At 33.1% G+C, this 121,896-nt stretch overlaps 2 protein-coding genes and 1 non-coding gene across 9 annotated transcripts in view; all 3 read left to right on the plus strand.

Moving 5' to 3' along the window:
• Positions 1-29,816, plus strand: part of LOC145297594 (AP-1 complex subunit gamma-1-like) — a 395,164-nt gene extending 365,348 nt beyond the window's left edge. For all 6 annotated transcript variants that reach the window (XM_080143647.1, XM_080143648.1, XM_080143651.1 and 3 more), the window contains 8 exons: positions 1,404-1,534; positions 3,811-3,915; positions 7,513-7,648; positions 12,066-12,213; positions 15,770-15,850; positions 17,864-18,024; positions 22,065-22,163; positions 29,324-29,816. In XM_080143647.1, the coding sequence (XP_079999773.1) occupies positions 1,404-1,534; positions 3,811-3,915; positions 7,513-7,648; positions 12,066-12,213; positions 15,770-15,850; positions 17,864-18,024; positions 22,065-22,163; positions 29,324-29,425 (963 nt within the window). In that variant the 3' untranslated portion in view covers positions 29,426-29,816. The remainder of the gene's footprint in view (positions 1-1,403; positions 1,535-3,810; positions 3,916-7,512; positions 7,649-12,065; positions 12,214-15,769; positions 15,851-17,863; positions 18,025-22,064; positions 22,164-29,323) is intronic.
• Positions 29,817-58,744: 28,928 nt separating this feature from the next.
• Positions 58,745-120,388, plus strand: LOC145297601 (uncharacterized). Of its 2 annotated transcripts, none has more exons than XM_080143658.1 (8): positions 58,745-58,979; positions 86,763-86,897; positions 95,170-95,513; positions 104,340-105,920; positions 112,256-112,340; positions 114,955-115,089; positions 118,350-118,530; positions 119,814-120,388. In XM_080143658.1, the coding sequence occupies exons 1-8, from the start codon at positions 58,878-58,880 to the stop codon at positions 120,140-120,142; spliced, it is 2,892 nt and encodes a 963-aa protein (XP_079999784.1). In that variant the 5' UTR covers positions 58,745-58,877; the 3' UTR covers positions 120,143-120,388. The 2 variants fall into 2 exon arrangements, with proteins under 2 accessions (XP_079999784.1, XP_079999785.1); XM_080143659.1 differs by having other exon boundaries at positions 112,259-112,340.
• On the plus strand, positions 99,521-99,639 carry LOC145301538 (5S ribosomal RNA). The gene has a single exon (XR_013873521.1). It is a non-coding gene; the product is annotated as a 5S ribosomal RNA (ribosomal RNA).
• Positions 120,389-121,896: the final 1,508 nt, after the last annotated feature.

Genomic DNA, 121,896 nt, shown 5'->3' on the forward strand with positions numbered 1-121,896 from the left:
TATTGAATAATAGTTAACTAAAAAAAATTGAAGAAAGAGGGGGGCATAAGTAATAGTTAATTAATAAAACTGTCCGCCTGTGGAACGCAATACAGCGAGCCTGCTTCCCGGCTGACTATAACAAGGTTGTCTTCAAATCTAATTTTAAATTCTTATTGAGCCATCCTTTTAGATAATCTAACCCTACTTTACTTAAGTGCCATCATGACTCTTGTCTCACTTTCTACTTAGCCTTTAACCCTTATCCTTGAATGCCCTCTGTACCCTGATAAGTGGTTACCTCCCCAGAAAAAAAAAATGGCCCTTCTCAAAACCAACATACAAGTATCAGGAATTTTTACCAGATGTCTTTCTGGCTTGGCCAGGCTGAAAGAAGGCTAAAGGCATTTCTATGAAGAATAATAATGGAGAAGCACTCATAAAGCCAATACAGTTTATAAATAATAGTTTTACATATAAATAGATTTAATAATCAAATAACATTTTCTTAATAGAATCGGTACTCCTAATCTACATTGAAAGAATCCCTTGAACTCTGTATTACAAAGAGAAACTGATATTTTGCTTTGGTATTTTTATTTATTTTTTTTTTTTCATCTAATGTAACCTCCGACCTTCTCCAAGTATGTCTTATTAAACTCAAGAATTTTTGTTGAATATGCAAATCTATATATTTCAAATGGAACCTTTTATTTTGTCTGCAAGGAGTAGTTTGTTCTTGTTCTGTCAACCATGACACCATACTGAGGATTGAACCTTTAACCACCAGAAGACTGTCATTTAAAATAAATTATTACTTAGCACTTTTAGCTGTTGCACTACAAACAATACTAAGAATACAATTAACAATTACTCAAGACTTCAACTATTCAACTGGAGGTTCCATCCCATCCATAGCCTTGACCCCCTGGAGGGGTATAGGCAACTTTCTAGATTCTTTTGTAGCGAGGAGTTCTTTTTTCATAGTGAGGGTGCTCGTCCCACACCCAATCTTCCCAGAAGGTACATACAGCGCCTTGTTTTCCCAAATTGTCACCCAGCTGATACTGGCCAGGCTCAACGTTGCTTAACTTTGGTGATCTGGTGAAAACCAGTGTGCCAACCAGAGATTACATTGGCTAAGATATTATGAGAATAACATCCAAACTGAAAACAATAGTTCAAATAATGCTAACTGAAATCGTTATTGAACCCAATAAAGTCCATCTTTGTTCGTCTGTATTTGAATTAAGAAGAAACTGAGAATGCATACGTATCGACTTCCAATCTGCATTTTGATTGGAGAAAAGGTTCAGATTCTTTTTTTTTTTTTTTTTTTTTTTTCTTACAATGCAATTGCCTTATTTTTGCTTATGACAAATGATATAACAATATCAATAGAATAATTTTCTTCATTCTTTCAGGTGAAAGAGGAAGACGTTGTGTCAATTTTAGAGAAAATTCTTTCAAACAACAACTCCAGTGTAGTAACAAAAGAATATGCCATAACTGCCCTTTTGAAACTCAGTACCAGATTTTCAGAAGCATCAGGAAAGTAAGTGATCTCTTTTATTACTGAAAAAAAAAAAACAACAACAACTTTGCTTTGCTTTTTCAAGTCTGAAATGCAGCAGATTTTTTGCAGTTATTTTTTTAGTGGAGGCAAGGTTTTATGGGCCGGATGTCAGATGACATTCTTAATGCAAACCCAGTGAGGTAAAGGGGACCAGTACTTTTACAGACACCATTTGAAACTGCTATTTAGACAATATTATTTTAATTCATTGTATGTCTATATGATTAAATCTCCACAATTTCAAGTCTACTTTAAAGCTAACTTTCATAAACTGTAAGCATTATTTTGAAGTTTTTAAATCATGAACTAAATAATATAATTACTAAAACCTGATCATGATGATCATCATCATCGCATGCATTTTTTTTTTTATTTGTTTAACTGTTTACAACTACTTTTTTTTTTGACATTTTGGGATACAGATCTGCGATTGAACTTACTGTCGATACACATTTTTGACCCTTAGTTAAACATCTTAACAGATGCTTGGATAAAGCAATTATAGTCAGCTAACATACTTCCTAATCTCCGGCGTAGAGCTAATGGAAGCGGTGACAAGGCAAATCAGTTTCTTCACTTTTATTGTTTTTCAGTATTTCTATTGTGAAGCGATTTACTGAAATAAAATATAAGAAAAAACATTATTTAAAAGTATACAATGAAAGTTAACAAAATTATGCAGATAAAAATAACACCATTAGTCTTTATTTGCACTTTTGATAAAAAAAAATATTAAAAGTTCTTATAAAATTTCAACTAAAATTAAAAACATATCTTTATGAAATTATAAAACTAAGTTTGTTTTTGTTTTTTTTGTTTTTTTTCATTTTAAAAATAAATTTTTTTATTTCAATTTATATAATAAACTAGACTACCCGTGACCCGTTGGGTCAGTAAAGACAATTGTGTTAAAGTAACTTAAACGTAATACAGAAATGAACGATGTAAAAAAAAAAAAATCAGAAAATATTAACACTTGTTTGTTTGGATAATTTAAGCGCGAAAATAAAAAATTGGGATGCTGAAAACGTGCACAGTAAAACAATACGTTTTATTGTCATGTTGATTTAGTATAATATATATTGTATATATGAAACGGGTCAATGATTACACATATTATTTGTAATCACGTTTTGTGTTTGCTTCCCATATCTTTTTTTATTCAATAAATTTAAGATATTCGCTTTTCTAAGGACGTGCGTTTGTTTGAACGAAACTGGGCTAGCGATTTGTTTTTATTTGTTTACGCTGTTATGGGTTTATGTTTATGTACGCATGCGCAACCGGAAGTCGTAAACCGGATGTTGGGTTACAACACCCGTGACAAGGTCATTTGAGTTTTATAATTATATAGATATAGAAGTGTAAAAATAAAAAAGGAAGATCGGAAAAAGGTAATGAAAAAAAAAAAAAAAGGAGAAAGTGCATGTGCAAGGGTGATAGGGGTGAGAGAAAGAAGCAAAATAAACTGATTTGCCTTGTCACCACTTCACAGCTTTTAAGCCGACTTCTCATTTTTAGCCTAATTTTTGTTTTGTTTTTGTTTTTGAATAAAATTCGAACACTTATGAGAACGAGTTATGATTAATATTTATTAACATTGGATTTTAAGATAGTCATGTTGTAGCCATCAGAGAAGCAATTCCATGGTAATATGTTCCACACATAAGAATTTTTTGGAAAGAAGTTTTGTTCATAAAAATTCCATTTGATGTTAGGCACATGAAGTAAGAAAGATAAGTTTTTTGCAGTTCTGGTTGTAAGACGAGTTCTTGCTGTGAATGTCTTGCAAGAAAAAAGCAGAGATTGAAGCTCAGTAGAGTACTTTCAATGGAAATAATGATAAAGAATAGCAACGTTTCTTCTGTGAGAAATAGGCTGTGATGAACAGAAGAAATCCTCTCCTACTGCAAAATTAATTCTAAAATCTCATGTCAAACGTTTCGGCAATTCGACATATGCGGGCTTCTCCAATTCTCTTATGGTTTATTGAGGATGATGAACACTCTATGTAACCGCACCAATAGAACCAATGCATCTTTAGGATAACATCTGTGCAGAGCGAATGTAGTGTAAATCCTCCGACCTAATGTGTTGGGTTTCATTAGATGTCACACTGCATTTTCATCTAAGAAACGTGATTTTACTTTGCACTTTGGTAGGTATGCAGAATAACTGTAGCTTGGTATTTTTTTTTTTTTTTTCTTAAAATTTTATTTTCTATCTATAGGTAAACTGAATTTTTATTTTTGCAGGCGGATAAAAGATGCAATTACCAAATATAGTAGAAGTACTATTGTTGAGTTGCAACAGCGTTCAATAGAATATTCATCTCTCTTCAACAAATATGACCACATGAGGTAAGCTAATCAAACTGGATTTCTTGCATAGGATTTTTTTCAATTCAAAGTGAATAATCTTTTCTGTTTTTGTTGTTTTGTTTTTTTTTGTTTTTTGTTTTTTCAAAGAAAATTCCTATTTACTTGCCTCCCTACTAGGGTGGAGATAGACACAAAGTTGGATTTTAATCTGAGGAAAATTCAGTTCTCCAAAAAGGGACACTTTGGATTGGAAGAAAAATTTTAAATTGCTACAATCTTTTTTTCCTTCACTGACCAAGGACAAAAAGTTATTTAACCAAAAAATTTTTTTTTCAAGAACAAGCAAGAATCATTTATTAGAATTTATTTCAATAAGTCCCTCGGATTATAGCTAGGGAAATGTACTGGAACATCCAAAACGTTTCTTGCGACTCTCATTTTTGTAAATCAATAATTTTGCTATTAACAATTTTGATATAAGGGAGATAACTCTAGCTGCCTAAACAGTTCTCTTTGCAAGAAATTTAGAAAATAGTGTTAACTATGTTAGATGAATTGACTTTCAATGGACACGGTTACAACTACATCGTGAACACCTTTTTCTGTTTTTTGTTTTGTTTGTTTTTTTTACATTAAATTTTGATAACGAAAATTAACAATAGATTGTTTGGTGCTGTTAAATTTTTACTAATTGTTAAATTAAAAATACAGAGACCCTTAACTTGAACAACCTTCACATTTTTTAGAGGTTGAGCACAAACAAAAATGGTTGTGATGTTATTGTATGGAATACTAATGCTTCCATAGAGAAACATTTAAACAATGGTTCACATTTTTTGTTGTATATGAACATTAGGTTTAGAAATGTATTTGAAAATATTGTCCGCTCATGAAAATGTTTAAATATACTTTAATTCATGTATATATACTTTAATTTACGAATATAAAGCAAATTTTCTATTAATTATTATATTGCATCTAATATATATAGTAATGATTTCAAAAGCATAAAAAATGTGACTTCAACTGTCACCAGCTGGAATCAAAACCAAAAATTCAGTGCTCTAGTCCTAGTCATTATTTACCACTTCAGCCTTCTTCGTTACTGTTGTGTTGTGGAAAACAGTGAAAATAAGAACAATCAAGTCATGGTTCGGTTAAGGAACAAGTGTATTAACAATAATCTATATATATAAAAGTGAAAATGTATGTATGTATGTATGGATGTATGTATGCTTTTCCTCGATGTCCACAAAAGGCTTCTTTCAGAGAAGCGCTTGCTCGGTTCACAACTTCTTAAAACTTTTTATATCATCTACAAATTGTAATATCTCAGAGTTACCCACGGAGCTCGCCTGTCTATTTAATTTTATTGACTTTCAAACGTTAATTATTCCACATTTCCCGCATCGGCACGCGTTACATTCGGTTTTCGGTATAAAAAAAAAAGCGAAACTCGACTCTAATCACAGGCCGAAAGCCAGTTGTCTCAAGAGAGCTAAGTAACGTTTGTTCAATGTCGACTTCGTCATATCAGACTGTAGCTTTCATTTCGCTCCTCCTAATAAACAGGGAGCGGGTTTTTAAAAACAAACAAACCGATTTATTCACCTCATTCAAAACTGTCCCGCACAAAATGCTAACTGCTGAATACCTATCGCCGTCATGTCAATCAAAAATGCGCACCTGTTTTTTTTTAAACACTTTACTATTTTCCAACTGCGCGTCGTGAAGGCTTCGGGTTTTTTTTCACATTTTCGGGGTTTTTTCACATACCCCGAAAAACACTTGGGCAACGCCGGGTACCCCTCGCTAGTGTAGAAAGATAGGAAAGTGTGTATATCTGCTGGGCACTCGGCTAGCAGTTGAAGTGCAGTCGCATCTCTCTCATCAGTGTTGGAATTACTAGCGCTATTTATAGTGCTAATCTGTGTAAATTCTTTTATTCAAGGAAGGCCGATATAACAGTTACCGTGTGAGCTATTGCCAGATTGATAAAAATTACTAAAATTGAAGCCACTTCAAGCTAAAAATGTATATGTATGCATGCTCATAAGTGACTTCTGCAAAGGTCAATTTCAATTTTGACCCTTTAGCAGCTATTTTTTACAGACTAAAAACCAGATCAACATTGTTTCTAAGATCAAAATACTCTATATTGAGTTTGGTAGAGATGTTTTGCATACAGACAACATCACTATATATATATAAATAAATAAATAAATGTCCGGGTGCTAGAACATTTTCATTCTAAATTCTATGCCATTATGCACAATGTAGAAACTATGCATAAATAAAATTCAGCATAATAGTCAAATGAAACTAATCATCTAATAAGAAACCATAAATAATTAATTAATGAATGCTCATTTTTCAAAGGAATATGCAAATTAGTTAACCTTTATGTAGTCACTCGCATATCCATGACTGAGTTTCTTAAGAAGTTTATTTTATCAATTTTTTAATTAGAAAAAGTAGGTTTTGAACATCAATGTCAGAACAAGAAAAAACTTTATAGGTATATAGATAAATATCAAAGCATTTTTTTTTTAAATTTTATTTTAAATTAAAAGGGATTTTAGAAAATGTGCATGAAGCACATTTTCTAAAATCCCTTTTAATTTAAAATAAAATTAAAAAAAAAAAATGCTTTGATATTTATCTATATACCTATAAAGTTTTTTCTTGTTCTGACATTGATGTTCAAAATCTACTATTATTATTATTATATAAAAGGAAATTTGTCTATGTCTGAGAGAGATCATTCTCTATTGACTCAAAAACGACTGAGCTAATTTTTTTTTTGATTCCACACAAATGTACTTTATGTGCCTGGCAGTGTTCTTAGATAAGTTTTGTAATGTCTTTGATGTAAGTATTGATAATCAAAAAACTCTGATGAAAGAAGGAACAGGCGATTTTTGACTAAAGTTAACGCCTTATACAGCATAACATCACAAGTGTTTTTGAGAAGTTGTATTCTTGCACAAGCAGAAAGGCCCAACATATAAAATCAACAGTAGGTTTTCTGATATGACAGAGGCATATTCGAAATTAATGTTTCTGTTTTAACACAATTAAACCATGATACTTGACTTTTTCATTTTAAACTTAAATTTAACCCATTTAATAAAGATAATTTTATAAAATCAACAGTAGGTTCTCTATAGTGCAATGTAGACTACAATCTATTGTGGACTGTCATTGTAGGGAGGCATATGAAGCTTCCTCTTCGTGAACCGTGGTAGATCCTCAACTACAGCAGTCAATCGATTTAATTGAAAAATGGGCGATGATAATAAAATATGGGAGGGTCAAACATTCGTTGGTCATCATCCAATCCCGGGCAATATCGGGTTTCCCTGCCAGTCTCAGATATGTGCAATAACTAACAACACCAGACAGAAGATGAGATAAACTAAACTAAATTCAAGCATCAATTTGTACCATTTACTTATTTTTATGCTGTAGTTGTCTTAAAATTTATAACAGTAAAAGATGTAATTTACTTTTCAAATATCAATTTGTATTTCGACTTTTAAATTTTTCATAAGAATGTTAAAGTTATGTTCATTTTTATTCTTGTAAATATTTGGTTTGCTGAAACTTGAACATTTTCCTTTTGTTTGTTTGTAGGGGTGCCCTATTGGAACATATGCCTTTGATTGAGAGCAAACGTCAAAGTATGTTCAACAATGACAATATTCAAGACAATGATTTGTTAAATGGTGAAGTAGAGAGGACAAATGTGCAGAATGTACAACAGACTGAGGTTTGCTTGCTCATTATATCTTATTCATTAACATATTGAATTTATTAGCTTTTTTTTTTTCATTCCTATTCACCCCTAAATAAGGCAAATTTTCACTAAGATGTAAAAGACTGCTGTAAAATAAGGATCATCTATAATATAAATCTAACCTGTCTGTTTAAATGTATGTATGTCTGCCTAAAAATTTTGACTGAGGCAACCGATTTTCACAAAATCTGTATCGTTTTGAAGCTGGACCTTTCGGACGACAAATATAAAAAAAATTGGCCAAAAACATTCATTCTTTCACCCTCAACTGGGCACTTTTCTACAGGGAGGGGTTGCTTTTTTCACCAATATTTTCGAAAGTCATCCCCTCTGTTAAGTGTTGAGACATTATGTTGAACAAGATGGTGGTCAAGAATCAGTGCGGTCCCGATATTAAGTGTAAAGTAATTGCCAGTAAAAAAGATGGCGGCCAAAAATCAGTGCAGTCCCGATACTGAGTGTGAAGTAATTGCCAGTAACAAAGATGGTGGCCAAGAATCAAATGTGGTTCGTGACATAGCCAACGGCAAACTGATTGAATCCAAAATTCGACAATCTTTATAGTAACTTTGGAAGATTTTCACTGGTTGATTACCACAACCGGTGGTTATAAAAATGATCGTCGAAATCATTGGTCTCATACCCACCCCCATCAGGAGTCAAAAACATTTCACACCCTCTTTTTGATTGTCTAACCTTAATTTAAACCTATGTCACTTCTGGTTTGGCGAAGGCTGCAACAGCAAACACGGCAGGGTTTTTTTTTTTTTAACATTCTTTTCCTCCTTCGCGGTACGGGTTCTAGCCTGCCTGCTTACTACCACTTTTTCTTTTTTCTTAACACACACCTCCAAACACTCGGGCAATGCCAGGCACCCAGGCTGGTCATATCTATAGGGACATTCTAAGTAGAGAGTTGAACAGTAAAATGTCTGTTCATTTTACACTTAAATTTTTAATGTTAGTAGAGTCAGAAATGCAGGATACAGGGAGGGAATTCCAAAGTAGAGTAGAACACTCTTTGACATGGGGGGACTTCTACGATGAAGGTGTGGGATTTTGCTGCTTTTCCAGTTTATTGGGGGTGGGGGATATTTATGTCGAGGAAGACACCAATGTTACAAGTTTGTAGGAGCACATTTCATTAAAGTACTCATAAAATAAGCATAGGGATGCAACATTGTGGTGATAAGACAGAGGTTAGAGCTTAGCATAGCATTAAATGTTCCACTGCCAACCAGGGGTCATTTTTTCAGGCTTCAGATAATGACTTGGATATGTGCACATTTGTTTTTCTCACAGGTCTGGTGAAGAAATATTTTGGAATGGCAAGCATTTGAAAAGTATTCCAAGAAGTAGAGCCTCAACAGATTTTTAAATAAATTTGTTTCTTTTAGAAAATTTATTTAAACTCCTGTAAACTAATTTAGTAACATTTTACTCTAGAAAAACAAACTCTTTACATTTGTCCCGAGCACGATGTTAAACTGCGACCATTTCTACCTTACTAACCAAATTAACCAATTAATACCTAACATAATGTTTCCAGTTTTTTTGTTACAAAAAAAAGAAAAAAAAAAGCCACTTGTTAAAACCCTTTTGTAAACTTCCTATTTTGTCAAATAGTTCTTTTTGTATCTTTTTTTTTGGCAAACATTTGTTAAAACAAAACAAAAATGTATATTTGTGAATTTTTGTGCATATGTTTATATGTATTTGAAAAGTATTCTATTTGTATGTTTATATATATTTAAAAAGTTTATTTTTATAAGTATCAAAAAAAAAAAAATGGCTGCTTTTTGCACACATTATACCAATATATTAATTCTTTTTAACCGATGAGAATAAAGACAAATTCCCATAAAACCAGAAGAAAAAAGAAAAAAAAAAAACAATTATTTTATTGGCTTATTTTTCTTTGTTCATTTATTTTTTATTTATTTATTTTTCTTTCCTTTTCTCAAGTGAAACCAAAATTGAATCCGAAAGGATTTTTCCATTATATCAAAAAAGCGGGTGTGTAAAAAGTTTTTGACTTGTAATGGGGGTATGAGACGAATGGATTCGCCAATCATTTTTATAATTAATGGCTGTGCTAAACAACCAATCAAAACGTCGCAAAATTATTATAAAAATCGTCGAATTTTGGATTCAATCAGTTCGCCATTTGCTATGTCACGGACCGCATTTATTTAATTCTTCGCCGCCATCTTGGTTACTGATCTGAACTATGCCGCCATCTTGGTTACTGATCTGAACTACGCCGCCATCTTTGTTCAACATAATATCTCAGAACTTAAGAGGTTAACTACGCGACGGACCGCATTTGATTCTTGGTCGCCATCTTGGTTACTGATATGAACTAAGCCGCCATCTTTGTTCAACACAAATGTCTCAAAACTTAACAAAAACAAACTTTGCAGAAAATTTAAAGCATCTTGCTTCTGAAGATAGACTTTTTTAAGAAATTAAAAATTTTCTATGCCAATAAACCTATTCTTGGCATTAAATGACCCCTAGAGGTTGAAATGCTGTTAAGCAAACGTACTCACTCACACGTCTGCTGTGGAAAGTGGTGTCATCAGCAAGCATAGAGTGCTGCAAGTGTCCACACCTCCTGAGTGGGCAACACTAGGTATCTCATCTGTTCTCAATACAGTCTGATTCAAACAGTTGAAATTAGTCAGGTTGCATACAATGATATTGCTTCTTACTCACTCGAGCCAGGTCTTCCTCAGTCTACAATACTTCTTTGTATCCAGCATATCAAGACGCATTATGGAGTTGATCCAAGAGGTAATATGCTGGACATAACTGAACCATCTGAGATGCCAAGCCTGTAAAGCATATATAATCTCACCAGTACCAAGTTTCTAATGAAGCACTAAACCCTTTATTAGTCCCCTCCCCCGACAAAGGAAGGATTGGACAGAGTAATTTGCTCCCGCTCATCTGTTTGTTTGTTGACACTTTTCTCAATAACCACACCTTTTGATTTTTTTTTTTTTTTTTTTTTTTTTTTTTTTAATTTTGCACAAACATTAGTTATGGTGGCAGTAAATTTTTGCCAGAATAGATTTTACGGGATAAATTTGGTTACCCCTTTAGGGGCCATTATAGGGATAAAATTGCCCCAAAATCATGCGTCCGTTCGTTTGTTTGCACTTTTCTCAAAAACCACTCCTTGAATTTTTTTTTTTTTTTTTTTTTTTTTTTTTGCACAAACAATAGTCATAGTTAAAGTAAATTTTTCACTTGTGGAGGGGGACCCCGCATGTTCGGCTTGTTTAATCTACAATCCAAGGGAGAAATTCTTCTCATTCCAATAACAATAACCAAATAGAAATATTAATTATTTTTTAAGTTATTCTTTGTTATTATCGTCTGTAGTAGCCTTCAACCTTCAGAAGACTCCGATTTAGAACTGGACACATTGGGGAAAAGATAAAAGCGTTAATCAACAATCAATTCTGAGTAGTTATTACATTATTATTATCACCTGGTGGGACATAATCACTTACAATTCATTCTCTGAAAGATCAGTTTCTCAGGATGTACTCTCTACTAATGGCGTCACCTCTCATTGGGCTACATGCAGAGGATAATTGACAAATGAATTCTGAAAGAAATTCTCTTGTCAGAAGTGTGTTTAAAAAATGTTTGCCTACAGTTTCAATTTAAGTAAACGTTTAATATCAACACAATCACTTAGTAAAACTCTGCTCAACATAATTTTGCTGGCAGCTGTTAATCTGAAGTGGTTTATTTACATGTCATAATTTAGCTCATAACAAAAGAGATCAAGAGATCAAACAAAGGTTATCATCACAATAACATGAAAATAAATTGAAACAGGCCTGTACAGGCAACTTATGGCATAATAACATTGACTACTGGTCTCATTAAATTACTGAAGTAAACAATGTTTAGTTTAACTCATCCGCTCTCTTCAATTTCTGAAATCCAGCTCAACATTTTGTTCCAGCACACTGGAATACGTGACCGACGACATATCCTACCGGTCAGCTGTTTACACCTTCCAGTGCAAACTTGACCAGTTCACAGTTTGACAAGGTCTGATATGTTTTGATAACCTTACCAAAACATAGCTTTCCTCTCTTGTTTACTTTGTCAGTCAGATAGATAAACAAATACATGAATAGATACACCGATAATGAGATAAACTGATAGCCAGATAACAGATAACTTACTCTTCTGCTCGAACAACTATATAACATGTTTATGCTAAAGCATTTTGTAAACCTTTCTGATGTTCTTCATTTTTATAATATTCATATTTTATTCTAGTCATAAATAAGGCAACTTATTAACTTCAATATTATCACATGTATCATATTTTAATACTTTGTATGAACTATATTTTCTTCAGAGTCAAAATATATTGGATCTTATTGGTGACCTTGGAACAGATTCAGTGATCAACACCAATCCTGAAACTCAGCAACCAGCTGCTGCTACTGATCTGCTTGACCTTTTGGATGTTGGAGACAGCAGTAACACAGACAATGTCAACCTAGGTCAGTATTTCTTTTTGAAAATAAATCATTTAGAAAGAGAATTTACAAAAAAGTTTTATCAAACATTGTTATAATCATTCATGCTGTACATTATGTTCGTCTTTTAACTTTAGATTTAATTTTTGGTAGTATTTAATTGCTTTTTGGTTTTTGCATGGTAATTCAAAAATTTCATTTAAAAATATTTTTATAATTTAAAAAAAGAAATTATGAATATACAAGTTTGGGGCTTATTTAGAATAACACTTAGTTAAAAAAAAAAAAAAAAAATTCAGAAAAAGTTTGATACATGTACTCATCACGGAATGAAGATGTAATATTCCAAATATCACTTAAAATGATCAAGTAGATTTAAGAAAATCAAATTTTATGATAAATTGAGGAGGTGGCCAAGAGCAGCCATTTATTTTAAATTTTATTAAAATTCAAGGGTGACAGTTAAATTTGAATACATATTGTTGTTTGTATTTAAAATAATTAAAACTTTTTAGCCACTAAAAATCGTTCAATTTGATTTTCTTCATTTAAAAAAAAAATACTTGTGCAAACTATGTGATTTTTGGAATATGACATCTTTGTTCTGTGATGAGTACATATCTCGTAAAGATTTTTCTCTACTTTTGTTCTTTTTTTTAATCAAATGTAATCTATCTATATATCTATAAAAGTGAATGTGTCTGTCTGTCTGTGTGTACATTTCCCTACGCAATAACTCTGTCAATTTTCAGTCTACAGACTCGAAATTTGATATACAGGGTACTGAGATTTGGGAAAATCTATGTGATCGGTTTTCAGCCAGAAATTTGGGTTTTAAGGGGTCAAAGTTCAACGATTTGACCTTTGAGAACTCTACCAAACTCCTCTGACAATTTTGGGTCTAAATCCTTGAAATTTTAGATAAAGGTTCCTTGGACATGGATCTAACTTAATAACTTGATTTGAGCCCAAAACAATAAATTTTAAGGGGTCATAATAGGGGTCAAAGTTAAAAAAATTGACAGTTTTTTTTTTTTGCTCAACATACACCTCCAAATACTCGGGGAATGCCGGGCACCCATGCTAGTATATCTATAAAAGTGAAAGTGTGTGTGTGTCTACATTTCCCTATGCAATAACTCTGTCAATTTTAAGTCTACAGACTCGAAATTTGATATACAGGGTACTGAGACTTGGGAAAATCTATGTGATCGGTTTTCGGCCAGAAATTTGGCAATTAAGAGGTCAAAGTTCAACGATTTGACCTTTGAGAACTCTACCAAACTCCTACGAAAATTTTGGGTCTTAACACTTGAAATTTTAGATATAGGTTCCTTGGACATGGATCTAACTTAATAACTTAATTTGAGCCCAAAACAATAAATTTTAAGGGGTCATAATAGGGGTCAAAGTTAAACAAAATTGACCACTTCTTTTGTTTTTTGTTTTTTTGTTCAACATACATCTCCAAATACCCGGGCAATGCTGGGCACCCATGCTAGTATATCTATAAAAGTGAAAGTGTGTGTGTGTGTGTGGAGGTTAAAGTTTAAAAAATTGACCGCTTTTTTTTTTTTTTTTTTCTCAACATACACCTCCAAACACCCGGGCAATGCCGGTACTAAATAAGCATCTACAAGTTTTGTTAAAAAGTTAATGCAATTGATATCTTACTTTTACGTTTGTAATTTTGATTGTTACAACCCAGACATCCATATTACTTGATTAATCGTCACCAAACTTGGTCAAAATATCAGTCATGTTGTAACTTAGAACTGGAATATCTCAATCAAAGATCAAGGTTACTGTACCTTTTTTCTTGTCTTTGACACCTTTAACTTTGGATGTTTCTGGATTCCAGATCACAAAAAAGCCGTGATGAAGCCCTCAAATGTAGTCGCATTCTGTCAGATGATAACTTGCCCCACATCATCTAGATCCTGAGTGTTCCGGTATTCGTCATTGAAGAGTAGAGGTTATTTTTAAGCAGTAAAATAACTATTTGCCGGTGGGGATGGGCTTCTTTTTTTTTCTTTTTTTTTTTTTTTTTTTTTTTTTGTATAAAATAAATTATTTGAATAAATGTTGAATTATTGAGTTGGAGAAAAAAATTTATGACTGTATTTTCTATCTAAGTGTTTTTAGATTAGTTTTTTGGTTCCTAAGTTCTGAAGTTCTGGGCAGTCTTAGTTGGTGACAGCATCCCCAAATCCAGGAGCTATCCCAGAACAATGTGAACTCCAAATTGCTAACTTGTTTTTTTTTTTTTATATATTGATAATCTCTGCCACTCACTCTTCCTTTTTGCATACAGTAATTCTAAATGAATAACCTTTCTTTCTACTCTTTCTTTCGTTTCCAAATCAGAAAGAATTTTAAATTAATACCATCTCTCTCTCTCTCTCTTTTGGCTCTTTCTCAAATCTGAGATATGTCTGAGCTCCCAGACTTTAATAATTTTTTACAGTTTCATCCATCACACTGTTCACTAATCTTGGCAACCTCAGTTGCAAACAATCTCAGCAGAAGCACACATGTTATTCAAGTATCTCTATTCCTGGGAACCAACTTTAATTGCGTTTCTCGCTATATTTAATAAATTTGTAGGCTTTTCTTTTTTTTCTTTTTTTTTTTAACCTTTTCCAATCTGACAATATTGTTACACATCAAAGTATACTAGCAATGTCACCCAGCATTGCCCTAGGAACAAATATTGTTACATTACAGAAATGAAAGTTACACGATCAGAGAGATTTACTACTTGATCCATATTGTAGCCAATGAAATCCGACATCTTATACCACCTTGACTTTGAAAAGTTCAGTCATGGCTGAAATTTGAATAGAATTTAAACTTTCAGTTTTTCCGAATTTGGTGTATGAATCTGATTCCCTTTGATAAGAGTAACCAATATGAAAAATTTCAACCTGATCAGATAAATAGTTTTTGTGTTATCAACATTTTCATGATATAACTTCAGGAATACATCATACAATATGGAGAAGTAAAGCCTTTGACCAAATCTTATGTTGTCAGGTAGAGATTGACTAATGTTTCTGTGTTTTTTTTGGTTTTTTAATAAATGACTATTGGTGGAAAGTCAATCAAAATATAAAATGACTATTGTCAATCAAAATATAAAATGACTATTGTCAATCAAAATATAAAATGACTATTGTCAATCAAAATATAAAATGACTATTGTCAATCAAAATATAAAATGACTATTGTCAATCAAAATATAAAATGACTATTGTCAATCAAAATATAAAATGACTATTGTCAATCAAAATATAAAATGACTATTGTTAATCAAAATATAAAATGACTATTGTCAATCAAAATATAAAATGACTATTGTCAATCAAAATATAAAATGACTATTGTCAATCAAAATATAAAATGACTATTGGTGGAAAGTCAATCAAAATATTTTCTTAAGAGATATAATTTTTTTTTTTTTTAGGTAGGTAACTCTTCTAGTTGTATACACGACTTATGGTGGAAAAAAAGAATGATTCGAATATAGACCACATGAGTTTATAGTTTTAATGTCTAGATATATTTTCTTCCATAACAGGATCACCGTCTGTGAACAACTTAATAGATGGATTCCTACAATCGACTACACCATTGAACAATCAGATGAATGGAAAAGCAGGTAGGTATCAAGTTTAAATTATTTTTAGTTTTTATCAAATAACCTCTGACCTGTTGGGCCAACAGTTATATTTTGTAAATAAGCATATGCATTTAGTGACCTTCATTGATTGTAGAAGTTAAACAGATATGTTAAAAGTATATTTATTTATTGGTAGTTGTATTCAACATATACTAGATTAAAAAAAAATTATATAATTATTTTCAAAACATTCTTATAATATTTTTTACATGTTATCGATTAAGAAAAACATTTTCATTGCTCTCTGCCTTGATCTAATGTATACAATACTAAGATTTATTTTGGGATGTGATTGAAGATAAAATAAAAATGTATTTAACTGGCCTATTTAGCGTAATGATTAGTGTGTTCACGAATAGGTTGGGAGATTAGGGTTCAACCTTTCAAATCATACCAAAGATGCAAAAATGGTACTTAATGTCCCTTTCCTAAAGTGAGAATCAAGGATAAGTGGAGTAATCCTAGGAAAGGAATAACACCTTCTCCTATATCTTTGAAAATGAAAAGGTAACCTCCAAATAGCCCTAGACTATGGTCGCCCACTTTACTTGTCTATAAAGAAATTGAACTTATCTTCAAATTATGAGACTTTTGTGTTTCATACATTCTCTACCTCCCACTACTTCTCTTCTCATTTGCACCTTCTCCTATTTAAAATATTAAATGTGAAAACAATCAACCAAGCAAGAGTTTAAGTGTTGTCTGTGTATGTATATGTATATTCAGCATTGTCTCAGTGAGGATATAGACTTGTGTTTTATGTGTATAATATTCATTGTCATTGGGGGGGGGGGGGCACCAGAAACAAAATTAATTAGCATTTGTAATGATAATGATTTCTTTCTCCCATTGACTTTTTGTCTGAAACATGAATTAAAATACACTTTCTTAGCCTTTGGGTTAGGATGGATCAAGGTGTAGTATCCTTCACTAAAGAGTTTGAAAGGAGAAGAATAGAAAAGAGGGATAGAGAAAGGTAAAAAGATGTTAAACACTTTTTACTCTGTCAGTATAGAAAATTTTAACATTTCGTCAGATGTCTGATCAGTTTTATAATAAAATTGATTTGTATACACGCCTTCATCAAATTATCTTTCTAAAATGTAAAGAAATCTTGTCTTTGTTTGTTTTGTTTTTTTTACTCAGATTCATCCCAAACAAGGCATGTTGCCATTGAAACATAAGGGGCTATTGTGAATTAGGGACCAAGGGAGTTGACCAGCAAGATTTCATTATATTTAAATGTCTGCATGTTAGTACAATCAGGGAAGCAAGAAACAGGGAGAAAATTTCAAAGTTTACAGTTTGAGGGAAGAAGCTATTAAAGTAAAAGTTTCTTCAGCATCGGAAAACCTCAATTGAAGGTGTGGGATTTTGCTACTCATCGAATTAACCAGGTGTATTTACGTCAAGGGGAAACCAGTGTGTCAAGTTCATTGGAACATATTCTATTAGAGTATTTGTAAAACAAACACAGGGATTCGACATTGCAATGATGGAATGAGTTGGAGTTTGTTTGACAGTGTGGAGCCTATTAGGTTTAAGACCGTTTTTTTAGACCCTGTCTAATAGAGAGAAACTAGTGGTTGATGCACTGGCCCATATGTGGCAACAATATTCTATGCATGGCCAAATGGTGGCTTTGTAAAGTATAGGATATTGTGAGGTGTGAGTATTTTTCTAGTGCAGTTGAGGGATTAATTCAATAAAAAAGACTTGGACATGGACAATGAAACAAAAATGAAAGTAAACGAGCCTTCCAGACAACACAGTAAGAAGAACTGCTGGTTATTAATAAAGACCAAGACTTTTTCTTTTAGAATTTGTCTTTTGTTGTAATATATTTTTTGTATTGAATTATTTAAGGAACCTGTGAATTTTCAGTAATATTGTCATCATTTAAGTTTTTTTTTAATATACACAGTAAGCAATGCTTCAAGCAAACTACATTAACCTCGTATGTTATCATTTTTTTTTTTTTTTTTCTTTTAGGTTTCCCACCAATTATAGCTTTCAGCAAGAATGGTTTACTGATTGAGTTTTTGTGTGAAAAAGAAGAGAGCCAAGGTGGAGTAACTACTATCAATCTTAAAGCAACCAACTCTACTCCCTTGGCGATATCAGAATTTGTTTTCCAAGCTGCAGTTCCCAAGGTAAAAAGAAAAAAAACAATGTTTTACTTTAAAATTTCAGATAATTTAACTTCAGTATTCATTCACTCAAATAATTGTGAAAAATAAAGCAGTTTATTCTAAGAACTACAAAGAAAATATATAACTAACAAGAAAACTCGATATTGCCAAGAATTGAATGAGAAATCTGATGATCTTTTGCACCCAGTCCATAACACTAGATTAGCTCTTTTAATATTATATATATATATATATATATATATATATATATATATATATATATATATATATACTAGAAGAATATCCATGTCAGGACAATTGAAATTAATTCCTTGAACAGAATATCTTTTCACCACCTTTATATCCCCTTATATAGATTAAAATCAATATATAAAGATACTAAACCTCATGTATAGAATCCTTATTCCAATTTTTTATAAAGATCCATTACATGATTTTGATCCTAGAAAATATCTAAAATTTAAGGCTTAGGGGGTTTTAAGAAGAAATTGAAATTCAGGGATTCTTGCTTAATTGGTGTCTAATGACGATTCAATTTAATGCGAATCTGAAATATTTGAATTTTCAAATGCATTCTAAAGGCCATTTAAAATACCCCAAAGAAACTGAAATTTGGGGAGGATTTATTAATTTATGCCTAATACCAATTACTAAAATTTCACAAAAATCAAAAGTGTCTGTTAACATGAGGCTTCCTACCTCTGTTTACAAAAAATTAGATTGAATTAAATATAGCCCACATTTATATCCTTTATGCTGTCTTTTAAAATTCATAAATGATCATTTAATTAATTTAAGAGTGAATCTTATACATACAAATATATAAACATGAAACATGCCTAAATGAATCAATGAAGATTCTTGTGCACTCCAGTTCCAAATGCTGAACCTCTTATTAGCATTTTTATTTTCTTTGATTTTCAAATTCTAAATAAAATAAAGCAAAAGGTTATATTTTGGTTTTATGAATGTCAGGCACAAACGATCATGTTATTCCACATTTGATCCAAATGAAATGTACTTATCCAAGTAACCTGAATTATATAGTTTCCAAAACCTAAGGAGTTAATGAACAGAGGCAGAAACTAGACCTCTCTCTTTTATTCTCTATCTCTATCTATCGCTCTCACTCTTTCTCTCTTGCTCTCTCTCTCTCTCTCTCTCTCTCTCTCTCTCTCTCTCTCTCTCTCTCTCTCTCTCACACACGCATACATATATGAGTAAATAGAAGATAAATGAAATTAATCAATGATCATTTACATATGTTCAAAGAATTGAAACAATAATTTAAATTTGTGTATAATCGTTTTAGGCGTTTTAATTCTTGGAACATATGCAAATGATCATGGATTAATTTCATCTACCTCCTATTTACTCTACTTTAACTCTGGAAGATCTAACTCCTGTTCTATTGAGCTAATTATATATCTGCAGTATTTAAAATGACTGATCATAATTCCAAATTGCTTTTCTCATCAATATAAGGTTTAGTTGAATAGTTACCTATCCATTGTGTCCTGGATTCTAATCATATCTTTTATATAAAATCCTACTCTCTATATTAAAGACCAATGTGTAAATATTTGTATATAAATAAATATAAATCAATCACATCATACAAAAGTTAGCAAGTAAAATACATTTTTTTTTTAATTTTTTTTTTTTTTTAGCCTCTGAATGAAACCATTTCAAATGGTGAGGATAAGCGAGAAAGCAAATAATATGTCAGACAAACGTCACCACTTAAAATGAATTTGGAAAGAAATCCTTTACTTTAAATGAAGTCACCAGTGGGTGTTTTCTTTAGGTCATCAGGGGCATAAACTACAGGGGTATTATGTAAGGAGTTGGGCAGCAAGATGTCTGTTCACATTACACTTGAACTTCTGCATGTCAGTACAGTTAGGGTGTTCCAAAGTCTAGCAGTTCTGAGGAAGAAACTATTGGAGTAGAAAGCTCTCTTACATCTAGGGATCTCTACTGTGTAAGAGTGGGATTTAGCTGCTAGTCAGGTTTATCAGGAGTATTTACATTGAGGGGGGGGGGTACAAGTGCTTGCAGTTCATCAGAGCATTCACCATTAAAATACTTGTAGAACAGGCAGAGGGATGCAACATTTCATCGATGGGACAGGGGTTGTAGCTTAGATGACATTTCAGGACCTATTAGGTTGACAACTCTCTTTTGTGCCCTTTCTAAGAGTGAGACTAGCAGCAGATACACCAGCCCAAATGTGACAGCAATACTCCATATATGGGTGAATGGTGGCCTTATAGCGGTACAAGATACTTTCAGGGTTTAGTAATTTTCTAGCACGGTAAAAAGAGCCTACCTTTTTTTTTTTTTTTTTTTTTACATAGGCATCACTACTTATCAAGGCCAAGAGGCCACTCGAGGATAAGGGTTAAAGCATGTACGGTAGAAATTGGACAATATAGTAATCGTTAGTAATGGAAATTCGGTAAATTTTACAAGTGGGATGGCTCATCAAGAACTTGTTTACGTTAGGCTTGAAGGCAAGCATATTGTAGTCAGCTGGAAAGCAGGAAAACGGAAGACAATTCCACAGGCATGCAGTTCTAATAAAGAAGCTTTGTTCATGGAATCTACGTTTAGGTTTAGGCACAGATAACGAGTGGGGGGAATTATTGACAGTGTTTTCAGCCAAGACTTCACAGCGGTCTTGGCTATGCTCTCAATGTAGCTGTTCCAACTTATCTTTTAAATTTTCTGCAAAAGTTGATTGTCAGATGAAGCCCATTTTTATTTGAATGGATTCATTAACAAATAAAATTAGATTTTGGGTCTCAGAAAATCCAAAGGCAATTTATAAAAAGCAGTACAAAGTAAATAAAGTGCACTGTATGGTGTGCAGTAACAGAGGAGAAGATTATTAGAACTTTCTTTTTTTTTCTTTTTTTTTTTAAACCAAGATGGAAATGCTGTCATTGTTACTGAAGAGATGTCTGAATTATGGTTCCAACAAGATGGCGCAACAACATATGGAGAGAGACACCATGGAGCTTCTCAGGCAATGCTTTGGCGACAATATTATCTCTCGCTGTGGCAATATCAAATGGCTACTATATTCTCCAGACTTGACTAGCCCTGACTTGTGGGGACATCTTAAAGAAAGAGTCTGTTAACAAACCCTAAACCCTGCAAGAATTGAAGGAAAACATCAAGAACGAAATAAGGGCGTCAAATCACAATCCAGAGATTCTGCAATTTGTCATGAATAATGTTTTGGAAAGAGCACAAATATGTGAAGCTGAAAATGGGCAACATTGAAAAGACATTATTTTTCATTTTGTTTGAATTTCGCATTTTTTTTTTTTTTTTTTTTTTTTTTTTAAATTTCCTAATGTCTTAGTCAGATTGTGTTAAAATTACAGAAAGATATCATCAAAAATAGTCTATTTAAGTTCAAAACCTATCAGTGACTTTTGGACACTCATATATATATATATATATATATAGCATGTATTTTGTATTATTTTTTTGGTTCTTCATTATTGTAGCGAAATTCAACAGTCAAAAAATGTGTTTTCATTCAAGAACAATGATAACTACTTACTGTTTTTATCAATTTCAACAATAAGCAATGTTATCTACCTATGTCACAATTAGTTAAATATTACTGCATTATTGCATAAAATATGTACTAGATGATTATGTAACATCCACCATAATTGTAACAAGACGGACAAAGTTACTTCCCCTGATTTAATGCTTTTCATTTATATACACACTTGAATTTTTTTCATAAACTATTTTCATTAATAATTAATTTTCTATCTTATCGTTTTTCATAATTTTTGGATATTTTCATTACTGCGACATGACAATTCAGTAGATACTATTGGTTTCACTTGAAATTCAATTTTTTCAAATTTCGTTGCAATAACGAAGAACTATTTTTTTTTTTCTTGTATTAAAAGTATGTTTGTACATTTGTTCCTATGTTCTGTTTGAGTATTATTTAGTTTGATTTTTTTTTAACTTCCAATTTGTTGATGATTTCTATATTTGTCTTTCAGTCATTCCAATTACAACTGCTCTCTCCATCAGGAAATCTTATTCCCGCACAGAACAAAGGTTCTGTGAACCAAATTATCAAAGTGAACAATCCACAAAAGGTAAGAGGAAAAAAAAGATACATTGTTAACAGGTTCCCATTTAAGCATGTGACAGATCAATGAACTGACCGATGGCCACTCTGTTATAGAAATGTCTGAACGCATCTAAAATGTTATTTCAAACTCACGAGAGGTGTGCAATAAGTAATGCCCCTGACCCACTTTCCATAGCAGTAGAGCAACGAAACTTGGCACAGTTATTAGTCTTTCTCTACATAGGAACCACCCAGAGCTATGCATTTCTCCCATCGTTTGATGCAGCTCTGGAAACCGTTTTTGAAGAACACCCCAGGTTGATCCTCCAACCACGACGTGACTTCAGAAATCAAGGCTGCATCATCTGGGAAACGCTTTCCTTTCAAAAACAACTTCATGGCTGGGAAGTGGTGAAAGTCAGAGGATGCAAGGTCAGGAGAGTAGGGAGGATGGGGTAGGGCTTCATAACTACACACCTGTGCTTCTGATCTGGCGACATGCGAGTTGTGGACTGGAGCGTTGTCCTGCTGGAGGAGGGTACATTTGCTGATCTTGCCCCACCTCTTGATTTTGATAGCTTCCCTTAATTTCCTCAAAAGTGAGGCATAATAGGCTCTTGTAATTGTAGTACCCTTTGCCAGGAAATCTGTAATCACTACTCTGTCCTGGTCCCAGAAGACTGTGAGCATGACCTTGCCAGTGGAGGGCTGCATCCTTGCCTTCTTTGGAGGTGGTGAGTCCAAGTGCTTCCACTGCATTGATTGGGCTTTGGTCTCTGGATCATGGTGATGGACCCAGGTTTCATCCTGTGTAATCAGTCTTTAGAAAAACTTTGACTCATCTTCTTGGCACATCTCCAAATTCATCCTCGAGCACTCAACACGTTCTCGCTTCTGGAATGGTGTGAGCAACCTGGGAATCCATCTGGCAGACACCTTATGCATATTCAAATGGTCATGAATGATAGTTTCCACAGACCCTGTACTAATCTTGATATCTTTGGCTATTTGGCGAATAGTAATGCGCCGATTTTCAAAAATGGCAACCTCAACTTGACAGACAGATGCTTCATCAATGGCAGAAGGAGGGCGACCAGGTCTGGGAGCTGTTTCCACAGACTTCCGGCCATGTTTGAATTCACGATGCCAGCGTTTTACAAGGTCATATGATGGGGTATTATCACCATAAGTTTCTTTCTTTTCATCAAAAGTCTCCTGTGGAGTGCGTCCTTTCAAATACAAAAACCGGATCACTGCTCGACATTCAACAGTGTCCATTTCACATCTGACTTAGTTCAAACACCTGTAAAACAGAAACCACAATTAGTTCAGAGCTGTAATTTCCCACATAACCCATAGATATATAACTCATTGCACATGCAAAATTTCAGCTAGATCAGACAACTGGAAGTGGGTCAGGGGCATTACACCCCTTCTAAGTGTAACAGACAGACTTGTAGAGATTCTTGAATGCAGCTTCTTGCATATAAAGTCATCTTGTTTGATTTTTAAAGTCCGTGTCGAATCTCTATCAAAGAGAACAGACAATATACCTGGATAGTGAGTGATAGCAATCAGTCTGATATATCAATACTTGATTCAGACTAGCCTATTTTTTCTTCCACATTGTTATTAGTTTGAATATATTTTATTTCACTTCATTTTTTTCTCAAAATACTTATTCTAAGTAAAATTTTCTCTTACTCATTATGCGTATCAATATTTTCAGTTCTCTCCCTTGATTTCTTAAAAAAAAAAAAAAAAATCTATATTTTATTTCTTTCAGTCTGTTCATTCCATTTTTCCTTGGAAATTATTAGGCCGAATTGACTGAAATTTTGTATGAACCTTTATGATAAGGTGCAGAAAACTAAATATTATGGTATCCATTCAATGCATAGTTAGGATTAGTATTTAATGCAAGCACAAACACAAATGTAACCATATTTAACCATCAATTTAGCATATATTTAGCATAAAGCACTCATTCTAAGTCAATGGTCTATAACTTTCACCCGTTTTTAACAGACTAAAATGTCTAATATATATTAAATTATTCAACTTCAAGTGTGTTTGCATAATTTTTGCCTCTACATTAATTACATATAATTATTTAATACCTTTTGCTAAGCGATTAGTGTCACATATAAAAACAAACTTTTACAAAATTCCCATTTCACAAAATAATTTGATTACAAAAAGCTCAATTCTGTCAAAAAAATTTTATAAATTTATAACGCACGTTAGGTATAGTGATGAAAATTCTATTACAAATTTGTTAAAAATTAATAAATAGAACTTGTTAAAGTGCAAGATCTGCAAAACATATATATAAAAGGCACTTTGTGTATGAGTTTGTTCCATATGGACTCTGAAGTGGTTGAGCCGATTTTTTTTTTTTTTTTTCACATGAAGATACATGATGTGTCTGGGAGTGTTCTTACATAGGTTTTGTATCAGAATGCCTTCAATAAATATGAATAATCAAATAAATCTGATTAAAGAAGGATGTCCAATTTTGATCAAAGTTAACACTTTATACAACTTAACACCACAAGTGTATTTAAGAAATTTTATCACTGCAAAAACAGAAAGACCCACCGTATAAAATCAACAGTAAGTTCTTTGATAAGACAGAGGCATGTTCAAAATGAATGTTTCTGTTTTGAGCACAATTGAACCATGATACTTTTACATTTTCAACTTTGATTCAAGCCATTATGTAAGAATAAGTTCATAAAATCAACCGCTGATTCTTTACAATGCAAAGTAGACTACAATATATTGTGGATTAAGTAATTGCAGTGGTGGGGTGGGGGGTCATGTTAAGTTTTCTCCCAATGGGTCCCTAACTATTGCAGGCAATTAACTGATTTGATTGAAAAATGGGCGATTTCACTGATTTCGATAAAAATAAGTCTGGGAGAGTGGAGACATTTGTTGATTCTCATTCAATCCAAAGCAACGTCATGTATCTCTGCTAGTGTGTGTGTATATATATATATATATATATATATATATATATATATATATATATATATATATGAAATAAAAATTTTATTAATATTATTGCAATTTTTCCCCTTTTCCTTGTACATATTTGTGAATTATCCCATGGATTTCGGCGTTTTGGATTATTTTGGACCATCTTCCAATTACATGATTTCCTTGGATTTTACTTGTGCAAATGGAAATTCAATTAACTTTCTTGGAGTTATATTTTTGGATTTTACCGTCATTGGATTATTTACTTTTCACCAGACTATCCATTCACGTGTAATCACCTTTTTCTTCACCATATTCCCTCTGCTTCACTTTTTGCTATCAAGTAAGATCATTGACTTATTTGCAGTTTCATGAAATACTTTTGTATGCAAAATCCGATCCCGCATTTTGCTAATTCCTACCCTCTGTTGAGAAGGAAAGTATTTCTTTGAAACTCCGGATTAAGGACTATCCACTTATCAAGTGTTTCCTTTTCAGATTAAATATGTTTTTAACTCTTTTTCAAAGTGTTTTTCAATATGTTTTATTAAATGTTTACTCTTATATATATATATATATATATATATATATATATACTAGACTACCCGTGACCCGTTGGGTCAGTATGTTATATTATCTATGGAATTCATGTATGAGCATGGCACTTGTGACGTAAAGAAAATAGTTTTTTTTGACATAACAGAAACATTTCTATAAAAGTATATTAAAATGAAAAAAGAATATAGATAGATTTCTATGAGTTGTTCTGTTTATTATAATTGATTATTTTGGAAAAAAACATTTACAGTTATTGAATTATAAGTGGTTGACCATACTTATAGGTAAATGTGCACTGAACAGATACCATAATACTTATTATAGTTAAATTCAAATATTGATATATCTGCTTTTTTTATTTTTTATCGTTCATTTCTGTATTACATTTAAGTTATTTTAAACCCCACTCTTCCCATGTTAAATAATAATTTCGAAATAATAACGTTAATATTTCAGTGCGCAGATCATGCACGCATGTGCAACCGGATGTCGTAAACCGGAAAGTGGGTTACATACATCGTTACAAGATCATTTGAGTTTTATAATTATATAGATATATATATATATATATATATATATATATATTCAGAAAAATGTTATTAAATTACACATGGTTTTGTTTGACAAGACATACTTTTATTTTTTCAAATAATCCATTCATTGCTAGTTCATGGAGAAAATAAAATATTTCAATCTCATTGGTCAGTTTTTGAAGATGAAATAACCATTGAGTTCATTCATCATAGACTAGAAATCTAGAAAGAATGAATCAGATAGATATGATATTAGTTTTTCAGCCCTTGAGTGAACAATTATAGAAACATAAACAAATTTGAGAAAACTGCTTACAACTTGATAAAGAGAGAGGGGGGGGTGAGGAAGATTAATGGCTTTCTTTTATGTTGTAAAGTCAGATTTTATTTTTTACCTTGCTTCATATTTTAGTACGCTGCCAAACATTTACATGTTTTAATTATGTAAATTTATACATAAAATGATACTACAGTGAATAAGGAAAATATTTTTGTGTCGACATGTCTAACTAAAACTATGCTACAGTTCTGCAAGATGTTATGTTATATTTTCACATTTTCATTTTGCTGAATATTGAGATTGAAATACTAGCAAATATAGGCATGCTCCAGGTGAATCTGGTGTCTATCTCTGACAGGGAGTTTCAATTCAAAAGAAAACAACGATAATTATTAAAAAAAAAAATTCTTTCTCGGTAAATTTGTCAAGACGCCATTGATGCTACTAAATTTGTATTATTTATTTACTTATTTTTAATTGGGAGTAACTACTAATCAAGGCTTGAAAGCCACTTAAGGATAAAGGTTAATGAATGTAAAGTGGTAGTGTAATAATCGTTAACAGTGTAAATTGAGTAGAATTTGTTTACATTCGATTTGAAGGTTACCATGTTGTATTCAACCAGGAAGCAGACCAGCGAAACAGTGTTCCACAGGCGGACAGTTCTGGGAAAGAAGTTTTGTTCATGGAATTTGTGTTTAGATTTAGGCACAGTTAGAGAGTGGTGGAAATCACATATAATGGTTGTAGCTAGTTGAGTGGGGTTTTTTTTTTGTCAAAGTTTGACAAGTTTTGGGGGATATTTTTTGCTTGTTTTCTTTTATGTTTTATTTTACTAATGGGTCACCACTTATCAAGAATAAGAATTAAAGATATCATCAGTTAGACAATGATTGTCATCATGGAAGAATAAGAAACAATGAGTGAGATGGACAGAATATTTTTTTTTTTTAAATTCAATTTTCACCCCAAATAAGTCAAAATGCTACTTTGAGGTAGGGGGATACTATTGGGACATAAGTTGCAGGGGTATTATGAAGGGAGATGAGTAACAAGATGCCTGTTCACATTACACTTGAACTACTGCATGTCAGTACAGTTGGGAAAGCAGAATCCCGGAAGGGAGTTCCAAAGTCTAGCAGTTCTGGGGAAGAAACTATTGAAGTAGAAGGCCTTTTTACACCTAGGGATCTCTACTGTGAAGAGGTGGGATTTAGCTGCTTGTCAGGTTTGTCGGGGATATTCACGTTGAGGGGGTACAAGTGCTTGTAGTTCGTCAGAACATTCACCATTAAAGTACTTGTAGAACAGGCAGAGGGATGCAGCATTTCGTCGATGAGACAGAGGCTCAAGCCTAGATGACAGTTCAGGATCTATCAGGTTGGCAACTCTCTTTTGAACCCTGTCCAGGAGTGAGAGACAAGTAGCAAATGCACCAGCCCAAATGTGACAACAATACTCCATACATGGGTGAATGCTGGCCTTGTAGAGGTACAGGATACTTTCAGGTGTAAGTAACTTTCTAGCACAGTAGAGAGAGAGAGCCCATCTTCTTTGCAGCAACCTTGGCAATGCTCTCAATGTATCTATTCCAGTTCATGTTCCCTGTAAACAAGGAGTTTAAAGGAAGTACTTTGGGGGTAATGTGTTCTTGGTCATTGCTATTGGTGGTAGAGAAGGTTTCTTGAGTCTTGGCAGCATTGAATGTGACCATCCATTTTTGTTTCCATTCCACTACAGATTTGAGGTCATCTTCTAGTCTTTCTGCCATTTTCTTAGATATGTGTTCATTTGTTTTCCCGTCGTGCCTATTCTAGAGTGGTGTCATCAGCAAATATATTCATCTCTGAAACAATTTTCTCAGAGAGGTCATTTATGAATATCAGGAATAATAAAGGTCCAAGGATAGACCTCTGAGGTACTTTCACATTTATATCATATTGTTTAGATGTACGACCATCAACCTGGACTTTTCTCTTACTCTAGGAGAGAAACTTTGTCATGGAAGTTTCATTTGGTTTTTGATAAAGAGGGAAAGCAAAGTTTTTTGCTGTGATTATAGCTGGGTTTTTTTTTTTTTTATAATGACTTCATGAGGCTTGTTTTAGCTGGACATTCATAAAAGGCAAAGACAACAGTTTACTTTTATTTTTTAAAATCATAGAAATTAAAAATAAAAATAAAAATGTTCAGAACTTGGAATAGAAGTACTTATAATGGCTATCACCCTGTGTCGCTACCAGATCAGACTGTTTGAACATACTAGCTTCCTGACCTAAAATGCACCAAACATTCATGTTATTGTTTTTTTTTTTTTTCCTTTCCTTTTGAAAAATTCAATCATGTTCTGCAAAGTAAAAAAAGAAAAACTCCTCTACAAAACCAAACCAAACACAATGAGTAAATATTTTAAAATATATAGAACAGTATAAAACTTTTTTTTCCAAATTATTGGATTTGAACATTAAGTAAACTGATATGGGTTGATATGCCATAAAACAAAACAAACTATAAACTTATCGTCCCACGATTTCATAATCAATGACCAACTACTTGTGGGCATGATAGTGCTGCTAGGTGGCCTTTATTATCACCACCTAGATCTTCAATTGCTCATAAGCACATACCATTCATATAAGGAACTGGAAAGAAAAACTCCATGGATAACTCTCCTTCTAAAAGTTCTCATTTATTCCCCAGCCTATGCCGAAGAGTGGGTATGTGTTAATTTTGGATTTTTCAAGAGTTTATCTTTTGTGTTTTATAAAACTTTTTGAAAACTTTCACCAGTTTTGATTAAATGTAACATTTCCACTCTTTGTTTTCCAGCAACCACTTCGTATGCGTATCAAGCTGTCTTATTCACAGAATGGCAACACCGTCACAGAAATGGGAGAAGTAAGCAACTTTCCAGAAACTCTGTGGCAATAATAGAAACTTATCTTCTATTATCCTCCACCTTGTAAAACTAAGTGATCTTCGGACTTGCCCTGAGATGCTGCTTGCTGCCACCACCAAAACCATCACCGTCTGTTCCTGTCCTCCTCCAACAGACCCTAATCACGAGGAGGAGGAGGATGATTGGTAACGGAGGCTACATTCAATCCTTACCGGCAGTATCTTGCTCTGTGCAAAACTCAAAATATCGCAGTCTCCTCTCTTGTGTGTCTTTCTCTGTCTTTCTCTTGTCACCCACGCATAAAAAAAAAAACAAAAAAAAACAAGAAAAAATGGGGAAGGGATTGGGACTACACTTTCACTTCAACGACTCGATTTTCAGCAGCTTGGATTTAAAGACATTTTTTTTTTTTTTTTTTTTTTTTTCAAATAGATTAAAAAAAGATTTTTTTTCTGGTTTTAAGATGAAAGAAAGAGACAATTTGTACAAAGGGGGGAAAAAAAAAAGAATATAAAAGACGCTTGAAGAATTCAATATATACCATCAATTACATGTTTCCAGTATTGTGACAATGACCAATCTATATCTACTTCTATACATTTCATAGAACTTGAAAATAATTTCTTTTATTATTTTATATATTACTTAAATATATAAAATTACTAGAGATTTGAATGCTTTGGTCAACATTGTTGAATGAATGGTGGAGGAATGAATGTATATTGTTAATTAAATTTTGGGACTCTCCCTCCCCCTTCCCCCCATTTGGGATATTTCCCACAATCTCCAGTAAAATGAAATGGAGGAAACTTTTCTTCTAAAATTTACAGAAAGATAGGCAATGAGAAAACATGTTATTGATTAAAAAAAAAAAAACAACAAAAAAAATCTGATGTTATAGAAACCTTTTTGTAAGTTTGCTCTCATTGAAAAAAGAAATATACATACTTCAAAAGTAGTCTTTCATGTGGACAGACCACAGTCTGAATTTGAAAATGTTATAGTTTTGTGGATATGTTTTGTAAAAGGGGGAGCTAGGAAAGCTCGTTTAACAAAAAAAAAAAAAAAAAAAAAATGAAATTACATTTAAAAAATGTTTTCAGATATAATTTCTCCAATTTTTTAATCCAGAAAAAAAAATGTCTGCGTTTTTTTTTTTTTATCCTAATTTTTTTTTTTTTTTTTCAATTTCTATTTTTTTCCTCATCTGCAAAACATTTTCTTTTTTGCATATCGAATAAATATATGAATTCTTTGAATTTCACTTTTTTTTTCTTCTTTATGTATAATATACAAACAAAAATGATTATTTTGATGGTTTTACTATTTTCTCAGTTTTTTTTCCCTCCGAACCAATTCATGTCCTCCTCCTCCACCAACAAATTAAAAAAAAATAAATAAATAAAAATAATCATCCATTTTTTTTTTTTTTTTTTTTCGTCATTACTCAAAAGGAAAAGAGAGTATAACTTAAAGATGTGTCCGGTGCTTTATTCCAATCACACCACCATGACAAAAGCGCCTTATTATTTTTTAAATAGCCCAATTTTTGATATGGGTACTCTAATAGCTAAAACCTTTTAGTATTTTGGTGCATTACCTATATCTACTTATCTTTTGTTCACAGTAAATCATTGCAGTGATAGATGTAAAGGCTGCGATACAAGACAACATCTTTGTAGGTTGATGAATCTGTTGGCTAAGAGCAGTTGATTTTTCAATTAAAAAAAGTTTTTTGATAAAAAATGTTTATTTGAAGAAATTTGGGTATCCATATGGTGAATACCAAAGTTGGAGGTTTTGGTTGGGGTCAGATTCATAAGAATGCTGGAAGTCAGATATTTTCATCCTAAAAGAATTAAGTCTGAATATTGAAACATTTTAAAATAAAAAGTCGTAGTTAGATGTTTGGGAATCCTAGGAGTCTGTCTAACCTTATAGCTTCCAACTCTGCAAGAGTGGTGAGTATTCTAGATTTTTAATGTGTACTGATTTTTGATTGATTAGTTTTTACCGGTTGTCCAAGAAGAATCACTGGAAAAGTAACAAGATTAGTTTTTTTTTTTTAATAACTTAAAATTTGGGAGATATTTTAGACACATTTCTAACGCTAGAGTACACACCAATTTTCAGAAGTTCAGCTTTCGTTGTTTCAAAGATATTTATTTATGTTTATACAACTTATACAAAATACAAGTGAAACTTAAGTTTGATGGGAAAATGACAATCTTTTTTTTTTCTTTTTAAATAGCTTCACCATTTTGCAATATTTTCAAACCACATCCTAAGCACATACCAAGATGGATCGACACATAATTCAGTAGTTTTCTTTCAATTTTCAATTGTACTTTATACCAACCATTACAGGTAGCATCCAAGTTTATTAGTAATGGGTACAGAAAATGAGAAAGTTTAAAATAAGTTGGATTATCCCTACCACTATTTTTATCTTGATTGTTATATTCACAACAATTCAGGTGCATCTTTGCAAACTTGAAAATTTTATAGTTAAATCTTGGTATTTTTATAATGAACCTGGATGGAATTTTGTTCTGAACCCTAAAGGGGTATACATTGTTCTCATTCTGTCATCCATAACTGGGTAGAAATATTAATTCTTAGCTGTCCTTACCTGTAGTAAGGATTGAACCTTCAACCTCCAGAAGACTGTGGGTTAGAACTGATTGTTAACTGATACTGTTTAATAGTTCAAATAATCACAATTTATCAATCCTCATCTTTAAAATTCTGAAACATTTAAAATAAATTACTTAAAAATTATTTGTATTTTAATAAATGATAGAATTTTTGAAATAAAATTAAATCATTAAATTTTAATAAAATTGTGAAAAATAGGTTCACAAAGCATTCAAATATTTAAAAAGAGAAAAAGCAGCTTTTTTTTTATGTTGTTGTCTAATACAGACACAGACAACATGGCTGAGACCGGAAATGCTATTATGTAATAAATAAAATTTAAATAGAAACGACTTTTTGTTATCGTAATGCATTGCGATTCTAAGATTGGAATACATATGCCAAAAAAATAAGCCGCTTTTTTTTCTTCTTTTTTTATGACGGTGTATTATCGTAAAGCATTGTGGTTCATTCTTTCTATTTTCTCCATTTCTTTTCTCCCTGTGAAATCTTATTTGTTGTTTTTATTCCTTTGCTTATACAAATAAAAACCAAATACAAGCAGAATTAATAAATATAAATTAAAAAAAAACAAACAAAAAAAACTACCCCCTAAAATGCAGAAGAAATACACAAAATTCATTACAAGTTCCTTTTTCTCCCTCACCTATCTTCCACTCTTTCTCCCTGTTGTAAGGTAATAGATATTTTCTATACCTACATATCCCCCTTTTCTATTTCACTGTTGTAGATTTCTGATACTTCCAGTTTGCTTGCTTGAACTTTACAAATGGAATTGCATCAAAAAATTGATGGAGTCCGTTACTATTCGTAAAAAGAAGACAGAATGGTAAGGATTATGATATACAGATAACCTTGATGTAATGGAAATAAAAAAAATTTCACATCATCATTATTATTATTATTATTACACAGCAGGGTCAGAAGAAAAGAAAGTTGAAATTTTATCTTTACAAATTATTTTTTACAAATAAAACACATCATTGCAAGTCGTTGGAAATGTTAAAAAAAATCATGTAAAATTGTAGACAATTTTGATTGGTCAGTTAATATTTCACTTTTTTCTTTTTTTTTTTAACTGGCCAAGTATGTTATTTTGCATAAAAAATGCCTTTTCTTGTTTATTTAATTTTTTTTTTTCTTATGGCATTAAACATTCAAGAATTTTTTTTTATACAGGGAAAAGAAAGAATTTAAAGAATCCTTTTTTCATTTTTAAACATTAAGTTGAATGATTTTATAAATTATACTCAGAGGTCTTTTTTGGTTAAAAAATGGTTAATTTTTCAAAATTTATGTACGGTAAAAAAATAAAAGAAAAAAATAAATAAAATACAGGAATTAAAAAGAAAAAAATCTGGTAATTATTGATTTCTATAAATACCAGCTGTATTTATCTATCTTCCTCTTTCCCTCCCCCACCTTCTCTCTGTCCCTCCCCCACCTTCTCTCTGTCCCTCCTTACCGCCACTCACCCACATACACACTCCATTACTCTTCTCTCCAAATTGACGGCAATGTTTGACTTGATTGTAAATTGAAAAAATTAAAGAAAAGAGAACTATCTTGCAGAAATTTGGATTTTTTTAGTCTTTTGTTGAAGAAATTTTTTGTTCTGTTTTTTTTTTTTGTTGTTTTTTTTTTTTATTGAGAAGAGGAAAAAAAAATTTACTTTTTTTAGAAGAAAGAGGAAACATACAGAATTGGAATTTTCACAGTTAAGCATCATTCCAAGCCAAAATGTGTTCTCATTAATTAAAAAATAAAAAAAAACAAAAAAACAAATGTAATAAAGGTTTTAACAGTTGAAACATTTTGTTCGTTTTAATTTTTTATAATCTTTGTTTTTTTTTTGGGGGGGGGGTTAAGTCATCCTTATCAAGACCAAGATCTATTCAAGGATATCAGTGAGTCAGAAATGATTGTCAGCTGAAAGATGATGGGAAACTATTGATGTACTTGTATTGATCAATGATATGAATTGATTATTGATTATGCGGACATTTTTTGGCAACACTTTGTGGACATTGGATTTGAAGAAAACCAAGTTGTAATAAGTGGAGAAGTAGTTCAGTGGTAATGTGTTCAACAGGTGGAAAGCTTTTGCGAAGAAACTCTGTCCACGAAAATTCTGCCTGATGCTAGGCACATGGATAGAGAAGGGAAAACCCTTTTTCAATATAGAAAATGAGTTCCTGCTGTAAATGTCTTACAAGAAGGGACCAAAGACTGGAGCTTCATCAAGAACCTTCTAGGGTAATAACGATAGAACAGCGTCTATAATATAAAGGACAAAAATCTGTTTAAATGTATGTTTGTATGTCTGCCTAAAACTTTTGACAGAGGAGACAGATTATCACGAGACTCCTCCCCCCCCCCCAGCCTTTGCCGGAAATACACAAAAAATGCACACACACACACACACATTTTCGCTTTTATATTATAGATAACTAGCATTTCAGTCCGGCGTTATCCAGGTGTTTGGAAGTGTATGTTGAGCAAAAAAAAACAACAAAGTGGTCAATTTTTTTAATTTTAACTCCTATTATGACCCCTTAACATTTATTGTTTGGGGCTCAAATTAAGTTATTAAGCTAGATCCATGTCCAAGGAACCTATATCTAAAATTTCAAGTGTTTAGACCCAAAATTGTCGGAGGAGTTTGGTAGAGTTCTCAAACGTCAAATCATTGAACTTTGGCCCCTTAACAGCCAAATTTCTGTCCAAAAACAGATTACAAAGATTTTCCCAAATCTCAGTACCCTGTATATCAAATTTCGAGTCTATAGACTTAAAATTGACAGTTATTGCGCAGAGAAATGCACACACACACACACACACACATGTTCACTTTTATAGATATATAAAGAAAATAGGACAAATTCAGTATAGCAATAATAAGAGAAGAGCAAGAAAAGGAAAGATAAGAAAGCTAATAAGTGAACAAAGTCAAATTCTTCAAAGATAACTCAATAAAATATGTATACTCCAAAATTAAAGGTCCTGGATATGACCTTAAACTATATCCAGTGGTGAGGCCCAAGATTGTGGGCTTTGAGGAGTGTGGAGCCAACCTTTAATTGCCATTGCTCTCAGGTCCACTCTGACCCAGAGTGGTAGTACCTGTTAGGGTCCCAACTATGGGTTAAATAGAAACCGACTTGAAAACAACAAATATTCTATTAAAAACGTTTCTTCAAAATCTTTGGATTCAGCATTAAATAACCTGAAAAGGGTTGATATGCCGTAAAACAAAACCAACCAATCAAAATTAAAAGAAATCTAGAGTTAATATCTGATACAATCGTATGTAAAATAGTTTTCAATGTCTGTAATTAATTTAAGGAAGCTCTGAAACAGTAATCCAAATGTAATCTGATTCCAGTTTCTCGAATAATGAAATCTTCGTGAAAAAATCGTGTATCAGTGCTACTTGTGCATAAAATGTATTTTCGTACACATCAAAATGTACGTTTTTAAGATGTGGACTAATAGTCCGAAATGGGTGGCACACAATGCAGGTGTTTAGGGTATCAAATTCAGTAAAAAGAAGCAATAAAATTCTAATAAAACCCTTTCTATAATATAAGGGGGAAAAAAACAGTTCACATTGAGATTATAGAAAAACTCAAAATATGAGTTAATATTAAGATAGGGTTTAAGAATAGATAATAATTAAAGTCAGACATGGACCAGAAAAAAGTGAATGACGTCAGTCTCAAACAATAGAGACAGAATGAATAGAGAAAAAAGACTTGATAGAAATTGAAAAATTAGAAATATAATATTAACAAATATATATATATATGAAAAGAAAAAAATTATCTATAAAATCTTTAAAAAAAAAATCTATAAAAACTGTCCTCTCATGACAATGACCGATTCTACGCATGCGTCAGATGACGTTGTGACCTGATTTACTTTAAATAGTTGAAAAACCAAACAAATTTCATGTACGTCATGTTAGCTCAGTTGGTTAAGGCCTTGGTTCGTTATCTAAACATTTTGGGTTCGAATCGTGATGTGAAATGTATTCGATTTTTTTTTTTTTTTTTTTAAATTTAAATATTGAACCAGTGTTTCGTTTTTCTGCTCTGTTTTTTTTTTTTTTTTTTTTTTAACTTCGCTTATTATTAGCGACACCCAAAAACACCCGGGTACCCACCGATTTTTTAAATTTTAATATCGAAACAGGCTTATTGAAGCCATTTTTCACGTGTTCGTTTTTCTGTTTTCATCGTTCGTTTGCCTTACGTTAGTTTTTTGGGGTTTTTTCCCGCTTAAGTGTTAGCATTGTTTTCTTTTTTTACTTCGCTTATAACAAACAAACCTACGTCGATTTCGTTCTTAAATAAATTCAAACATCTTTCACTAACTCATTCTGGCTGGCCGATTTTATTTTCAAACTTCGCCTCAGGGCTTCGGGTTCGATCCCCCCCCCCCCCGAGTTCTTTTCTATTTAACACCACACACAACTACAAACACCTGGGCAACGCCGGGTACCCCCGCTAGTATGGAATAAGTCAGAGAGAGTTGCAACCTTGATTGAAGTGAATGTTCCTAATGATGGCGGTCTGAACAGAGCTGAAAGAGAGAAACGGACCAAATACCAAGGTCTCATGTATGATATGAAAAGAAACTGAAATCTTAAGGCGATATCAATCATACCAGTTATCATAGGTGCCACAGGGCTTATGAAGAAGAACCTGATCCTACCTAACTAATATTCCTGGTGAACCAAGTGCAAAAGAGATTCAGACAATTGCACTTAAGGGACCGGCGAGGATACTAAAAAGAGCTCTCAGTTGGTTTCAATAAAAAGCGGGGCAATGTTGGCAGCTGGTTTGGTTGTCCCATACCCAGCATTACAATCTTCAAAGGAAGAAAATTTATAAAAAAAAAAAAAAAATTTTTAAAAGTGCCTTTTACATAATAGACTAGCAGGGCTACTTAAAATTGCCTGGGCCATATAAATAAAAGGAGATGAAATTGCGTTTGACTACATTTGCTAAATGATTTGTTTTAATTCAATTATTTTTACTATACAATAACTTATCTCAGTTTGTAAAAAAAAAAAAAAAAAAAAAAAAAAATCCACTGATGTTCGCCCACTGCAACGAATTCGGCATGGGGTCATATGAGTGAGGGAAAAAATTTTCAGCAGTTATGATAAAAAAAAAAATTGCGATTTACATAAGTAATATTTATGCATTTAATAGTAATCTGATCTTTAAATCAACCGCTGATTAATAAGAAAAATGAGTTTTGTTTTAACCACCAATTAAAAAATTCTCTGTAATTATTTGTTTTTAGCAAAGAAAATATTACAAAGTCCAAAACAAAAAATATTTTAAATCTTTTATCCTGTTTAAATGAAAAAGTTTACCGGAATAAACGTTTTAAAAAAATATGTTAAAAATAAAAAACGAAAGGTTCGTCATAGATGGGCTCAAACGCAAACACAAAGCTAATAGTTCTAAGACAACTCTCTAACCCATTCAATTATGGCAACAGTTGTAGTATGACGTTGCCAATTTATGTACTAAATGCATCCGAGAGGTAAAGTCGTTCACACATGCACAGATGTTAAAATCGTTTAGAAAGACATGATTTTACATGACCCCCACACCAGATTCTGTGGTCGTTAATGTTTAAAAAAAAAAAAAAAAAAAAATGAATATTTTGTTCTAAATTTCACATATTATGCATCTGAATCCCTATCCTTTAAGACAGTACTGGAATTATTTTGAAAGTTTCAGTGAGGCATACAAACACACACAACACACACACATACATACTAACAGGCATCTCTCCTTTATCTATACTATAAATCTCACCTGTCTGTTTAAATGTATGTATGTTTGTACGTCTGCCTAAAACTTTCAACAAAGGCGACAGATTTCCACGAGATCGGTATTGTTTTAAAGCGAGACCCTTTAGACAACAAATATCAAAAAATTGGCTAAAAACATTAATTCCTTCACCTGGGCACTTTTCTACATTAAGGCGTCGCGTTTTTTGCAGATATTTTCAAAAGTCATCCCCTTTAATTTAAACCTTCGCCACTTCCGGTTTGGCGGTGGATGCAACAGCAAAGACATCACGTTTTTGGAGAGTTTTTTCACATTCTTTTCCACCTTCGCAGTACTAGCCTGTCTGTCTACTACTACTTTTTTTTTTTTTTTTTTTTGCCTTAACACACACCTCCTAACACCCAGGCAACGCCGGGCACCTAGGTTAGTATAATAGAAGATAAAATATGTTTATATGGAGAAATTATGATATTCACATGGAGTATCAGGGTTTCAGAGTCAAAGTTTTTTTGTTTTTTGTTCAGTCATGTTCACTTCAAATAAGGTTTATTGCCATTTGAATGTAAGGGTTTACAATTTGGGACCATGCTTAAAGGAGATGAGCAATATATGTTTGCATTACATTTAAACTTCTGCATGTCAGTACAGTCAGCTAACACGGAGGAAATTCCAAAGTCGAACAGTCTGAGAGAAGAAGCTATTAAAGTAGGCTTTCCAGTATCGACGGACCTCTACAGTGAAAGAGTGGGGGCTGCTTGTTGGGGGTATGTACGTCGAGGGGACACAAGTGCAATGAGTTAATTAGAGCACATTCCATTAAAATACTTATAAAACAGGCACAAAGATGTAGCATTACATTGATGGGACAGAGGTTGGAGCTTAGTTGATAGTGCAGGACCTATTAGACTGGAGAACCTTCTTTGAATCTGTCCATGAGGGAAAGACTAGAGGTAGATGCACCAGCCTAGCTATGGCAACAATACTCCAGGCATGGGCAAATGATGGTTTTATAGGATACTCTCAGGTGTGCGTAATATTCTAGCATGATAAAAGGAAATCACCTTCCTTGCCACAGCCTTCGCAATGTACTTGTTCCAGTTCATGATGCTCATGATTGATAAGCTGAGGAGTTTGAAGGAAGAGCTCTCAGTTAGGGTGTTCAAATGAAATCGTCCATTTATCGATCGAATTGATCTTTTTTTTTTTTACATAGGCATCATCACTTGCCCTCGAGTGGCCTCTTGGCCTTGATAAGGGTTAAAGAGTGTACAGTAGAAATTGGACAGTATAGTAATCATTAGTAATGGAAGTTCGGTAAATTTGTTAACTTATATGGAACGGCTCATCAAAAACTTGTTTACTTGAAGGCAACCATTTTTTTTTTTTTCTGACAATTCCAAGTTCAGTGTTTTAGAAGTCCAAGTCAAACTCATAAGAATGCTAACGGTTGTAATTTTAATTGCTGAAGAATCAACTGAGACTTTGAACATTGGAAGACTTTAAAAGAAGTTCTAGTCAGCTATTTTGAAATTCAAGGAATCAGTTACATCTTACACCCTTCAAACTCTGCAACCTTGGTGAGTACTGACATGAAAATTGCTTTTTTGGTTTTTTGGTTTTAATACAAAAGTAGTTCCAAAAGTAAGGCATCCTATTTTTTTTTTTTTTTTTTCTGATTAAAAAAACTAAAACATTTAAAGGATACATAAACAGGAATGGTACGATTAAAACAATCTATCTTTTGTGCTCCAGAATTTATTTTCCTTCATTGGTTATGAGCAGAGCGCGGCTTCATTTGATTGGTCAAGTTCTATCAGCAGTGTCTATAAATAGAACCTTTCAATCTTTGGGAATCATACCGCAGACATATTGATCGATGCCTCCATTCAGTCTCAAAAGACAAAGGATGCCCCCTGTAGGGGCAGCTGTGCATGTAATTGTGAGGCAAGGGATGCACAATCCCCAATCACGCCTCTCCTGAATCAACACTGTTTGAGCCCAGTGGCAAGGAGAAGTCCAGGATGACTGGAAACAATGACGCAATAAGCGGAGAGCACATACATTTAGTACTGACCAGATTCAACGTTGCTTAACTTCGGTGACCAGCAGGAACACACAGCAATTTTGTACAGAACCCACTTTTCATCACTGGTTAGCACTTGATTGACTAAGGATGCGGTATGTGCCGAGAAAATAAGCAGCCCCAGATTAGATCTCAAGACACTTCCATCCTTCTCACAGATGTCTGGTTTATAACTGATGGCCGAGCACGATGCATGTGTTTTTTTTTTTTGTTTTTGTTTTTTTTATAACATCTGATGTTCCTACTTCCGGCTGTCCCAATTTGAAAACAATTGCTACACACATTTTGTATATATTTTGACTACATTCAATGGCTATTCAAAAAAAAAAAAAAAAAAAAAAAAAAAAAAAAAAACAGAACTTTTTGATTACTTAGTAGAACCATATAACTAATGTAGTATGTCAATAGGTTGTTAGACATGAATTATATGAAACGCATCAATACATTTCATATTCGTACATACATGATCACACACACACACACACACACACACACATACACAGAGTCCCAAATGATTTTAGTCTTAATAGAGCTGAATGAGAAAAGATAACAAAATATCAGGACCTAAAAAAATGATCTAAAAACGACATGGTCTGTGAAAGAAATAAACATTATACCGGTTGTGATAGGAGCAACTGGCTAATAAAAAAGAATCTTCAGAAATACTTAGAAGCAATCCCTGGAAGACCAAGCTGTAACGAAATACAAATAGCAGCCATAAAGGGAACAGCGTCTATTCTTAAAAAAGCCCTCGGATATAAATTTAAATCGCAACAGAATCAAGTGTTAGCTCCAGGGGAGAGCCCCTTGATCCCTTAAAACTGTTTGAGCATCTGATCAGCAACAATTCTAACTTTTATTTTAAAATTAATCATTCCTGTTGAAATATTTTTGCTATTATGTCTGCGGTGTGTTCCCGCTGGATCACCAAAGTTAAGCAACGTTGAATCTGGTCAATACTAAATGGGTGACCATTTGGGACTTTCAGGTGCTGTATGTGCTCTCCACTTATCTCAGCATTGTTTTAAGTAAATTATTATTTATGAGTGTTACAAATTCGCTGTGGAATTTCCACAGACCTTGCTAGAAAAAGATAAAAAGGTTAAGAAACAGGCTGGAAATGAATAAGCAAGTAATAAAATATGTGGGGGAAAAAAATCAGAATATTAAAATGATGTTAGCTTTGTTGCTGGTAGCGTCTAAAAACGGAAATTGTTTCTGTCCACTTGATTTTCTTCTTTATATCCACAGGATTTAATATTGAAATGTACAAATAAAATAATACTAAGAAAAAAGATAATTAAAAAAAAAACAAAAAAAAACAAACAAACAGTAAAAGAACAAATTCAAAGATAACCCATATAAGCTGAGATTTGTTTTCTTTTTTTAATTAGTGCACTTTTTAGCCTGCTAAAAACGGCAAAAGTTATAGCCTGTTGACCTATAATGAGTGCTTTATGCAAAACTGATGATTGAATATGGTTAAATTTGTGCTCATTTTTGCATTAAGTCCTAATCTCTATTAATCCTTAACCATGCATCGAGTAGATGTCATAATAGTTTTCTGCACCTTATTATAACAAAGGTCCAACAAAATTTCAGCCAGATTGGCCCAGTAATTTTCATAAAAAAAGGAATGGACAGACAGGAAGACAGACAAAGAGAAATCTATATATATAAAAGCAAAAATGTGTGTGTGTGTGTGTGTGTGTGTGTGTGTGTGTGTGTGTCTGTGTGTATGTATGTATGTTCGCTTTTTGTGCATGTCTGCAAAAAGCTTTTTTCCAGCGGGTTCTCGAGGCCATCGCTCATTCTTAAAACTTTTTATATCACATCAAAATCATAATATCTACGAGTTAACAACGGGGGTCGCCTGTCTATTTAATTTGCCCAACTTTAAAATGCACCCCTCCGTTGCAGCTCACAAACATTAACAAACACACAACTCATTGACTCATTATCGTCTGCCAATCTGTATAAACTTACTCATTGAAATATTCCCAACCTTACTCATTGAACTTTCTTTCTAATATGAAAACAAGTAAACATTGACTCTTATTAAGAACTTCTAATGAAATGTAATTTGTATAATTGAGTGAAGGAGTTTGAATTACGATTTTCAGACCCATATAATGCACGGCCCTTAATTATTGACTCTGACTTCTTTGATATGTCAACTAAAGAATTCTCGTTGCTTTACAAGAACTCTAAAATATTCAAAAACCTTCTGTTTTTCCTATTGGTGTAAACTTCCATTTGAAACATATATAAAACTAGTCTGGGTGCCCGGTGTTGCCTGGTGTTGCTCAGGTGTTTGGAGGTGTGTGTTGAGAAAAAAACAAGAAGAGGAAAGTGGTCATAGGCTGGCAGGCAGGCTCGAATCCGTACCATGAAGGATGAAAAGAATGTGAAAAAAAAAAATGTAACGTTTTTGCTGTTGTGCCCATTGCCTAACCGGAAGCGATGTAAGTTTAAATCAATGCTAGTCAATCGAAAAGAGGGGATAACTTTTGAAAATATCGGTGAAAAAAGTGACCCCTCCCAGTAGAAAAGTACCCAGTTGAGGGTGAAGGAATTAATGTTTTTAGCCAATTTTTTTATATTTGTCGTTCGCAGGGTTGAGCTTGAAAACAATACCAATCTTGTGAAAATCCGTCTCCTCTGTCGAAAGTTTTAGGCAGACATATAAACATACATACATATATACATACATTTAAACAGACAGGTGAGATTTATATTATAGATATCTCTTTTGCGAATGTAAGCCTCTGAACTCATTATTTATTTGTTTATCGTATCACGTCCCTCATTATCTTGTATTTAATTATAAACCTAAAAACGTTTTTCACTGAAAATATTCTAAAATCGGCTCACCCCAAAATATCTCACCCAAATCAAAACCCCTAAATAAATCCTCCAAAACTAATGATCTCCCCAAATAAGTGACCTCCAAAATTGTTAACTTATTAAACTTAAAGATTAAAATATATCTATTAGAACAAAAGAGAAATCTGAGAATATATTATCAAATAAATTTTATCTTGAAAATAATGCTTAATATTTGTTACTCGTACGTTCATAGTTAGTATCAGAATAAAGACAACACAGAACTAAGTGTAATTGCAGCTTTATTGAGATGCCATCTTACAATGAGAAGTCCTCCTCTTTTATAGAAGAGTTATGTAGAAAGGAGAGAAGACTAGGGAGGGCAATGGTGGTGGTGGTGGTGGGGGTATATGCAACATCTCCTCCCCCTTTATCAGAGAGGGTGTTTGTTCATTTTGTTTTCTTCTTAGGTGGAAGGGGTAGGGATAGGGTTTTGAATGGCAACATGGGGGAAGGTGGATTGTTCATTTGTTGTAGTGTGCAGGTTTTCGAATAATGCGTCTTGAGCACATAGTCAGCTGTTGGCTGTCATTCCTTTCATAAAGCTGACTTGTTTTCCTGTGCAATCCTTTCTCTCTGTAGTATAGGTTTGTCAGGCTGTATTTGGAACTGAAGGTGAGCATCAGCTATGTGTGTAGTCTGATGGTGTCCTGGGAAGGTGTGTTTTGACTCGGGCATTTTATGCAAGAATTGCCTGTTCCAGCGGTATAGTTGTTCATCTCTTGTTTCTACTTCATAGGACCTACTAGTCATTCGTTTTCGGACTGTTGCTTCCCTCCACTCTATTGTGTAGAGATTGAGTGGCTGGACTCTTACATTGTCACTGACATTGAAGCCTTTCAGCTCTTTCCCCATATCATGGTATGTGTCTAAGCGTCCTCTCCTGTTTTCTCTATGCTCCATCAGTTAAGTGTGGATAGAGGGGCTTAAGTTTTAATTCGACAGCTGGCACTGTTAACCTTGTCCTTCTACCAATGAGTCTTTGTGCTGGGCTGGTGCTTAGTCTTTTGATTGGTGTGTTGTGTAGGTTCCACATCCCTAAGAATGGATCTTCTCCTGACACTTTGCATTTGCGGAAGAGGCGTTTAGTAATTTTTACTGTTGCTTCAGCATCACCATTTCCTTGGCTGCTGCCTGGTGATATTGTTTTATGTTTGAACAGCCATTTCCTTGCAAATTTTCTGAATGTGTATAACGAAAATTAAGGACCATTGTTGGATGTCAGTACTTCTGGAATTCCATGGCGTTTGAAATGCGCTTTTATGCATTCAATCATAGCTTCTGATGTGGGTGTATCTAGTTTGTCAAGTTCAAAGAAATTGCTATGTTTGTCCACTGTGATCAGATAGTTGTTTCCTTCCCATGATAAGAGATCTGCTGCTACTTGTTGCCAAGGTCTTTCTGGCCCTGGTCCTATGATTTGTGCTTTTGCTGGCTGGCAGTCTGCATAGGTTGCACAGGTGTCATAGGCTTCAATGTATTGTCTGATCTCTTTAGACATTCCTGGCAAAAATATGAGGTCTCTCGCTCTTTGCAGACAGGTATTTATACCTAGGTGGCCAGCATGTGCTTTTTGTTTCATCTCAGTCCACATAGCATACTGTATGACTATTCTCTGTCCTTGTAGCATTAGTTCATCTTGTATAGTGAGTTCATCTCTGTAATTGAAGAACAGTTTGATTGAGTTATGCAGGCTTTCCTTATCATCCGGCCACTCTTAAGCGATTACTTCTGCCAGTATTCTCATGTTGGAGTCCTTAACTGTCATTTGGCGAATCTCTGTGAACCTGTGGTCTTGTATCGGTTGCATTGTTAGATTATTCACCAACATTATTTCTTCTAACTCTGGCTTGCTTGTTGGTGCTTGTGACAGCGTATCTGCCAATGGGATATCTTTCCCCTGGCTTATATTGGAGTGTGTAGTTATATTGCTGTGCAAGAGGTTTTATATCTGTTTTGGTGCCTTTGATAGGGGCTTTTTGCTGATTGAGACGAGGGGGTTGTGGTCAGTCAAAATTACCAACTTTTCTTTTGCGAATATAGTGGTGAAATTTTTCTAGGCCATATACAACTGCCAGCATCTCCTTCTCAATTTGTGCATAGCTTTGTTTGGTATTTGATAGGGATCTACTTACAGATACAACTGGTTTGTCAACCTGTGTTAGCGCTGCTCCTAACCCACACTCGCATGCATCATTCTCGAGAGTCAGGTCCTTGTGGGGGTCGTAGTACATAAGGATGGGTTAGTTTGTGATTGCTTCTTTTACAGTGTTGAAAGCTGCTTGTTGAGAATTTGACCCTGTCTATGGAACATCTTTTTTGGTTAGGTTCTGGAGGGGTTTTGTCATCGTTGCAAGATTTGGAATAAATTTTCCTATGTAGTTTTTCATGCCTAGGAATCTGCGGAGAGTTCCAATGTTTCCTGGTGCTGATATATCAGTGATACCCTCACTTTTTCTGGGTCAACTCTAATGCCATCAATGCCTTATGAAAATGATCGCGTTTAGTCTGATCTCTTGTTTTTACTTCTATTGTTTGGCATTTCTGGAGTAGTCTGTGAAGCTGTATGGGCACATTGAAAGAATGGATTAAAGGTCTTAGGTTAGTAGATGTAAAACAGTTGAAGTAGTATGGTCAGTTTGCAAGGGAAAGCTAAGCAAAACACGAGATGAAGTGATAAAAATGGACTTGAGAGAAAGAGTGATAAATAAAGACCTAATTAGAAATAAGTTACTTTGGAAATCAATTTCTTAAAGGTGTCCATTGTGACACTAATGCACTTTGAGATGATTATGTAAGGGAGACAACTAGCATCATTAAAGCAAAAATAAGCAATTTTTACGAGAGATAATTTGAGACACTAAAATAATCGATCGAACAATAAAATAATTTCAAGTAAAAAAAAGATCTTGTCTCCACAAGAGCATAGTTCTGGAAATTGCCAAGGCAGTTCACGAAAAGGAAATACACTAATATAATCTAAGCTAATAATCTAATCTCAGCTAAAATATGTGATTTGTTGAACACTGTTAAGATGGCTGACTATGTTTGTTCATCTGATTTTACATAAGTTGGATTTATTTCTGTATGTGTCATATAACTGTTGGAAGTTGCCTCACTAGTTAGAGCACTCAGAATTGAGTTAAAGGTGACTCATGCCCAGGGGTCTGAATCTTGCGACTGTTTTGAACAGTCATCTCCCCACTATGTATGGTTATTTATTTCCTTCCCATTGCAGGAAGATGTGACACAAGGTTGTAGGTAAAGTCAAGCTAACATCCCCAAAAGGGGAGAACTTTGAAGTTTTAAAAAAAAATGCCTGGGCAGCCCCATTGGCATTCTCCAGTGGGTAGTAAGCAATAAACTTACTCCACCCAAAAACCGAGAGGTAACCACCTGGGAGGGTAGACTCTTTAGAGTTATTCAGACAGATACAAGGTCATCCCATATGATTGTTAAATAATTATATATATATATTATATATATATATATATATATATATATATAATGATTTATACAGTCAAGCAACATCGCAGCTCACGAGGCAACAAACCAGAAGTCCAAGACTCGAGTTGCCCTCATTTGAGCTCATCAGTTGAACACATCCAAATTCAGGATTCAAAACCCGAGCCTCTTGCATGCATGGTGAGTACTTTGCCACTTGAGCAACCATGCCACACATAAGAAAGTCTATTAACTAAACAACCATGGCAGAATCCAACTATGGAATGAATCTACTTCGTCTCGAACAAGGGGTGCAATCATCCAACCAACAAAAACCCAACCCGATATTTCACAATTAGGAATCACCCCCCCCCCCACACACACACACACCCCACACACACACACATATCATCATCATCGGCGGTCACTCGTGTCCGAGTAAGACTGTCCTCCGTTGTGGCTTCTGTGGGTCCTCAGGTGAGCATAGAGCCCAATCCTAGACCCAATTTGTCTTGTGCAATTTGGGCAGATAAAGGTAGTGGTGGTGGGGTGGGGTTGGGTGTGTCTGGTTAATAATCTGTCCTTTCTGTGCTTGCGCCTATCCTCAGCAGCTTTATTTAGGTCACTACTATAAAGCGCAGCACCTTTGTGGACAGCGCTCCTCCATGCCAACCTGCTCCCAGCCACGTCCTCCCATGTCTTAAGGTCCATGTGAAACCGCTTTAGATTTGCTTTGATGTTGTCCTTATACCTCATCTTTTGGCCACCCTGGGCACGCTTTCCCTCAACAAGCTGAGAGTAGAAAATCTGTTTTGGGAGGCGGAGATCCGGCATTCGGACAACATGACCAGTCCATCTGAGCTGGCGTTGAGCAACAGTAGCGGTGATAGTGGGAATGTCAGCCTCACTCAGGACGCTGGTGTTGGTGCGTCGGTCCTTCCAACTAATTCTGAGGATTTTTCGGAGGCATCTTTGGTGGTACGTCTCCAGGGTTTTTACGTGCCTCCTGTATGTGGTCCAGGTCTCCGATCCATAGAGAAGAGTGGGCAGCAAGACAGCTTTATATACCATGATTTTGGTCTTTGCCAGAAGGTCACGGTTCTCAAATACTCTCTTCCTTAGCCTTGAGAAAGCCCCACTGGCACAGCTGAGACGGTGTTGTATTTCATCATCTATGTTGGCTTTTGATGATAGGATGCTGCCTAGGTATGGGAAGTGGTCCACATTTTCCAGTCTAGCGTTGTCAATGGAGATGTTTGGGGGTGAGACTGGAGTACTGTTTGGTGGTGATTGATGGAGGATTTGGGTTTTTTTTATATTAATTGTTAGTCCTAGCTGTTTGTACGCCCTCGTGAAGGCAACCAGTGTACACTGTAGGTCCTCTTCTGAGAGGGCTACAAGGGCGTTATCGTCTGCATACTGTAGCTCCATAATGGATATGGTGTTCGTTCGACCTTTGGCCCTAAATCTGTTGATGTTAAAAAGTCGGCCGTCGGTTCTGTACATAATCCGAACTCCATGGGGAAGATGTTTGTCCGTAAGATGGAGGATAGCAGTAATGAAGATGGAGAACAGGGTTGGGGCAATGACACATCCCTGTTTCACTCCCGTGTCAACCCTGAAGGGCTCTGTTTCATCTCCACTACTACTGAGGACTGTAGCTGACATATTGTCATGCAGCAGTCTCAGTACCCGAATGTACCTCTCTGGGCATCCAAACCTTGCAAGAACCAGCCAAAGGGCTTGACGGTTCACAGAGTCAAAGGCTTTAGTAAGGTCTATAAAAGCCATGTATAATGGTAAATTTTGCTCCCTGCACTTTTCTTGGAGTTGACGAGCAGTGAAGATCATGTCCATCGTGCCTCTATTTGGTCGAAAGCCACTTTGGGACTCGGGAAGGATGGTTTCTGCAAGGGGTGTAAGCCTGTTGGCCAAAACCCGAGCTAGGGCTTTCCCTGTGGTAGAGAGGAGAGAAATGCCCCGGTAGTTCCCACAGTTTGCCTTGTCTCCCTTCTTAAAGATGGAGACAACTAGGGCATCTCTAAGTTGTGCAGGGATTTTCTCTTGTTCCCATATTTTGAGCAGCAGGGCATGGATGTGTCTGAGAAGATCAGGCCCGCCTTTCTTCAGGATTTCTGCTGGGATGCCGTCAGAACCAGCCGCCTTATTGTTTTTCATCTTCCTAATTGCATCCCGCACCTCTTCCAGACTGGGTGGTTCTTCTATGCTCTCAATTATGGGCTGTTGGGGGAGTTTTTCAAGGGCCTCCATCTCTGGAGTGGTGTCCCTGTTCAGAAGATCCTTGTAATGCTCTTTCCATCTATTTGTTATTTCTCCCTTTCCTTTCAGCAGCGTGAGCCCATCCTTAGACCGAAGGGGGGTCAGAGAACGGTAGCTGGGGCCGTATACCACTTTTGTGGCTTCAAAGAATCTTCTGGTGTCCCCAGAGTCAGCAAACTGCTGGATCTCCTGAGCCTTCTTCATCCACCAGATGTTCTTCAGCTTCCTGACTGTCGATTGGACAGCCACTTTAGCCTTGGCATGGGCAGCTCTTTTAACCTTGCAATTGATGTTATTCTGCCAGGTGATAAAAGTTTGCCTCTTGGTGTCTATAAGCTGTTGGATTTCGGTATCGTTTTCATCGTACCAATCCTGATGTTTCCGCTTTTTCTGCCCTAGGATGCTTATACTGGAGTCCATGATGGCAGAAGACAGCTTATCCCAGTGCTCTTCAGCGTCATGTGGATACTGCTTGGGCAGGTCCGCACTAAGAGCCGCCTGGAGGTGTTGTTGGTAGGTGATATCGCCCAGCTGCTCGATGTTGAGCTTTGGTCGGCTCTGTCTTTTTTGCATCCTTTGCTTCCGCATTAAATGGATAGACATGATGGAGCGAATAAGACGGTGGTCGGTCCAACAATTGTCTGTACTGGTCATTGCCCTGGTGTTCAGCACATCACAGCGGTCTTTGGCATGGACAATGACATAGTCAATGAGGTGCCTGATTTTACTTCGAGGGTGCATCCATGATGTTTTGAATGCGTTTTTTTGTCGGAAAAGTGTGTTCGTGATGATCAGGTTATGTTCTGAGCACTTTGTCAGTAGGAGTGTACCATTTGAGTTAATGTTCCCAACTCCTTCTCTTCCAAGCGTTCCTCTCCAGTGCTGATGGTCTCGTCCCACTCTAGCATTGAAATCCCCAAGTAGGATAATCTTGTCCCCCTTGGGGGCCCCGGATAAAATGGTGTCAAGGTCAGCATAAAAGGTCTCCTTTATTTCATCATGTGCATCAAGTGTTGGAGCATACGCACTAATCACAGTGGCCATTTGGTTGCCCGCAAGCATCAGGCGCATGGTCATTAGCCGTTCGTTGATGCCAACAGGGGGCTCATTGAAGTGGCGGATGAGGCTGTTCTTTATAGCAAAGCCCACGCCATGGATACGCGGCTCTTCTGCAGGCCTTCCTTTCCAAAAGAAGGTGTACCCGCCTTTCTCCTCCCTCAGCTGCCCGTCGTCAGCCAGTCGGGTTTCAGAGAGCGCAGCTATGTCAATCTGGAACCTCCTTAGCTCTCTTGAGATAATGGCAGTTCTTCTTTCGGGTCGATCACTTGTTTTGTTGTCCATGAGGGTCCTCACATTCCAGGTTCCAAAATATAGGCATAAATTTTCTTTCTTTTTCCGACCGCGTGGTGGTGATCCCTCTGGATGCGGTAGTCCAGACGGGTTTTTTTGAGGCAGGCTATTTTTAGGGGTACCTTTTCTAACCCCCCTCCCCTACTGGGGTGAGCAGAGTGGATCCTAAACAGGGCTGCTCAGTCATGGATGCAGCTGCCGAAAAACTCTTTCTGCCTCGGTCCGTGAGGTTAGCGACTGAATCTGGCACCCACCGACTATGTGCCAGGTTGCAGCTAGGAGCTGCCAGACTACACTGTCCTGCTCCCGTCACCACTTCCTGGTCGCCACAGGACTTTTTCTATCCGGGAATTAAGGGAGAGCTCTCTCTGCCTCAGTCCGGGAGCTTAATGACTAAGACTGTCACAAGACTTTTCCATCCATGATGTAGAGTAGGATGTGTTCCCTTTCGGGAGAACGCCTGCGCGTGATGTCTTTTAACGTGGGGAGACTGATGCGCCTGCAGCCACCACACGGCCCCTTGGCAGAGGAGGGCCTGATACCAATGGCATGGAGAACCACGACGACTGGAGACTCTCTTCTGTTGCAGCCTTCATCCGCCTTCAGTGCCGTTGTGTCATTATTGTCATCATCCGCCGCATCAGCCGTTGAGGTCTTTTGGATCACTCTTTGTCTGGAACCTCCCCTTCAACCTTACCGCCATGGGTGGCCCTACCAGGAGCCTAGGCTCCGGACGGCATCGCTCTCAGGTTCATCGGAACACACAAGGTTCTCCACCACGACAAGGTGGCGATCCAGGGAGATCCACATACAGTACTGTTTCACTGTACTGTACAGTCATCCACATACAGTACTGTTTCACTGTTTCATAGTGCGGCTAGACAAGCAACTACCTCAAGTCAGGATCAAAACCCGACCGCCCAAATGACAGTTGGAGCTTCTAACTGTTGCGCTATTCGGCTATTGCTATGCAGGCAGTGAATTAACAATGTTTTGACATTGTCCAAATACCTAAGCTCAATTTGTAGCAAATGCTAATATCCAGAAAACATGCATCAGATATAAACAGGTAGTGTGAGCATATAAGATTTCTATGTAGCATCTGTATTTATAATGTTTTTTTTTCTAGATAGGAATCCCGACAGGCTGCTAAATCCCACCCCCACACTGTAGAGATCCCTAGATGTAAAAGATCTTTTTACTCCAATAGTTTCTTCCTCAGAACCGCTAGACTCTGGAATTCCATTCCAGGTCCCTGCTTCCCCAACAGTACTGATGTGCAGAAGTTCAAGTGTAACGTAAACCGACACCTTGCTGCCCAAATCCCTACATAGTACCCCAGTAGTTGTTGCCCCTGATAGTAGCCCCCTACACCAAAGTGGCAATTTGCCTTGTTTGGGGTGAAAATGTAATTAAAAAAAAAAAAATAAATAATCATTTTCATTTTATTATATATATATAAGGTATATAGGTATATCTATGATGTAATAAAAGATGAATAGTAGTTGCCAAAATTAATGTGATGTCGTAAAAGATGAATGGCAGCATCTGTAATGTGTATGTTCATTTGAAAGCAGCATCAGCAGCCATAACTGCTCCCTACTGTTGCTGTTGCTTTATCAACCCAAAATGCAACATTATCTTTAGTAATAAATTTAAAGCAGCAAATTCACTCTCATTTTAATTCTAAAGACAACACCAAAGATGAAAGCATAAATTTATTAATAAAATATTTACTGAAGTCAATTATCACAGATTATTTATAAAATCAAAATAATTGAAATAGCAAGCGTTTTCACTGAAAATCCCAAACAAGGATATACAATCGTAATATACTTGTGTTTATTTTTTTTTTTTTTGCTAAATTTTCGGTGAGTAGTCTGCCAAACTCCAGCTTTTGTCGCATAATCACAGTGTTGCATCCTGTGCTTGTTTTCTTAATACTTCCACAGAATGTTTTGTAGAACATTCTTGCTTACTGTAAATACCCTTGACCGGCCCAGCTAGCAGCAAAATCACGCCTCTTCACTGTAAAAGTTTTTAGATACTGAAAACTTTTCACCATAATTTTCTTAATTCTTAATTTTTAATAATTTTCTTTAAACTGCTTGCCTTTGTAATCTTCTCCCAACCCTCTGTTTCTCTGACTGTACTAACATTAAGAAATTTAAATGTAATGTGAACAAATATTTTGCTGCCAAACTTATTAGTTAATATTCCCTCTGTAATTATTTGATCGCTACCATAACAGTTTCTTATACTTCAATGGGTGAAAAGTAAAAAAAGACCAACTTTTCAAAACATTATTTCCTAAATGATTATGGCCTTTACATCTGCCAGGAGATGCAAATAAACACTTCAGCTTAAAGTTAGCGCTTCTCTGATCTCAGTCCTATGGTAGTAGTATACAAGTTTAGCTTAGCTTGTGAGAAAAAAAATTTGCACTTCTACAGAATTGGGACAAGATTTTCGGAAACCGTAAAACTGAATTTCACATGAAAACAATGATATCTATGTATTCTTCGTATTTTTAAGATGATTATATCCCAAAATTACGAAAAGACGATAGAAAATTTTTTATTAAAGAAAATAAAAAATGGAATTTGATGATAACAATCGTAAAATACAGGAGAGTTCAACAGAGAGGTAATTTTCTGTTCGAATTAAACAAAGATAGCAGAAATTTTTCATCTGCTAATATGATTAAAGTTGTTTTGTTTAATAATTCAGTAATATTCAGGTAATTTCGACTGCATAATTTAGACGCTACCATTGTAACTTATTAGAATTGACAAAAAAATCAGTTGAAACCATTGTTTTTTATCTGAAAACTCCATTTATCGACTACAAAATCTCATCCCAATAATGGATATACGATTTTAATTTAAGATATTGCACTTCACAATTTGCTTGGAGTTTGCAATAATCATTAACAAGGCTCAGGGACAATTGTTACATTTGTGTGACTTACATCTACACCCTGATTGCTTATCATATGGACAAGTATATATTGCATGTTCTACAGTTGGAAAATCAGACAATCTCTACATCTGCGCAAAAAAAAAGGGACACCTCAAAATATTGAATATCCACAAACATTGAGAACATAAACATACGAAACATACATTTTGTCTTTTTTGTTTTTTTGTGTTCCATTTAAACAAACTGAGCCACAGCAATGCGTGGTCGGGTACAGCTAGTATATATATATATGGAGACAGAAATGGCTTCATGGCAAAAATCCTTCTTTCTTAATCACATTTTGTCTCGGCAGCCATGTCTTATTTTTCTTTTATTGATATTATTGGAATTTTTTCCCTTTTTCCTTATACATATTTGTGAATTATTCCATGGATTTCGGCCTTTTGGATTATTTTGGATTATCTTCCAATTACGTGATTTCCTTGGATTTTACTTGTGCAAATGGAAATGCAATTAACTTTCTTTGATTTATATTTTTGGATTATACCGTCATTAGATAATTTACCTTTCACCAGACTATCCATTCACGTGTAATCACCTTTTTCTTCACCATATTCCCTCTGCGTCACTTTTTGTTATCAAGTAAGATCTTTGACTTACTTGCAGTTTCATCAAATACTTTTGTATGCAAAATTCGATCCCGCATTTTGCTAATTCCTACCCTCTGATGAGAAGGAAAGTATTTCTTCGAAATTCCGCAGATTAAGGACTATCCACTTATTAAGTGTTTCCTTTGCAGATTAAATATGTTTTTAACTCTTTTTGAAAGTGTTTTTTAACATGTTTTATTAACTATTTGCTCTTATTACAATCTCTATCTCCTATTTGGTTTTATCGAGCTTTTACATCTGGTTGAGATTACTTTATAAATATTAATTCTTTAATATTTATAATATAGTTTAGTTTTACCATCTTGGATCATTTTGGTAAATTTAATTGTAATTTTTATTTTATATATATATATATATATATATATATATATATATATATATATATATATATATATATATATTGTGATACAGGAGTACGACTAGGTATAGCGCAGGAGAACCCCCGACAATATACATATATATATTAGCAGGAAAACCCAATGTTACGCAAAATTGAATGAGGATTAATGAATGTTCCACACTTCCAATATTTTATTGTCATCGTCATCGATGAAATTGAAGATTTGACAATCAAATAAATCGATTACATGTGAGTAAGGGCATAGCCAGTCGTGTTTTCCAAAGTAACTGAGCAACATCTTGGTTCCCACCAGTTTTTGCAAATAGCAAACAGGATCCTGAACAGAAGTGTGTATTCTATTCCCAACCATCATCAATGGACCTGAGGTAATCTCGTCAGCATCGGACAAAGCCAAATTCTTTGCCAAGAACTTTGCAGCTAATTCTACCCTATGCGATCAAGGCCACCAACCTTCCGTATTTCCTCCTGTATCTGAAAACACGCTATGTGACATGATATGTGTATGATATTGTCAAGCTAATCAAAAACCTTGATTCCAGTAAAGCTACTAGCCCTGACGGCATTTTAATCACATCCTAAGATCATTCATAGACATTTACGCTGACAACACTACTATTTATGGCAACACTTCAAAGGCCTTTTATGACCAAGTCCTCTCTGATTCTCCCTTCGCCGATATGTGGTACAATGGGGAAAGAGGTGACTGGCTAATTTTAATGCATCTAAAACTAAGCTTCTATCTTTATATCATCAGCACTCTGATCCACATCTGGCATCAACTGAAATGAAAAGCTTGTCAAAACATGTTTTGACAAGCTTCTGGGCCTGACCTTTACTCCTGATCTGAAATGGAACACATACATCAAATCCATTTCCAAGGTCACTAGAAAAATGGTGGGATCATTCTACTGCTGATGTAGATATCTCACTGCTGATGCAATTCTCTACCTGTATAAGAGCCAAGTATGTCCTAGGATGGTGTACTGTTGCCACATCTGGGCAGGAGTTGCTAGAAAGATTTTATCCTGACTTGACAGAGTTCAAAATAGATTTCATAACCTAGTGGGGGATGCCCATTTCTCTTTCCACAACCTCTTTCCCACAGAAGAGACGTTGTGAATCTGTCTCTGCTTTACTGTTATTTTTATGGTAAGTGCTCGTCTGAGCTCCAATCTATGGTTCCCCCTCGCCAAACTTTCACGGAAAACACTCGCCAACTGAAACTGCTATCAATAATCTCTCCTACTCTTTATCTGTGCCTAAACCTAAACGTAGATTTCATGAACAAAGCTTCTTTCTTATAACTGCACGCTTGTGGAACTCTGTTCTGTTTCCCTGCTTTCAAGCTGACTAAAATATGGTAATCTTCAAGTCCAACATAAACAACTTCTTTATTAGCCGTCACTTTAAATAGTCGAATTTACCAAATTTCCACTACTAACGATTACTACGATATTGTCTCATTGACTACTGTACACTCATTAACCCTTATCCTCAAGTAGCCTCCGGACCTTGATAAGTGGTGATTCCTTTATAATATATATATATATATATATATATATATATATATATATAAATAATAGTAGTCATTCACAGACAGACTGTTTTGCTGTATCACAGCTCTTTCGTGCGGCTAGACTAGCATCTATTTTGAATCAAAGTTCAAACCTACAACCATTAAATTGATAGCCGGCAGTTCTACCTTCTGACCCATGGTATTACTCCTCAAATGTCTATTTGTATAAACATTTGACTGCTGCTTTTACAGTGCTCGATTTGTTTGCTTATTTACAAACAAAGAGTTTTCCGTTATAAGCAAGCAGCAGGTGAAATCACTTCCGACAGTGTTCTACCCAAGGAGCGGGGAGTCGGGGGAGGGGTATAAAATTAGTAATCATCCACAAACAGACTGTTTCACTGTATCACAGCTCTTCAGTGTGATTAGAATCTTGAACCAAAGTTTGAACCAACAACCATCTAGTTGATAGTTGGCAGTTCTGCCCTCTAGTCCATGAGATCAATGCTTGCAAACGACCTTTTCATATGACTATTTATATAAACATTCGACACTACTTTTACAAGTGCTCAATTTGTTTGTTGATTTACAAACAAAGAGCTTTGCATTATGCTAAGCAAGCAACGGGTTAAATTGCTTACAACAGTGATTCAATATTAATTTTGCATGCCATCTTTTACTGATTTTCTCTCATTTTATTGATCTATGTATTAATAAAACTAGTGACAGTGTTATGGTTTACTGTCAATGTCTACATGGTAGGAAGAAGGACATATAGTGAGAAAAATGATGAGAGGAATGGAATGATGTAAATAAGAGTAAAAAGTGGACTTTGGATTTACTTTTTGAAGCATCGGAATTCTTGCTTCCCTTATTTTATCCTTTAGTCCTCACTTTCCATGAGTGAGGTTTCTGACAAAGGGGAAAGAATTGTTCTTTTTTGAGGCAGAAGCTATCCATATAACACTTATACGTTTGCTAGTTTTTGACCTTGAATTGGTATTTTTTTAGCTCCTTACATCAAGTGGCTTCATGCCTTGTCTGGAAAGATTTCCATAAAACAATGATAAAAGAGAGAGAGAGAGAGAGAGAGAGAGAGAGAGAGAGAGAGAGAGAGAGAGAGAAGTCTATAATGACATCACAAGATAATTTCATAAATATTTGGATTATCTAAAAGGTTTTCATAAACACGCACACACACACACACACACATATATATAAACTGCGTCAATCGCTTTATTGCAGATTAGTAAAATATCAATATTTCACTAAATATATGTCACAAAAAAATAAAAATTGTATAATCAAATGACTGCTTTATGGTTAGTTATTTCCAAAAATTTTATTCAAATTCATGCGATGACATTACTCATGCTATGACATTTTATTCGTAATGAAGGAATTTTCACTGTTTGCCACTTTATTGCAGGTCTCTTAAAATGTTGTCTTAGGGCAAAAATACGATGTCTAATCATGAAAACTTTACATTTTATTATATTTTTTTGTTAAAGAATAATAAACAAAAGCACATCATAGGTGCTAAGCCTCAAATAAATGAATAATTTACTAATTTACTAATTACACAGACGTAGCTGGTAGCACAACACATAGCTTCGCTATATCCCATTCCTTATCTCAGACGGTTACATTTCCGACACGTTTCCCAGACCAGCAATATCAACATGCCTCACTTCTAGATCTATTTCTGACAACAGTTCCCGATGATTGTACAACAAATGCCCACAGCCCACCCGGGAATGCTGATCATGCTGTGATAATGGTAGAAATCACCCTAAATTCTCGCTGATGTATTACAAAAAGATTGACTGGGAAGCCATCAGGGAACTCATCAGAGATGCTCCATCGTGAAATATATTTTCTCTTCCAGCAGAACAGTGTGCACATGAAACAACTGAATGGTTCAAAACTGCAATTGAAGTACATGGTCCCACACGGAAATTCTATAGCAAGCCCCACTCTCCCCAATGGTTTACTTCTGCTTGTGCAGCTGCCATTGCTCAAAGGCAGCATGCATTCCAAGGATTCAACCGAATCGGAATGGTCCAACCAACTTATCCCAATAATTCCTGCCCAAAACATGATGCCTCCACCTCCTTGTTGGCGATTAACTCTGTAAGGGGTTGGAGTTTCGTTCGAGTTCCAAACTTTAGCCCATCCATCTGAACCGTCAAGAGTAGCACAGGTCTCACCTGTAAATAGGACACGTTGGAAATCCATTTTCATGTAATTCTGTGCCCAAGTCTTTTGTTTTTCCCTATGTTGTTTGCTCAATGGCGGCCTTGGAATAGTTTTGATGTTCCTTGCCATCTCATTCAACACATTATACGGGCCTGCCTGGATCTTGGAGCGATTCCAGCTCTTGCAAAAATGGAAGCACTGGTGCTGTTTGGGTTTCAGTTGACTTCCCTATGAATTTTCTGAATATCACGATGTGGAAAGTTTCTCCTGGTGCCCTTATCCTTTCTGGATTTGGTGTCGGGGTTGTTCACGAATGAAGCCAAAGTTCTTGGACCCTTTTCCAATTCCATAGCTAAATCTTTGATGAACAATGCTTCTGTGAGTCCAGCAATAATCCTTTCCTTTTCAATAACCATTAATCGCCCCTTTTTTTGGCATTTTAAAAAGCCGGCAATAAAGTGATGGACAGTATAAATTACTTGATAATAAATAAAATGTCATAACTTCGTGAATAGTGCATAGATTTGAATAAAATATTGGGAAATATTTAACCTTAAAGCAGTGATTCGATGATAGAATTTTCATTTTTTGTGACGTATATTTAGTAAAATATTGATATTTTACTAATCTGCAATAAAGCGATTGACGTAGTCTATATACACACATTATACATCTCTCTCTCTCTCTCTCTCTCTCTCTCTCTCTATATATATATATATATATATATATATATATATATATATATATATATATATATATATGTTCAATCCTTGGCTAGGAAAGGTGCTAGTCTAACCACACTGATGAGTTGTGATACAACAAAACAGTACTGTATGTGGATGATTACATATCTACACACACACACACACACACACACACACACACACACACACATATTATATATATAATTCGTACTAACCCAATGAGTCTTACACGTGGTTTAGTTGGATTTTAAACTTTTTTGGTTAAGTAGTAGTTATTTCTAACTATATTCTACTTCTAACCTGACAAAAGAAATATTTCGTCTCTCAGATCTTAATTCAATCCATCACCAGTATAAACAGTCTATTTAAATGACCTTATTTATTGAACAACCCTCATTTTCCCCCCATGTTCTGTGTGAGAGGGGCTTCTCCTTTAGCGATCTCAATAATAATAAGCAAGCAAGCATTACATCAGTTCATGCCACAACCTTGATTTCTAATAATAGACCTCGCGAGTTACCTCCCTTTGAATGACGCCGGGGAGGTGACTGGAACAGCTGATTAGCATATAGAGAGAGGAACTATGAAGAAACATTAATGGCGCTCTCTGTTGAGCTCGACGGTGGCACGAAAAGACACGACAATGTTCAGATAGGATTAATGCCTTTGAATGGGGGGAGCAGCCAACTTGAACAACAGGTGGGTAAACATAAACTTTCATTGAAATCTGTGTCTCCAAACGATGCCGTTTAGATGTTAGCAGTGGTTTAAGTTAGGGAGGGTGGCAGAGATGGAAAGAGTAAAAGCCAGAAAATGCCTGCGTGTGTGTCTTGTTGGTTTTGCAGTCTCTAAGTTTAGTTATGCCTAAATAGTAGCAGTGATTCGTTACTCTGTTGTCGAGCTTAATCAATGTCAGAGAAAACTCCTTGAAAATTTTATCTCCCTTTTTAGTCGGGGCCCTTTTCTTATCGGAATATTCAACGTAGAGGAATAAATAAATAAAATACTTTAGACTTTAGGATGGGGGTTCACTTTACTGTATAATTTAACGTAAAATTATCACCCAGTTCTTGACTACGTAAGCTTAGCATAGAACGGGTAACTATTTTTGTATATATCTTTTCAGGAATAGTAATATTTCTTCGATTTTTATTTTTCGTATACCAAACTTTTTTTTTTTTTTTTTTTGGTGTGTGTGTATTGCTTTATCAACTTGCTTGTGTATTGCTTGGTCAACTTAAATGAGTGAATGCATAAATAAATGCCTAGAGTTGATTTTTTTTTTTTTTTTCAATAATTTTATGAGTTAATTTGGTGAAAATAATGTTATTTTAATGGCAACCATATTAAAGATAAAGGCGGACGTTGGGAATCTGAGCCTTAAGGCTTCCACAATTTTCACTTTTTTTAAAACTTTTCTCTTGTTAATACCATCCAATAGAGACTTATGTATCAGATAATTAAAAAAAATACTTTTTAAAATCAGTTTTTACTTTTTTTACTTTTTTACTCTAAAATAACCGGACGTAACTCAGCGTTCACTAACAATTTAATAAAAGAAACACGTTCCGAGTGAACGCTGAAGTTACGTCCGGTTATGTTAGAGTAAAAAAATGGACCTTAAGTTCGTATTTAATTTACTACAACGTTATAATAGAAAACTGACCAAACCCTTGAAAGTCATAAAAAATGATTTTGGTATTATTATACAAACACCGTGACAGCGTTAGGGTTAGGGTTTAGGGTTAGGGTTAGGTTTAGGGTTAGGGTTGGGGTTAGGGTTAGTGTTAGGGTTAGGGTTAATTCGCTGTCACGGTGTTTGTATAGTTTTACCATGATTTTCAGGTACTCCTGCAGAGAGTGATCCGTGCTGAAATAATAACGTTATTATTTAAAAAGCCATTCTTAACATGAGGAGGGGAGGGTGTTTTGTACCTATTCTGTACAATTGAATAATAATAAAAAAATGTGGTGATGCCTATGTAAAAAAAAAAAAAAAAAAAAAAAAATCATAAAACTTTAAACGTGGAAATACGATTTAAAAAAAATAGCGCGGATCACTCTCTGCATTAGCACCAATTTTCCAATACACCGATAAACATTGTATGTTTTTCGAGCTGAATAAACATGTTATATTAAATAAAAACACTAAAAACATTTAGGTAGAAAAGTAACTTATCTTGCCATTGTTAACATTTATTTGTTATATATTTGTTTTTTGACTTTTTCGAATCTATGTGTATAGTAATACAAACACCGCTGTTTTTATCTCTGAATTTATTTAATTCTATCTTAAAATGCTAATCCTTATCTTATCCTGCAATTTCTTTAAAAAAAAAAAAAATATTGCTTTATATTAGCAAAATAAATAAAAGTAATTTCACATTTACGGTCGTTATTTATTTATAGTGAAATGAGTTTTGTCATTATCCCCAAGCTTGTACTAAAATTATGATTTTATGTTAAGCATTTATTTAGGTACTTATGCAAAATACGGACCATGTTTTTTTAGATTGTATTTTCAAGTTAAATTCTATTTTATGGTATCTTATTTATTTACTGCATTTATTGTACTGTGCGGAAATAATAATACAGAAAGCCATTCTTAACATTCGATGGATATCGTAAAACTTGAAGGTGCTAGTGCAAGTGCACTTACTGATCCGCGCTATTTTTTAAATCGTATTTCCAAGTTTAATTAAAGTTTTATGTTTTTTTTATTCAGTTGTAACGTTAAAGTAAAGAATAGGTTCAAAGGCCCTCCCCATGTTAAGAATGCCTTTTTTAAATAACTTTATTTCAGCACGGATCAATAAGTGCACTAGTGCACTTGCACTGCAGTACTGCACTGCACTAGTACCAACTTGAATTTAACTTGAGAATATTATTAAAAATAGTGCTATTTTTTTTAACATAGGATTTTCAAGTTAAGTTCAATTTTTGTGTTATCTTTTACTTATTAAATTCTTAGGTGAAAGTACAGAATAGTTAAAAAGCCCCCATGGTAAAGTTTTACATTAGGTCCAGTTCCACAATTTTCTTTAAAATGACAACTGCTGAATACTAAAATCACATTTAAATTTTGCAAAGATCCTCGAGTGGTCTCTTGGCCTTGATAAGTGGTTATGCCTATGTAAAAAAAATGTATTATGCACTGTAATTCTCTGGCTGCCATGTTTCTACGCGCGTCCCCACCCCTGATAAGAATGACTTTCTAAATAATAAAGTTACTATTATACTACAGTCCGTAAACTGCACAAATATCCAGATTTTTTAAAATTTTCTTTGATGTAAACAATGTTTAACATAAATAGTACAAAATAAGTTTGAGAAATATTTAAACTCATTTCACTGTAAATAAATAACGACCGTAAACGAAGTAAAAATCATTGGTTAATTATTGATCCGCGCTATTTTTTAAATAGTATTTTCAAGTTTTACAATATCTTTTTTTTTTTTATAAAATTATTAAGTGAAAGTAAAGAATAGTTAGAAAACACCCTCCTCTCTCAATGACTTTCTAAATAACGTCATTATTTCAGCACAGTAACAAGTTCAATTTTTGTTAACTATCCTGTACTTACTTCCACCTAACAATTAAAGAAATATATTACTAAGTTTAGTTAACTAAAAAATCTAGCTGAACGTTTACGAATATCAGAAACTAAACCTGACCGTATACCGTTTGCTGCCGACTCAAAGTCGAGTATTCTTCTGGTTTGCCAGAGTAACACACATTCGTAATGTAATATTAATTCTTTATTTCGTGCATAGGTCTCTCTATCTATCTATCTATCTATCATATATAAGTTTGGATATATTGTGCTTCCCTGTATCCTTGACATAAGTTTGTTGTTTTTTTCCAATATAAAAGTTAGTCAAACAAAATACCAAGTTTTATAAAAGGAATCGATATTAAATATGTAAATACAATTTTGAAAATATTTGTTATATATGTTTAAATTGTAACGTAATTTAAAGAAGAATCCTGTATAATTGACGTCTCTTGAAAAAAAAAAAAAACAATTTTGGACGCTGAAAACGTATATAACTCTTGCATTTGTTTACTTTTTTTAATAAAAAAAATGGGGAAATTAAATATATTTTTCAAGGAAAAGGTTACATTGGAGATCAAAGAATCAAAATTTGTAGTTAACTGTGTGTGTGTGTGTGTGTGTGTGTATATATATATATATATATAGAGAGAGAGAGAGAGAGCAAATTAATAATGCCTCTCTTGCTCTTCACGTTGTTATGGTAAAATTCGTAAACATAAACAAACTTAACTAAATAAACTTAATTTGTATTTTTTTTACATGACCACATTTTAAACGAACCTCCTTAGCAACAAAAAAATGTTAAATAATTGTTTTCTTGTTTGTTGTCAATGAAATTATAAAAAAAAAGGCGATAAATCGCGGTTTATTGTAATTTTTGGTTGCGCCATCTGTTGCTTATATATTTTTGACATTTTAAAAATTTATTAAATAATTTATGAACACAAATTAGCAAAAATAAATAAATAAAATGAATCGGATCGATAATTTTATTTGAATTATTTTCCAATTATTAGTGTTTTAATCTTTTATTTCTTTTCGATTAAAAATAATAAAAATGGCGTCTTTAAAATTATTTTTAACAATTACAATTTAAAAAAAAAAGTAATGTTTTTTTTTTTTTTTTTTTTTTTTTTTAATGACGTCAAAATATGAAGGTAAATTATGACTTTAAACTAAGAATTTACTCATGATGCCTATTTGCTTGACTCCCCGTTAGGGCAAAGTTGAATACACGACTAGTATTAATGGAGGTGTAATCAGCTCCCCACCCCTCCCATATACACATCAAAAAAAATCTCACTTTGGATTGCGAATAAAAATAATAAATTACCTCAGTTATATTAAAACTTCGAAACTAGCCATGCCAGTTGAATGTGACGTCAGTACTTTGAGGCTGATCTTAATCTTAAAAAAGTACTCAAACTTAATAAAAGGCCGGCGAATAATAATTTTTCTGTTTTCTTTATGAAATAATCCTTAACAATTTGTTTTAATCACTACTAAAATAAATTGTTTCGGATATTAATCTGAAAAAGTATCTGAGTTTACTTCGGATTTTTTTTTTTTTTTTTTTTTTTTTTTTTTGTAGAAAAATATATTACATCTTTTTTTCATTTTTATTGTGAAAATGAAATCAGAAATGGAGGTACTTATGCAGAGAAGGTACCGTGCTGAAATAATAACGTTATTATTTAGAAACCCATTCTTAACATGGGGAAGGAAGGGTGTTTTGTAACGATTCTCTGCACTTTCACCTAACAATTTAATAAGCAAAGATACCGTTAAAATTTAATTTAACTTAAAAATGCTATTTAAAAAAAATAGCACGGTACCTTCTCTGCATAACTATCAAAATTAACTCAAATATAATAGTATATATATATATATATATATATATATATATATATATATATATATATATATTCAAATCGTAAATTTACGATTTGGCAAACAGTAAACTTTTAATAAAATTAGTATTTTTTTAGTCTTTTATAAAATTAAAAAATAATCAACTAAATTGTCTATTATTTATGTTTGTTTATAAACTTAAATGAAGTACACTATAAGAAGAACCTGAAACATTTTAAAGTAAGTTTGAAAAAATAAGTTATTCAAACAAACCGTTTCGACTTATTGATTGGCTCGGGAATATTTTTAACTTAACACTGGCCTCAAAGTGATGATGTCACATTCGACCACCAAGGGTAAGTTCAAAGTTTTAATATGACCGTTGTCTCAGTGCGGAAGGATAATTCCTCCCCTGATCGAGAACAGATACAACATTTGGTTCCTAATCCGAATATCGGAAACTACATCTCTTGGCAAATACATCCGGTGAACTAAGTGCAAGATAGTCAAACAATTACACTTAAAGAGACGGTCAGAATCTTAAAAAGATTTCTCGGTGGGAATATCTGAGTTAGCAGGTGGATGGTTGGCCTCCAACAGGATGCTCCATCCCCAGCTTGAACAAACTAAGAAAATTAAATAATAATAATAATAATAATATGAATAAAATTGAATATAGTCACATCTTTTTATTGTTATGCATAAAAAAACAATGACATTTTTTTTACTTAACTTTACTGAAATTTTATTTATTTCCAGTTGTCAGGATTATGTCATTAATGTTTATGTAAACTATTTTATAAGTCGATACAAATAGCAGTTTATACCTTTCATTACCCACCGTAAACGATTATTTATCATAAATCTCGAGACCATCATTTTATTCATTTTTTTAGGAAAACGTCCATATTTCTGTCTTTAAACGTCACGACTTCAACAGTTTTCTATACAAAAAAGCTTGCACAACTTAAAAACTCCTTAGCTTTTTTGCTAAAATAGAAAAACTTTTTTGATGCTACATTTAATCTTTTCTGTCCTCGACACTGATTCAAGTTTTATTTTTGTTCCAATTCAGAGTGCTCCTCTTTTGGGGAGCTGGATTTTCTCCACATTAAAAACTGACCGTGTATGTAATTTTGTAAATATGGACTTAAAAAAAATGATGTTGGGTAAATCGTATACACGAACTCTTCTAAATGTCGATGGGTTGGATCTTGTATTTGTATAAATGTATGTACTATGTAACCAAAACAAAATGTCAACAAAAATATTCGTTTGAGATGATCTTGACTAGTTTTCGATATACCTTTTATCCTCTCCTCATTAACACGCTGTTGACGGAAAAACATGTTGGACAGAACGATTAACCATTTTGGGCATACAAAGAAACTCATTATTCATTCTGTCTTATACAAAGCAATCAAAGACGAGATGATTACATTATTTTAAATGTATATATTAAAATGAACCCAAGTTTAAAAGTTTAAACAGTTTCTTATAACAAAAGTAAATAAAATGAGTGTATAGACGATAATATATGTGTGCATATCATCGTTGTAGTTTCCTAGATGTAAATCTATTGAAACAGATATTTATAAAAAAAAATACTCAATGACAAGCAGAGTGTAATTATAGTATATTTATTTATGCAAATATTATTGGTTATATATATGCATACATACATGTTTGTGAGAGTTTCAGAAACATGTACGTACATATGTAGCATTGTAGCATAATACACTTCTACTTATATTTAAAAGGCCCGCCCCTTTGTGTGTGTCTGGGAGTTTATCCCCTATGTACTCCGAAACGGTTAGGCCACGTTTTAACATTTTTTCTTTACACAAATGTACTTTGTCTGTGAGGTGTTCTTAGATAGGTTCTGTATCGGAATATCTTCAATCCGATGAAAGAAAGAATAATCCGATTTTGACTAAATTAACACCCTTATACAGCCTAACATCACAAGTGCATTTGAGAAGTTTTATCATCGCACAAGCAGAAGGGCCCGGCCTATAAAATAAAGTATTTTCTTTTATAAGACAGGGACGTGTTCGAAATGTTTCTGTTTAGAGTACAATTGAATGATAATACTTGACTTTTGCATTTTAAATTTTAATTCAAGCTATATAAAAAATAATTTTATAAAATAGTGGGTTCTCTACAGTGCAATGTATACTAAGTCACTGCAGGGAGGCATTAAAAGCTTTTTCCTGGTGCAGTACCTGCAGTGGTGCACTATAATGGGTCCCTGACTAGAGCAGCCCGTGAAGAATGGGCGATGACAACTATAGTGGAAGAGTGGAACATTCGTTTATCCTCATTCAATCCCGGGCAACGTCCGGTCTTCCTGCTAGTATGTAGCAATAAAAACACTTCTGACTTTAAAAAAATCAATCTATTATTACGTAATAATAGAAAGAGCGATACAAAAAATAACATAAAACTCCCATTTTGTAAAAATCACGCTTCTTTTAACATATTTACACATACCAAACGTGTTTTTCCTTTGATTTTATACATACTATTAAATAGATTTTAACTCGAAATTGTCCTTTACTAAATAATATTTAAAACAAAAACATTTTGTTATCGCATTATGTTTATAGTACACCTTCGATTTTCTATTAACATGGGGGAAAAGGGTAAAATTTTACCAAATCGTCACTATTGATTATTTTTTTTAAATTTGAAGTAATTAATGCATAAAAGAAAATGTTTTCATGTATTTATTAAATTCGCTGCATTTGTTTTCATCTTGAATATAAGAGATGCTAAAAAATCTCATTTTAAGTCCTCCATCTTTTTATAATAAGTGAACGGAACGACAGTACTACTAACAACATCATTGCATCCTTGTACAATCTTTTTTTTTTTCTTACCGTTTTATCGTGAAAATTCTGCTTTTTGTCTATTTATTCGACATCAAAAAGTAAACATTTATTGTATATTAGCTAAAAAGAACTCCATTTTATTTTTATATAAACACTGCTTTTGTTGCTCCCCCTTTTTTTATTACTTGAGAATTATATATTTACAATGTTTCGTATGTTTTTTTATTGTTTTTTTTTTTTTTGCTCCATATGATTCTAGTTGGAATAGTTTCGTTTTAAAATATCACAAAATTTAAGTAAATTAATTATTTATAACTTTCATCTTCCTAATGCTATAATTGTTGTTTTTTTCCTAAGATTCCTGTCACGAATAAATAATGATGGTTTCTGTCTATATCTGACATCTGACATCATTTACAACCCCTTCTTCAATAGCAGTAAACAGATGTTAATCGTGATGATGTTTTGCTAAATCTTATCATTGCTTTATTTTGGATGTTTTTTTTTCTTATTCATTTTTTAAACCGAACAATAACATCCAATATATATATATATATATATATATATATATATATATATATATACACACACACACACATTGTGACCACTTACTTCACTTCTTGCATATGTGTGCATGTATTTCTCGTGTCGACGTAACTTTGATAATTAGTAATTACACATCATTGAATTATTTTTAATTACTATTCATTAAATATTTATTTATATGAAAAAATGTAATTGCATAAAATAAAAGTACATTTTTAAAAAATACATGACAAATAAGCATAATTTGAAAAAAAAAAAGAAAGGAAAAAGCGGAACAAAGATAAGACTCCCTGGGAACGCCGGGTGGTTACAATTATTTAGTTTTTATTTCAATAATATAAATAAAAAATGTCGATAATGACTGAGATTGCAAGCTTTGCTTCTTTTCCTTGACTAAAAAAACATTCGATTTCTATTCATTCATCACAGAAAAAGGTAACATATTGTTCTAAAAAGCTTGTTAATCTGGTCAATAACACTTGCATTTTTGAAACATTTTTTTTTTTTTTTTACTTTTTTTATTAGAAAAATAAATATTCGTGTCACTACTCTTCTTTATTCTATTTTTGACGTGCACTAAACAAACGCGAGTGAATTTTTACGAAATGCCCCACTGCCCCAGTGTATTATAAACACCCCAACCTCCCCGTGTTAAGAACGGCTTTCGGAATAAACCCTCTCCCCCAACCTCGAAAGCCGTTTTTAACATGGGTGGTTGGGGATGTTTATAATATGCTGGGGCACATCGTAAAAATTTACCCAAACACGTAAAAAAAAAAAAAAAATTATCTTAATTTACAGACATTTGAAATTTATAATTGATGTAATTTTTGGAATGTTGTTGCAGGATATACTTTTATATAAACGGAACTTTATCTCTTTGAGTTCGTTCCTTATGGGCACCTAAACGGTTGGGCCGATCTTTTTGAAATTTCACATAATTGTACTTTGTGTTTGGAAGTGTTCTTATGTTTTGTATCAGAATGTCTTCGATAAGTGTCGATAATCGAAAAAAATCTGAAAGAGGAACGAGCGATTTTGACTAAACTTAACGCTTTATACAGCCTAGCATAAGTGCGTTTGACAAGTTTTATTACTGCACAAACAGAAATGCCCAACATATAAAATCAACAGTAGGTTCTTTGATATGATAGTGGTGCGTTCAAAATGAATGTTTCTGTTTAGAGCACAATTGTACCATGATACTTTTGCATGTTTAATTCAAGCCATTATATAAAAATTTCATAAAATCAACAGTATGTTCTCTACAGTGCAATGTAAACTAAGTTACTATGAAGGGACACGTGAAGCTTCCTCCCAGTGCACCGTGGTGGGTCTCCCACTAAAGCAGACAATCCATTTGATTGAAAAATGAGCAATTTCACCAATTTCGATGACAATATGGGAGTATGAAACATTCATTGATCACCATTCAATCCTGGGCAACATCGGGTCTCCCTACTAATGTGTGTGTATATATATATATATATATATATGTGTGTGTGTGTTACAGTGTAATTGTGAGACGAGGACTTGGCACTATAGGAGGGCTTTCTCCTTCAACTCTGATATTACTAAACAAAGCAAAAACTGTTAATTGAATTAAATCTAAAAATCTAAGGAATTGATTGAAAGTAAAAGAAAAAACATGGATGAGATGGGGATGAACCATCCTACCAGATTCTAGACATTCGCCCACTATTTCAAAGACTCTAACTGAAAGATTTTTTTTTTTAATAAACTAATGTAGGGGTGGGAGCTGACTTTATTTTTATATTGGCATATATTTGAAAAAAAAAATTTTTTTTACTGATAGTGCTACAAAACACAAAATTCACCATTTTTAGTTTAGGATTAAAGATTTAGAAATTTCTGTTTTAATAGCAATCCGCAACAACTACAGTAAATATTCTAATTTTATGTTAAGCAGACTTATGTTTGTTGAATCTTATCACTTAATATTTCAAGTTTTAGTGAAAACAACCAAGTATTATTTTTTTTTATTTTGAAATTCTCAGTTTTTTGGGAAAAGATTTTACATAAATAAAATTTTGAAAATTTGCATGAGGCAATGTCGAATTTAAGTAATTTGTACAAACGGATAACTCAACCTGTTTACCTACTTTTCAGTGCAGCTGTCTAGCATGGCAGCTTCAGAAATCCAACTCTTTCAAGGGACACTCTCGATGGTCACTGGCAATAAACCAATCTCATCTTTTTGAAGGAGGATATTTGGGAGGATATTTACCCCAATGTGGTTCATTTTGTCTTGGGCCAGCATAGTTAATTTATAATTTTTTTTTTTAACTTTTATTAACACCCCTCCCCTTCCCCCTCTCCCAACAAGGGATATTGGCACTCGAGTCATGGAGTTGTAAGGGACTACTGTGATTAGGGAGCCAGATTTATAGGGGGCATCCTAAGTGAGAAGTTGTGTAGCAAAATATTTGTTCATATTTAAATTTCTGCATATTGGTACAGCCAAGGGAGCAGGGAGGGAATTCCAAGCAGTCTATGGAAAGAAGCTATAAGAGTAGAAGGTTTGCCGATATCTCACAGCCTCCACAATGAAGGAGTGCAGTTATACTGCTAGTATTTATCCCAATAAATGTTTCCTGTGGATGTTAGGCTGAAGAGTTTAAACCCTGGTTCCTCAGAAAGGTTTCTATCAGTTATAGCAATCCGTGCTTAGAAAGGTTTCTTATAATTGTTAAAGGATGTTTGTTTTGGTAGCATTGTATGTGACCATCAATTTTTGGTCGCCTTCAGAGTGGATATCCTTTTCTAAGGATTTAGATGTTACCTTGGATATGTGGGGTCGATTTGGCCATATGTCGAGAATAGAGCATTGTCTCATCAGCAAATATATCCATCTCGGATGCGATTGCATCAGTGAGTTTGCTTATAAAAATCAGTAAGTGTCCAATATTGACTTTTTGGCACATTCACATTGATGTGATGATGGTTGGCTCTATGGCCATTAAGAACTACCTGATTCTTCCTTTTAGCTAATATTAAGCATTTGTCCACTAATATCATATGAAATTTTTCTAAGAATACCTTCATGTCAGACCTAGTTAAAGGCCTTTGATATATTGAGTGCTGCTGCACTAGCTTCCTCTGCTTTCTGTTGGTCAGTAAAGGTTTAGCATATTTGAGATTGATAAATGATTCAAAGGTTTTAGCTAAAAACAGAAAGAGACTAATTTTTTTTATTTTATTTTATTTTTTTTAATTTATTATTTTAGGTCAGCTCATCTGCTTTCTTTCTTAAAAAACTGGTACCACAGAAGCAATTTTCCAGCTATCAGGGAAGCAAGATTCAGCAAGGAATTTGTTATAGTTTGGAGAGGACAGGGGCTAGCTCAGAAGAGCATTTCTTTATTACTATAATCGATAACCAAAATAAGACTAGATTCATATGTTTAGAGGTGTCAAGTTTTTTTTTTTTTTTTTTTTTTTTTTTTTTTTATATGTCTTGGATGTGAAAGGGGTGATGATCAGATCCTCGAGTGTGGTTTCTGTCCTTGGTGGGAAATTGCAGAGGGAGTGGTTGATGGAGTTTAACAGCTAGGCAAGCAGTCAAACTTTGCTGCTGTATAAACAAAATCATGGTGGTTTAATAGTGGGGGAGTTGTTGATTGTTCATTATTCATCATACTATTATAGGTTTTTCGGAAATCATGTGCTCCTAATTTATGTGACTGCATTTTTTGATCATCTCAGTATACCTACACTTAGCTATAGCTACACACTTTACAAGAAAATATAATTTTTAATAGGTATCTTGAACTAAAATTTTGTTTCCATTAATTTGCAAAACTTAATATGGCCACATAGATCTTTGCAAAACATAAACTATGATACCAAATTTATTTTGATAGCACAATTGGTCATCGAATTATAACCATTCAAAATGTGTTGGAAATTAAAAAACTTGCTGTTTTGGTCCAAAAGCCAGTTTTTACATAACTAAAAATTCAGGCTTTGAACAAGTGGAAAATCCTTGAAAATGTATGTCATCTTGAAAATTAATCATAATAGAAGCAATAATTATTGGATCAAGTCAGCGTAAACATTGGGCAAAATCTCATTCCCTCATAAAACATAAAAAATGACACGGGAGTACAACTTTGACAGTTCATATAAAATTCATTTTAACAGCTAACATATTGAATCTTTCCATAAAAATAGATGGTGCAATAAAATAGGCAAAAATTTACTATTTGGATTTTTCTTCTATATTAAGCCAATCATATTGACTAATGATCCTTATTTTTAAGATAGCCCTATCTTTATATGAATAAACACTATATCACGCACATTAAGTTGAAAAACAATAGCATTAAAAGAATAAAACTAAAAATGGCAGGTAACGTGGCGGGGGTGGGGGAACTATCAATTACACTAGATAAAAAATTGTACTTTTTTTTTTTTATAAAGAAAAAGGATGAAATTTTCTCTATACCCAAGTTTTATCAAACTAATCGAAAAATTATAACAAATAAGTTATAACAAGTTTTAAACTATCTGATTTATAAAACCTATTTTAAGTAAATGTAACATAAAAAAAATAGAAAAAATTTTGCAGAATGATACAATCTTTTAATACGAAAGATTTTATATACTTGTATAACAGTTCCCTATTCCACTTTGTCAAAACTTATCAAAAATAAATCTTTGTCTTTTCCTTTTAGGGAAGAACGTAACCAAGCAATTTATTACAGGTATGAATGTTGTATGTATTTGTGCATGCATGCTATATGAACAATGTGATTAATGTAATATTTGTTATATATATACTAGAAAAATACCTGTTCCAGGATGGGTAAAATTAATTCCTCAAATAGAACAGGTTTACACCACTTTTCTGCCCCTTATGAAGAATAAAATTAAGATATAATGCTATTAAACTTTGTCTAGAATCCTTATTCTATTTATGATCAAAATTCATAAGATCTTGAGTCTAGAAAAGTTCTAAAGTTTAAGGTTAAACTTAAAGGGTCCCAAGAAGAAATTGAAATTCATGGAATCTTGCTTAATTAGTATCTAGTGACTGTGGATCAAATACAGTGCAAATCTGAAATATTTGAATTTTCAAATAGGTGGTTATACTCATATTATGCCCCTTAGAACATATAAAAAGTGACTGTGTGTGTGTGTGTGTGTGTGTGTGTGTACACACATAATGGTCTCTATCAAACTATAGTCCATTTTTAGTCTACAGACTTGAAACTTGATACATAGGGGATTTGGTGATTTCTTCCTTCAAATGCTCTATATTAATATTCACTATTGATGGTTTATGTCTTTGATCTCTTTGGACAGTTTTCACCTGCTGCTGTTCACTCGACTGACTGCCAATTTGACTTTGAAATGAAGTGGTGGATCTATATTTCATTCATTGTATATATTAATGTAAAAACTATTTTTCGTTGTGCTGAAATGAGTATGAATTGTCGGCATGTTGTTTTTTATTGACTGTGAACTTACATACTCGTAGTACCCACTTTAAACACAGCTTTCTCATTGACCAATGTTCATGCAAAATAATGAATACATTGTCCTGATACGAGGGGCGTGCAATAAGTAATGCCCCTGACCCACATCCAGTTGTCTGATCTAGCTGAAATTTTGCACGTGCAATGATTTATATCTCTACGGGTTATGTGGCAAATTACAGCTCTGAACTAATTGTGGTTGCTGTTTAACAGGTGTTTGAACTGAGTCAGGTGTGAAATGGACCCTGTTGAATGTCGAGCAGTGATCCGGTTTTTGTATTTGAAAGGGCACACACCACAGGAGATTTTTGATGAAATGAAAGAAACTTATGGTGATAATGCCCCATCATATGACCTTGTAAAACGCTGGCATCGTGAATTCAAACATGGCCGGAAGTCTGTGGAAACAGCTCCCAGACCTGGTCGCCCCCCTTCTACCATTGATGAAGCATCTGTCCAAGTTGAGGCTGCCATTTTGGAAGATCGGCGCATTACTATTCGCCAAATAGCCCAAGATATCAAGATTAATACAGGGTCTGTGGAAATTATCATTCATGACCATTTGCATATGCATAAGGTGTCTGCCAGATGGATTCCCAGGTTGCTCACACCATTCCAGAAGCAAGAATGCGTTGAGTGCTCAAGGATGAATTTGGAGATGTGCCAAGAAAATGAGTCAAAGTTTTTCAAAAGACTGATTACACAGGATGAAACCTAGGTCCATCACTATGATTTAGAGACCAAAGCCCAGTCAATGCAGTGGAAGCACTTGGACTCACCCCATCCAAAGAAGGCAAGAGTGCAGCCCTCCACTGGCAAGGTCATGCTCACAGTCTTCTGGGACCAGGACGGAGTAATGATGACAGATTTCCTGGTAAAGGGTACCACAATTACAAGAGCCTATTATGCTTCACTTTTGAGGAAATTAAGGGAAGCTATCAAAATCAAAAGGTGGGGCAAGATCAGCAAAGGTACGCTCCCCCTGCAGGACAACGCTCCGGTCCACAACTCGCATGTCATCAGATCAGAAGCACGGGTGTGTGGTTATGAAATCCTACCCCATCCTCCCTACTCTCCTGACCTTGCATCCTCTGACTTTCACCTCTTCTCAGCCATGAAGTTGTTTTGGAAAGGAAAGCGTTTCTCAGATGATGCAGCCTTGATTTCTGAAGTCACGTCATGGTTGGAGGACTAACTTGGGGTATTTTACAAAAACGGTCTCCAGAGCTGCATCAAACGATGGGAGAAATGCATAACTCTGGGTGGTTGCTATGTAGAGAAAGACTAATAACTGTGCCAAGTTTCTTTGTTCTACTGCTATGGGAAGTGGATCAGGGGCATTACTTATTGCACGCCCCTCGTATCTTTAACTTCTCTGCCATCTCATGCAACTTCAATTTATGATCAGCCAAAACGAGTTTGTGGACATTTTATTTTTTTGTTTCTTTTGTGGGACAGTTGCTAAATTTGGGCAACCTGGGCATTCAGCATCATTTGTATCTATGTGACTGTTTAAAATTGACGTACAATCTCTTAATTGTTGCTTTTGCTAGAACAGTGTCCAAATAACACTTATCAAACCATTGATTTGTTTGAATAGTATTTTTCCTATCATGAGATTCAGATTTTTTTTTCATTATTTTGAAAATTTACAACAGTAGTATCACTTAAATAACTAATTTGTAAACTAATAGTCTGGTTTTGTTAAAATTTTGACAAGTGTCATTTGAAGGTTAGTACTTAATAAAAATCATGCATTTAAAAAAAAAATTGTTTATTAGTAGTGCAATCTATGCCAGACTAGGGATTTATCGAGTGGTACAACATGTTGAACCACTTTTCTGTAATAAAACTCTTCTAGGCTATTGATTTATTAGTTTTTGTATATAGTAATTTGCAGTAAAATAAAACATTTAAAGGTTATTTTAATTTGGGGATTGAGTTATGTTTGAAAAAAAAATTCATTTTAATTTGTAATTAATTATTTACTCATCACATCACTGATTTTTTTTACCAAGTTTCTGTCTATTAATCTCATCCTCTCATAATATATTCTTTGATCCCATACATCTTATTTTATACAATCTCTCTCTCTTTCTCTATTTACAAAGTTAGTAAAACTCATTACAAAACAGGAGATTGGAATAATCCATTATAAACAATAGTAATATCATCATAGTATTAATACTATTTAACCCTTGAATATAAATAATGATAAAATGCATTTAGTTTTGAAGACGTAACTGTAGTTTCATGGCTTTTTATCAATTATTAGAAGTGGCATAGGAATCAAACAAAATGATGAAACTGGGGGGGGGGGGAATAATAATCATATCACAGGTGGCTACACAAATGCAGTTGAGTTTCAATTTCAGATCTTGTACGGTTGGATAAGATCTAAAATCAAAACATAATGGCACTTGTGTAACCACTAAACATACTTAGTATTATTAATATTTATATTACAACATACAAACAAAATCCTTCAAAGTTTAGCATCCACATTGAGTCAGTATTTGTTATATAAATTATTATCTCCATATATGATAATTTGATTGCAGAAATTCCCCTCTGGACCAAAGTACACTAGGTTTGCTCCAACAGATGCCATGTACAAATTTATCATGTCTAGACTATTAGTCATTATATTATGTAACTTTTGAATGCCATCTTATACACATTTATTTGTTATATTAAAATCCTACATTATGTACTAAGAGCAACATCATTCCAGTTGCAACCATGGAAGTAGTTGCTATTTTCCCCTCTAAATAAAAGTACTCCTACCACTCTCAGTCTTGTCAACAAAAATACCATACTCTGAACCATACTCTGCCTGCCAGATTAGTATGCACAAACCAAACAACACTGCAACCACCAAATTTTGTTGTTCGTTCATAGTATTTGCGCGTGGGAATCCTGACAGTGATTATCAAAGTTACACTTCGGGCAAATTTTGTGACAACCCCACAACACTCAACAAAATAGGGTGTCTAGTCTGAAAGCCATTCTCAACATGAGGAGGTTGGGGGTTGGGCAACAACAACAACAGCCATATTTTAATTTGGGAGAGGGGGCATGCTACCACCGGGCAACAGGTCCTGCTAGTTATTAAATATATAATTTCTTCATTTTTACATTGGTTGGTAAAATAAAAGTAGTTAGTAGTCATGGCTGCTGCTGCTTTAAGACAAACATGCATGTTCAGTTTTTGGTAACTACTTTTTCATCATTTATAAAGTAACTGTTTCTAACAACTATCATTCATCCTGTATGATGTCATTCATTTTCGTGTGTGTGTGTGTGTGTGTGTGTGTATATATCTATAAAAGTGAACGTGTCTGTGTACATTTCCCTATGCAATAACTCTGTCAATTTTAAGTCTACAGACTTGAAATTTGATATACACGAGTACTGAGATTTGGGAAAATCTATGTGATTGGTTTTCGGCCAGAAACTTGGCTGTTAAGGGGTCAAAGTTCAACGATTTGACCTTTGAGAACTCTACCAAACTCCTCCGACAATGTGGTTGAAATAAAGTTGAAATTTTAGATACAGGTTCCTTGGACATGGATCTAACTTAATTTGAGCCCAAAGCATTAATTAAGGGGTCATAATAGGGGTCAGTTAAAAAAAATGACTTTTTTTTTTTTTTTGCTCAGCATACACCTCCAAACACACGGGCAATGCCAGGCACCCATGCTAGTGTGTGTGTGTGTGTGTGTATATATATATATATATATATATATATATATATATATATATATACACACACACACACACTTTGGTTGAGCATTTTGGGGAATAATAACAAACTGCCGCTAACATATAAAGCAATGCTCTTTGTGTAAACAAATAGAGCTTATACATTTGAACAATGTTTAAACATTGTAATTTCACATACCTAGCTTAGTAGCAGCCAAATAGCATAATAGTGAGAAGCGCTGACTGTCACCTAGGCAGTTGAGTTTCAATTATGGCTAGAGGTAGTTGCGAGTCTAGCCGTATTGAAGAGATGTGATACAACGAAACAGTACTGTATGTGGATAACATATATATAAAGTGTGAATGTGTGTGTGTGAGGACACTTCCTAACCTATATACCGAATGAATTTTTGATCTACAAACTTGAAATTGGGCATATAGTGTATTGAGACATGTGGAAAACTTTTTAGTCGGTTTTCATCCGGAAAAATTGGTATGTAGGGGTCATAGATTTTTATCTCTTTCTCAACTGTTTCACGAATGCACATGTGTGAATGGTTCACATGACAGAATTCTTATGTTAATAAGTAGGTTTGAAAACACTTTTTAAAGATTGTGCCAAGCTGGCCTAATGGTTATTATACTTGATTCACTGTCTAGGTTTTGGTTTCATCAATCTCAGCTCAAGTATTTTTTTTTTTTTTTTACTTACAAGAAGTGAATTGTTTAGAAAAAACATAATACTCACATGCACATGTCTCAGTTTCTATATGAATAAAAATATAATATTTATCCATATTTTACGACCAGGCAACGCTGAGTGGCCTGTTAGTAGAATATACTTTTATTCATATTCAAAGAAACATTATTTTAATGCCACTACATGATTATGATAATGTTTCGGTTCAATTAGTTATAAATAGCTAAATGACCTCATCAGACGACTAAAAAAAAAAAAACTGTTTCTTTTTAAAAAAGTAAATCTTAAAAAAAAAAAAAATTGAGAACTGTTATATAAACCTCATTAAATTAATTGGTTTTTATCTATGAATATTCCTAACCTGGAATAATAACTATTTGATAATAATCATGGATTATGCCCGGTGAAAAGTAAAATAAAAAGTTCATTTTTATTATATCTAGGTATCCAGGCGTCTAGACGTTTGTCTAGGCGATGAGCTATGATCCAAAAGGTCACAGGTCATCTAGATAAAGGTTTTCTTTCTCCACTCTTTCAGATTTAATGTATGCACAGTTATCCCTCATCTCTATTTTAATGAATAATGTTATCAAATGCACATCAGGCTAAATAACATAAACAAAATCCACAGAGTTGTACGTGTGTACGTACTAGTTGAAGTACCTATCATCATGTTTCTCGAACCTTTCTCCTCTGCACATAGTTCAAATGAATTATTTTTTACTTGAAATCACAATAAAAATAATACAAAAAACAAAACTATTTAATCATTAGAATAAAACAATTGCATATAAACAAGTGTATTATTCAGGTTTATGATGCTAATGAATACTGCTGATAAATTAAAGGACTAAATTATATTACTTAAAGGGAGTCTTTTGGCCTGGGGTATTATTGGAGAATATGTCCCGGACAATCAGTTGTTGTTGCTGCCAACTGAGATATGGTTCTGTTCAATCCTAGAAGTATTCGGGCTGTACTTTCTCTTTTCAGGGTTAGTCAATTGCTAATTTCCTAGGGCACCTCTAGTGGGTAATGCTGACAAGGCTGTTCTGTTATTTTTGTAGGCCAGAATGTGTTTCTCTTAGTGTGCTGGTTTTTCAAAACCACACCTAAACTTGGAGGTAATACTTGGTAGTGGTTCCTACTCTGTGTTGCTCAGGTGGAGATATTGTTTATTTTCCCAAATATTTTTGTCTTTTTAAAAATTTTAATGTGAAATAGCTGATTTGTTTAAGGAAAAAAAGAGAAAATAAATGAAGCAGACTTATGCAGATAACAGAGATTGAAAATGCAACCTATTGATGTTGTTATCTGATGCCACAAAATTTAAGCTACTAGTATTTTTTTTCTTCTCTATCTTTTAAAAATATAATTATTAGTAATTGTATTGTCTACCACCACTGCTGTTGGTTTAACATGGATGGTAAGGTTCCTGTGAGTGCTGCTAATGTTTCAAGTTTAATGGCATTATTTAAAAACATGCAACCATTTAAAAAAAATTAACCTTCATTTGTTGAAAAGTCAAATATTCCTGATTTAATGTAATATCAGTTTGTTTTGCTTGCATTCATTATTTCAACATACTAAATAGGTTTTTGCAAACAAATGGTGTCTCCTGTTGTTATATACAAGTAATTTTAAAAATATGTTACCTATTTAAAGAATGTAATTATTTTTATAAAGTTGGTCATAGAGAATGTAGAACTTTTTTCAAATCAATTCCATAAGCAGCTGGTATTGTTTAGGTCATAAACAATGAATACCCCTAATGTTAGCTAGAATAAATATTTTCTGAAAGGACCGGAGTAAATTATATCTTTTTAGCATAAAGAATATGCTATAATAATGATAAAAATGTGGAAAATATCGATTTGTCAGATGCTATGCAATATATAGGTCTAAAGTTAAGAATCCAATTGATTTTTCTTTATATATTAAAGGCAAATAGGTTTTAAATTACGAATACTAGAGGTACAATATTATGCATAACTGAGGTAATTATGTATAACTAAGGTAATATCTCGATCTGTGCTTAAACTGAGGAGCAATGTAAAGTTATGCTCGGAATATATAGGTGGCACATCAGCTGGAAATTTTATCATGGATGTATTATCAATCTGCAGCGCAACATACACAGTCTACATAAATTACAAATTATACAAAACTAGTTTATATACAGAAGCTAACAAACCATTTTTGATTATAAGGTAAAAAAAAAACCCAATTTTCTTTTGCATATACATAAAGGTTTGAATATAACCCAACATACTAAAAAGGATATATTCTGCAGGAATGAAAATAAAATTTGTGCTCCACATCAAAGAAGCACTATCATAAGTAAAAAATCTTGACAATATAACCCAATTCATAATAAGTAAGATACCTCCATGGTCAATATCCAATCATCAGCCAAAATGAATTAGGAGAACTCTGAGGCAAATACTATGATCATGCCGCTCTTTATACAGATTGATAAAAATCATTGATGGAACACTAGCAGCAACCACCAATATATGTGCCTATAAACAAATCAGACTGCCAAATTATGCTTCCATCTGTACAACTGAATTGCAAGCCATAAAAATAGCACTAATAATGATAAAGGGTTCAAAGGAGGGAAAATACACAATTTTCTCAAACCTGTTATCTAGCCTTACATACATGAAATATTGGAGAGGTCGCACTGACAATAGTAAACCTGACCAGACTTTCTAGCCATATGGGCATTAGATGAAATCAAAGAACTGACATACTTGCAATAAAAAGCAACTAAAATGACAATAACAATTTTTAAACTTTTATATACAAAAGACAAAACCTAGATCATGTAATATATGAAAAGAGCATTGGAAACAATGTTTCAGAATTTTTTAGATGAGTATTGATTATTCGTATTATTTGGATTACCATTCTTATTTTGAGTGTTATTTTCACAATATTTTGGCTCATGTAACCTTTTTTCCTGTGTATCTTGTCAAACTCGGGAATCTGCACAGAATTTTGAACCGGACCCATTATTATTCTGTCAGAAATTCTGTGACGATTCTCAATTTTGACAAGATACATCTGAAGAAGGTCGAAGGTTACATCAACCGAAACATTGTGAAAATAGTATAGTCTGAAGAATCAGAATAATGTAAATGTTGGATATGTTCCCAAACAACAAATTATATAAATTATATTAGCTATCAAGTTGGATGAAAAAATATGGAGCAGCTAGCTGACTGCAGATAAGACATAGTATCAAATAGTCTGAACCAGACTTGCATATCTAACACTCACATATATACTTGCTCTAAGTGGAAGATTTAACTCTCTGCACCTCCTATGATCAACTACTGTAACATAAAGTAGATTTTATAAAAAAAAAAACTTTTGTTAGTTTTGATTAAGCTTTTCCCCAGCCCAGAAAATATCTACTTTTTTTAAACAAAAGATCTTTTTCCTATTCTAAACATTTAAAATATCCATTGCATTTCTTCCCAACATCTGTCCCTGAATTCAGCAAAAATGGTAATGACCAAAACTTTTAAAAGGTTTTAGCATGAAGGTGTGAACTCCTTTTTTTTCACAACTGCAAGAAACTGACAAAGAGCTTTTGGCAGACGAGTACTGCCGAGTATAGATCGTGTAGGGTAGTGGGTTCATTCCCTCAAAAATTCCCTACCTATTGTCATTATTGAAATCAAATTCTGTTAAGAAAACCAAGATTACAGTGTGTTTTGCTTATATATATATATATATATTTGCTTATATATATATATATATCTAATTTTAAATAAATAAGAATGTAAATATAAAAACTACTAATTATAGTGGGGGTGATAGTGAAGCTTATAAATACAAGACTGAAAAATTAAATGTATCAATTGATGAATCGCACAGGTAAGAAATTCATTTTTATACTATGAAAAGGTTAGTAATTGCAATTAAGAATAGGAAATTGGATAAAAAAATTTTTGTAACATGTCTTCTTCCTAAGATTAAGGGTGGTGGTGTTTGATCAACACTGCTGGGGAGCCATGAAGTAATATACTGTTTTGTTTTTAAATCCCCGAAACAGTGTTTCATGGTAAACAACTGATGATCCCTTGAAAAATTTAAAAAAAAAAAAAAAAAAAAAATTTTAAATTGGTATTATAGTAAATTCGAGAGAGTTGATGCAGTGATTGCAGGTGATTAAATGACTTACTGACTAAGTGTTTTTTTTTTTTTAACGAATGATAAAAAGTAATATTTTGTGTAGTTTCAAATGTTAAAAAAACTTCAAAGACTATATATATATATTCAGGTTCTAGACAAAAAAAAAAATTAGGTTAGAGGCACTACAAGCTTGTTCTTTCAGATCTTAATCTTCCATCTATTCTCCTCTATTAACCTGACATGCTGATATGCCCAGAGCTGAACCAGTGTTTGAGAAAAACACCAAAAATTCGTTTTGGAATCCATTCAAGGAATCCAATTTTTACCAAGAGAAAACATTCAATCTCTTACCTTGAAACCAATTTCATCCTAGAAATTCTATATGCCTCTATATATATATATATATATATATATATATATATATATATATTATTCTTTAAGTTCTGCTGGCGATCATGTCAACCACATAATTGAAAATTTCATCTTAATTAAAGGAATATGTCTTCATCAAATGATGCTCATTTTCTCTAAATTTTCTTTGAATCGTTTTTTTACTATCTGAAAAATAAATTACTTTTAGCTCCTACAGGAGAAACCAATTAAACAACCCTTTTCTCCCACTCAAATTACTATTTTTATAAATATATTTTATAGCATAAAATAACCTATACAGCATATTTGTTATAAAACGAAAATCCCGATCGATCTGTCCATAATTAATATTGCATTCCTGCCTACTATTTAACAATTTATATTTATCACTTAATTTTAATATCACTAATTTTTCATTTTAAGCTGAAGAAACTCAGACTAAAGACCTACTTTTTCTTTTCAATATCTTTCATTTTATAACAGTTTTAATCTTTATTTTATTTTTTTTTTAATTCCAGTGATGCTTACACAAATGTATCTTATTTACAAGCTTGACATAATTAATACACACTTTTTTTTAAATATATATTTTTAATTAAAACAAGTTATAGTATGGAGATAGAATTAAAATAATTTAAAAACAAGTAGATAAGCTTATTAATTTTCTAAAAAAAGGAAAATACATAACAACTCTAAACTGCGTCTAGAGATTATATACAAGTTTGTATAGTCGCATCTATAATGATAAGTCCTATTATGATATTTAGATTCTACTCAATATTATCAACTTAGGTATATGATAATAGAGAAAACTTGTTTTTAATTCAAAACATTTTTACTAAGACTAACAGACTACTTTGACTGTCAGTAGTTTATTAGCAACTATTTATTTTGATACTTCTATATTATTGTACAAAATGTAAAAACCTATGCAAGCGTTTTAGAACAAATTCGTCAATTTCGTTAAAAAAACATTAAAACACTTTATTTTAAAAATAAGGTATATTAACAAAAGAATCTCCAAAAATTTATTGCGCAAATGCTTTTTTTTTTTTTTTTTTTTTTTTCAATAACTCTTAGCAGCCTATTGTAAATGTCTGATGTAAGATTTGAAAATTTAGTTGTTGGTTAGTTGTTTACAGCAACTTTTACTGACTCCCAGAGGTTACACATGCTGTTGAATTGCCTTCCATAAGAATAAATATCTCTCTTTAGAATGCCCTGCAGGTTCTCAAAGTGATTCAAGTCAAAGCTATTTAAAAGCCAGTCCATAAGAGAATCTTCAACAAATTCCTTTTTTGTTCAACCAGGATTTAGTAAATTTTGATGCATTACTTGGTTGGTTCTCTTACATAAAGATCAAAGATTAACGCTTAAGTAAAGACTGATTATTAAGCCATTCTAAGAAATATTGTTCTAGAAAATCAAAGTAATATTTGGAATTCAGTTTAACCCCGTCACATTAAATGGACCCACAAACTCATTACTAATAATCCCAGGTCATATCATGATGCAACCACCCCTTGTTGGCATTTGAAAAAATTATCTTGTGTAGTTTGAAAACCCATCCACAAGCCCATTTGAGTTTCTTATTCTCTTTAGATATGTGATAGATCTCGCTTTGTTAAATTCTTGAATTCAGCATGAGATTTTTTTCTTTGGTTGAATTCCCATTTGACATATTTTTTTGATTGTTCGACAATTCCTATTTAAATTCTTTAGAAATTTGAAGCAAAGACTATCTTATGCTAATTTCTTTGATTATATAGTTCTTTTCATTCATTGTTAGTTTTTTTTTTTTTTTACAAGTCATAAAATTAAACTCTGGTTCTTGCAGATAATCTCCTGACACTGCAAATTGCTATAATTACTGAAAAAATACTAAATATCTGAAATTGAAAATTGGGATTTAATTGCTTTCATGCTTACTTACTATACATAATCGTACAAATTATTTTATTCGATAACACATGTGGATTTTTACATAAAATATTTTGCATATAATCTCTAGATACAGTTTATATTTAAGAATTGATTAACATAACTTGAGAAGTAAAAAAAAAAAGAATAATGCACTTTGATTTGAAAATAAGTAAAACGATATGTTAAAAATAAAAACTAATATAAATTAACTTTGTTTTTTTTTCTCTCTTTTATCAACTATTGAAATGAACATGACGAAAAAAGATCAAGCAGTAGATAAATAAGAACTATACATCTGTTGCCATCAACAGATGGTCTGATTTTTAATTCACGAAACCTCTTTAACTTTAGAAAAAATGCCTTTTTTATTAGACATGAGAAGTAAACATTAATCAGTGGAAATCTTTTATTGCTGCTATTCTCATAATAAATCCTAGAGAAAAACAAGTTTTTATAAATGCAGCAATAATGCTGTTTTCTTTTTAGTGCAAATGAAGAAATATTAACAGCTATTTTTAATGTTCTGTAATGGAACACATCACTTGTTTAAACTATTTGTTTTGACACTGAAAGTTAAGCAACATTGAACTTAGTACTCAGATGGGTGACCTTCAAAAATGCTATTGGTGTCGTAAGTGGAAGTGACTGTCTACTTCTCTTTGGAAAGATATTAATCTTTTTTTTCTCTACAATTGTGAGTAAAATGGAGTAGAATAAACTTTGGCATCAAAGTGTAATTTTTGACAAGGTCGATCATTGCTTCTTGGCATCTGTTTTAGAAACTGTTGGTTTTAAACTAGACTTTCACAAATGGATATTTGTTTTGCTCACCAAAAGGAGTAGTGCAGGTAAACAGAAAATATTACCAATCTTTCTCAATCATTGAATAAAAACTGTTAACTGTCACTCCTGCAGTTGAGTCTGGAGTGGATATACTATGCTTCCAGCTTCTTTCTGCTGGACAGATGATCTGGTTCAGATCCTCAGCCTGTGGTTTGGACCAGGCCTTCAGCTTAAGAGAAATCGGTCTCCCTTCTCTGGAATAGAAGGCACTGGATTCGAAGACAGTTTTGTATTCAATGCCCTTGTAGGGAGGTTTGTCATCAAAATGCTGAGAGAGATTGGCTTTCCTGAGTTAAGCATTCACAGAGGAATTTGCATAGAATTCTGCGGTTGATAGCGCCTTCCTCAACCTCATTCTTGACCATTCAGTTGAGTGGCAGATCAGTTCTTCAGCGAGTGCTTTGCCATGCTCAAAAAGCTTTGTCAGTCCAGCCACATTTTCCAGTCTTCTAGAAAGAAACTCCACAATTGATTAATGGGGAGGGGGCAAGCTGATGATTGGTTGGTCGGAAAAGGAAATCTACTCCAAATGGAGTTGGGCACCAGGTACAATGTAACTCAACAACTATTGAATTCTCTCTCTGATGTGGTGATTAACCTGGAACTCTTCTCCCTCAATGCTATACAACACATTTTCAGAATGAAGGTTTCACCAAAGTGTTTCTGCTGTGACATGCTCAAAAAATAAATGCCCAATCATGTTATATTCAATGCTACAAACTCCAGCAGTTATGTCAAGATGCCGAGCATCCTCGGCCATTAAATTTATCCTACATAATTAACAATGTCAGGTTTCCATAAGACAGGAAGATGAATGATATCTCTCATGATTCTGGCTATAATGCAAATGGTAGTGTGGACATCATGTCTGAGAGATGACCAAGGGGTTAAATCTTTTGCTGATGAGGATCTGATTACGTTCCTCAAGAACTAGGTGAAGGTCAAGATTAAATGTGATAAAAAAAAAGATAACGTTTTTAGGTTTTTGAAAAAAAAAAAAAAAAAGTTGGATGCAAGTAGCGATATTGTATGTACAAAAAGAAATCGATTATCAAGTATGTGTTCACTGCTTGAGCATGGAGCACATGGTTCCTGATCCTGTCAGACTCCAACCTTTGAGTTAAGTTTTAGTTTAGCTAGTCCAGTCAATGAGTTACCTCCCCTTGATAATATTCCTCTAAGATACCCACTTTCAATTTTTTGTCTCGGTATCTCCCAAATTGCATATATCTTAGGAGAGCACTCACTCCCCAAACTCCATCTCCCATATTCTTTTTTCTTCAACTTAGATCTCACTCTCATTTAGATATTGACCTGCTTGTTTTCAGTTCTGAACACACCCGAAAACAGTGGGTGGTCTATTATTTAGAGAGGGTGGGGAGTATTTTACTAACCAAATGTTTTGTTTTGTACACATGCTTATTTATGAACAATAAAATTTCCAATCAATTAGGGGATATCTTAAGTAAGATGGTCCCATAGTATATATGTGTTATTTTGGTGACTGAAATAATTCTAGTTAAGAGTAAGATGGACATTTATTTATTTTTTTATTTTTATTTTTTTGTGACAAAGATGACCCACGACATCCAATTTTTCCTCACACTTTTGATGGCCTTGTGCCTAACTTGTTGTAAATGTAAATTTTTTTATGTTTCTATAAATAAATAATACAAAGTGTAGTATCTACACTTCAATTACTACACTTCAATTTTTTCTGTCCTTTTTCAATGAAATAGAAATCCTTCTAGATTGAGGCAATTTTAATTTTTGTCCCCTTCTCCACATTAAAAGCTTACCTTGTGTCTAACTCTGTTCCAAAATTACACCTAGGTTGCGCAGCTTATTCTAGCATTGCTTCTGGGTGTCTCGGATTTCTTCAAAATATCCCAAGATATCTTTGTAAAATATAAATTATATTCTAAAAAAAAAAAAAAAAAAAAGTACCTTGGAGCAATCAATACAAGTTTTTAATATAACACTAAAAATTTGTCTGGCAGTTTGAATGCATTTTATGTTCATATCTACAGAATAAGAAATTTGTAACATTTTAATGTCACAATTTTCACACACCTATGAGTGAACTTTTTCATATTTGAATATTTAATAAAGATACACACATCATGCTAGTTTACATTTACGTTTCTATACAAATTCTTTATTTCATAAATTATACTCCAAATCAACTAGCAACTGTTCAAAAAGTTTACATCTAAAAATATTGAATATTCTTGAAAATACTATATATAATTGTGCAATGAACGATTTTTGGAGACAATTTTTCTTCTCAAAAACTAAGGGTCATTTAAGTAAGTTAAGTAGTAGTTCAAAGATGTATCTTGTGTTTATAAACGGTCTTTGTTTTTTTTTTGTTTTTTTTTAGAAAAAAATTGTCATTAAAATCTTGTTCATTACACAAGTATTACAAAATTTTGTGAAGAATTCTACCACAATCATTTTTCAGCCATGTTTATTTAATACAGCTATTTTCGTTCATATTTTAGACATTGATGTTAGCTGGATTGAAGCTTGTCAATTCTGATAATGCTCAAATGAATAACATTCATTTGGATGGAAATGTTGATGTTATTGAAAAACTCCTTGAGAAACAGTATTCTGATTTTCCTCAAAATGGTCAGGTAAGCATCCTTATATTATCTTTGCTCCTTTCATATTGATTTATTAAACAAATTAAATTCTTCTATTATATAAAGGACAGTTGTCTGTCTGTTTCTATGTTTAAGTACAAGTCTTAAACTAGAAAACGGCCACAAAGTTTGTATATTTATTATTATTGCTCGGAATGAATAATATCTAAAATTTATTTGTAAAAATTATTCATTCTTTGATGCTAAACTGGCTCATTAGAGCAGGTCGATTTGCAACTTTTTTCAGAAAATCAACATGGCACTGGTGATGATAGTTGGGATTTGATGTGATAAGATATACCAAAAATTAGATTCCTATCTTGAACAGAAAATTGAGCATTTAATTTTAAAAATCGTGTAGAAAAATGCTGAAAAATCCTTCATTTTCATAGCATTTTTCACAACACTGACTTTGAAATTTCACTATTTTTATAAAATATTCAATTAAAATTGATATATTTGTATGAAATACATTGAAAGAAAAGTATATACATGAATTATAATTTTAATTATGAATCACACCTAGCAAAATATCTCAACTTTTACTGCATTGATTAAACAAAAATTGTAAAAAAAAGCTAATTAGCACTAAGTCTTTTAAATTTCACAATTCAAAAAGATATGTGGAGATGTATTACAAAATATAAAAACTTGATACAAGTTACAGAACCATGTATTTTAATTTTTTATTAAATGCAATAATATAAACTGTTATAATAGAACTAAATTGTTCTGTAGAATTTCCTTTCGAGGAAAATGAAGGTCTAATTTGCTGGCACAATGACTTTGTAATAATGTGTCTATGTCTTGCTTCCTGCCCATATACAACTTTTTGAGAAAAATCAATCAAATTTGACCAGTGAGTGGCTGCAAAATTGATAGCAGTAATCTTTTCATTTTATTTTTTTATTTTTTTTGAGTTGTTCACTATTTCTGGAGAAAACAACACACAAAAAAAAAATTATTTGAAAACACTTATTTTTTTTATATTTTTGCAATGTAATATGAATAAAACTAACTATTGTTTGGGTAAATTAAGAAAACTAATAAAATTTAATGGATAAATATTTATTTACCTAATGGATAAAATCGTTTGAATGCCCTCTTCTCTCACATCCAATTCATCTGAGTTTATCATCAATATTATAATTTGCGGAAGTAGAGCAAAAGCACTATCTTTTGAACTTTTTTAAAACAGTAATTTGGATTTCAGTTAACTGTTTTGTTCTCTGAATCATATTAAAATATACTGTTGGGTATTATTATACAAACACCGTGACAGCGTTAGGGTTAGGATTAGGGTTAGGGTTAGAGGGTTAGGGGTAGGGGTAGGGTTAATTCGCTGTCACGGTGTTTGTATAGTTTTACCTACTGTTGTTGGTTAAAAAAAAAAAAATTGTCGATTTTGATCTCAAACCAACTAACTGCATACACTTGGATGATAAATTTGACCAAAATGTTTAATTTATCATAGTGTTTGAGGATAGACAACTCTAGTCCATAAACACATTAATCTTGTGGCTTATGTTAGCCATCTCCCTTGATTCAAGGGCCCAATTTTCTAAGTTAACTTCTCCACAAGAAATGCGAACAGCATACTCAAAAAGTAGCCTCTGGTCGTCACACTTAAATTATTTGTTTCTTCTGCTCTCAGATCGGGAGGGACACTAATTTTTTAGAATTCTACTTGAGGCAAATCTTGATAATTATTGATACAAAGTTTCCCCAAAGATTGACTGCTTGCCGAATACTAATTATTTCCTTGGCAATTAGCTTAGAAATCTCACTATTTTTTAAGTGGGGATAACTGTTTTCGAGGAAATAACTAAACTAAATGACTTGTCGTGAAGTTGGGGGTGCTGTTTCATCCAAATGACAAGGTGGACCAGCAAATTTTGTTAAACCCTGGGTTAAAACTGAACGTCATGCTTTTACTGACATTATAATCTGAAAAGTAAAATAAATAAATGGATTATAACTGAAGGAAACTGTATTAGGCTATCTTCCAGTTTCATATGTAAAAAATAAGGGCTAGTTATAAGAAATAATGAAAAACTTTGTAGAGTTGAATTAGATGTATTGAAGAGAGGGGACCAAACCAAATCAGAGGCATAAGTGTTTAGTTTAGACATTTTTAGCAGATTTTAGCTCCACCTTCGATAACATGAATTTTATCCATAAAGAGATTCATTCTTGCCATTTTAAACGAGTGTTTAAAGTTTGAAAAACCAGTGCTTGTGCATCTATGTTACTATGCTATCTTTAATAGTATTTTCAAGTTAAATTTAATTTTTATGAAATTTTTGTTTATCAAATTTTTAGGTGAAAGTACAGAATAGTTACAATACAACCTTCTTCCCATATTAAGAATGGCTTTCTAAATAAGTTATTTTAGCACAATGTACACATGATGAAAAACCCTTAAAGGAGTTTCCTTATTTACTTGTATTAATCTTTGTGGGTTATCTGATTTTAAAACTATAATTTTAGAAGAAAAACACTGCTTAAAAACAATTACTCCCTAAAAATAAAAGAAATTAAAATTTGACACTAATTTTCTGCAAAGTATTTTTTATTAAGTAGAAAAACTTGAAAATTTATGTGGTTGTTTCGTAAAGAATGTGTAGAATAAAATTGTATGGACTATATTTTTGTTGTTGTTTTAATATAAAACATATTTTAATAAAAATTTCAAATAGAATTTGATGTGAAATATTAGGTTGGTGCAAAAATAATGCTTTTAACGTTCATTTGAACGTAAAAAATGACATTGTTTTTGTGTCAACCTAATAGAAAAACAAATTAAAAAAGATAAAGCAAATATGTTTAAATTCACTGCAGACACTTGAAATATAATATATATTTTAAAAAAGTCTTTTTCGTTTTTCCTTTCAAAATAAATCCTAAATCGTAATGTTTTCAAATTAAATAATAAACAAACGTTAATTTTCAATATTAATAACGAGCGTGTATTGCGACGGTGAAATCTAAAAAGTTCCTGAAATGAAAAAAGCGAACTTTGGTCGTTATTATTTAAAAAACATAATTTTGCTTTTACACTTAATATTTATTTTATTAATTCATTATCCTCACTCATTTTATTTAAAAATGTAGTTTTAAAATTATTCTAAATAATGATTATATTTTCTTAACAGTACGGATTGTTTTGATGACGGGACGTTCTTGACAATTCACCGAAAAACTTTTAATCACTTCAATTTTTCAACTTTTAAAATCATTTCCTCAAGCAAAGATAACGATTTTGACAAAAATATTTCGTGTAGGTCTTTTCTATGTCAAATCCCAACTATCATCACCATTGCCTCACCGGGGTTCCAAAATCGACCTGCCCTACTGGCTCATTCGTTGGGGCGAGGGAGGTCGTTTTTCAGCCATTTTGTATACTAAAGGGAAGTAACTAATTGTTTTTTTTTATCAGAGTTACTTCCCTTAGACAAACTCATTTTTTTTAGGAATCTTTATAAAAGAGAGTTGTCCATCTGTATGTCCAAATGGAATGAACTAAGTGAAGGAGGAGGAAGGAAAACAGGGGAGGAGAAAGAAAGGAAGATGGATAAAAGGAGGTAAAGAAATAGAAGTTGAAATAGAAATGTTATATTTTTGCCCCGAGCAATGCCAGGTAACCCTGCTAGTTAAATCTTGTTTAATTTTAAAAATCAAATCCAAATAGCATTTAAGTTGGCAAATCAAATTTTGCTTCTGACGGACCAATTTTCATTTCTTATTGTTGTACCATGTTATCTTTAGTATAAAGTGACCCCCTCCCCCCCAATTTCATTGACTAGTATAGCTTTCTGTCCAAAAACTATGTGAATCTGCTTTGATAGTTATTTAGGTCAATGTTTAATGCATGTCTCCAGCTGGACAGCTTCTCTTAACAAAATCATGTATATATCTTTTTCTTTTTATTTTGACTATTCTAAAGACTTTCTGTTTTACATTCTCGGTTGCTGGAATAACAAATTGGCACAAATTTCCTACTTGTTAGTTAACAGTCACTTTCATTGGTAAAACTCACAGAGAATGCGCTGTTTTGCGGGTGTCGTAAAAATGGAACAGAAATTTAAATTTCGTTCCATTTTAATCTTTTTAAAACTCCCCAAAATGAAAGTAATCAAAAGAATAGCATTCAACAATCATACTTTTTATAAAAGAAAATGTTAACAAAAACAAAATAATTTAATTTTTAAACAAAAAAGTCAATTTGGTATAACTTTTTTATATTTTTTTTTTTTTTTTTTTTTTACATAAATCCAATTCGCTGTTCACATTGGAAATGGCGACATTTATAGGTTTTTGGGTATGCTTACGACTAAACACCCCAACCTCCCCATGTTAAGAACGGCCTTTAAAATACACCCCCAAACCTTGTCAGCATACCCGAAAACCTATAAAAAATGGCATGTCATATGTGAACAATGAGTTTGATGTAATGTAAAAATGTACCGAATTTAAAACGGAATGAAATTTAAATTGTAAAACAAATTCTCCACAAGTTTTGCTCTTTCATTATTCTTACTTTTTAATCTTTATTTACTTTTAATATATTTCATATTACAATTTTAGAACTGGGATTTACATAAAAACAACAACAAAAATATATGCTGCTGGATAGATTTAACTAGTTTAACTTTTTTCACTCTTAGTTTTAAAGGCATACAGAGGTAAACTCTTTCATTCAAAGAGATAGACTTTTCATTCTTGGAGTAGCAAAATGAGATTTTTCGAATACTTAGCAGTCTTTGAAGACAATAACTCTTGAATTGAAAGCCATGTGTAATTTCAGAAGAGTTTTGTGGGTAGCTATTCTGTACAAGTCCTGGATTTTATAATTTTGCAGGCAAAGAGTAAAAGATCTTTCACGTTTACACAAAAAAATTATGTGTCAGAATGCTAAAAGATTTAATATTTTTATGGAGCAATTCTGGTTTCTGATTGGTTGCTAGCAGAAGTGGCTCTATTTGATTCGTCAGTTCCTATTGCTGGTGTCTATAAGTAGAAATTTTTGACTCTTGGTGACCATACCCTCCCATTATATTAAAAATATTGCAACTGTTTGCTTACATTTTTCACGCATTTTTTTTTGCATTTCCACCTAGACTTAAGGTTAGTAATAGGATTAATGAAGGGTGGGCATCTTTTTTCACCACTCACATTAAATAATATCTTCTTTCCTTATATTCATTTATAGACACAACTACTTCCAAAAGAAAATGTCCTTGTCTCTATGTAAGTACATATATAAGAGGATGCTCTTTTGTAGTTATGAAATAATGCGAACATTATTTATAAATTTAATACTTACAGAACACTACAATTAATATTTGTAGCTAAGTAAAAACAATTGAGTAAAAAAATATTTATGGAGTTCAAAGTTGTAAGCATAAGATTTTAGGGTTCTTCACTTTTTTCTGGGGAACACTCCCAATAATTGACAATATAACAACATACTTTGCTACAATTTATTTAAAAAATGACTTGCTCATGAATAAACAATTGGTAATATGAAATCTTTTTAAATAATCATCTAAAATAAAAATCAACAAGTGCATAATTCATATTAAAGCATAAAGTAGTCTACCTTACAACTAAAATGTTATTTCTTTTTCTCCAGAGGTTTTAAAATGTGTAAACAAATAAGAAAATGAACTAAAATGATTTCACAGCATTCCAGACAACAGTACAACTAGCAGAATGTAATCACAAGCCTGTGGAAGTTTTTTTTCTCTTCTTTCTTTAATTTGTTGATTTCATTTTTATTTTCATTAACTGTATCATCATTTTTTTTTTTTTTTTTTTTTTTTTTTTACATTGGTCACTAAAAGATTCTTCTACTTAATATTAAAGAAACTTTAAATAAATTTTTTAAGCGATTTGGAAATTCAGTGAAATGTGAATAAAATTATTTTCTAAACAAGGTTTTTGTAATATGTTCTCTAGGATGTTCAATTAATAATAATAAAGATGGCCACAATGTTGCATCCTTGTGCCTGTTTTACAAGTATTTTGATGAAATGTGCTCTGATGAACTTGCTGCAGTTGTGCTCATCTCAATATAAATACCCCTGACAAACCAGACAAGCAGCAAAATCTCATCCCCTCACCATAGAAGTTTCCAGATACCCAAATACATTGGAATTCCCTCCCTGTACCTTGTTTCCTCAACTGTACCAAGATATAGCAATTTAAATATAATATAAACAATCATCTCGCTGCACTTATTCGGCCCCTAATTTGCAGTAGTAATTTGTCTAAATTGTGGTTGTTATTTTTGGAGTGAATTGAAGTTTAAAAAAAAAAAAAATGATGAAAATAAAAGTTAATTAATAAAATATCCTTTTCCAAAACCAATATGCGAATATCAGAAAGTTTCATTGCCTGTTTTGCTTGTTTGGTAAGCCGAGGTCAGGCTCCGTGTTTCCTCTAATAATGGCGATAGTGAGGCACAAATGTACAAATGAAGTTAGTCTGTTTTAAGCACATATCACTTAGTCATGAGATTTATTTTTTTTTGTAGCTTTTAGCTATTTCATTTGAACCTGATTTTAATGCAAGATATTGACAATAAAATATTCTATATTATATTTTACAAGCACACATTTGCATGTAAAAATCATAAATTGTGTATAATTTATAGTTATAATTTGAGAAATTCTAAGAGTAACTTTTTGTTGCCATGGGAATAGTAATTCCTATTAAATTAAATTTTTTAACTATAATGTATATGCTATTGTATTTTTGTAATATTATCCCCAGCTCCAAGGGAATTCAAACACTGCATATTGCAATCTGTACAGCTCTGTATAAGATAAAAACATGTCTTTAAACGTTCACTGAGGACTTTTTGTTTTAGAGTTGACATAATAAACACAAAGGAAAGAATACTCGCTTTCAAAATTGGAGGAAGATCATTTTTATTCAAGTTAGCAGATTGCAGAAATGAGGGCCAGACAGTCTCTTGCTTTATTCATGAACTAGCGAGAGGTACCCTGCGTTGCCCGGGTGTTTGGAGGTGTGTGTGAAAACTCCGGGGGTGGCGGGGTTAAAAAAAAAAAAGTAAGTATGAGGATCGAACCCGAACCGTTAAGGCAAAGTTGTAAATTAAAGTGTGAAAAAAAAAACGTGCGATGTTAACCATTGCCCCACTGCGACATGCTAACGGAAACATGTTTGAATTTATTTAATTACTTGGATTTAGTAGGTGCCCGTTTTAATGAGTTAATGAGGTCAAGTTTGACTGCGGGATTTCATTTACTGCTGAACGCCCCCCCCCCAAGATGTTATAGGAAAAAGACTAACCCACATGCGGCGAGCGACAAATGTTGAATATTTATCTTCCCGAAATCTAGCAAATTAAATAGACAGGCGAGCTTCGTTGTTAACTGTGAGATATTACGATTTGTATGTGATATAAAAAGTTTTAAAAGTTGTGAAGTGAGCGGCCGCTTCTCTGAAAAAAGCCTTTTGTAGACACACAGAAAAAGCGAACACACATACATACATACATACATACATACATACATACATACATTTTCGCTTTTATATTTATAGATGATTCTTAAGTCATTTTAGTTAAGTGTGCTCTCTTTGCCTTCCAATTCTAGATTTCTTTTATGTGGTTCTCCTCTGACATCATTTCTTCCAGCTATTCTTTTCATTGAAAATGATGGTCTGAAATTTTACTTTAATGTATTGAGAAAAAAAAAACTTTAAAATATTTTCTATTTTCATATACAGCTGATTATTTGAGAATATTAGGTACTGTATGAAAACCTGATCCTAGTGACATTGCAAGCTGTGGACCATCTTCCAATATATAAATACAATGATCATAACGGAAACTTCTGGTTCATTCATTGTAATCCGTGTCAATCAAACATTGGTCAGCGATGGCAATTTAGATGAGTAAACATTTTTTTTTATATTGGTGATGACATTTTGCATCTTTGAATGTGTAACTTTTCGAAAATGGTATTTTATTTTTATTAGTTCATTTTTTTTTTTTTTTTTTTTTCTGGCTGACAACCTGACTGTCCAAAGTTCAAATCCAGTTTGTTCCACAAAAATCACTTTTACTGAGGTAACCTTCACATGGCCCCTCCTGTAATTCCCAATGTCTTTCTAGAAAAAAAATTCTGACTTGAAAAATATCGGAAAGTAATGCCAGCAATAGAATCTTCGGATTCATACACTATGATAATGATTTTTTTAATTTTTTCATTTCGTTATATTTTTTTTGCAGGTTCCTTCTAAATTGTTATCTGAATCCTTACAAATGCCATTACAAAAGGATGAATGGTTCAACAATAACAATTATGAAAACTCTGAGCTCAACCACCAATGGAGCTGTGATAAATTTGTTCAGCCTTATGACAGCTCCAATCAGTTTATGCTGTTTAATCAAAGTCCATGGGAGCAAATGAATTTGGTTGATAAATTTGGCCTTAGCAGTTGCTCCACTGATCGCTGCTCAAATGCACTGGATGATTTAGTCTCGAAAATCGTGGATGATGATCATTCTCTTTTGAATGGTTATGCTGACTTTGACGATTGCCAGTCGCATTCACAAAATCTTCCTTTTGATAGGTAAGTACCGGGATTCTGATTTTTGTATTCCTATCTGCTATTTATTATGGTTTATTTTTTATGGAAGAGAGAGAATGTGGGTGGGTAGGAGTGTTATGATGTCGTGAAAGATAGGAGGGTCTGTTATTGGTTAACCCTTTATGACCTAAATTATGATGTAGATGATTAAAAAAAAATATTTGTTAATTTTAGTAAGTTTAAAGGGTAATGATACTATGATTGTCTTCAAGCTGGAAAAATTATGAAGTTCAAGAGTTAAATTACTATTGAGAACTTTTGCATTTCATAAACTTACCTTGATTATTATCCGTATAGCTTGAAAAAAAGTGTGCTTATGACAACAAACGAAATCCTCCACTCTGAGACAGATGGCGGTATACTGAATATAAGCAATGGATAGTTGCAATCTGGAAGTATCTGACATCTACCCAGATACTGAACTAATACATACAAGGTGTGTTTGAATCAATTCCCATTTTATTTATGCTGTTATATTCATTTACCTACAACTGAATGAATTAGTTTAACCAGGTCATAAAAGGTTAATATTGGGTCTGGTGTACAGGAAATGGTATCTGGCAAAAATAAAGCCTACTTGACACAGACCTGCACCTGGCTGGAAAAAACAAAATGTGGTTGATATGGAAGCAACTCTTCAGAAAATAAAATATCTATAGATTGACGTAAAAACAAGGGTTATCTGCAGATGTTCCGCCACTGAACAATAAAGATATACCATTACATATTTTTACATTAGTGTTTGTCATCATTTTTTAAGCACAGTAGAAAAACTGCATAATATCACGAGAGCAAGGATCTATTATGCTACTACAATGCAAACTTGTTTCAATACAGCTAGTTATGTTGCGCTATGCAGAGCCAATTGAAAACAGAATGTTATTGCATTTTTAAACCAAAATAAATCTACAAAACGTCTAAATAAAAACGTTTTGAATTATAATGGTTTCTTATAAAAACATTTGCTATATAGATTACTTATTTATGAATAGCTTTTGGAAATTTTCAAATGTTTTCTTGAATATTAAATATATATAACAAATACTAGCAAAACAGGTTACTGGTGGTTTAGTTACTACATAAAACTATTCTGTTGTTAAATGTCTTATAAACTAGGTCAAACTACTAATTATATATTTCTTCTATGATATTTAAACAATTAGAGAGAAGTGTCTTGATCCAGTACATTGAATGAAGAGAGAATGAGTGAAGGAGTCGAACAAAGGAGAATGTTAAAAAGTAATGTGAAGATGTATAGAAAGGGAGTGGATAAGCTTTCTAACTTTAATTTTTCTATTTTCTTATTCTTAATGTCTCTGGATAATGAAGAGAAGCTGGGAGCAGACATGTAGTTGTGTGTGGAAGAGAAGTTGATGTGTGCAAAAAAGTAACGTCACTGAGGGAAGGTGTGTGTTGAGAACAGGGAGAAGTTTAAAGCAAAGATATTACATACTTTTCTTATACAGGTTTGCGGATAGCACAAGGTAGCCATGCTAGTAGATATATGTTTAACTTATTAAAACAATTTTTTGTTAAGATATTTGTTAGATATAAAAAAACTTGAAATTTTGATTTGTATTATAAAATATTTTGTTTCAATTTTCTCATGAAATAAAAAAAAAAAAAATTATGAAATGTAAAAACAGGAAAAAACAAAATCTATCAAATTACTGGAATCTACCAGAATTAAAGATAAGTTGACCCCCCCCCACGCTTCCTTTTTCCATTTTCCTTTTTCCCTTTTCCTTTTCCCTTCTCTTCCCTTTTCCCTTCTCTTCCCTTTTCCCTTCTCTTCCCTTTTCCCTTCTCTTCCCTTTTCCCTTCTCTTCCCTTTTCCCTTCTTTTCCCTTTTTTTCCCTTTAATATTAATTAATACTTTCTTTTTCCCTCCTCTTCCTTTTTCCCTTCTCTGTTCCTTTTACCCTTCTCTGTTCCTTTTACCCTTCTCTGTTCCTTTTTCCCTTCTCTGTTCCTTTTTCCCTTCTCTGTTCCTTTTTCCCTTCTCTGTTCCTTTTTCCCTTCTCTGTTCCTTTTTCCCTTCTCTGTTCCTTTTTCCCTTCTCTGTTCCTTTTTCCCTTCTTTTCCCTTTTCCCTTCTTTTCCCTTTTCCCTTCTCTTCCTTTTTCCCTTCTTTTCCTTTTTCCCTTCTCTTCCTTTTTCCCTTCTCTTCCTTTTTCCCTTCTCTTCCTTTTTCCCTTCTCTTCCTTTTTCCCTTCTCTTCCTTTTTCCCTTCTCTTCCGTTTTCCCTTCCCTTCCTTTTTCCCTTCTCTTCCGTTTTCCCTTCCCTTCCTTTTTCCCTTCCCTTCCTTTTTCCCTTCCCTTCCTTTTTCCCTTCCCTTCCTTTTTCCCTTCCCTTCCTTTTTCCCTTCCCTTCCTTTTTCCCTTCCCTTCCTTTTTCCCTTCCCTTCCTTTTTCCCTTCCCTTCCTTTTTCCCTTCCCTTCTTTTCCCTTTTCCCTCCCCTTCTTTTCCCTTTTCCCTCCTCTTCCCTTTTCCCTCCTCTTCCCTTTTCCCTTCTCTTCCCTTTTCCCTTCTTTTCCCTTTTCCCTTCTCTTCCCTTTTCCCTTCTTTTCCCTTTTCCCTTCTTTTCCCTTTTCCCTTCTCTGTTCCCTTTTCCCTTCTCTGTTCCCTTTTCCCTTCTCTGTTCCCTTTTCCCTTCTCTGTTCCCTTTTCCCTTCTCTGTTCCCTTTTCCCTTCTCTGTTCCCTTTTCCCTTCTCTGTTCCCTTTTCCCTTCTCTGTTCCCTTTTCCCTTCTCTGTTCCCTTTTCCCTTCTCTGTTCCCTTTTCCCTTCTCTGTTCCCTTTTCCCTTCTCTGTTCCCTTTTCCCTTCTCTGTTCCCTTTTCCCTTCTCTGTTCCCTTTTCCCTTCTCTGTTCCCTTTTCCCTTCTCTGTTCCCTTCTTCCCTTCTCTGTTCCCTTCTTCCCTTCTCTGTTCCCTTCTTCCCTTCTCTGTTCCCTTCTTCCCTTCTCTGTTCCCTTCTTCCCTTCTCTGTTCCCTTCTTCCCTTCTCTGTTCCCTTCTTCCCTTCTCTGTTCCCTTCTTCCCTTCTCTGTTCCCTTCTTCCCTTCTCTGTTCCCTTCTTCCCTTCTCTGTTCCCTTCTTCCCTTCTCTGTTCCCTTCTTCCCTTCTCCGTTCCTTTTTCCCTTCTCCGTTCCTTTTTCCCTTCTCTTTGTTTTTCCCCCTCTGTTTCTTTTTCCTTCCTGCTCTCTTTCTTCCCCTCTCCCTCTCTCTCTTTCTCCCTCTCTCTTGTTCTCTTCCTCCAAGACTTTCCCTCTTGTAAAGTTTTTTTTTTTTTTTTTTTTTTTTTTTTTGACATTTATTTTGTAAATAAATTGAGAAAAGCAGTGTATAAATTGAAAGATGCTTTTGGGCGGGACGCGTGTTCGTGTGACACCGTTTGTATTTGTAGAATAGAGACTTGTAGAGGTGAGTAATATTTGGTTATATGTCCTTTAAAATGCTACCTGGTGCGCAAGTGGATTTTTGCTTTACCTTTTAAATTCATCATGTGAAAGTGATCACTGACTCTAAATTCTCAAAGATTGCGTCTTTTCTTTTTTCTTACTTAGTTTGTCCCCATGTGAAGTTTTCCGGCTACTAATGGCCAAAGAAAGTATTAATTAATATTATATATGATTATTATTTAGTGATTACGTTGGTATTGTAAAAGTTGTTCTAAATTCGGAGAATTTAGTTTGTAAAGTTTTTTTTTTTTTTTTTTTTTTGAACATTTATTTTTTAAATAAATTGAGAAAAACTGTATAAATTGAAAGGAGATGTTTTTGGGCGGGGCGCTTGTTCGTGTGACACCGTTTGTATTTATAGAAGAGAGACAGGATATTGTTTTCTAGTGTCGTGAAGATAATAAGGTGTTTTTTAAATGTGAAATTAATGGAATTGTAAAAATAAAATGTAATTAAAGAAAGTGTGTTAAATAAATCGAGTAAAGGAATGAAAGTAAAGTGTATATAGTTAAAATAATGCTTAATTTTCGTTTACGGCCATATCACGTTGAAAACACCGGTTCTCGTCCGATCACCGAAGTTAAGCAACGTAGAGCCTGGTCAGTACTTAGATGGGTGACCGCTTGGGAATACCAGGTGCTGTAAGCATTTCTCTTTTTTTTTCTTTTTTTTTTTTATTATAAATTCACAAAATTGTATTGTTTTCCATTCGAAAATCTAATTATTTCAACTTTTTCTTTAATTCTAACAAATGTCAGCGTTCGCTCCCCGCATCCACAGCCGGAGACTTAATTTTAACGCTTCTACTTGGAATAAAATTCAAATCGCTTAAATATAGCAATTATGAGAATAATCACACAATGCTCAAAACTATATTTTCTTTCAATGAAATAACGATAGCCAGATAATAGGAAACGTTTTACAAGTCATCATGTTGTTGTTTGGATAAGGAAAAGAAAATACATCCTTCCCCCCCCCTCTCTTTCTCCCCCCCTCCCCCCTCTCTTTCTCCCCCCCTCTCTTTCTCCCCCCCCCTCTCTTTCTCCCCCCCCTCTCTTTCTCCCCCCCCTCTCTTTCTCCCCCCCCCCCCTCTCTCTGTCCCCCCCCTCTCTCTCTCTCTGTCCCCCCTATCTCTCTCTCTGTCCCCCCTATCTCTCTCTCTCTCTCTCTCTCTCTCTTCCCCCCCCTCTCTCTTTCCTCCCCCCTCTCTCTCTCTCTCTTCCCCCCCCTCTCCTCCCCCCTCTCTCTCTCTTTCCTCCCCCTCTCTCTCTCTTTCCTCCTTCTCTCTCTCTTTCCTCCTTCTCTCTCTCTTTCCCCCTTCTCTCTCTCTTTCCCCCTCTCTCTCTCTTTCCCCCTCTCTCTCTCTCTCTCTTTCTTTCCCCCTCTCTCTCTCTCTCTTTCCCCCTCTCTCTTTCCCCCTCTCTCTCTCTCTCTTTCCCCCTCTCTCTCTCCCCTCTCTCTTGTTCTCTTCCTCCAAGATTTTCCTTCTTTCCCTTGTCTTCCCCCTCTACTCTTTTCTTTTTTCCTCACTCTCTTCTATCTCTAATAGAAGTACCTTTTTATTAATACTATAAATAAGTTACTCTCCTGCAATATATAAAAAGTGTCTTCAAGGTTACTTTATAATTTCACATGAAAAAGTTCTGTCTCGCCTGAGAAAAATAAGATTGCAAAACTTGTTAAATAGCAAAGTGTATTTGAACTTCCTTGTTAGCTACTATGGAGAAAAAATAAGTGATACAATCTTTTGGCACTGGCTTCAGTATTAATTAGAAGGTGAAAATATTTACAGAATAAAGCATTTACAAATAGTATTGCATCCTTACACTTTAAAACAAAAATGATGACTGCTACATTTATTTAGAACTACACCACCTGTGTGTGATCCACTGGGTCAATATTTGTTATATTATTAGATATAATATCCTAACTTTGACATTGATGAATAATCTCACGGATGCAATGCTGCTAGTCTAAGTCTTTTCTATAAATACTATTATGGCATGTGTTCTTCAGAATTGTTTGATCTAGTCACTACTTCTTTTATTCCAGCTCGTTTGACTTGTTGGTTTAGTGATCTCCGTCCATTTGCTGTTTTTGATACCCCATTGTAATACAGCTTCCTATTCTAGTAGTTTTATCCAAGACCTGCAAACTTGTGGGATTCTCTTCTGGTGACCTATTTATAACCTTGGTCTTTTCAAGATGAAGGCTAATAAACATCTGATTTTGCGATAACCATCTTTCGTTCTTGTTAGTTCCTAACATCAAGTGGCTTTATGCTATGTCTGGGGTGATTTCCACATAAAATCGTTTTTGACAAGAAAATGAATGAAAATTAACTTTATTTGTATTTTTTTTCATTAATTTTTATTTTTATTATTGTGCTTTTTTTTTTTTCAAAAGTTGTCAAAGTTCTTTCCAACCTTCCCTCTCCCTCCCTCTCTCTTTTAATGTCCTTCACCTCATCTTTTTAGCATTCACCCTTTATTTATGTTATTCATCTTTCCTCTCACCATTTAACAGATGAAGTGTGTATCATGACAAGTAAGATCATCAGTCTTAGTAGTTCATAGAAAAATATCAAAATAGGAATAAATTAATGATTCTTTGAAGATGATGTCCGTCTAATGAATGAAAAAATGTAATTTTGGGATTTTAATATTCTTACATTGATTAGAAAAATACAAAGTATATTTTGTGTCCTTGGTAGTACTGATGAGTGTCTTTTTATTTGCTAGATGGTGAACTTGATTAAATGCTGTAAAGATGTTTCTAATTTCTATTGAGACAATGTAAATTATTAGTCAATATCTAGTTAGTAGTATATATAATAATGGTTGAACTATAAAAATATATGTATATGTATAAAGAATTTCCTTTTTGTTATACTTCAGAATAATTTTATTTAACAATCAGTTGGTATGGAAACCTGTGATTATAAGATTTACAAAATATTACTGGCAGTAATAGTCTATCAGTATTATCCCATCTAAATAAGAATTGCTCGATATGCAAGATAGAGCAAATAAATTAATTGTAGTGATTCAATGAATTTCAAAAAAACCCTTATTGAAATGAAGTGTTTGAGTTTCATATCAAAGATTTTTATTATTCTAAGCAAGACAAAGAATACTTTAGAAATTTAACCTCCTTAACCTATAGGGTTTCGATGTTTGCCATCTCATCAGAGGAGAGAAAATATTAGCAAATATTTATAAAGGTATGTACCCGATTTGCTAAAGTCAGTGAGACATGGAAAGTCAAACTTGATTCAAAGAATCATTAATTTATTCCTATTTTAATATATATATTAGCAGGCTGCGCAGTGGTGCCCAGTCATAAAATTTGCATTAATATTATATCTTAATTAATAGAGAATTCTTATTTATTATGAACAGAAATACCGTAGGTAGTAAACGTAAAATTAAATTCCTTTTTAGAAAAAAAAAAAAAAAAAAAAAACCCACTGAGGCATGTGCATGCAAATATTGTTTTTTTCTAAACAGTTCATTTCTAGTAAGTAAAAAAAAAAAAAAAAATACTATAGCTGAGATCAAAACCAAATCCTAAAGACAGTGACTCAAGTACGATAACCATTAAGCCAGCTTGGCATGATCTTTAAAGTGTTTTCAAACCTACTTATTCTTAACATAAATAATCAGTCATGTGAACGATTCACACATGTGATTCGTGAAAAAGTTGACAGATAAAAATATAATGATCCCCAAGCATCAATTTTTCAATTTTTACCCTTTAAGCAACCCTTTTTTTCCGAATGAAAACTGATTAAAAAGTTTTCCACATGTCTGAATAAACTTTATGCCAAATTTCAAGTGTGTAGATCAAAAATTAGTTGAGTATATAGGTTGAGAAGTGTCCTCACACACATTCTCTCTTTTATATATATATATATATTACTATAATTTCAATACCTACAGCTTTAGTGTTGCGTCCTTTCAGGAATCATTAGTCCAGAGAGTTACTATTACAGCTAGTCAGGAGATTCAAACTCGGCCACGAAGCCATCTCTGACTCCATTAGCAAGGAACAAATTGTACAGCCAAATACAGTTGAAATTACATTTATATAAAGTGTAAGTGTCAAGACGGCAAGAGTCATCTTATGATTATAACATTATGATCTGCGCATGTGAGCATAAGTGACCGACTTATTATATGATATACTCAGATTGTTGATAAGAATAACACAGCTTTATAAAAAGAAATCTTAACTGTTTTTGCATATTTATGAAGTTAAATTATTTTGTGCATCTTTTATGATCTTCTAGTCGGACACCTTCAGTTTAAAGAGAAAGTTATTGTTAAACCCAAGTCTGGCATAAGGCAAGTTAATATTTTCTGTTTTATAGAAAAGTAAATTGTAATCAAAATCAGTACAAATGCAGAATAGTAATTTAACAGAAATTGTCAAACTTTGGCAATAAATTACAGATTTTGCTGATACATATAAACAAATTGTGAAGACAAATATTTGAAATACCTGGCACTTTCTCCAGCTTAATTTTGTTTTGGATAAATAATATTGCTCGCCTATTTTGGCAAAATCATTTTTTACTATTTCTTTACCTTTTCATATTTTGCAAATATGCCTAATTTCAATTCATCAGCCTTCCCCCTCACTCTTCAAAAAAGAAAAAAGCGCTGGAAGCCTACAACTAACTCTTAAATCTAGGTGGTAACAGACCTCCTTCCCCAAAAAAGACAGAAAGAATAATAAATAAACCAAAATTTATTAGTCACTGTCCTAAGATTATATACGTTACTAAATGCTTCCCAAACACTTTCTAAAGACATCCTTACTCATTAATACAGTCATACTGCATGCAATTATGTAAACATCTACATGACAACTCTTAGAAAATTTACAATTTAGTATTAAAACATTGAATAAATTTTTTTTTTGCCCGTCTTGACCTGATCGCTATTTGATGTGCATATCCACCAAACTAATTATTGTTTATTTATTTATTTTTTCGATTTGAAATTCTTCAAACCTTACTGGCAAACGAAATCTCTATATTTATGAGGAAAACCGCTAGATCCAAAATTTACCTGCTATATTCCGAACGAAATCTCTAAATCTAGCAGGAAAACCACTGAATTCAACAATACTGTTTATTGAGCATTCATTTTTATGACATCATGACACTAGTTCGGCATATGATAGGATTAACCCCTTAATATGAAACTGCGAGCAGGTGAAGATATGCTGTATTCTGCATTAGCACCTCAAAATCTGAAGTTCTAGATTTAAAAAAAAAAAATAATAATAATTCTTAATGACCAAAAGATTTTTATTATTTATTTTTATGTTTTTTCTTGCAGCTCATCAGGTTTTTCCCTTGGAAGTGTTTGGTCTTGTACAAATGGTGACTCAGACAAGGTCCCTAACATCAATTCGATATCTGGCAACTTTGAGCAAAGTAATTCTCCTCATTGGGATGAAAGATTCAATTCTTCATCTCTGTATCCAGAGAAAAACACCTCCGATGTCTACATTGGTGGTGTTAAAGATGCCTTCAATTTTGAGGATCCTTTGTTCACTGATTCATCGAATTCGGTCATTTCCACCATGACATATCCTTGTTTTTCTCCAACCAAATCTTTGGTGGGATTCAACAATGAGAGCAACAACAACAACAACATTATTACTACTACTACTGCTGCTACAACTACCAACAATAACATCAACAATAACATCAATAACAACAATACCAACTTACTTCTGGATTCTGAGAGTGTCCATAACATCAAGTCTGGTAATGTGAAAAGTTGTTCATCAAATCCAATTGAAAACTGTTTAAATTCAGCAAATCACTTCCAGGGACAATTTCGCAATATTCACTCATCTCCGTCTCCTGGATCAGTTGATTGTTTAACAAGCAGGTCTTTCCCATTTAGTAATGGCTATGTTTTACCTTTGCAAGACACGACATCACAGATTGCTGAAAAGACACTACCATTCAATAAGAGCAGCTTGACATTCCCTATGCCTTCAGCTCGGATTAATTCAAACCATGAAAAGGAACTTTACGTTTGTGATTCGAAACTCCCGAATCAGAATTTTCACAAAAATGAGAACGTCTCTATCCCTCTTCCTCCTCTTGCCATGTCTGTTGCACAACAGATGTCGTCCATCACCAACCAAACATCTTACTGTCAAACTCCGCCAAAAATTTGCAACCGTAACTTGTCAGACTCGGCATTGCCAAACGTGATTGAAGACGGCTTTAACAACATTGAAAATGTGTACCCTGTCCCTCGTAGAAACTCATTCCCCCATAAAACGAATGTAGCCTCAAGCACCTCAGCGCTTACTAAACAGCAAATTCTTCAGACAAAATTGTTCTTGGATCATCATAACGGAAACCTCACTAATCGTGCACACAGTATGCAACCCAAGAAAAACTTGAGGAATGAGATTCTAAATTCTTGTGCTGCCGACTCGGTAACGCTGGATCATCCACACCATCCACACCAGCTCCAACAGCAGCAGCAGCATCCTCACTCCCATCAACTTCCGCAGGAAAAATTTGTAAGCAATTCAACATCGTTATCATCAAATGATTTTTATGGTCCTGGGATCATATCCCCTTCATTTGAAAATGATCAAGTCTTAGACAGATTGCATCAACAGTCAGAAGAGTATTTTATGTCAGACATGGGTCTTATCAACAATCAGATTGGACAGGCTCCATTTATCAAGTACCCTCGTGCCCCACCTCCACCACCTCCTGTCATGTCTAATCAGAGAATCCCAGCATCACGCACTTTTGGACATGAAGTTTACCCAATTGAATCCTATGGCTATTTCCCTCCATTTTTTAATCCAAATGATTTAATCTATGATATGCCTTCATATTTATATGGACTACACCCTGTATATTCTGGATATCGGCATAATAGGTAAGTCACGTTATTGCTAAGCTTCTTATTAGTCTTTCTTTTACTCTTGTTCCATGTGTATTTTATAGCCTTATACTCTTATAGTAATGCCCATCAACTATAAAAACGTTTTGGATATTTCAAGATTTCAAGATAGTTCTATTAAAATTATTAAAATAGTCATATTTTAAAAACCAAAACGCTTTGAGTGCTCAAAATATCACTATTTTGTTCAGAAATGAATATCCTTTCATATGCTTTAATAAATAATAATCCACATGATATATTTGAAGAGTTTTATGAAAGTAATGATAAAAATGTTGATGCTATGAAACGGTCCTTATGCATCAAATTTTTATTTATTTATTTTTTTTTTTACCTCTGCGGTGCTTAGAAGTTTGGTACCAATCCCTTATGAGAAATTTTGTCATGAAATTTGAAAAACAATTTAAAAAAACGTCAATCTCACTTATTGTCAAGGTGCGAAATAAACTAGTCCATTTGTTTTTTGTTGTTTTAAAAATAAAGCTTTAACATGACTTGTTTTGAACATTTTTTTTTCTAAATATTCATATTCCAAATACTAGGTAAATGTTTTTATTATTTTTATGCATTAAAATGATAATTCTGTGTTGATTTCTCTTTTGGTATCATCAGTTTTTACATAGCCTCTCCCAATAATTTCAAACACCTTTCAGCATAGGTAAAAAATGTCACTAATAACGCTGATAATTAAAAGCTAGCCTTCAGTAGCAGCCACTGTTCTCAGCTGTTAGCTTGAAATCAACAAGTTTTGTAAATTACAGTTATTTTGAAAAAAAACAAAACAAAAAAAAACTTTTCTGTTTAAAATTAATGTGGTTTGTGATTCTTTAAAAAAGAAACTTTGGTTTTCAAATATACTTTTGAACTTTAATTAATGACTTTATAGCTGCCAATTAAAAAAACTAAACAAGATTCTATTCTTTAAGGTGATTATATGTAAATAATCTAAAGAAAATCTTAGTGGAAAGCAAAAAATTAATTACAACAAAAATAATTTAGAGTAGAGGGGGATCATTTTCACATAAATTTAATGTATGTTTCTTCATTTCCTGGCTATTGTCTTTTAGAGCAGTTAGTGCTCCAAATTCATTTGATATGTTTTCAATTTGAAAATGTGTGTGTGTGTGTGTGTGTGTATATATATATATATATATATATTATGCTACCACTAAATCTAGGTCCAAGTGACAAGCCCACCTCTTAAAAGAACCTCCCTTGAACCTGTCGTACGATTAACCTTAAATCTGAGTGACAAGTCTCACCCTGAAAAGAAATCTTTTAATTCTACCACTAACTCTAAGTCCGAGTGACAGCCCCCATCCTACAAACCATCATAAAACCACACATAATTGCCTAAAAGGAAAAAAATCCCCCCCCTCCTCCTAAAAAAAATCCCTCACCATTTGTTTCTCATAGAAAAATAAATAAACTGCTCTAAAACACTGGTCTGGAATGGTTGATTATTTTGTTAAATTTATATGTGAAACTAATCCCCCTCACTCTAAAATAAATGTTTGTTTTTTTTTTGTGTTTTTTTTGTGCTAAGTTTTCGGGATGTTCACCCGTAATCGCCCCTGGTTCTAGTGGCAAGCCTCTTCCTATAGAGACCTTCTTAAAAGAACACACATAATTGTTTTTAAAAAAAAAAAAAAAAGAGCTACCAAGTTTTTCAGTCTGTTCATATGTAATTGCCTAAAAAAACAGGGAGAATTGCATGTAATGGAGAGGCAGGTGGGTCAGCTTGACATTTAGCAAGTGTTAATTTACAATAATACCAAAGAAATCTTGCAATATATTCATTTCTAACAGTCCTAGTATTAGATTTCAGTTTCTTGTACATAGGTTACAATTCAACTTTGAGTTCTCACTATTTTTTAATTGAATACATAAAATTTTATGGTATTTCAACATATTTATGTGCATTTACTGCAGATTATTTAAAAACCATCAATTTCTGGAGATTTTCAGTGCCATGTTCAGATTCCTTGCGCTTATATGGCAAAGTTCATTGCTTAATCTTGTGTTTTAACAAAGATATAGCATTTTTACTGAAAAAGTAGTGAAAAAAATAATGTGACAAAGAGGGGAAACTATCCAAGCATAGGAGGCACAAAAATAGTCAAAACTTCCTTATTTTAAGCCAGATATTAAAATTATTTTGTAGATCAAGCTCTTTCAATATATGTCATTATTGAGATATTTTAAGCAATTCCAATTTTTTCATGTGTATTGCTACTTATTATACAGTGTGAAAACAGAATGAAAAATTGAGTTTTAATCTGGATTATTTTGACTATTTTCATCTTGAATGTTATTGCCACAACATTTTGGTTGATGTAATCTCCAACCTTTTTTAATTGTATCTTGTTAAACTCTAGAATCTGTACAGAATTTTGAATTGAACCTTTTATTCTATTCCCAGAGATAGATTATTTTCATTCTATCAGCCATCTACAGATTCTAGAGTCTAATAAGATGCACCTGAAGAAGATCGAAGGCTACATCATTCAAAATCTTATGGCAGTAACATCCAAGATGAGAACAGTACTCTGAATAATACAAATTATCAAATGTTTATTTAAAAAATTCTGAAAGATGAGTCTTAATTTTCATTAATTTTTTTTCCAATTTCTACCTTGTCAGTTTTTTTTTTTTTTTTTTTTTTTTTGTGTATTGTTATCAAAATATGAGTTCAGAGTAAACTTGATTTCATTTCTTAACAAAACTAGAGTTTACTTAACATGATTAAATTTTCAACTGACAACTTTAATCATTATCTTAAATTTACTACAAAATATATATTTAGCTTTTCTCAACAATGTTATTTCATTTCCATATAAATTGTCTACTATCTATACATACAGGGTTTATCACATGTAACTGTATTGCAGTTGCCTATTTCTTTCATTTGTAACTTTATTTAAGCATTTCTGCTATTATTAGGTTGAGAAAAAAGTTCTTGCGAATTTTTAATTTTGACTTCAAATGATGTATTTTCAAATAAGTTTTTATTATAATATTTTTACTTTATATATCATTTTAAAGAGAGTGATTCACTCTAATTGTTTAACAGTTTTTTCAGAACGTTGAATATATAAAATGGAAAAAAAGCAAATTTGCACAATTTTCTTATTCCAATTCAAGCTAGGCTGAAAAGCTGCTGAAACAGCTCCCAATATCAACAAAGTGTTTTTGGCCCAGGAACCATTATTGAATGCACAGCACAATGGTGGTTTAAGAAATTTTGTGGTGGCGATGAGTCTTGAAGATGATGTTGATAACAATCAATTTAGAGCCTTAGTCGAAGCCAATCCATACACAACTGTTCAAGAACTTGCGAGACGTAATGTATACAATGATTTCCAATCACTTGAGAGAGATTGGAAACACAAAAAACTTGATAAAATGCCTCACAAATTGAACGACAACCAAAAGAAATGCCATTATAAAATGTCATCTTCCCTTTGTTTATGCAACAAGAACGACCCATTTCTCAAACGGTTGTGACTTGCGATGGAAAGGGGGTTAATTACAACAACCAGCAATACTCAGCTCAGTAGTTAAATGCCAACAAAACTCCACGACACTTCCTGAAGTCAGTTGCAATAAAAGGTTATGCTGACTGCGACTAGTCTTATCCATTAGTTTTTTGAATGCAGGCAAAACCATTATGACAGTTAAATACTGTCAACAAGTGAATGAAATGCATCAGAAACTTCACCCAGCATTCGATTGATTGATTGATGCCTCTGTTCAGTCTCAAAAAACAAAGGATACCCCCCCCCCGTAGGGACAGCTGTGCTTGTAACTGGGTGGCAAGGATTTTGCAATCCCCAAGCACACCTCTTCTAATTCGGCACTGCTTGAGTTCAGTGGCAAAGAAAAGTTCAGAATGACTGAAAACAATGCTGAGATAAGCAAAGAGCAGATACAACACCTGAAAGTCCTAAAGGGTCACTCATCTGGTACTGGCCAGGTTCATCGTTGCTTAAGTTTGGTGATCTGATAGAAACCATCGTGTCAAACATGATTATGCTGCATTAGTCAACAGAAAAGGCCCAATATTCAAGAATTCTGGCGAAAGAACTAACCCATCAAATTATCGCCCCATTAGCCTCCTCCCACTTTTCGCCAAAATATTTGAGACCATAATTAACCATGCTCTAGTCCGGCACCTTACAGATGCTAAACTTCTGACTGACAAACAATATGGATTTAGACAAGCCCATTCCACAGCTGACATCCTCACTGTAATCTCTGAACGTATATATCATTCACTGGACAAAGCGGGAGAGGGCAGAGCGGTAGCTCTAGATATATCTAAGGCTTTTGACAGAATATGGCACAAGGGCCTCCTCAGGAAAATTAAATCATATGGTATCACTGGTAGAATACTTAGCATAATTGAATCCTTCTTAGACAAGAGAAAAATCCAGGTTGTCCTCGGCGGTCGAACATCTAAACAGTGTGATATAAATGCGGGAGTGCCTCAGGGGTCTATTCTTGGACCTCTATTGTTCCTTATATTTATTAATGACCTCCCCAACAAAACTGCCTCTGTGATGGGTATATATGCTGATGACACTACACTCTATAACAGGCATGACAGGAAAACAAATGAACACATATCTAAAGAAATGGCAAAAACACTGGAGGATGACCTCCAATTTTTAGTAGAATGGGGACATAAATGGATGGTCACATTCAATGCTGCCAAGACTAAACTGGTTTCCTTCAATAATTACAAGAAACCTTCTCTGCCATCAATAGCAATGGCCAGTGACTCCCTGTCTGAGAGTACATCTTTCAAACTGCTTGGCCTAACGTTCACAGGAAACATGAGCTGGAACAATTATATTGAAAACATTGCCAGGGCTGCTGCGAAAAAGGTAGGCTCTCTCTACCGTGCTAGAAAACTACTGACACCTGAAAGTATCCTGTACCTCTATAAGGCCACCATTCGCCCATGTATTGAGTATTGTTGTCACATTTGGGCTGGTGCATCTGCTACTAGTCTCTCGCTCCTAGACAAGGTTCAAAAGAGAGTCGCCAATCTGATAGGCCCTGAACTGGCATCTAAGCTTCAGCCTCTGTCCCATCGACGAAACGTTGCATCCCTCTGCTTGTTTTACAAGTATTTTAATGGTGAATACTCTGACGAACTGCAAACACTTGTGCCCCCACGACGTAGACACCCTCGACAAACCCGATAGGCAGCTAAATCCCACCCCCACACAGTAGAGATCCCTAGATGTAAAAGATCTTTCTACTCCAGTAGTTTCTTCCCCAGAACCACTAGACTCTGGAATTCCATTCCAGGTTCCTGTTTCCCTAACTGTACTGACATGCAGAAGTTCAAGTGCAACATGAACTGACATTTTAATGCCCAAATCCCTACATAGTGCCCCAGTAGTTCCTGCCCCTGATAGTAGCCCCCTACACCAAAGTGGCAATGTGCCTTGTTTTGGGTGAAAATGTAATAAAAAAAAAATTTTTTTAAAAAGTTCTGCACGATCGCACATTACTAAACCAACCTTACAGAAGTTGAGCGAATTAGGCTATGAAACTCTGCCTCATCCATCATACTCTCCAGACCTCACACTTTCCAACTACCACTTTTTCAAGCATCTCAACAACTTTCTGCATGAGAAATGCTTCAAAAACCTAAACGATATCATTGTCACCAGAAGGCAAAATTTTTACGTTACTTGCATAAATACACTTGTTTTGCATTATCAAAAATGCATTGATTCTGATGGTGCTTATTTTGATTAAATTTTTGTTTGAGCTATGTTCATCTGAATTTCAGTTAAAAACTGCAAAAAATTTCTTGTAAACCTGATATATGTGTCATTCAAAAGCAGAAATCATATTTTTAGAGCATTGTTGAACAAATGCATGTTGCCATTGCTTAAGTGCTGTTGGAGTCTTGCACTAAAATATGCTGCTCAGTTCCTGAAAAAATAAAATGTATTGAAATCTATGAACATCAAATAAAACTTTAATAAACATGTTTTATGATGTATCTTTTTGAGATGAGAGTTGATAATTATTTTTTTGTATTTGGATTGTGTTTGGACTATGGTTCTCATCTTGGTTGTGGAAAAAACAACCAAGATGAGAACAACAGTTCAAATAATACAAAAATTTTTCATATTGTAAAAACTTTTGTTAGTTTCTATATTACAGTTGCATATTTCTTCCATGTTACATTTATTATTTTGAAAAAAAATATTATGTTGCTACTTATGGCAACCCTATATGTTTAGGATGAATTTTCTGCTTCTTTCATAGCATTTGTTTGATTTCAGAAGAAATGGGCCATCCAATGAATTACATCTGCGTTTGGAGGAATGCTATGATCAGTTCAAAGCAATTGAAAGAGAACGCAAAAAGGTGAAATATATTGTTTTTATATTTCTCTGTTTACATGTAGTAATAAAAAAAAATTGTGTTGTATAAATATTTTATATATAAAGAAAATATTTCACTGTATGCGATGAGTTATTGTTATTTACATGTTTTCATTTTTGTTTCATTTTACATTCAATTGTTTTCATTTTTGTTGATGCCATTTTAACATTAGTTTTATAAATCCAAAGAAAGCATCCTAGATTGTTTTACTGGCTAACTTGCCAAGAAGGTATAGGTGTTTTTTTTTAAGGGATATTCTAGAATCTATTCTACCAAGAGGTTGAGTTCAATCTCAAATGAGACATAAACTATATATCTAAAATGCATGTGATACAGAATCTATGCCCAGATTACATGAAGGCTTTGTTTTGAAATTGCCCGGTCACAGGCAACATGGAAAGTTTGCACAAAATTTGTAAATGTTTATTCAGAAAGAGAAAGAACAAAAATAGGGGGCAAATAAAAAGAGGGGACAGAGAAAAAGGAAAACAAAGGAAGTAAAGATAGAGGTATCAAGGAAGGATGTTATTTTTACAAGCATGTTGTGTGAAGGCAGGAGGTATATTTATACATGTGTTGTCTTAACAAAAAAGTTATTCAAAAATGGGGAAAAATGTAAACTTCCATCTTTTTTATTAAGAAGACATTTATGATATTAAATAAGATCTATATTAATTCTATTAATTATTAATGGGGAAACTCTGCTTTATCCAATGGTATATCAAAAGCATATTTTGTAAAGTTAAATTTTATTCACTGAAGTTTGCAATTTGGAAATTTATTTTTATGAAAATTAAGTTAAAATTCTATACTTCATCCACCAAATTGAAGAATGACTCTTTCTTCTATAGGATGGATTGATTTTTCAAAGTGGATTAATTAACATTGTGAGCAGCAAAGATGTTAAAAAAAAAAATGGACTAAAAATTTGTTTAAAAAAACAAAAAAAAGAAACGGAACCAAACGCATCTGTCATTAACCTATTAGGCTCCACTATCCTATAAATGAGACCCAAAATAATTTTTATTTTCAAATCGGATAATATATGATAGCATTCTAAAGAAAGAATAAAATTCATCTATATCTATCAACTTCTCTCAGTGAGTTGTTGGAACCCTAGCCAAAGAGGTCAGAATCAAACATTCAACGCAAGTTGTAAAAAAAGATGCAAAGGAAGGAAACATGTTTATCAACTATGCCACGATGAACATACAACATTATAACCCTCGAAATAACTTCCTTATACAAACTTGAGTCCTGTCACCACTGAAAGGGACTTGGTTGGTGGACACCACTAAATCGCGTAAACAGAAGTATATCTACTGTAAAACTAAAGCAACAGTTTATTCCTGTTGGTCAATGTTTATGAAATGTAATTATAAAATGAAGCACATGTAATCATTGTGGAAGATTAGTTTTTGAGAACAAAGGAAGAAGAAATAGTGGCTATCAGCCTGTGTCAGAAAACAATATGTATGCTGTTAAACACAAAATATGTCTCAAGCTATCGTAGCTGTGTATAAAAAGATAACATGTATGGTATATTTAATATGTAAATGAAAGCAGTATTAGCTCATGAATGTTTCGATGTCATAATAAGTTTGTCATTGGGGTATTTAATCTGTAATGATTGCCTAATCTAATCAGGGAAGCCATGTTTGTTTTAATCTCTGGAGCGTCCTTTTTTGAATGAGGGTTCGTTCATTCCAGAATGAACGAATAGTTGTCAGTCAATGAAATCGTGAAATGTGAGGCTGGAAAAATCATTCTTTTGGTTTCGGGGGGGAAAAGGAAAGATTATGGTATGTGTATAAGTATATGAGCCAGAAAATTAGGGTGGAACCTCATATATGACCATAATGCAGAATACTTCCGGATGTTGACTGGGAGCAGGAGTAGTACTTTTTATTTAGAAGGAAAAATAACAGCTACTTCCATCATGTAAAATTTTAATATAGCGGATAAATGTGTGTAAGATAGCATTCAAAAGTTACATCATATACTGGCTAATAGTCTAGACATGATAAATTTGCATTTCAACTTGCTGATATATGTCTGTACATGTTATTCATCCATCCAAACAAAGATTTTACTTGTTATAAACCATCCTTGGTGTTTGATTGTTATTTTCTGTTAATTTAAGTGTTATATGACCAGTAGTTTATCAGTTAAATATTTGCACACACACACATACACAAACATCTATTTTATTTATATGGATTTGATTTCCTAGATATAACCAAAATATTGTAAGTTCAATTTTATGAAAATTTTATTGTTTTTATCCATTTTCTCAGTTTGGCATACCCAATATTATACAGAAAAATAGTGGTCACTCAGTTGACAAATTAGTTACAAACATGTGTTAGATAAAGCTTAATAAAAATCATTATTCTTTAGTGTAATTGCTAGTTACCATGGCATTTAGACTTTGTTTTAAGATAAAATAAATCTAACCAATTATCAGCATAAATTTCACTACAATTCATTATACTTAACACTGGATTATATTAAGTTTTACGTGAAAATTCTATTTGCATTTTTGATGAGTTATAATTAAAAAATTTTTTTTTTTTTTTTTTTTTAAATTCCTCAGACTGAAGCCGAGCTTGCTCGACAAAACCCAGGAAGGAAAGTATCCAGTGCCAACAACATTGCTATTCCAGCTCTGCCATCCAATCCTACACGTGTTGACAAGCTGGTTGTGGATTCTTTCAAAGAACAAGCACGGGTTTGTATTGATGCTTTCACTAATAATATTAACGCTTATCAAGTATTTTGATACACCCGTGACCTGATTTGATCCATTCATAACAGATTTGATATAGGATCAAGTTTAATGTGGGACAGACCTTGCTTAGTCTCATTTTGTTTTTCTTTCAGAAGGTGCCATAGGTTTCAAAAATTTAGCTTATTTGTGACTTTTGTAAATAGATCATATCACTAAAAATCACATGACCTGCTAACATTTCAGGATGAAACCCAACAGCCATGGACCCACCGTACTGACTATTATGAAGGATGGTTATTTTCTGTTCCACCTCTAAAAGAAATTACTAAGGGGGTTCATAAGACTGGTCCAAAAATGAGTGTATTTTATTTCCTAAAAGATAAATTTACATTTGGTCAAGTATACTTAAGAAGGAGTATTTTTTGACAGGAAAATACTGTGAAAATTTAAATTTGTTAAATGTATTTGATTACTAATTCACATGTGACTTGCATTTTATATAAAAAAAAATGCATCCGTTTTTAAATAATTTTCAAATGATATTTTTTTACTATCCTTTTTCTTGATAATACAACAAAACATAACGTTGATTTTTCTTTTAACTATATATTTTCATATAAGGATTAAAAAAAATTTTAATAGTGAATTTTTGGTCAGAAAGTTAAAAATTAATTTTTTTTTTTTTTAGTTTTTAAACCTGTTAAACAAATAATTTTTAACAGATTTTTTCCAGTCTGTTCTCTCAATGAATATAGTTTTTCACAGTATTATTCATATATTTTGGAAAGATCTTTCTTTTTCAATATCAAGTGTCAATAAACATAGCAAATGTTTAGTCTTGACTTTGCAATAACATGTTCATTTCTTTTAAATTCATTAAATTCTATTGAAAGATTTCTTGGATAAAAATTTTTTTCAAGTTTATTATTTCTGTCAGGACGATTAAAAAAAATTTTTTTTTTTTTTTTTATAATATATTTAAAAGTATGGTTTATTCTTATTCAAAAGTATGAGTCAAGAAACACAAAAATTTCTATAAAAAATAAACGAAGCTAAAACTTTATTCTCAAATAGTTTTGATTTTTGCACCAACAAGTTTTATAACACTTACAAAATTCATTTATTAATCAGTTTTGGGTATTTATGCAGAATACAGACCATGCTGAAATAATTATGTTACTATTTAGAAATCCATTTTTAACTAAATCTTCTAACAGATTTTTCTCTAATTTGGATTTAAAAAGATACGTTTCTACACCAGTAACTTTATATTTAAATTATTTTAATTTAAATCATTTTCATTAAAAATTATTTATCATTTACTTTTGTTTTACAATTTGCATTAAATTTAAATTTAAAATTTGTTTTGTTTGTTTAATTATTGCTTGTTTATTCCCTAAATTCAGTTTTTGCAGTATTTGATTGTCTCCTGCTTCAAACACATAATTTTACATACATAATTCTTGTTTTTGCTTTTTAATTTCTATTGAATAAAGTCCAGTTTCAGTATAAATCGAATCCTTTTCCTTTTTTTTTTTTTTAATGTAATTTTTCAAGTAAATAATAAACAAATTTTAGTCTTTTAAATCCATGAAATAACCAAATGTTAATGTACAGTATGTTGTTTCTACAAAACAACAACTTTTCCCTTTTGAATTAATTCTCATCTTTCTTTTTTTAATTAATATTGAATAAATTCAGTTTCAGTATAAATTGTGTTTTTTTTTTTTTTTTTCTTTTTCAATACAAGTTTCAGTTTTCTGATATTGTAAAAAGCTCTCATTTATTATCGACAGTCAAACTGTTCGACACATCTTCTCAGGAGTGACAGCATTCTTCAGTGACTAGGCTTCATTCTATTTACACAGTTTATCCTCCTCCATTTTGGTTAAGTAATAGGGAGATTATATCTTTAAGTTAGGCCACATTATCTTTTTTTAACGGTAGTCACAAATTATTGAGATTATGTGAAATAAAAAAAAAAACATTATTTTATTAAATAAAAACAAAGGCAGGTAAAATGGATGAAATCATTTTTGTTCAAAAATTAAATACAAGAAATTAGTCTCTTTATCAAGTTAGCTATGTTTATATGTTTGTATATTTCTATGTATAAAATTAACTGATTATTGTGAATTTTGAAATACAGCTGTCAATTGCTGAGTACTTGAGGATGTATTTAGTTTTATACAAACTGGATAGTGGAATCTCTTTGAAAATTCAGATACCTTCAATTTTTGTTAAATTTTAACAATAAATATTAGACATCAATTAATATATTAAGAGGTATTTTATACGGTACAATCACGTTGACACACCGGTTCCCACTGGATCACTGAAATTAAGCAACATTGAACCTGTTCAGTACTAAATGGGTGACCATTTGGGACTTCCAGGTATTGTATATGCTCTCTGCTTATCTCAGCATTGTTTCTCGTCGTCCTGAACTTCTTGCCACTGGACTCAAACAGTGCCGACTCAGGAGAGGTGTGTTTGAGGATTGCGCAATCCTTGCCTCACAATTAACCTCGCAACTGCCCCTACAGGAAGTATCTTTTGTCTTGCGAGACTGAACGGAAATATTAGGATTTTTAATGGTTTACCTTTCTACCATAGAATTATATCAGTGGTCATGTGGGCAAAGTCCTTGGATGGAAGTCAGCAGGGATTTAGTCCGGTGTTTGAATCCTGTGACTAGTGGTGTGTGTATGTATGTATGTATATATATATATATATATATATATATATATATATATATATAGCCACAATGAGGAGTCTTGGTTACAAGGCAGAAACATATGTATGTAGATAGTAAAACTATTTATTGAATATCTGTATATGAATGTATATATTAGTATAAAAATATACCTAATGAAAGTAAGCAATACAAAAACGTTTATGTTGCATTCCTTAAGCTAATTACAATAGATTTACATTTTAGGATTGTTTTTATAGTTAATAATTTATTACTCTCGCTGCTTGGTTTTATTATTCCCTCATTACCTATTCATTTTCTTCAGCTAATGAAATGACTTTTTATCTATAAAACTATAAGCGTAACAAAATAAAAACACGTTATTAAACAAATGTCACTAAGAGGTGGATTGTTATTTAAATGTTTTAAGTTGTTACGGAAAGTTAAGGCAAGCAAGTTTTTTTTTTTTTTTTCTTTTTTTCCGGTTATAAATAAACAAAGTTATTTATTGCAAAGCTTTAACTATTTAAAAGTTAAATGTAATAATTTGAATTTTTCTTTTTAGGTAATTACTTTGATTGATAAAATGGAGACCTTGAGGAACGCTGTACACCATCCTAATATTCACTTGACTTTAGAAAGATGGTATGAGGGAATACGGAAAGTGCAAGCCTGTCGTAGTGAAGAAATAATCAATGCTGCCAATAGGAATAAAAGCGGAATGCCAAGACACCACGATGAGAAAGGTAATCAATATTTCTTAAGTTTTGCATTAACAATTGTTTCTTTAATTATATTCATATTTTACATAGTTTTGGTATATTGCATAGTTTTTATATATCTATCAAGATTTATGAGCATGTTTTTTTTATTGAGTCTCTTTCATTATGTAGGCAACATTTTCTTAATACATTGTCTGGCATTACCTGGGGCTCAAGAGTCTGTTTTTTTTTTTTATGTGTGCTTGTGCATTATAATTGGATATGAAAAAAACTCATTTCAAGTAAAAACTATTGCATAATTGTGTCATGTCAAAATTAGTAAAGATTCTAAAAATCATGAAAAATGATGAAGATCTGCTAGAGCTATTTTTGGTCCCCCAACAAAGGAGGGATTGGACTTAGTAATTCACTCCCGTTTTTTTGTTTGCACTTTTCTCAAACACTTCTTAAATATTTTTTGGCACAAACATTAGTCATGATGAAAGTAAATTTTTCACTCGTCAAGAGGGGACCCCACATGCTCGGCTTGTTTACAAAAAAAAAAAAAAAACATTGTTATTGTAAATTCTTGATCAACCATTTTCTAATTTTTAAATATTGAAAGTTAAGTAAAAACCGGTGTTTATACAGAATTGACAGTAGAAGAAACTGATAAAACTATTATTTGATAAATTTTATTGGAGAGTGGATTTTTTTTTTATTCTGTCACTTTTCATGATTGAGTTAAAAAAAAAATTCTTTTGCAATTATAATGCACAAGCATTCTTTTTCATGCCATAGTTTAATAGTAAATTATTGAAATAATAAAATAGGATTTTGAAAGCTTAATATGGTATCGTTTGGTCATTTAATTATTAATTAAATCAAGGTGGTATAAAACTCTCACTAATTTTATTAAGATGATGCTTTAATCTCTTTATACAATTATTGGCTTGCAAAACATTGAATCTTTTCTTATGTGATGATTTACTAATAATTTTAAAGCCAAATATGACTTTGGACAGTTTAAATGCTTTCAAACACTTTTCAAATTTCAAAGAATTTTGAAGATAAAGATAAAAATGTCTGACTTATGAAGAAACGAAAATGTATTATATTGGATTTATTTTAGTAATTAAATTTATGATTTTTAAAAAAGATATTTTTGGTATGTCATGCTATGGCATGTTTCATTTCTATAAATATTAAATAAAAACATACATAAGTAACATAAGGACCAGAAAAACACCTACTAAAATAAATAAAATTAACTTTTTATTCACATTATAATTTGAAACCTGTTAAAAATCATATGTCTTTTATTACAGATATACTTGTACTGGCCGAGAGCATTCGGGAACTGACTTTGCTAACTCGGAAAGCTCGTACAGCATCTTGGTGTGCACTTCAGATAGCTGGTAACAACTGTTCTGTGGTTTTTCCTAATGAACCAATTGACAAGTCTTTGACTGCCGTCTCATCTATAACCAAGAATAAAAAACTGACCACTGCTGTAAATATGATTACCAAAAACTTGGAAAGGTTACAACTAAAAGGGGCACTGACCAATGATGTTGGAGCATCCAATGGAACCATCATTGGGGGTGTTCATAAACCGATTACCCTTTCAGCCAGCTCCGTACCAAATGCTTCCTAAAAATTTGCATTTTAAGTTCAATTCCTGTTTTATCCACATAAATTATTTGGAGTGAAATGGGATTCAAAACTTTTCTCAAACAACATACTGTTATTTGAAATCATATTTTAGCAAAAACAAAGAAATAGATAAAAAAAACAATTTATAGTTAGTTGATTTGTGTGTGTGACATGTTAAATTATTTTTGTGTAAAATATGGAGGGGGGGGTACTTCCTAGTGCTTTGATTTTCTGCAGAACAAAAAAATCACTAAGTGTGAAAGGATGTGAGTTGGAAAGTGCGATAACTGAAAGTTTGGCTTTGACATGGGCATCATTTTTCTACATGTAAATGATAATTTAGCATGTTTCACAGATGAGTCAATTACCATTAGCTATAAATTACCGTTTTCCACCTTATATATATATATATATATATATATATATATTTTTTTTTAATTTTTTACTAAAATATTGTTTAAATAACAGTTGTTTGAGAATATTGCCAAAACCTAGTTCAAGCTAAATAATTTACATAACTAGAATAGGAATTTACCCATTTTAAAGCTGTTTCATTTATTTATTTTATTTTTGTCATAATATAATTTTATTTATTTTATCTTCCCCTTTTACGTTTTAGCACTTGGGAGCTATTACATTTCTGAAAAGCTTTTTATATCTAAAATTCTTTTAAAAGTTTTTTTTTTTTTTTTTCTCGATTAGAGCCAATTCATATTTTTTTTTGTGTATTCACCTCTCACCACCACGTCTTTCTTTCGTTAAAGGATTTCTCTTTTTGAAGCTTTTCAACTTTATTTATCTATGCCTCAATTAGCTGAATCTGCCAACATATTATTTGTATCCCTCCATTATTTCAAAGTTATTTTTGACTTTCAACATTTCTGATTATATTCATAACCCATAAACATAAAAGAAATGTCAACCTATGTTAACTAAGATTGTTTAGCTATGTATATTATTTCGTATTTTTCTTCTAGTCATGTTCAAGTTTTTTTTTTCCTGTGATAATCTTTTCACCTCTAGTGAATTCATTAATAATTTGAATGTACTCTGACAATACTTAATTCTCAAAGGATTTGTGAATTCACTTTCATTAAATATGAACTATACTAAATTTTTAGTAACTAATCAGATTAACATCATGCTGTTAATAACAGATCTTCTGTCGTTTCTGTTGGAACATTTTATTTCAAGGATATCAATGGTTTTCGTCATGTTATTTTCAAGGTGAAGATTTAATATCTTTTATCACTTGGTCGAGACATGTCATCTTTAGTCATGATAGGTCTTATAAAGGTTTGACCTGCAGATGTTTCTGATGACAGTCTCATTAAATGCCCAAATCACGTTGGTCGTCTTTTTGATGGTTCTGCTTCGATGCGACTCTAGGAGTCTTTGTTAGAAATTATTCTTGGCCAGTTGATTTGGATGATTATTCTTTAGTAATGGCATAACATCTTAACTCTATGAAGGTACAATTAGTATGCATTTTTTTTTTTTTTTTTTTTTTTTTTTTTTTTTTTAATTCTTTTCCTTATATACGAAATCAAACAAAGTTTAATCAGTTGTGAATTGATGTTTTATTATTTATATCAGTTTCATCATTTCTTGATAGAGAAATATTAGTTTTTGGAAAAAATAAATCAAGCATTAAAAAAAAAAAGATTTTTTTTTATATCATAATAAAATGTATTTCCCCTAATACGATGAACTATTGATATCATATTTATCAAGATTATCTTCATCCCAATGGCC

The sequence above is a fragment of the Euprymna scolopes genome, chromosome 18 (assembly GCF_053919585.1).
Source record: "Euprymna scolopes isolate OS-2025 chromosome 18, ASM5391958v1, whole genome shotgun sequence".
NCBI classification, from domain to species: domain Eukaryota; kingdom Metazoa; phylum Mollusca; class Cephalopoda; order Sepiida; family Sepiolidae; genus Euprymna; species Euprymna scolopes.

Coding starts and splice junctions, on each gene's coding strand:
- LOC145297601 (XM_080143658.1), top strand. CDS start 58,878: ATGGCGCTCTCTGTTGAGCTCGACGGTGGCACGAAAAGACACGACAAT. Junction 105,921..112,255: donor TCTGGATATCGGCATAATAG/GTAAGTCACGTT, acceptor GTTTGATTTCAG/AAGAAATGGGCCATCCAATG. Junction 115,090..118,349: donor CTTTCAAAGAACAAGCACGG/GTTTGTATTGAT, acceptor TTTTCTTTTTAG/GTAATTACTTTGATTGATAA.